The 128,083-nt window shown below is 37.8% G+C and overlaps 8 protein-coding genes and 3 long non-coding RNA genes across 13 annotated transcripts in view; 8 read left to right on the forward strand and 3 right to left on the reverse strand.

The window, feature by feature from the left end:
- The first annotated feature begins 1,828 nt into the window (after positions 1–1,828).
- LOC131316815 (serine/threonine receptor-like kinase NFP) lies at positions 1,829–6,583 on the forward strand. The gene is made up of 2 exons (XM_058346264.1): positions 1,829–3,347; positions 5,522–6,583. Exons 1-2 carry the CDS (start codon positions 2,187–2,189, stop codon positions 6,254–6,256), a joined length of 1,896 nt encoding a protein of 631 aa, XP_058202247.1. The 5' UTR covers positions 1,829–2,186; the 3' UTR covers positions 6,257–6,583.
- Positions 6,584–11,309: 4,726 nt separating this feature from the next.
- Positions 11,310–15,570, forward strand: LOC131316817 (transcription factor UNE12-like). Its single transcript, XM_058346266.1, has 7 exons — positions 11,310–11,673; positions 11,951–12,037; positions 12,729–12,848; positions 13,198–13,263; positions 13,925–13,990; positions 14,657–14,734; positions 14,850–15,570. The coding sequence occupies exons 1-7, from the start codon at positions 11,446–11,448 to the stop codon at positions 15,084–15,086; spliced, it is 882 nt and encodes a 293-aa protein (XP_058202249.1). The 5' UTR covers positions 11,310–11,445; the 3' UTR covers positions 15,087–15,570.
- A 1,756-nt stretch (positions 15,571–17,326) lies between these two features.
- On the forward strand, positions 17,327–23,337 carry LOC131316816 (rRNA-processing protein EFG1-like). The gene is made up of 8 exons (XM_058346265.1): positions 17,327–17,577; positions 18,432–18,561; positions 18,685–18,812; positions 19,251–19,389; positions 20,542–20,656; positions 21,445–21,505; positions 21,609–21,893; positions 23,040–23,337. Exons 1-8 carry the CDS (start codon positions 17,401–17,403, stop codon positions 23,043–23,045), a joined length of 1,041 nt encoding a protein of 346 aa, XP_058202248.1. The 5' UTR covers positions 17,327–17,400; the 3' UTR covers positions 23,046–23,337.
- A 2,910-nt stretch (positions 23,338–26,247) lies between these two features.
- Positions 26,248–30,156, reverse strand: LOC131316818 (uncharacterized). 2 transcript variants are annotated; one of them, XM_058346268.1, is made up of 3 exons: positions 30,044–30,156; positions 27,562–28,143; positions 26,248–26,990 (listed from the first exon to the last, which is right to left on the reverse strand). In XM_058346268.1, the coding sequence occupies exons 2-3, from the start codon at positions 28,045–28,047 to the stop codon at positions 26,550–26,552; spliced, it is 927 nt and encodes a 308-aa protein (XP_058202251.1). In that variant the 5' UTR covers positions 28,048–28,143; positions 30,044–30,156; the 3' UTR covers positions 26,248–26,549. The 2 variants fall into 2 exon arrangements, with proteins under 2 accessions (XP_058202251.1, XP_058202252.1); XM_058346269.1 differs by having other exon boundaries at positions 27,562–28,138; positions 30,040–30,057.
- Positions 30,157–52,742: 22,586 nt separating this feature from the next.
- Positions 52,743–56,019, forward strand: LOC131316819 (auxin-responsive protein IAA14-like). Its single transcript, XM_058346270.1, has 5 exons — positions 52,743–53,178; positions 53,731–53,963; positions 54,985–55,120; positions 55,241–55,302; positions 55,816–56,019. The coding sequence occupies exons 1-5, from the start codon at positions 52,898–52,900 to the stop codon at positions 55,851–55,853; spliced, it is 750 nt and encodes a 249-aa protein (XP_058202253.1). The 5' UTR covers positions 52,743–52,897; the 3' UTR covers positions 55,854–56,019.
- Positions 56,020–80,158: 24,139 nt separating this feature from the next.
- LOC131316820 (transcription factor bHLH92) lies at positions 80,159–86,503 on the forward strand. 2 transcript variants are annotated; one of them, XM_058346272.1, is made up of 3 exons: positions 80,159–80,566; positions 84,354–84,644; positions 85,960–86,503. In XM_058346272.1, exons 1-3 carry the CDS (start codon positions 80,198–80,200, stop codon positions 86,041–86,043), a joined length of 744 nt encoding a protein of 247 aa, XP_058202255.1. In that variant the 5' UTR covers positions 80,159–80,197; the 3' UTR covers positions 86,044–86,503. The 2 variants fall into 2 exon arrangements, with proteins under 2 accessions (XP_058202255.1, XP_058202254.1); XM_058346271.1 differs by lacking the exon at positions 80,159–80,566 and adding an exon at positions 83,358–84,118 and having other exon boundaries at positions 85,960–86,404.
- A 2,665-nt stretch (positions 86,504–89,168) lies between these two features.
- LOC131316821 (histone H1-like) lies at positions 89,169–90,235 on the reverse strand. The gene is made up of 2 exons (XM_058346273.1): positions 89,971–90,235; positions 89,169–89,869 (listed from the first exon to the last, which is right to left on the reverse strand). The coding sequence occupies exons 1-2, from the start codon at positions 90,103–90,105 to the stop codon at positions 89,381–89,383; spliced, it is 624 nt and encodes a 207-aa protein (XP_058202256.1). The 5' UTR covers positions 90,106–90,235; the 3' UTR covers positions 89,169–89,380.
- A 5,003-nt stretch (positions 90,236–95,238) lies between these two features.
- Positions 95,239–103,081, reverse strand: LOC131316822 (uncharacterized). Its single transcript, XM_058346274.1, has 6 exons — positions 102,547–103,081; positions 98,730–98,883; positions 97,567–97,743; positions 97,348–97,431; positions 96,529–96,610; positions 95,239–96,381 (listed from the first exon to the last, which is right to left on the reverse strand). Exons 1-6 carry the CDS (start codon positions 102,900–102,902, stop codon positions 95,945–95,947), a joined length of 1,290 nt encoding a protein of 429 aa, XP_058202257.1. The 5' UTR covers positions 102,903–103,081; the 3' UTR covers positions 95,239–95,944.
- An 8,091-nt stretch (positions 103,082–111,172) lies between these two features.
- On the forward strand, positions 111,173–112,931 carry LOC131315193 (uncharacterized). Its single transcript, XR_009196627.1, has 2 exons — positions 111,173–111,524; positions 111,591–112,931. It is a non-coding gene; the product is annotated as an uncharacterized LOC131315193 (long non-coding RNA).
- A 3,690-nt stretch (positions 112,932–116,621) lies between these two features.
- On the forward strand, positions 116,622–121,157 carry LOC131316823 (uncharacterized). The gene is made up of 2 exons (XR_009197287.1): positions 116,622–117,001; positions 119,005–121,157. It is a non-coding gene; the product is annotated as an uncharacterized LOC131316823 (long non-coding RNA).
- A 6,807-nt stretch (positions 121,158–127,964) lies between these two features.
- The window catches only part of LOC131315243 (uncharacterized), a 1,046-nt gene continuing 927 nt past the window's right edge, over positions 127,965–128,083 (forward strand). The window contains exon 1 of the long non-coding RNA XR_009196650.1: positions 127,965–128,083. This exon is cut by the window's right edge and continues 287 nt beyond it. This is a non-coding gene — a long non-coding RNA (uncharacterized LOC131315243).

Consider the following 128,083-nt stretch of genomic DNA (forward strand, 5'->3'; position numbering starts at 1 on the left):
GGGACCCATATCCCATGCGGATATTTTATTTCGGTGGTTTTACACCATCCATGTCATTTTCATTTTGAATATCCATCCAACTCTCACACCAGATTTACCTTATTTTTTGGCAATTTTTTTGGCACGCTCACATCCATTTCGAGCCCTTTACTCTAGCTACTAATTATTTTTGAGTAAAAACTTAATTTATGATAAATAAAAAAAAGACTTCAATTTGCAAATTCAGAATTAAACATAGATTTCTATAAAAGTTCCACCTTAATAAGAGTTACAAATTTGATGGCCATAATAATCTTGGAAATTGTGAATAAAAATGGTACGTATTTCACTTTATTGGTAATGTAGTGGGCGTAAGAAAAGATGCATAGGTCGAACGGGGAGTGCATGTTATTGTGTTGAACCATTTGTTGGGATTTTTAGTCCCTCGCCGCAGCGGAAGCACGCCACAAAATTAAACAAGCACAAGAAAAAATAAAGAATACAAGATTTTCGTGGTTCGGTCTCAATACCTACTCCACAAACAAAAGAGAAATTCCACTATATTGATCGAGTTCAATGAGATAGAAAAATATTAATTCTCAAGTCTATGCTCACTAATATTTTTTTATCTCTCTCTCACTTTCACAATATATTTTTCTCTCTTGCTCTCACCAATTGTGTATATCTCACACACAACACCCTAAACCCGAATACGCCTTGGTATTTATAGAATATTAATTTCTGCCTTTATTTGGTCGGAGAAAAACCCCAGCCTTGACACCCAAGGCGGCCTTGTGATTCCTTTTCCGTAAGAACTTCAATTAGGAAAGGAGTCCTATTCCATAATGAATTCTTCTTTAGTTGGATTCTGCCAAAGAATATCTCTAATGCAAATAAGGCCCAAAATCATGTGAATAGTATTCTAAACCATATGAAAATTATCCAACGTGGGTGAAGCACAACACTATTGTAGGTCGGGTTGGATTGAGGCAATTCACAAGGATGGACCAAGCTAGGGAGTAGGGACACTGTGCCAACCCAACCCATGGAATTGCCCATGTGATGTGAGGCTAGGAGCAGGGTTGGATTGGATAAGAGCTAGTGTATTTGTGAGGCTAAGAGCAGGGTTCGATTGGATAAGAGCCAGTCCACTACATGTATCAGGTGTGGTCGGCATCACAAGACAGTCGAGGTAGCACAAATCCGTCGAGTGACATAAGCCAATACGAGGATTAGTTACAAGAGGTTATTTTGGGCGCAAGGTACTTGGAGGCGAACCCCTTTGAAAAGGTTTACAATGAGTTCTCTATCAGTTACCGTTCCTATTCACTTTTGTTTGACATTGGGAGTTTTGCATCTAGTCGTCAAATTTCACGAAGAAGGTGAGGAATCATGGCATTCTACCCTATTGGAAATTTTCGACACGACACGAGAATTCGACATGAAATTAACGGGTTAGGGTCAGTTATTTCTGGCACGAAACACGAATATAACACAACACGATAATACGAAAAGCTAAACAGGTCGGGATATGATTGAGAAAATATTGACACAAACACAAGATGACATAAAATGACACGACACGATGCTAACCCCTAATTCTACCTCTTATAACTCCACATTGTGTGTGTGTGTGTTTTTTTTAAAAAAAATTGGTACATCACACGCTGTGATTTTGAGTAAAGTAGTGGAAACGTTTGAAAAATTACTTTCCATGTTCAAACCTAATTTTGAGCACATAGCATTAACGTGGGTGGTGGGTTGGAAGTTGGATCATTTGACTACAACTAATAGTCAAACAGTCAAATCGACGGCTTAGATGGGGCAAAAACAAAAGCAATCTTGACTTGATTCCCAACAGGGTTCCAACTTCTCCCCTTCCCATTGTTTTTTCCCACGGCTCGTATTCGGGTCAATTTATGCGTACTTCAACTAATCTTTTTTTTAGTTTGATCAACGAAAAGTCGTTCACGCCAGGACTATGAAATTTTCAAAAAATTTAATTTTTACGACCTGACCTTAAAAATTGAATCCCTATTAAAAGTGTGAAAAACAAACCCACCAACAGAACTAGGAAGCTTTGACTGGGTCTTCCCCCTTCTTCTTCCCCATTGTCACTTCTTTGCCCATTCCCCATTTTTATAAACCTCTACCTCCCAGGCTCCCACCAACATTCCAAAACACCAAACCAAAAAAAAAAAGAAAATATGAGAACCAAACACAGCCTCCCTCTCTCTCTACTCCCCCTCCTCCTGTTCCTCCTCTCCCACTCCCCCACTTCCCAAGCCCAAGAACAACTCCCGGACGGCACCACCGGCTACACCTGCCCCGCCAACGAGTCCACCTACCCCTGCCAGGCCTACGCGTTCTACCGAGCCTCCGCCCCTAACTTCCTCGACCTCGGCTCCATCGGAGACCTCTTCCAAGTCAGCCGCGTCCAGATCTCAAACCCCAGCAACATTACCTACCCGAACACCACCCTCGTGCCCGACCAGCCCCTCTTAGTCCCCTTGACCTGCTCCTGCAATTCCGTCACCGGCAACTTGACCGCCACTTCCCTTCCCAATACCAGTTCCATTTCCTACGCCAACATCAGCTACATCATCAAGGGCGGGGACACTTTCTACCAACTGTCCGCTTTCTCCTTCCGGAACCTCACCACTTACCAGTCCGTCGAGGTCGTTAACCCGACCCTCGTCGCGACCAATCTCTCCATCGGGGTCACTACTATTTTCCCGGTCTTCTGCAAGTGCCCGAACAGGACCCAGTTGGGAAACCAGGCCAATTACCTCATCAGCTACGTTATCCAGCCCGAGGATAACGTAACCTCGGTCGCTTCGCTCTTCGGGTCGACTGCCGAGTCTATTACCGAGGTTAACGGCGGTGTTTTTGACCCTTTTACCACCATCTTTATCCCCGTTTCAAGGCTTCCTGTTTTAACACAGCCTAGTGTTACTCCATCAACTTCAATTGGGAGGAAGGAGGATAAGGGGAAGGTTATAGGGTTGGGAATTGGGTTGGGGATTTGTGGGGCTTTGTTGGGCTTGGTGGTTGGGTTGTGGGTTTACAGGGAGAAGAAGTGGAAGAAGAGGGAGTTGGGAAGGAAGAGGGATGAAGAGGGAAAGGGAGGGAAGGTTAAGGGGGCGTTTGGGAAAGGGGTGGATCTGAACTTGTTGGTGTCTGATGTTTCGGATTGCTTGGATAAGTATAGAGTATATGGGATTGAGGAGTTGAGGGAAGCAACTGATGGGTTTGATAAGAACTGGTTGATTCATGGGTCTGTGTATAAAGGGTATATTGGTGGTGGGCTACATGCCATCAAGAGGATGAAGTGGAATGCTTGTGAAGAACTGAAGATCTTGCAGAAGGTATAACTTCAAAAATCCCCCATCTTTGCCCTTGTTAGTTGTTTGTTATGTTGAATTTCAATTATTTTCCCAATAATTTCCTTAATAGATTGTGATTAGGGCCGCAAAAGAGTTGTGATCAACATGCTTTGAAGTGTTCGAGCTAGGAACATTCAAAACTAGTCTAGCTCGAGCTCAAGCTCAAGTCGAGTCCAATTTATCGAGCTCAAGCTCGGCTTGTTTAGTATTGAGGTGTTCAAGTTCAATTTGTTTACTAAACGAGCCAAGCAATAAACGAGCATCCTAGTTTTTACAAACTAGCCGAGTTACAACTAACTCAATTCGACTTGTTAGTAAAGGAGTCATGCTCGCGAATAGCTCGATTCGTTTGCAGTCCTAATTGTAATTGCATCTAAAACGTGTGATTTGCCTTTTTGAAATTATAAGCATGTTTGGTGATAAACTTATATGATGGGGAAAAAAAACGGCAATACAAAAGTTCTGGCCTTGTTCGTTTTGATGTTTTACTTTGTTTTAATTTTATTTTTCAATCATTATTTTATATCTTTCTCCAATCATTATCATATTTTTCTAATTATTAATTTTATTTCTCTCTCTATCTCTCTCCACTCGTTATCTCTCTCCAATCATTACCTTATTTTTTTCTCAAATTATTACCAAAATTAAAATACTCAAAGTTACCAAACGAACAATCAAACGAACAATGCCTAAGAAGGCCTATGGCATCCTTAGCTTTTTTTTCGGGTTGTTGTGCCTCATCTCCAAATAATCAAGTATAGAATATGCAACACTTTTTCTGTCTAGTCAACTTTTTAATGTATTGTTTAATGCCTTAATGCTTTTAGCTAGGATCTAGCCGGCTTTTTAAATTTTTTGTAATTGGTAGATCAAAAGGACTGGGGGAGGCGAAACTTGATTAAACATAAAAGCCAGGGACGTCATTGCAAGATACCAAATACAAAAATTGGTTTGGTGGAGATGTTAAAAACTAATTGTGAATAGAATAGTAGTTAGCTGAAGTGATTAGTCTTATTCTTAGGCACCAAAGGTGGATGTAATAATAATTAAGTGTAGTGATGGAGTCTGCCTGGTCCCTTTCGTAGGATTTTTCAAAACACAAGTCGTCAATCTTCACTTTTCTATTACTATAAGTATACAACTACTATTGGTCTATTATCTTAAACAAGCTCCCGCTAGTGGGCAGTTGGGATTGGTCTCCCGGGGTTAGTCAATGCGCATGAAAGCTGGTCCAGACATCTGGTTATTAAAACATTATTGGTCTATTATCGTCGTTATGATCTTTTTTTATGGGTGATGGGAGGGATTTTGGCCCTGTTAACATTTTCTTTTTCCTACAGAGCAGAGGGGTGTTTTGGAGCCAAAATTAAAAAAAAAAATTCACAAACAATGAAATAACTTCAGACTAGAGCCCTGACTTTTTCGGGTTTATGGAAATGATTCTCTCCATGATTTGATGGAAGTGACCGAAATTTAACTCCAAGCCTCCGAAATTTCGGAAGACCTCAAACTTGTTCATTGGCAATTGTGGTTTTGCCTGTTTTTCTTTCATATTAGATCATATTCGTGCCACATCTTTAGCATCTCACACTTCCTTTTTGTCTGTGTTGATGCCTGAAGTTTTTCCTCAAATGGCTATCATTTTCTCTCTCTCTCTCTCTCTCTCTCTCTCTCTCTCTCTCTCACACACATGGGTTGGAACTTGGATGGTGTTGATGCCTCTATTCTTTCACTCGAATATTTTGATTTAATTTCCTTTCTTTCTGTTCTCAATTAGTCAATTGACATAACAAGTGAGATGAGCAAGAGGACATGGACTATAAAATTCAAAACACTGATCATCTTTGATTCACGAATAAGGGGATAAGTTCGACTATTTGATCCCACGTTTGGAATATTGCAAAATTACTCCAGGATAACTTATCACAAGTTACTATTCGTTTCTGCATTTGCGGGTGTTTTTTTTTTAGTCTTGTAACTTACTGTATGTAATCCTTTCTGTGATGATTTAGCTTATCAAGTAAATGACCTAGGCTGAAATGGTCATACAAAACCTGTATACACACCTTTTACTACTTAAGCGTTTGATTTTATCTTTTCTCTGTTGACATTGAACGAGTGAATTCCTAACAAAATCATGATTTTTGCTCTTGAAGGTTAACCACGGCAACTTGGTGAAGCTAGAAGGGTTCTGCATAGATCCTGAAGATGGAAACTGCTATCTAGTTTATGAATACGTTGAAAATGGATCTCTTTCCTCGTGGCTCCACGATAAAAAGACCGATAAGTTGAGTTGGAAAGCAAGGCTAAGAATTGGCATTGATGTAGCCAACGGTCTCCAATACATCCACGAACACACTAGGCCGCGAGTGGTGCACAAAGACATCAAGAGCAGCAATATCCTCTTAGATTCAACCATGAGAGCCAAAATAGCCAATTTCGGGCTAGCAAAATCCGGTCACAACGCCATAACAATGCACATCGTTGGAACTCAAGGCTATCTGGCCCCTGAGTACTTATCCGATGGAGTGGTTTCGACCAAAATGGATGTGTTCTCCTTCGGTGTGGTTTTGCTCGAGCTTATTTCGGGGAGGGAAGCCATCGATAAAGACGGGAAGCTCCTGTGGAAGGCCGTCGACGGAATTTTGGAGGGGAATGAGGAGACGAAGGAGAAGAGAGTGAAGGATTTTATGGATGGTGCTATTCTCGGAGAGGCTTCCTCAATGGAGAGTGTTCTGAATGTATTGGCTGTTGCTATTTCTTGTCTGCATAGAGATCCTTCCAAGAGGCCCGGCATGGTGGATATCGTTTACGCCTTGTGCAAGAGCGATGAATTTGTTTTCGATGTCTCCGAGGAAGGGTTGTCTCCGAGTCAAGTAGCAGCAAGATAAGTTTTTCGCTACGGTTAGAAAGGGCATTTTCGCCTATAACAACCTCTCCTGATGTCTCGGAGGATGGTTTTATCTTCGCGTCAACTATTAGCCGGGTGAGTTTAGTCACGGCAAGTAAGGGCGTTTCGGTCTGTATACTAGCTCTCCGCGATACTGTTGTGAGCAAGAGCATTGTGCAGTGAGTAGGTACTCCCATGGTTTGTGAATCATGTGTGTAATAACATGGGGAGCCAAAGCAAAATAAGTGAATAGGCTGTCTAAAAACTACCAAATTTTGGAATTGCTTGTCACGTTATTTGTCTTAATGAAATAAGTGGTTTACAATCATTTTCCCCCTTTTCCATATTTTGGACCTCTTTTTTCCCCTTATTTTTTGGGCAGTATGTATGTGTAGTATCAGTATGTATATCGATTCTTCTTCATTTGAGGGGTCACCTGGATCAAATTCGTACCAATTGGCAACAAATTATGAGATATCCAATCAAAATGAATCCGATTTGTGGGTTGGCTTATCGTGTTCAGAATCTAAAGTGGCAACATATGTTTTTTGTTGAAGCCCTCGGACGTAGAATTTGCTTCATCCTAAGATTCGAAACTCTTCAGGGGCTAGTCGATACAAAGTTTTGCTTTTGACTTTAAATGGAATTTTTGCAAGTGAGCGGTGCGATTGGGTCTCTCAAGATTAGTCAAGGTGCAGCGTGAGCTAGTTAGGACACCTTACCAAGAAAACATATGTCGGAGCTACTGGTGCAGAAAGGCCATGGGAAGAAAAAGCTACTTTTAGATTATGAGATAAACTACTGGATTACAAACCCCTCGCTTTGGGCTAGTTAGGGCTGTTACGAACCCGACCGGACCGAAAAAGACCGAAAAAACCGACCGATCGGTTCGGTCTTCGGTCGGTCCGAGGGAGTTTTTTTTCGGTTCGGGGTGGACCGAACCGAACCGAACCTAACCTAGGTCGGTTCGGTCTCGGTTTTCTGGAAATCTATAATGACCGAACCGAACTGAATGCGGACCGAACCAACCGAACCGACCGAGGACCGAACCGACCGAACCATATATATTATATATATTTATATAAATTGTTTTAATCTTCTGGCTCTTATTGTTTTGAATGGTTAACTTTTGGCTCTTACTTTTTTTTTTTTGGAATTTCATTGCTTGATTTATTTACGTTTTTGCAAAATTTTCCAATCAATTACTCTCTATGTTCTAAATTACTTTAACTCCTCCAAGTTATATACACTATTGTAGAAAATATTTCCAATCTAAATATAGGATTTCAATCGTCTACAGGCTTTACAAGACTCTTCAATATAGTAACTAACACTTGTAACTTCCATTCGGAAACCATAGATAAAATTAAACAATACAGTTGTATTCAGCAAGATTTTGGATGAAAGTTGTACTTTTCGATTTCTGCCAACTGAACTTTGACATTTTTCTTGCATGGATGGTCTGTAATAGCCATCAAGTACAAGATCCAATCCAATCCAACTAATGAGACCACTAATTGTAGAACGAGAGTTATACTTTTCGATTTCTGCCAACTTGACCATTTTTCTTGCATGTTTCTTGCATGGACGGTCTGTCATTAGTCGTCAAGTACTAAATCCAATCAAATCCACCCAATGAGACTACTAATTGTAGAATCCCATGGCCTATAATTACCTTCACGCTGTTGCACAAAAAACATAGACGTCTGCATTTACAAGTTCCGAACTCACGTATCTCTCGTTAATTTGCAAAACCCTCTATTCCCTTGTTGATATTCACTTTTTTGCAAGAGAAGAGATGGCCAAATGCAAATTTTCATTTGCTTTGTGGCTGCTCGCCCTCCTGTTTTCCCTGAAGCCTGCATCCACAACATTAACGCAATGGAGCTACGCATCGTCAATTTGTAAAAGTTGTAATTGTTTGAGCATACCTGTTGTATGTTTTTTTTTTTTTTCAATTGGTGTTTGAAAAAAAAAGAAGAAGGTACAAATTACGATGGCCCAAATGTGAACAAATGACCCAAACATGGGTGATTGACTTAAGGTTGAAAATTGCCCAAATATGGGTGGGAAACATGTGAAAATGGCCCAAATATGAGTGAAAAAATGGTCTAAACATAGCCCGTAGTCTATTGTTAGTTTTTAAAAACGGCCCAAATGGCCCAACTAAGGCCTATTTCGGGCGGACCGAACGCCCCGAAATCCCTGACTGAACCGAACTCACCCCGAACCGAACCGAACCGAACCGAAATTAATACCGGTCGGGATCGGTCTCCGGATTATATACCCCGACCCCGATCGGGGTGTGGCAAATCCACCCCGAACCGAACCGAACCGACCGAATAACACCCCTAGGGCTAGTAGAAAAAAACAAAACTAAGGCCTTCATAAACAAGAAAAATTAAGTGGTAACTGTTAAGGCCTTGATAGCAGGATTTGAGCTTGGGATAGAATTGCGAGTCCTATGGGGACTTTTAAATTCTTGTTTGGTGTTAGCAACAACTTAAGGATTGGTAATATCAGGGGATTACGAATCCCATAAATCCACAGGATTACCCATTCCATGGGGGTGTTATTAACAATCCTATCCCACGGGTATAAGGTTGGAAAGACAATTTTGTTCACAATTCTATTCCATCATATCCAAAACAAACATGTTATTTACAATTTTACAATCTAATTCTGTCCAAAACAAACATGAATAAAAGATTCATCTCCTCATTAATAATTGCACTTCATTACCAATCTCAATCCTAATCCCACCTCATTATGAATTCCCAAAACGAAATCTATTATCAAACACGCCACTAGTATTAGGTTTATCGCATGGGATTGGAATTTTTGGAAAGCTAAATATTCCAATGGGACTTTAGAAACTTTAGGGTGACTTCTTTTGTTGAGTCATTGTTTTGTTGTTAATAGATTTTGGAAGATTTTTGGGGGGTAAGAATATGAAATTTAAGGTACCTCAAGTCTAGACGCATCAAGGAATAAAATATTTCTAACAAAGTTAAAGTGAGTGCACTAATAACAGAAAAAAGTTTGAAAACATCACATTCTTTTTGGACTTTTTGCATATATATAATTCATTTAGGACTTTTTGCATATATATATAATTCATTTTGGATTTTATAGGGCAATTGTAGAAACAAGCTGCTAGTACATACATAGACTCTTCTATTTGTAAGAAAAGTAGAGGAGAGAATGATAAACGAGTCGAGCTGTGTCGAACTTATTACATTTTTTTCTAATTACGGAAAATACGAGAAGGAAGGAAGAGGAAAAGTGAGAAGGATGAAAACCATTTCCCCCTAAATAGTAAAATCTAGAACTGAAAACAAGTTGAATTGTGCCGAGCTTTGAAGTGATCAACCTCAACCCGTTCAAAATTAGATAAGCTCGAGCCTACTAGTGACCATTACCTTATCACACTTTCAATTGAGAAAGAATATGTAAAGGAAGAAAGAGGAAGGAAATCATTTCCCGTTAATATTAAAATCTAGGGCTGCAAAAGAACTCATTTATGCCGAGTTTTAAAGTGTTTGAGCTTGTCTTGTTCAAATTAATCCAGATTGAGCCACAAAAATCAAGCTTGGGCTTAGATTGTTTATTAATTAAGTTTTTATAAACGAGCCAAACATCTTCAAACGAGACGTGTAATTTCAAACAAGTTGAGTTTTATAAATGAACTAGTGATTGCCCGTGCCTACGGCACTACCCACTCTATTGAAATTGGAATTTCCCTTTGAATCTTGATAGTGGGGCATTTTTGTAATATATTTGTAAGAATGTGAGTGCTTTCTTAAGAGAGTTGGAGAGCACATATCAGCCATTGGATCAAATCAATCTCAGCTCTTGGATTAACTTATCTTGTGTGGAGGCACACACCCTTGTGTTTTATACAATAGAGATTGAGCAACAACTAACTCGAGCTCGGCTCCTTGCCATGTTTTAAAGTATTTGAGCTTGGCTAGTTCAAAGTAGTCTAGTTTGAGCCACAAAAATCAAGCTCGAGCTTGAATTGTTTGTTAAACAAGTCTTTATAAATGAGCCAAATATCTTCAAACGAGACGAGCATCTTTAAACAAGCTGAGTTATTATAAGTGAATTGAGTAACAACTAACTCGAGCTCGGCTCCTTTCCCGAAGGAGTTGACAATTTGACCCTAAACTCAACTCATTTTTTGATTGCATAACGAGCCGAGCCTCTAATTGATCGCGAACCGCTGGATTTGTGTTGTTCCCCCTTTCTCCTACTGAAAAATCCTTGCGTGTTTTACGCAAAAGCATCCACTGAAGTGAGAAACAAACAAACAGATAATAAATTCTACTTCGTATCTATTGTCGGTTAAAATCTCATTTTTTTCATCACTGTCTATTTTTGGTCCCACCGAATGTCTATTGTTGTAATCTGATTTGTTCATATTTTAAGATCCATAATTTAGTATTGCCATGCAAAAAATTAGCTTTACCGAAAACCGATAGATTTATCAAAATTTGGATTTTGGTTTATAAAATAGGCAATTTGATTCTAAATGGAGAATGATTTTCGTGCTCAATAAAAGCCTAAGGCGCTCCATCTTTTGTCTTTATTAGACAAACTTCCTGAATTACTCTCCCAATCTAAAACAAATTCTCTGGAAAAGTTTCTTAAAGTATGTAAAAAAGTGGAACGTCTGAGGTGTTTTGTGGAGTGCGAAAACCTATAAAGAACTTTTTCAAGGAAAGGGAAAAGAAAAAACTTTTATGTGAAAAAGTTTTAGATTGAGAGAGTAATTCAAGAAGTTTGCCTAATAAAGACAAAAAGTGAAGCGCCTGAGGCTTTTTTTGGAGCGCAAAAATCAGCCTGATAAATTGTCCATTTTGTAAAGCAAAATTCAATTTTTGATACTTCAATTAATATCCGATCAAGTTCATTTTTAACGTGAATACATTATTATATAAAATCTATAAAATAAACAATTCAAATTAACAATTAACACACTGCATAATAAAAAAGGCCGCGGTAGAAAACCCTACTTTTCCCCGCCAGCGGAAAGAATTTATTCTCATACAATAAACACCATCTCAGACCAAAGCAAAGCAGAGCAGAGAGCACAAACACAGTTTCCCACTCTAATAAAAAAGCGCCAATAACCTGTCGCCTCCATCTCCGACACCTCTCCCTCCCTCCCTCCCTCCCTCTCTCATCATGGCAAACAACCCGTCGGAGGCCTACCCCGACGAGTTCCTCGAGCAAATCCTAGCCATGCCGTCGTACTCTTCCCTTGCTGGAACCGACGGCGCCTCATCTCAATCCGCGGCGTCTCCGCTCAGCTTCACCGGCGGAATGGGCCTCCAGCATCCGTTTATTCCGTTGGGCTTGAGCCTGGACAACGGCCGTGAGGAAATCAACGGTGGAGGTTTTGCTGGGAAGAGCGTGAGTGTCGATTTTACCCTTTTGGCTTTAGGGTTTGTTCTGAGTTTCGTAGCCCTTTTGGATTGTGAGAAAGGGTGTGATTAGAAAGGGAGTCATTTCTCACCAAAATGGTGAGATTTGGTGAGAAAAGAAAAAGGACCAAATAAAAAAATTCATCTTTGTACTCTTTTTCTTTTTTGTTGTACTTTTCTTACCAAATCCCTCAAGTATTCCGTTGGGTTTGAGCCTAAACAGCTTTTGGGTGGATATGAAAATGGTTTGATATTTGTTTTTGCAGGAAAGAGAATCTATGAACATGGGGAGTTTGTTTCCTGTGTTTGAGCATTTGCAGCCTCATTCTGTCCGCCAATCCGTTTCTCACCAGGTTCATATAATCGCCTCATTGATCCTTAGTTAGTTTCATATACATACACAAGCACATGTTGTTGTTGATATGTCAGTTTTCTAGGTGTAAGTAAGATCTTGATCTGAGTTTTTGGTACCTTAAAGAATGAAATTTGAGCTATTTCTATGTCAGAGGCACGGGAGTGATAAATGATACGAGGAACCCTTCGCCACTAACTGTATTTTGATTACTTCTGTGAAACTCCGTTTTGAGTTTCCATTCACAATTTACTGATTTGGGAGTTTAACTTTAGCAAAAGCACACACGTGCATATGGTTAATTAACAAAAAAATTTGTTTGGACTTCCAGTGTAAGGTCTGGTTGTGTAAATGTTATGGCTATATGAATACACTTTGTATGTTTGACCATGATTGAGTTGTTGTTGCTTCATGAAAGCATGAAATTGGAGATTTTTATGCAAGATGAAAGGCTGTCTTTTGTGAAAGGCTGTCTAACTCTTCCTGTATGGACACTAAAATTGAAATTCCAGTGCATGAAATTCGAAACAGCATAATCTTTAAACGTTTTAGGATTTCAAATGAACATGAACAGTAAGTTGTCCGGTGGAAACCACTTCTGCACAGAAGCTTATGATGCATTTAGTTATCAGTTATGAGATTTTCCGTCACTTGGATTTGAAATTGCAACTGGCTTGCGGATTGTTTTGCAGGTTTTCCATGGTCAACCGACCACCAGCACAACAGTCTCTGTGCCCCATCCACCTTCCATCCGCCCAAGGGTGCGGGCTCGACGTGGGCAAGCCACAGATCCCCACAGTATCGCTGAGAGGGTAATTAATTTGAGTAACTTAAATACAAAAGCTGTTTAGGGAGCATATTTGGTTGCAAAGTATCGTTTGTGGAGAATAATGTTCATAACATGGACTCCAATTGATATATTCCATAGCTGAAGGAGTTGTCAGAAAGACACAAAGTAATATGTTCAATGAATATGTATTAACCATTTAAAGTAGATGTGTGTATCTGTATATTGAACGTCAGAGGTGAGGTTGGATTATCTGATTGAAATATGGGCTCGAGTATTTTTTGCTATTTAACTAAAAAGGTAGGACTTTACGTCTATGTTTTGGTTTCTGTTCATCTTTTCTTTGCATTGAGAGCTTTGTTTCTGTTGTACAGTTACGTAGAGAAAGGATAGCAGAAAGGATGAGGGCTTTACAGGAACTTGTTCCCAGCTGTAACAAGGTCAGTGCTTTTTCATAAATGTCAAAGAAATGGTTTTTCTTCTTTCCTTCTTTTGGTATTCAAAGTCATCAAAACCCGCATCCAAATCTATGCCCGAATTTGACAATGGAAGACACTGGTACTTCTTGTTCAACATCCCACAAAAAAATGTGGGATTACTGCCTAGGTAGTTTGCTTGTCAGGTAAATACTCTTGACAATTTACATCCTTTCCCTATAAGCTAGGGACTTTACATTGATGGAGCAAGGAATAAATAAATTACCGGGGAAAACCAGATAGGAAGCTGATTTTGCTGTTGCTGTATTGAGAAAATGTAGGTTTGATAGCCTTGTGATTGACTTACCAGAAGGGGAAAAAATTGCGTTTAGCATGCCACCATGTTGGCTGTGTTTGCATACAATTTAAATGTTTGTCTACATCTTCCAAGCATGAGTTTGTCTACACTACCTCTACCTGTGATTTGCAAGTGACTGATTTATTTAAGCATCTTGCTTTGAAGTTCTATGGTGATACTTTGTGGAGTTTACCATGTTGATGTCTCCTTTGGTGTGGTTATGGATCAAACATTTTAGATTATTAGCTGTGATTATGGTTCAGTGCTAGTGGCATGAATAGACTTTCCAGTAAATTCCTCGTATTGATGCATTGAATTTTTCTGCAGACAGATAAGGCTGCCATGCTTGATGAAATTCTTGATTATGTGAAGTTCTTAAGGCTTCAAGTCAAGGTAAAACATTTTTTTATAATTTCTCAAAGTGGGGTAATCATGTAATCAATATCATCACATTTTTACGTAATTGACCTACGGAGGATGACTCTTAGTTGCTTGTGGGCATTTCCCCTCCTGATTTATGTAACTTTTGAACAACCAGACATACCATAGTCTTCTTTGACTTGGAAAACTACCTACTTGTTTTCTTGGCCAAATCTTGCTCTCCTTGCTAGTGTAACATTTTAATGAAACTGTAGTAGTTGTCATCACCAGCTTCAACTCTTCATGTACGAAGTCACTAACTTCAAAATACGGTGGTTAATATTAGAGAAATATTTGTACACTGGTAAATTATAGGCCATGAAACCTAGGTTCCTTTTCTGAGATGGATCCATTCAGCTTTTTTTAGTGTAGTCAAGAACAATGTTAGCAAGGGCCGACTTGAACCAAAGGACAAGTCCAGGGCTATAAAATATGAAAAATAGCTGAAAACTTTAGATGAGTGGGGTAGGGGTTTGGTGGTTTTGGGCATGCGCGGGTAGTCAGTGACTCAGTCTCACTTCGGGTCTAACCCTGTATCAGTCACTTTTATCTTGTTTACCACATGTACCTTCTAATCTTATCTACTTAAGGTTTACCGCTGCAACATGTTCTGATATTTATTACCTACTTTATGAACAGGTTCTAAGCATGAGCAGGCTCGGTGGAGCTGGTGCTGTGGCCCAACTTGTGGCCGATATTCCACTGTCATCAATTGAGGTAAGAGAAAATGATGGAAACCATTTTTCCATTCTCGAAAAATACCTTTGGATAAATCAATATATTGTGATTTCCCATATATCCCTCGGTAACAAATTCACTTTCTGATACATAGGGAGATAACAGTGGTGGATGCAACCAGAATGCCTGGGATAAGTGGTCAGATCACGACGTAGAGCAAGAAGTGGCTAAGCTCATGGAAGAAGATATGGGGGCTGCGATGCAATACCTGCGATCTAAAGCACTTTGCGTCATGCCCGTGTCCCTTGCTGCACTAATCTATCCTACACTCCCACCAGATGCCCCAGAACTTGTCAAGGCCGAACGACCCGAACCAAATGGCCCGTCCTAGTCCTTCAACCAATCGCACGTGCCTACAAGAACTCCAGATGGCCACAATCCTACAGGTTACTTTGGCATTTTGTGTTAATGGAATCGAAGTCGGATTCCACCATTTTGGCTTTGTTATCCATTGAAGAATAGAAAATGAAGGCAGCTCAGTGCTTTTTTGCCGCGGTCAAGCAACTGGAGAGATTTTCAATGTTATCTTCATATACTGTGGAACTCGAAGACTCTTGCTTGGTGGAAGTGGGACACAAGAAAAGCGATGGGATTGGTAGTATTTTGATATATAAAGGAAACAGTTTGGAATGATTTTTGGCCCAAGTCATGTTCAGGAATGATGTTTGGGTTCTCTCCTTTTGGTTAGTGGGGTTGATAAAAAGATCTTTGACCTTTTGTTGTACCTGCACAATGGTTATGTTGTAGTACTAGTCTTTATGGTGGAGATCATCATACTCCATCGACAATGTGATTGCTTAAGTTTGACTCTTGGATGCAGTTGTCTCTCTGTCTGTCTCTCTTTGATAGATCTAATTTTCTGTATTGTTATTTTTTGGGGAGTTATGTGTTATTTAGAAAGTATAAGGGGTGTCATCTGGATAAACTCACAACACCTACATTACCTAATGAGGCACCACGCCACCTTACGCTTGCAAGGTTTCAAATCCCTCCCAAGGCTACAAACTCTTCAAGCTGTTGGTTACACTTTGATTACTTGCACCTTCATTAATCTCGATATTCTGCAATTATCAGTTGGGTAGACCTTTAGTAGCACAGGGTTTTTGGTCGGTGGTGAGATTTTATGGGCGTATTTGCGATAGCTATGGACACAAATTTTAAATTTTAGATTCAGACTCTGCTGGAGATTTTAGATTTCGAATTTTAGTAGAAATTGAAAAATATGTTTGTTGCAGCTAGCTGCAAGACTATAAGCAATTTATTCATTTTTTTAGAATTTGTGTTGCAGAATTTCAAAAGCTATCCAAACCTAGTTTTGAAATTTTGAGAATTTATTTCCTTTTTAAGGTTTTCAGAATCTGTAGATTCTAAAATTCAGTTTTATGTAATTCTTGACAAACATTCTCAACTGATTTTTAGAAACTAGAATATAAAAATTTACTCTCTCCGTCCCAAAATGTTTGTCCGATTTGCAAAACGAGGACTCAAAAACAATGCATTTCTTTCAAGAAAAATTCAAAAAAATTTCATAAATTTAAAGAACTCATCAATATTTAGTGAATTGTTGAAAAAATTTGGAGTTTTTCTTGCAAAAATTGTATTATTTTTACGTCTTTGTTTTGCGGACATGATAAGCATTATGGGACGGGGGAGTATGAAAATTATTTTTCTCAAACACACACTATGCCCGAGTGTCATGCAGTGAAGAATATTCTACTAAGAGTATCCACAATGCTGTAATAAAAAAATAATTTTTTTAAAAATTAACAATGTTAGTGCAAAATATGACTCACGATGCAATAATCAAACTTAATAACCTCCTTAGAAATAATCAGATTTTGGATTTTGGATAACCAAAACTAACAATCTTTTCACAATAATCAAATTTAATAGACCCTATATATTCTCAATCAAATACATCAATCATTATACAAAAATGTTATATTTCTCTCTTTCTTTTCGAATAATACTTTTGGAAAAATTTATTTTACCATTTACCAAAAAAAAAATGTTTTTTTAGAAAACAGTTTTTTAAAAAAAATACTTTTTTATTTTTTATTTCTAGTAAATGGTTTTTATTAGCTTCAAAACTATTTAAAAAAAAATTATTTTCTACTGTTCACAATTTTTCGTTTTTTGTAGTTTGAAAAGATGATATGATAAGTTTTAGTTATTTATTTTGATTATGCCATTGTAGACATCTACATTATTAATCTTAGCAATCTATTATATAAATAATCAAAAGTTGATATGACAACTTTCGAATATAAAATTTTGATTATAACATTGTGAATACGCTAATATGTCACATGGTACCAAAAATATATACACAAAATATGATTATTGTAACATTCTCGAACCTGAGTTTAGATTCTAAAATGCCAAAACTATTTTTATTGGTGTCAAAACTCCAATGCATAAAAGTATTGTATATTACACATAATATAAGCCTTTTATACACTAGAGTTTTAACACCAACAAAAACAGTTTTGGCATTATCATTTCTCTTTTAACATCACAGAAACGTAATTTATGAATGAATTGATGAAATACTGTTCACACAGGCAGCTATCCCAACTCCATGACCTAATTCCCAAACGACGCTCTCTCTCTCTCTCTCTTGTTCGGCACATTCTCACAGGACCATGGCGCACGGTGGCTACGGCAAGCGCAGGGTCGCCGGTCGGAAACCTAAACCGGTGGGCGCCAGTAGTAGTAGTCGAGGTTCCAAAGGACTGGGGGTCGACAAGAAAGCCAAGCCTAAGCCCAAGTCCGTCTCTATCAAAAATCAGATTAGATCCATCGAACGTATGCTCCGTAAGGTTAGAATCTCTCTCTCTCTCTCTCTCTCTCTCTCTCTCTCTCTCTCTCTACTTCAATCAGTTACCAAAGCTCAGTATCCTTCAACACACAAACATATGCATATGTACCCGCCTATCTTTCTAGTGAAGTAAGTGTGCGATTATTCGTCTTTCTTGTGTATATGAACAGAATTATACCTCCGTATAAAACTGTGGTGACAGTAAGCATGAGATTATGCAAATGTGCTCTCTTTATCTACTGTTATATCTAATAGAACGAAGAGCACCGTTTTCATTTACCAGTTTTAAAGCACTGTCAAGTTTCTATTTTTCTAAAAGGCTATCTGTTCTATGGGAATTATTAGCATGAACCCGTGCTATGGATGGCAATTGAAAGGAAAAAATGAAATAAGATTTCAAGAAGTTATTTTCATACCGCAGTTTACGTAAATCGAGATAGATAGGTAAATAGACTTGATTCATACCATGACTCTTTCTCTCTCTCTCTCTCTCTCTCTCTCTCTCTCTCTCTCTCTCTCAACTTCTGTCAGTCTCCAGACTTCAGTCTCCTTCAATTGAATTTGCTTTGCATGCACACGCATATGTATCCACATATCTCTATCGGGTGAAATTAACTGTGCAATTATCCCTCTCCAAATATCCTCTCTATGTGGAGAAAGTAGGCCTAAAATTGTGCGAAATATGAGGTATCTTTTATCAATCCTGCTGGACTCTGAATGGATTTGCTTCTGGCGTATGTATGGACATGCCATAACCACTTGAGTTCTATTGTGAAACTAATCTATTTCTTTTGGCTCTTGGGGTCTATTACTTCTAGATTCTAACTGAATGTTCGGTGGTATATACTTATGAAGGATCTTCCACCTGAAGTTAGAGAGGCTCAAGAAAAGAAGTTGGAAGGGTTCAAGAAACAACAGGACATTCACAATCGTCTTGCTGTGGAACGTAAAATATTTTTACGTGACAGAAAGATAAAGTTTTTTGGTAAAGATTTACGTTTTGTGGTTACCAAAGTTTTTAGATTTTCTTTCCGAAACTGCGTTCACTGAATGGCATGGGATCTTAGTCTTTGGCATAACTCATGGAACTATTATTTGCTATGATCAGAGAGAAGAAAGATTGAACGAAGAATCAGACGCTTGGAGAAAATGCAGCGGACTTCATCTGGTCAGTCCCAAGAGGCAGAGGTTGCTGAGCAGCTTTCTAAGTTGAAAGAAGATCTTGAATATGTTCGGGTATACTACATATTAGAAATTCCGCTGCCTTTGGCTTTTTTGAATGATAAATTGTGTATAACAGTATAAGCATTTCCTATGCATGAACATAAACAAAAGAAACCAAAATTTGTGTTTAAATTGATCTGGCGTTGCCAAGAACAATTTTGCATCAAACCACTTCAATCCACTCTAAGAAATATCAATTTTTGGAAAGCAATTAGCTTGCCTCGTGTTTATAAATGGGCTGAAGGATGAATCCTTTGAATGTTCTGTCCCTCTCTCTATGTTAGTCTGAAGCGTAGTTTCTTATCTTACAAGTCCTGAATCCTGAATTCAGACATCCAATAGGATATTTGCTCCTTTATGCTATAAAGTTTGTTGTATCCCTCCTATACTAAGATTAAGATATATGGAGGTTAGTATGTGGATAAAGTGGATCTTTAATCTGAATTGCAGTTCTTTCCTAAGACTGAGAAGTATGTAGCGTTATTCATGGGAGGTGATGAGACAGACATGGTTGATAGAAGAAATAGATTACGTAAGCAGATCAAAGCTAACATTATTGCTGCTGCAGCAAGTGGGAAGGATCTGGAAGGTATCTTCTTTCTACGACTTCTTCCAGTGGATGTCTATTATAGCACGCAACTTTTTCGATTGCGGTGGATCTTGGGATTTAATTATTAGTACTGGCATTTAGCTGGAGTGTAACTGGTGCATTTTTTTATGGCACCTTCTAGTAAGACTTGTACCCTTTTTTTTTTGTAATGCATGACCCGGGCATCACAGAAACTCTCTCAATGATTCTCTTTTTTTTTTTTGGATACCTTTCTCATACCTGTTTCTTATTTCGACTTTTTGCCTTACAAGTTGGTTTTTATATTTCTGGATGCCTGAATACCAGCCAAGGAATGACTATATATGGTGCTTCGGTCTTTCCTTTCATTTTTGCCTCTTTCTTTGACGTAGCGTTTCTTTCTTTGCTGGGGTTTGTTGTTCGTGTGTTTGAGTGCTGGTTTCAGGGGTTATGGGGGTTTGATCAAAGTGGAAGAAAATCTAAACATGTCACCAGCTGTTGACTTGAGGTGGCATCTTTTTCCTCTTCTGAAAAGCGGGTGGCACACCGCACACAGTCCATCCCTGTACTGAAGCGTAATTTTTGTGGTTTGTTTACAAAAAAAGAAAAAGAATATGCATATATTCCCATGTTTTGCGTCTGATGGGGCTGAGCGCTGGACTTCCCGAGTGCAGTTCGTCCCACTTCAGCTTCTATTAGTTGGAAGATTGGTGGTTTGTTTTCTCTTCATGCACAAAGGTTATACGGCCATAGGCTGCAAATAGAATATTTGGAAACTAATGTTCAACAGTTTCATGTTGTTACTATTATTTATTGTCCTTGTCTAGCCCTTTCCCCGTTTGTTCTTTTTAGGAGTTATAATTAGCATTATAATTGCCAGGAAGACCTATCGTATCTTTTTCTTATGCTTCTATTGGTGCTTTTGACCCCAATCAAAAGCTAGTAAAAGAAAAAAATCATACTCTGCATGCGTCACAAAAGAGGCTTTCTTTATTGTTACCTGATTTTATTCTTGCAACATAGGGGCAATTCTATATGAGTGGTCTTTTGCCCCCTTTTCCAATTTGATGTTATAGATGATTTCACCCGCGAGTTTATGTGAGCTTTCGTTAGTTTACCAGGTTATCATGGATAGTATTTGTTGATGCTTTTCTTTTGGACATCCATTGACAGAGACAGGAAGCGAGGATGATGGGCTTTTGGATCTGAGTGAGGATGATTTCTTCTTAGCTGGAAGCTCCAGCGATGAGGCTGAGGCAGATGACGAGTGGACAGATAGAAGTGCTAGGTATACTATGTATACTACATCCATGGCTTCATTCCAAATTTGCCTGTCCATCTTTCTACTTTTGGATATCTCCAGTAGCAAGTCCTCTTTGAAAAGTCCAAAGTCTAGAAGTTTTAGTTTCCCAAACTCACTTACCAATGGATGTCAATGTAGGACGTTAACCCGTTTCAACTTCGAAGCTTACTGCATCTCTCCTTATTTGGATTACGTAAATATGACTAAGATTATGGTACTGTGGGATTGCATTCTAAGAAGCACATACACTTGTATGGAGGAGGCGTGTCTGAGCTGTGCAAAACACAGACAACCAGCGGACACTTCTAAAAGCGTGTCCGACGCTTCTTGAGTGTCTTAGTTAGAAAATTAAACATAATAATACCTGAGAAATTATTGACACGTCTCATAGACACTTGGCAACACTTCTTGAACCATCTGAACACCCCTATGTGATGACTCTTCTCAGACTAACAAATAACTATGATCTGCATTTTTTTGAATGCAACTTATGCACGCAATATACTTTTCGATACTTCCATTAAGATTTGTTCTTCTCCGCCCGACTTAAAGCCTTTCTTACCTCTTTTTCTTTTCGTGAAAAAGAAAGAATAAAACTTCATAGATGGTGTTGTGCGAAAAAAATTTAATGCTCATATCGATAATCCTCAAGTACTATGGGTTTCGTTACAGCTTGTCTCTTCTTGTGTTAAATGCTTGTATTACCCTTCTAATATTGCATTTCCATCTTTAGACTTTATCGATCGTAGATTTTTATATCATTTACTTTGCAGGGAGCAAGCTTCTAGTGCTTCTGGCAAAGCGTCTGGCATGTCCAGCGACGAAAGGAATCAGGTTTTTCTGTCCCCTTAATATTGTTGTTATAGTAAGATCTGTGACTGTGAGGTTATGGCCCACATAGTCCACATTTGCTTACTTTTCTTCTAAATTGTTGTAGAGGCATATCTCTGCTCGAGCTCTGATGCCGCCTCCTCGGCCATCAAGCAAGTCATTTTCAAACCCAGTTCGCGGTAAATCAAGGTTTGGAGGCTCATCAAGCAAGAAACAACCCTCGCGGATGGCTGAGATGTCTACATCTGGTAACACATCGAATAGTACAAGTGAATCTTCCTTTAGAAACAGGGGATTCTCAGACTCACGGACAGGGCAGAGTAATCTGAGTTCCAATTCTGACGCTCACAAACCCAGAAGAAAAAGAAGGCCTAAGAAGAAAAGACAACAGGTGTAGTTCCTGTTACTGTATTTAAAACATTTCTGCTGGCATTATTGAGTTTCAATTGCATCTGCTGCTTATAATGATAATTGTTTATCCTCAATGACTTTTGTTGGTTTTAGCTTGCACGATCTGTACCATGCTTTCGTTGGATTGCTTTTTGACACGAGTAAAAAAGAGTTGTTCCTCTTCCAAGACATCTACTTAGTTTTTCCGATGTCCGCTATCTAATGGCATTTTCATTTTGGACAATGGAATCGAGTTCAATGTCATGAAATTGTATTCGAGACTAGCATAATACGTGGGTTTTGTGGGTAAATAAGAATCGGAGAAGGGAAGAAGGAATAGAGTTGGAGGAATCCTTGTAGATCTAAGTAGAAAGAAAGTGGAAAGATTTTATCAAATCGTAAATCGACTCCCACTTGAGGGGAAATTTATTGCGTCAGGTCAGAAGATTTTAACAAATCGAAAATCCTGCTAAAATGTATAGAGAAATCAGAAATGTCAAATGTCACGATTGTAACTTGTACACAATGCAAAAAATTGCACGCATGCTAGTAAATTACCGATTAAGTGATTGTCATCCTCTGCTTCATCCACCACCTTTGGGATATGCAAGACAACTGTGAGTCTGTGGCATAGCTTTGTCGAACTCTGTAGCCCAAACCAAAGAAAAGCACCCCCCTTCGGAACCAGCTTCACCTCTCTTGTTTTGTTTTCTGGTATTTTCTGGGGACCCTTTCTTCTTTTAGTGATGGGGTAACTTAAATTTTCTTGCCATCAAGATCCATGTCCTTTTTAGCTCTTTCCCTTTGTTGAAAAATTTAAATCTTCCTCATTTGTCTCCTTTAGTTCCTCTCTTGACTGACTTGTCATCCGTCACCACACGACTAATTAACCTGAATACCTGATTCATCCAATAACTTCTTTTGGAGTCTGCATTTGTTTGATTTTGGCTGGGGTTGATATGAATGTGCAAATGAGAAATCTGATTGTTTTCCACTTACTTTAGGGTTTACGAAGTAAATATTTTGCATTCTTTTGAGTTATATAGTGCAGTGAGTAAGATCTGTATGACCACAAATTTTACCATCGAAATGGTTGGTAATTTCTTTATTTTGGAACTTAGAGATTGCTTTACTTCTTTGTACACAGGCATGATTTCATAAACCCTTCTGATACAAATCCATGACCAACTGAAGCACTTCACAGGATGTTGGAGAATGAAGCACTTCACAATTTGGTTTAACAAATTTTATTTTATTTTTTTTCCGCTTTCTCCGTAAACAGATACTCAGGAAACTGTTTGTACTCTGTACCCTTCCATTTGATGTTTACGCCCCTCCTGTGAAGCTGCTAGGTTTTATCTATAAAATTCATTTTGTATTCAATTAGGTAAATTACATTGTATGATGTTGGTATGATGTTTCTGTTGCAGAACTGACTTCATGTAGCTTGTCTCTAAATTACTATTAGGAAGAATTTCAGTTTTATTTATTTATTTATTGGCATCAAAGAACATCATATATATAAATGAGAAGAAAGATTACAAGGGTTAAACAATTATAAAACAAAACACAACTGTGCTATTGCCTAAGATAGAGGGCACCGACGACATGCCAAGGCCTGAAAGCCTAAGGAACAGAACACAGTGTGAATACACGAGAAACAACAGAAAGGAAAATAAAAATACGATAACCAAGCAGCACTCATCACCACCGCTACGAGCAGGCCTCAAGAACACACAACCTAGGACACTCCAATAGTACCGCCACTGCCCCAACCGCAAGGACGTGCCAACAGGACCTTCATCGACTTCCAATCTTCAGTTTCTTAGAAGGCAGTTATTACATTAAGTTTTGCTCGTCCAAATAATCTAAATCCTACAGTAATTTACACTTAACTGAGGTTAGCGTATCTAGTTGTTTACATATTAGGTATGTTACTGCTTATAATTAAGTACGGGGCGTATTGTATTCTTCGAGTACTAGTAAAATGAGCGGAACTAGACTAGTTTGATTAGGTATGTTCCTGCTTGCATTTTCTTTTACTTCACTTTCTATCATTTTCACTTTCTTTTGTATTTTTCTCGTTTATCAAACAGACCAGTGAATCAAAACAGGAAAAAAAAAAAAACCCTAACAATTCCTGGATATCAAATCTCCACTGCCTCACCTTCATTGCATTAAATCCGTGGGCATTACTTTGTGAGACCAAGATGTTTCTGTATTCATCATCCTCAGCCCTGTATAGCGCATAGGACCACAAAATGGTAGCTCAAAGGGTCCAACCAGGGCCACCACCTTTATTGCATGCAATGTGCAGCCCCATCAAGTCCGAATTATTAGCCCGTGACGTTTCCTGCAGGGTACTTCCAACGATTTACGTAGCGACAAATTATTTGGTAGGCATGATATTATTCATTCTTGTTGGGTGGTTGAGGGACAAAGAATAACCAAAATAGTGTAATGACGATATTTTATTTGTGAAAAAAAAAAAAAAACAGCACATGACAAGGACACATGGTACTTTGGGAGTACCCAATAATTGGCCCATTACCTCATAGATTATTGAGCAAACTTCACTTATACCCCTTGCGGCGGCTTGGGTGATGTGCAGATACATCTCTTATGTTCACTTTGTTGCATCCAAACCCCATGTGCTTTGTCCACAGACAGAATTAGGTGCATCTGCGAATTTTGACAAAGCACAGGAGGTGCAGATGCACAAAGTGAATGTGCGGGGCTCCCAAACCACTGGGGTATAAGTGAAGTGCGCCCTCAATTATTCCTAGCATAATATGTGACATACACAAGAAGTTCTGTGAATTTCTTACCAATTCTGGCTTCCATTATCTCGAAAAATTGCAAAATTCTCTTTCTTGTGGCATAAGAATATCTAATACAGTCGATTGAAGTTAGTCACATTGACTTATATTTTATTTTGTACAAGTTTGAATAGTCTTTGCTGGCAAGCCGCAATCAAAATTTCAACCTCTAAAATAGGCTTGTTAATGGACCTGATTTGAGCTAAACCCAATAGGATCCGAATCCAAATTTGGTTGATCTAATTTTAGTATAATCCGAATTTGAAAAAAGAGGTATCCAATCCAAAAATTCAAATCCGATTCAAGTTTTAAATATGGAACCAATCGCGAACACAAAAAGCACTTCCCTATCATGTTGTTGATGAGTTCTGAGTCGTAATTCACACGACAGTGTGGAAGATTGCTCTTTGTATCTGCTGTGGCCCTACTAAACATTGTCTGGAAACAGAGAGGAGCTTTTTTCATGCCTTAATTGTTCTGGCTGTCAATCCCCAATTGCACACCAAACTATTTCCCAGTTGTAGGTCTGTGCCCTAATCACATAATGTACGTGCAGGCCGGTGCGAGAGCGTGAGCGTGAAAGCGTCTTTCAAAAACCTCTCAAACCACTACACTTCGTGAGTGCGAGGATTGAGAGGGCAAACGAATGCCGTTTTGAAGGATTATGTGACTAAGGTACTCGTGCCACGTCTTTGCCCTACTAAGCCTCCTTGACCCGATGTGGGTGGTGCTACTTCTTAAAACTCCCCAAGGTCAAGGGTTCAAGGCTTGGCAGAGGAGGAGGAAGAGAAGAAGGAAGATGCTTGGTTGTTTTTTTACGAACTTTTTTCCTCATCAGTGAAATTTTGAGTCTATTGATCATAATTTTTTACCTTTTCAATTTTGTTTGTAAAGACGAATGATTAATTCTAAAAGATGGACGCGAATCCAACAAAGGTTCTCAAAAATAAACCAATTAAAATGACAGTGACCATTATAGTTAAATTTTGTTGTCCAAAACACACCCTTAAAATTTACAAGACAAATACTAAAGGGGCCTGGGTGCATAGTACAGTACCTGCAGACAGGGCCAAGGGTACTTATTAACTGGGCCCAAGTGATTCATTACCCAGTATAACCAGACTGGATTATAAGTACAATAATTGCAGGGTCTAACCACCTTATATTTTCAAACTCTGTTTACCTAAATAGAAACTCCAACTAGTAGACCAGCGAAAACTAGAAACATTACAAATTATGCAACTAACTAAAAAAACACGCCAGTTAGGTTGCGGACATCAACAGAGAAGGAATCATGCGATGACATTGAGATAAGATCTTACACAGTTACACTCTTCCTGCCAAAATCATTCAATGGATGTTCTCCTGAATGCGTGAATCAATGAATATACCAATAGAAACTATGATCTCAATCCAATGGGAACTCAATAGGAAACGAAAGCACATAAATTGGAGAATTTGACAATATGGCAAAAGCTTAAGAAGGTAAAAGCAAAAAGAAAAATATCATAAGCTTAGGCAGCAGAAAACCAGTGATTAAACAAGTAGCAACACCACTATCATAGTTTTTCCTAGCTTGTTCCAATTTTACAAGATCCTTTCTTGAAGATGGTTTATGTATAGCACAGAGCAATAACTGTTCCACTTGCATCTACATTTTCCATCATCTACTTAAATATGTCCAACATAATCCCTCTAAACTGCACAACCTAGAAACGAATTAAGGATGTATAAAGAGTGGGTGAGTCATACCTACACCAACATTATCTCTGGTTGAGATGTCATAAATATCCACTAAACAAGATGGATTTTTCCTTGAGACTGCCACTTTGTCTTAGTCAATCCAAAAACATTGCCACTTTGTCCTTGAGACTGCTTTTCTTCTTTGTCAATGGGACTACTACCTCCGTACCAATGTTATTCTGCCTTTGTTTTGTGATATCACCTGCAAACGTCATGTCCTCTTTGATTAATCCAATCTTGTTTCCCTCCCATGCGGGCTTCTTCAATAAGGGGCCCAAAAGCAGATCCAGCATGTCTTGAGCTGGGTCCCCAGTACTACACGGAATGACTACGGTTCCTTCACCAGCAGAAGTTCCAACTGAATTATGAACAGACACCATTTCTTCATGCCTAGGTGATTTCCAGCTGCTATGAGGAGCACTGGGAAGCCCTCCTGACTCTTTCCCAGAAAAGGAAATAGCTGAAAGTCGTCTTTCCGCATCCTGTTCTGTATGCAATGACTGTTGTTGCTCCATATGTTTGTCAGTTGCGATATACTGCACAAGAATTCACAGTAACATGAGATTTCTTGGCTACCATTCCTATTCAAGTCTCCCTTATACCTATACATACCCCAAAGTCGGCTTTTGTTGTTGTTTTGAGAATCAATTTCAATGACATTTTTCAGGGAACTTAGTTTGTTGACTGTTTTGTTAGCTTGTTTAAGGATTTTTCAGAAAAGAATTTTAAGGAGGAAATGCTAGCCACTGCCCAATGTTTAAGGATTTTCCAGAAAAGAACTTTAAGAAGTATTTTCCCTATGTCTGTGAAAATGTACCAACAGTGTCTGTGTAAAGGTCAAAGTCTCATGGAATCTGTGAAATGTGTGTTTGAATGCGAAATAATTTGGCTTTATTGTCAACTTAACCACCACCAATTGGGCAGTGGTTACGACTAATGAGACCCTTTTAAAAATAATTTGACTTTATTCAATGAAGTAATTCACCCCATTTAGGCTATCAAAGTTCAACTCAAATATCATACTCTACTGCTTCATGATAAAAGTAAGGGTTTGTAATGCTACTGCAGAGTTTCAAATATCAAAACACTGAAACAGAAGAAAATCACCTCTTGCGCAATGCTCATTAAATCATCGACAGTCAACACTCCATCTTCTTCCGGCGATAGTGTTTCAATTTCCTCACTACTCTCGCTGCTCAAACCATCTGCTACTCCTCGTTTCCCACGAGAGGATTTCCTACCCTTATTCCCAACTCTGTTGCTCGTCTTCTTATCAGCAGCAGTTTCAGGGACCTCATCATCACCACCACCTTCATCTTCTTCTCGAATTAATTTCCTTCCTCGTTTCTTTCTCTCGCATTTCACAAGAACAGAAGAGTCCACTTCCTTAGACAGAGAAACGCCCTTTCTAGTCCGTTTGGACTTCGGCGGAAGAATTCGAGACACAATTCCTTCTTTTACATTGCTAATTACATTTCCATTTTCTTCTTTAGAATTTCTTACTCGATCAGCAGCAGCTACACCTATCATCCATAAGGGTAATCGCCGCTTTGTACCATCATCGTGGGGAATCAAAACAATTTCATCATCCATTATTGATACAATTGCTTGTCTTTTAAACAGTTTTTTTTTTTTGCTCACAATCAGGTAAATCTTGCCCAGATGACCAAAGCCCAATAAATCGCTTATCTACACAAAATAGAACAACACTAGATTATTAAATCTGCGGAAACAAGCTTCTCAATAGTATAAGAAGAATGATTGTGAGCTAAATCTTGCCCAGATGACCATAGCCCAATAAATCGTTAATCTACACAAAATAGAACAACACTAGAATCTGCGGAAACAAGCTTCTCAATAGTATAAAAGGAATCATTTTTACAATATTATACATTTGATGAACAAAATCAATTTTCCAAAAGGCATCCAAAAATGAGGAGAGAAATAACAAAAGAGAGAGAAAGGTTAGGGTTACCTGTATTTATGTATGTCTAGGTTATCAGGGAAAGCAATCACTGTGACTGCGCAACGATCGGGCACTATCTGACTGGATATGGTATACTTTGGTTTGGCTATCTTACGTAGAGCTGCTGGGGGACTTGCCCATCGTGTGGGGACAGCCAGGTTCTTCAAACTCCGGCCGTGGATAGCTAAACGTTCTAAACCCAACTCCCCTATCTTAACCGCCCCATCGGAATAACGCTATCTTTTGTGGCAACAAGGCCCTTTTCCCTAAATCTCTTGGATACCTAATCAACATAGCTATTCTGTAGCTTCCCGTCCTTGCTTGTCTCTTAAAAGGAGAATTGGATAATCGTCCAGGTCTTATTGTGAAAGAAAAAAGTCGCCTCCTATATATCTATTTTTTCTCAATGGGAGACTTTAATTCGAGCAAGTAAGGAGACTAAGCAATATTGGAGATTTGGTCACGCGTGTGTGTGAGAGAGAGAGAGGTGGCAAATGTGCGGGTTTGGGCATGTTGAGACGGGTCGTGGGTTGAATATGGACGGGTCAAATTGATAGAGCAAAGTAAAAGCCCACCAAAGAAATTTTATGCTTCGTTGGTCATGTATTATATTTTTTGTGCCCTTATCTTGTGCTTATGGCTTGTTAACTATGTAGTGTAATAAGTGTATGCCATTGATGGATGATGTTTAGTCTGTATAATGGGAATGTGTTTTATAATAGGTAAATTATGTAATGAATGTGTTATAGACAAAGTGGACAATGTGTTGTTTTGTTTCCGTTGAGATATGTCATGCCTTTGAATGACTACTGTTAAGAAATGTGAAGATTTTCTGTTTTCTTTTGTCTAAGCTTGCAAAGTGATTTAGAGTTTTAGTATCTGGTCTTTGTTTTGGTTGCAATTCCAAGTCTTCAAAGAAATTTGATTTGGCCAAAGGTTTGGGCATTTAGATCCAAATTATCTTTCCATTTTTCTGAGATTTTAATCCCACAACTGGTAATTTTTTTCAGCCTTCACCAAGCCAAGATCTAATGGAAGTTTTTGGGCATTGAAAGAAAACCATGTTAAATACCAAGGCCATGTGCTCATGGCTAGGCATAGCTCTACCATGAGTTTCCACATCAGATGGAAATAAGAAAAATCTATGCTTGACATAAATTCCAATTGGTTGCTAAATGCACGCAAAAGCAAATGTCAAATTACAATCAAATTCCCAATAAATCTCAACTAGTGTAGCATCGCAATCAAACTGCCACAAAATCCAGGTTCTATACTACGATTCATCTTGTTCCAAACTTCCAATCCATACCATGTCCATATTATAGTTTCTAATACTGCTTCACATGGTTTTAAAAAACGGCCGTTACGAAACGGAATTTGGAAGGGCCGGTACGGTTACGGCGACGAAAAACGGTGTTACGGGAATTCACAGGTGTAACGACTGTTACGTAACGGGAATCGGTGTGTAACGGCCGTTACACAGTTGCAGCCTATGTTTCGTCGATCCGCCATTTTGGGCGAACTACCTGTCAAGACTAAGAGCGGGAGGAGGAGAAGGAAGAAGAGGAAGAAGGAGGAGGAGGGAGGAGGAGGAGGAGAGAGAGAGAGAGAGAGAGTACTGACCGTCGGAGTCGGAGAAGACGAAGCTGAAGCAGCGAGCTGCTGCTGAGAGCCGATCAGTTTAGGGGGCCATCAATTTAGACGAGAGCAATCTATTGATATAACCTATTTTGTTTGGGAAAATCCCGGCCAATTACGTATTTTTTATAATTACCGTCCGTCAACAACATTTTTAGCATTAACAAATATTTTCAGCATCTTCTTAACGGATAAATGACGGCTCATGACGTGTTACACACTGAAAATTCATCCCTTATAAATTTGTAAAAGTTTCCTACATTGGTACTAATCAGTAGTGTGGTGGAGTAATTATGTGTGCTGTGAAGAGCTCAAGGCAGCTTGGGTTTGATTCCCCAATATGCCGATGCTTGTGATTTTTTTGTTTTTTTTTTTTCTATTTTTGTTATCCCTTTCCTTTATTTTTTCATTTTTGTTATGTCTCTTTCTTTTATTTTTTCATTTTTGTTCTACATCTTTTCTTTATTTCTTCATTTTCGTTCTACCTCTTTTTTTTATTTCTCTATTTTTGTCATATCTCTGTGTGTTTTCCTCTCAATCCAAAATATTATGAAAATCAAATTACTAAATTCTTTACTTTACTTTCTATTAATTTTACGGTTGCCACTGCGACACTTGAAAAAGTATTTTCAAACATGAAGATTATCAAAAATCGGTTGCGGAATAGAATGAGTGATCAATATTCAATTATTGAGCGATAATTTAGCGGTATATATACAGAGAAATATTTTTCAAAATTGTAAATAATAGGTGCCCCAAGTATATGGAATTCCTGGGTCTGCCACTGTGTGTATCAATGCTTTTTTTTATGATTTGCTAGTGCTTTAAAAAAAATTTACGATTGCGGTGTTCGATTTCCGTTACACATTGACCCGATACTTCCGATATCTGCGACCTCAACCGTTACGCCGACCGCGACTGTGACCGCGATTTAAAACCATTAGACTTTCTATGGACTTCATCACTTTTTCGGCCTTCGCCCATCTCCTTGAGTCCGACCAATTTCTGAAGGAAAAAAAGAACATGTAACATCAATTAATGAAAAAAGTTCATATGCATTTCAAAAGAAAGAAATTAATCAGTACCCACTATAAAAGTCCCTATGCTAATTCCACCACCCTTTTCCTCCATTCCACCGGAGTTCAAGATGTAGCTAATATAAGTTTCCACATAAGGAAAGATGATGAAGTATTGTCCAAGTTTAAAATGATTTTGGTTGTAATACTCTTGAGATCTCCACAAAATTAGGGCAAATCAATCCGGGGCTTTCCTCACCCAACTCCATAACATGTACTCCGTGGGAAAGAGAACGAGAAAACATGTCAAACAAAAAAAGATACGCATTGAGACAACGATAAATTCAAAGTGCTGATGCTAACGTTCGATGAATGGGTGAAAAATCAAAGTTTTTAGCAAAATCAAACAGTGAAACCCTCGTTTTCTATGAGATTTACGAAGAAACCTCCAGGAATCCAGCATGATCTAACTAAATCAGATTTGGATAATTTCAAAAAAATTAGGGCAAATTAATTTGGGGTTTTCCTCACCCAACCTCAGAAATGTAGGCTGGAAAAGAGAACAAGAAAAATATCTCCAGAATCTAAAGGGTAACGTTCAGTCATTGTTCCCTTTTTTTTTTCCCAAAGCGAGAAGAAGTAAAAAATCACCTTGTCACGGCAAGAGGCATGCGACGGAGGGACGGTGGGATGGCGGTATGGTGGCGTGGACCGTCGTAAGTGGTGTGGTGGGGATGGGCATCGGACCGGCTAACACTTACGGTGGATGGTGCTGAGACGGTGCTGAAACTTGCGGTGGATGGCAATAAATAATTTTTCAAAATGTCCACAATAGTAACATGGACATTTATTAAGGAACGGATGGAGTAACATTGTATATTTAACTTTCGGCATTTTGCAAAGTCTAGGAAAAAAAAAAAGAACATGAAGTAATTGGGAGATTGCCACATATGAGAGAAAATTAAGGAGGGAGCTTGATTTTGTTTTTGAAAACTACATTTTTTTAGTATTTACAAGTGTCAAATCGTGCCATAAAAGGAGGCAAGAAAGAAAATCCTATTTTGCTTAATGTTATTTATAGCAACAGACAAAGTTTTGTTATATTTGTTTTACTCATTGATTTATGATTCAAAATTAAATGTAAAAGTTTTAATGAAAAAATGTACGAGCATGGAAAGAAGTTTGAAAGCTTCTTTCTAACTTTTTATATTTCACTTTTGGTATCTTGCAAAAGTGTAGCAAGAAAATGGATTTTATTTGGAGAATGCCGCATATGAAAGAGAATTAAGGGGAGAGCTTGATTTTATTTATGAAAACTACATCTGCTTAGCATATACTATAAATTATAGAAGTACTAGCACATGCCAGGCACGGCTCCGAATCGATGGTCAAAAAATTATGCAGTTTTATCCCTCTAATTACCTCTTTAACGCAAAGACAGAAAAACACTCAATATAGCATCTTTCTTCACTCATCAATGACGGTGTTCAAATGTCCTTGCTTAAAGATACGGTATAACACATTGTGAAGTGAACCCACATGCATTTTCAAAAGGTACGTGTCAAATGAGGCTACAAAATTTGGCACTCCCAACAAAGACCTTCTAACTAATCAAAAAAGAAAAAGAAAAAGAAAAAAGAAAGACCTTCTATACAATTAATTTCAAATGGCATTTGTTGTCATTTCATCATCCTTCACCCAATCTCTAAACCCAAACAATGCGTGGAAAAATAAGCTTGAAAAAAAACAAACAGAAGAGGCCTTCATAAACGGATTCCATTAATCTAGTATTAAAAAAACAGAAAAAACCTTCATAAAATATATTTTGAACATATCTCTTAATATTTTACTGTATAATTTATTTTCGTTTACTTTGGGGGTCATGAAAGAGTAGAGAGAATTATAGTATTAAAAAAAATACTACATATGAAAGACTAGCTGATAAACAAAGTACATATAAGAAACTAGCTAATTAAAAATCTGTTCAGTTAATTAATTAATCAATTCTTGTCATATCCAAATGAGATAACCAATTAAAATGACAGTGACCATTATAGTTAAGTTTTGTTGCCCAAAACACACCCTTATTTACAAGTAGAGATGGCAATTTCAGCCGACCCGTTCGAACCCGCCCCGAAAATCCCTGAACTTCGGAGATTCGTTTGGGGATTGGGTAGGATATGGGGAATTTTTTTTAAAAAATTCGGGGATCAGGTAGGAGACGGGGATAGGTCTGTCCCCACCCCGAACCCTACCCGTCCCCGTTCCCCGTTCGTTATCCGCCCCGCCCCGTCCCCAAATCCCCGAAATATATATATTTATATATAAAAAGTGATAAATATGACCGTTCTTGATACCTTACTTTATTTTATTTTGTTGGCTTTTCTAATTCTGTTTGTAGAGCTTTGTTGGCTCCTAACTTCCTGGTCAACAGACAATCGTTATTAGTATTGTTTCCTCAACCCTTTTCCCTGGAAAAAAAATACAAAACAATCTAAGTCTTTTCGGCTTTCACATGCTAGTATATGCTGTTAGGTGCTGAAATTGTGAAATACAGGTGCCCGAATTTCGAATCCCCGTTTTGGATCCCTGTTCCCTGTTTGGGTCGGGGATGGAGGAAAAAAACAAATCCCCATTGGAGATCGGGTCGGGGATGAGAATGGGGTAGGGGGTAGGGGGTAATGGGTAGGGGGTGGAGGTAGTACCCCGTCCCCGACCTGTCCCTATTGCCATCCCTATTTACAAGACAGATACTAAAGGGGCTTGGGTGCATAGTACAGTACCTACAGACAGGGACAAGGGTACTTTTTTTTTTTTTGAACAGCGAAGAAGAAATTTTATTAATAGAAGAGGAAAGGATAAGAAACAGCCTTTGTTGGCAAGAAACCAACAAAGAAAACACCCAAAGGGCCTAGCCCAGAATACCTAAAGGGTCTATGCAGGTAAAAATATAACAAGAAGGCCTATAAATAACCTGCAACCCAAATACAATAATAAAGTCCAAAGCGAGATCCAACCCAAACCCTGAAAAGCAAGGCCCATAGACAACAAGGGTACTTAACTGGGCCCAAGTGATTGTGGGCTGATCTATCAAAAAACAAAAAGGCAAACTACAGAAATTGAGCATCTCACAACCATGGTTGTTTAAAACCTACAATGCGGGGGATATGGGATATGTATGTAACGTATCTTACGATTTGTTTCGTCTCATTCTAAAAATTATACGTATCTCATCTCGTATCCTTTTTATATTGAAATCCTAGGGTATGGTGACATATCCTAAGATACATTCACGTATTTCGATTTGATACGTATCTTACGATTACTCATTGAACAAAAATCGTACCGTATTTTAAGAAACATAACTCTGAATGCATTCTAAATCATTTGATCTAATTAAGGCGACATTCAAACCAATGAAAAAATAAATAAATAAAACTCAATCAATCATAGCTCAAAAAGAAGAAAGAATGTGTTTTGATCATGTTTCGCATGAATCAAATAAGGCTCTTCTTCTCTTCTCTTGACCAAGTCACTAGAAAACCTCAATGCGATACAACCCGTTCGAGAGACTTGAAAAAATTCATCCTAAAACACTTATTTTTCATATATAAAGTGAGCAGATATTTTTATTTATTTATTGTAATTAGGTATTATAAGTTTTTGTTGTGTATCCTATGATACGCGATACTTATCTTGATACAATTTGTGTATTGAAAGAAATGATAAATGATACGTATTCCGATTTCAAAACATTGCCCGTAACTAAATAGAGAAATCCATTGGTATCACTTGGCATATGCAATGTTGGTCGTTTGGATTTTATGTGGAGAAGTCCCGATTAAACAAAATTTGGCAAAAAAGCGCTCAAAATGCCGATCCCAAGTGTCTGCACTCTGCAGTGTTGTGAGCATAACATTCTGAACATCCTTTTTATGATTTTTTTTGAGCTATACAAGTGTTGTTTCTATTTTCTTTGAACATAATTTTGATATGATTGCGGTATAAGGTACAGGCCTCTTCATGGAAGTAACCACAAATTAAGAGAATGTTGGCCTAGTGTGTTAACTTCTCTACCTACCTATCATTGTACATATTAACTCCTTGAGCAGTGACCAACTGTGACTAGAGAAGGAATATGCCATCCCCATCTTTCCTTTTGTTTAAATTACTCAGTTGTACGGGTCAACTTACGCACATTTCGACTAATTCTGGGAGTCAAACTTGGAGGCAGCCCAATTAAAGTCGGAGTAGAGCCCCGTATAGACTGACCCCAAAACAGTTGATAGCACCTAGAAGTTTTGAATATGAGACCTTAGGATCGAGGGAGCAAACCCCCAAGTACTCGCCTCATCTCCATAGTTATTTTGGGGTCTATTCCTGGCAATAATTTGACGTCAAAGCTTAGCTAGTAGCTTATTTGAAGTCATTCATCTGGGTAAGAGTAAAACCAAAGAGAAGTAAAATAGCTAGGGAGAAGTTATGGATGAGTAAAATAGAGAAATGTTGGGGATACTGAAGATATAAATAACCTAATATATGATCAGAGTGGTCTACATCGATAGACTGACTAATCCTATGGAGCAATCCCATCATTACTAGCGGGGGCAATTAAAGTTCCTATATGAATTGATCACCGAACATATGCGGAATTGATAACATGCTCGGGAGTAGAGTCAGATCTCAAGCCAAAGCTTCTTGAGGCCCCTGGTTACCATGTGAATAACACTGCATCAACTCTTAAGGAAGCAACAAGTGAAGTTCTGGAGTATGAAACCGCCTGATCATTAGTGTACATTTGATTTCTAATATAAAGAGGCATAGAGCTTATCAATCTCAAATAAGGATTTCTATCATCACTTGGACGTGCTTCCTTCGCCGGAGGCCCGACTAATTCGATCCGAAAGGTACCTTGGCAGTGCAGTTGTTTTGAATCAACGTCGATGCAATAATATTTGATGTACTATAGTATGTGCATGGTTATATATTGTAGGCAGCAAAGTTGGTTGGAACTATTGGATTGGATTGTACCATATGATATGAATGAGTGGTTAAAAATATGTACACTTATATGTAAGCACAGACACAATATATATGTTAAAGTAGAAAATGAGCAAGAAATATATAGATGATAGAACAGTTTACAAGAGTTAATAATCAACAAATAGAGCAACAATTATGGAAATGAAATCCTAGCCCTATTACTAAAGTGTTGATCTCCTGTATCTGGATCGATGACGAACAAAAGACATCAGGGCCTGTTTTGTCAGACGATGGGCCTGATGATCGAACATCCTTACGCTTAATTTTGGATATCTTGCAATGGAGTTTTGACTTAAAATTCATATTGTAGCTTGGAAAAGTTCCATTAATCATGAAAACATTTTTCTGACACTTTTATTTTGGGTAGTTGCTACTAATACTTATCCTAAACTACAGTCCCCCTTGATTTCTTGTAGATTTAATTTCCAACTCATTTTGAGCCAACACTATCTCTGCAAATGCACAGTATCATCCATAAACTATCATGATCAAACTCCTCCAGGGGGTTGGCCCAGTCGTGAAGGCATCGACTTAGGTGTTTGCTCTCCCTTTAGCTTTTAATTTCGGAATCTCTCGAGTGCTATCAGTTCTTTTGGGTTAGTCTGCTATAGTTGCAACCCCCGCGAGTATGCGGTGAGATTGGTCTCTCAAGATTAATCGAGTTTGCGTGTAAGCTAGCCCGGATGCTAAGGTATAAAAAATAAAAATAAAATAAAAACAATCATGAACAAGCTAGCTAGCTTGAGATAATACCAGCTCATATGCATATAGTTTTTGTTCATATATTCATGTGGATCGTATGGGATTTTTCAATGGACTTGGTCACCACCACTTGGCCAGTGCTTAATCCTCAGTTTTCGGAAGACTGTATCAAATAAATATTCACCCAATTTTAAACACAACAATGGTGATCTGATCTTTTTTGTCAATTCCATTAGCGATATACATAAGTTAGGATGCAGATTATCCGCACTTCACTTTCCCAGACCTTTCGCATGTACGATCCCTTGAAAAGAAGAAACTTTGGGGATGAGGAGAGAGAGAGGAAATATATCTGGACCGTTCAAAATACGTTTTGACGGCCCGGATCACCTACACGTACCATCACGTGATACCCGCTTGGCATCGAAAAACTTCTTGTTGAAAAGGACCATATATGTCAAACATTGATCAGAAATTGACAATCACTTATTTTTCTTTTGGGATGATAGGCGGTCATAAACACTACACTATTAATTTTCGAGACAAATGTATATCAGAAGAATTCAATCAATTTTTTTTTATCTTCTGGATAGAAGCCTAATTTAAGACCGGGTATATCAGCTATACGTATACGTTCAGGATTACGAATAAAATTCACATATATAACTTTGTTTTATATCATCAATGGGGTCAAAGCCTCCAAACTGCAACCCGAATACATGAGCGGGATAGCACTCAAGTACTCAGGTTTTGTGCCACTGCGTTACTGTCTCATTTCTTTATGTAAAATACTCGTATCAACCACCACGTAAACAAATAACAAGTATTTAATCCGTCACCCTGACTCTATATTTTTTTTTTTAACAAAAGTATTAGTGCAGAAACCGTGTAGATTAGAAGACAGATCATAGCTTAAGACCCTACGGTCAGAGCATTATTCATTTGATTGACATTAATCCAATTAGCAATTAATGGGTGCTCTGGTCTCAGCCCCCACCATGGGGATCCCTTGTCCCACCTTCAACCAACATCTGGAATATTTATTATTGTGCTGAAGATTCCCCATATATACGGATTGTCGGTCCACATAAACAAGATTAATAGGAATATTAACTAGCTGCTGATTTATTACTTCATTTTTTGTTAACGTCATTCCCCTGCAAGTGTATTTTTGGTTACTAAACAAGATTAATCGGAATATTAACTAGGCTGTTGATTTTGCTACTCCCTTCTTTGTTAAGTGTATTTTTGGTGCAAAAATATACTTGCAGGGAAGTGACGTTAACAAAAAAGAGAGTGGCAAAATCATTTTCCATTAACTATGAATTAGCTGATAATAATATATTTCCCTGGGTAAAAAATCTCCACTGCCTTGCCTCACCTTCATTGCATTAAATCGGTGAGCATTTCCTTGAAGAGACAAAGATGTGTGTGTATTCATCATCATCAACATCAACATACCTGTAGTGTATGGGATAATAGGACCACAAAATGGTAGCTCAAAAGGGTCCCACCATGGCCACCAGTTTGGCTCTAGCTCATATAATTCGTGTGCCTGAAAGGATCTTTAAAAAAATACTGCAAACTACTAAAATTTGTAAGAGCGAGAGTTGAAACCGCGAGTGAGAACTGAAAGGGAGACCAGAGAGCATTCTGAAGGATTATGTGACTAAGATCTGATTGCATGCAATTTGCACCCCATCACTAAGGAATTATTCTGCTTGAATACCATGTGACATTACCTACGTGGTATTCTCAACTATTTACGTACTCACAAATTATTTGGTAGGGACATCATCATGCATTCTCAATTTCTCATTTTTATTGGGTGGTTGAGATACCAATATAGTGTGATGGCGACTTTTTATTTGCAAAGAGTACAATATGGCAATGACGTATGGTATTCCGGGAGTACCCTCCCATTCGTAGTCCATCACCTCATACCATGGATGGAGCCCTAGATTATTCAGTGCTCCTAGACAATCCCTAACAATTCCATATATGACATACACGAGAAGTTCTATGAATTTTTTATGTGTATCTCGACTAATTCCGCGGCCCTAAAGAACATATAACCGGCTAACCGCTTCAGCATTGGTTTTATATTCCAGTATATTTCACGTCAAGTTAGCTAAATATGGAACCGATCGCGAACACAAAAAGCACTTCCCTAGCTGACTGAACATGTTTTACTTTCCGAAGTACCAAAAAACCAAAAAAGAAGAAAAGGACATGTTTAGGTGTCTATCATGTTTACTTTCCCGTGTGGTTGCTGTTTGATGTTGCAGATCTGGCTTTCGGGGTGGTCGAGGTGGGTTGCAGCAGCTTTTGGGTCGGCGTGCTGGGCTGTGGACTGTGGTGGTGTGTGCTTGTAGGTGTTGTGGCGGCTTTGGGTGGCAGTGTGGGTTTCGGAGGCTACGGGCTAGCGTTTCGGCTTCATCCCTACATGATGTATTCGAAGTTCTGGCGACGGTGAAGGCGTCCAAGGCAGGTCGGGTCGATCCTGTGACGGGTATGTGTCCTATGGGGTCTCTAATCCATCCATCTTCGTGTACGGAGATCCGGGTATGTGTCCTATGGGGTCTCTAATCCACCCATCTTCGTGTACGGAGATCCGGGTCCAACATCGGAGCTGCTTATTTGTAGATCAGGGCACGAAGCGTATATTTTATATTTTGTTTTTCGGCCTTTGAGCCGCGCAGTTTGTACTTGATTTTCCTTATCAATATAGATTGGGTGTTTTTTCTGTGGAAAAAAGAAGAAGGTGTCTATCATGTTGTTGACGAGTTCTGAGTCGTAATTCACACGACGGTGTAGGAATAGGATTGCTCTTGTGTCTCCGCTGGCCCTAGTACTCCCTCCGTCCCAAATTGTTTCTTCGGTCCACAAAACGAGAACTAAAAAAAAATGTATTTCTTTTAAGAAAAAAATCAAATTTTTTTCATAAATTAAAAGAATTCATCGATATCTAATGAATTGTTGAAAAAAATTTGATTTTTTCTAACAAAAATTGTATTATTTTTACATCATCGTTTTGCGAACCGGATAAACATTATGGGACGGAGGGAGTACTACATAACGTCTGGAAACAGGGACGAGCCTTTTGCTTACCTAGTTCTAGCTGTCATTTCCCATTTGCACACCAAACTATTTTTTTTTCCTCGACAAACGAAACTTTTATAAACTCGAAAAGGGTACATCGAGGGAGAACAAGATAAGTACAGAAACTTTTACTTGTTCGAGAAAGAATACCAAACAAGCATCTAACAGAGAATCGAATGGAAACGCACCTAAACATAATTTACAATTTCACCTAACGGATTCTATCAAGATATCTCTTGAAGTCCTCCACCGTATATACCTTAATATCAAACTTCGACTTCAACCACATCGCAATTTGAGTTTTGATGAGCTCTCCAATCTCCCTCCCTCCCATTTAAGTGTTGTTGAATACGTAGTCATTCCTCACCAACCATAAGGACCAACGTGTAGCAAAGAAAGTTGCGTCCAAAATGTGCTATGCCCACATACAGAGGTACATATATACCTCTATAAGACTAAGATATATACATCGTTTGCCAATCGTAGGTGGTTGTCTTTTTGAAACTTTTTTGGTCGTTAATTAGTTTTTTATTTTTTTTATTTTGTTCGTCAAAATGAATGATTAATTCAAAAATATTTACACGAATCTAACAAAGATTTTTATTTTTATTTTATAAAAAAAGAGATCAGATTCTTTCAAGATATCTCTTGAAGTCCTCCACCGTATATATCTTAATATCAAACTTCGACTTCAACCACATCGCAATTTGAGTTTTGATAAGCTCACCAACCTCCCTCCCTCCCATTTAAGTGTTGTTGAATATGTAGTCATTCCTCACCAACCATAAGGACCAACGTGTAGCAAAGAAAGTTGCTTCCAAAATGTGCTATGCCCACATATAGAGGTACATATATACCTCTATAAGACTGTAAGGTATATACATACATCGTTTGCCAGTCGTAGGTGGTTGTCTTTATGGAACTTTTTTGGTCGTTAATTAGTTTTTTATTTTTTTTATTTTGTTCGTCAAAATGAATGATTAATTCAAAAATATTGACACGAATCTAACAAAGATTTTTATTTTTATTTTATAAAAAAAGAGATAAAAATGACAGTGACAATAAATAATGCTTAGATTTTTTTGGTCCAAAATACACCCTTCTTTGCTTCCCTCATCTATAAGATACATCACACTTGTTAAAGGGGCCACACTGGATGCATACTGCATAGTACAGTGTACCAGATAGGGCCAGGGCGAAGGGTAAATTGGGCCCAAGTGGTTGTCGGCTGATCAATCAAAGACTTGTATGGAGTTCATTCAAAATTACTGAGTCATGAGATATATATGTTTTTTTTTTTTTTGTCTTTAAAAAAAAAAAAGAGATCTAAATGTTTTCTCACAATATTTAGCCATTTTCATTAGGCAACAACAGTCGTTGGAAAAAAAAAAAGGCAATGACAACAGTTGAGCGTCCCAAATCTAGGTAGAGAAATATATATCACTCGGGATCGATTGATCGTGTGGATATTCTGCGGAGAAATGCCCGGCCGACTTGAAAAAATATCTTACAAAAAGTTAAGCACTCAGAATGCCGAACTCAAATGTCCGCCGTGTTGTCAGCACACCATTCTGAACGTCATTTATCATTTTTTTTTCTTGAGTTTTGAGTATTACTGTATAAGTTTGATATGATTGCATTATATGGCAAGGCCTCTTCATGCATGGGAAATAACCACAAATGGAGAAGGAATGTCCCAGACCTAGTGTGGTACCATTGCTACGTACCTATCACAATACAAATTAACTCCTTGAGCAATGACCAAATGTGACTGGAGAAGGAATGTCATCCCCATAGTTCTTTTGGGGTACTTATATTCCTTGCAATTGTTTGAAGTCAAAGCAAGTTAGCTAGCTTGATCAATACGACAGCAACACACCAGCAACCAACTGTGCTAACCAAAGATAAGTGTCGATAGTGGCGTAGCCAGAAATTTAAGTCGGTGGGGGGCACCATTGAGCCTGGTTTTAAAATTTTCTATCTTTTACTTGTAGTAAACAACCATTAGTCTGTTTCCCCTAAGGACCACCCGGACCTGCTGGCCGTTGGATCGTGTTTTGAATGGTTCAGATTTGCGAAATGCTCTGAAACAATCATAACATGAAAGAAACGAACTTAAGACATAAAATTTGCTACAATACACATATATATAACGAGTCTTTATGGAAAACAAGTACATAAAAGAGTTTTTTTTTTTTGAAAACTTGACAAATATACTAAGGAGGTGAGTGTTATAAGAGAAAATATGTGTATAATTTTTGAATACAAATTGTGATGACATTTATAATTTGGAGTAAAAGTAAATTTTTTGAAAATTGCAATGGGGGCGCGTGCCCCCACTGGGCACTATGTGGCTCCGCCTCTGAATTCACAGTGCTCCACAATATTGTGGTCTGATGAACTGACTAATTTAGTCGAACAATCCCACCGTTACCATTTGAACTCGGGAGGCAATTAAAATTGAAGTAGAGCCACATTTGAATTGACCGAACACAAGAATTGATAGCATGCTCTGGGTAGAGTCGTACACTAACCCTAAGACTTCTTATGGGTTAACGATGGTGGAAATTAATTAGTATGAGAAGCCATCTAACTAAATCATGCATGGTCTATTGTATGCAGAAAAGTTGGTTGGAAATACTGGATTGTGCCAAAAGGATGAGTGGTTGAGAATATGTACACTTGTATGTAAGGACAACACACAATATGTTAAATGGAGTTTGCACTAAAGATTCAGATAAGCTAGAGGGTAGTTTCTACTATTTTTTTTGCCTGTAAGTTAATGACAATAGTTAAGTTTTTTTCCCACTAAATAGTATTTTTGTTGATATATGTAAGGAGAATGACCTGTCTAAAAATTCGTGAAAAGTTGAATTTTAGTTCATTTAGTAAATTCAGCTTTGTGGAAATCACCCTGAAAGAGTACTTTTTGTGTCACTCGATAGATTTCTAATCTATTCCTAAGGGGACGAGAAAGGGATACCGCTAAGCGGCATATGGGTGGAGCAAGCCCAAAGGGTATCCACCACTACATCAGGTATTCGCGTTCTTGGCGAAAATCGAATCCTTATTTTCTATTTGGAAGAAGTGAAAAAGTATCATTAAACTACAATCCTATTGGCACCCTTATCAAAGAGTATTTGAATAAGTTGAAAACATTTTTCTGAACGTTGCTTGTACTTATCCTACTTTTTGTGAGTGATTTTGATCCAAAGGCCGTAATTTATCGACTTTTCAATCTAAGGCTCCATTTTTAATGAGAGCATCATACTCTCATACCACAAGGGAGTATTGTAGAAGTTTTGGAAATTGTCTCGATCAAACTCGGGAATTGGCCCAGTGGTCAATAACTGAGACTCAAGGGTTTGCTCCCTCCTAAAGTTCTAGGTTCGAAACCTCTCCAGTGCTATCAATTTCTCTGGGACCAATCCGCCTGAATTCGGAGTACCTCGCAAATAGGCGATTGAATTTATCCCCAAAATTAGTCGAGGTTACGTATTAGTCGAGGTTACGTATAAGTTGGCCAATCCGCTTGAATTTGGGGTGTTTTTTTAGATGTTTTTTTGGGTGTCCCTTGAACCGTCCCGATATATATATATCACGATCAAGCTAGCTTGAGATAATACCAGCTCATATACATATAGATTTTATCCATATATTCATGTGGATCGTATGGGATTTTTCAATGGACTTGGCCAGTGCTTAATCCTCAGTTTTCGGAAGATTGTATCCAATAACTATTCACCCAAATCTCTTTTTAAACACAAAAATGGTGATCTGATCTTTTTTTGGTCAATTCAATTAAACACCCACTAGCCATATGATATATAAATTAATTACATGTATCTATGGGATGCTGATTCTCCGCAGTACTGCACTTTCCCAGACCTTTCGCACGTAGGATCCCTTGAAAAGGAGAAATTTTTGGGGTGAGGGGAGAGAGAATAAATCTAGACCATCTAAAATACGTTTGAACGGTCTGGATTAACGACGGCCACGCGGCACCCGTTCGCCACCCAAAAACTTCTTGTTGAAAAAAATCATCTATGTCAAACATTAAGTTGATTAGAAATTGACAATCACCTAATTTAATTATTTTCCTTTTGAAATGATAGGTGGTCATAAACACTGGACGTACTATTAATTTTCAAGACAAATGTAAATCAGAAAAATTCAGACAAATTTTTTTTTATACTAACGTCCGAAAAAATTCCCGAGTACATGAGCTAGCGGGATAGCATTTAAGTACTCAGACTTTGCGCCATTGCGTTATTGTCTCATTTTTGTGTGTAATACTCATATCAGCAATTTACTTAACAAACAAAAACAAAAACAGGCTGCTGATTATACACTTGCATGCGAGTGGCGTTAATAAAAAATGGAGTGACAATATCATTTCCTTAAAAATATATACACTTACATGGAAGTGACGTTAACAAAAAAGGAAGTGGCAATATCATTTCCGTAAAAATACTCATATCAACAACCACATTAACAAGTAATTAGTCCGTCATCCTTGACTCCATATTTGTTTAACAAAAGAAGATTAGTGGCGAAACCGCGTAGATTAGAAGACAGATCAGACCCCATATGGTCAGAGCATATTTCATTAATGCTTAATTAGACATTCCAAATTACTAGCAATTAATGGGTGTTCTGGTCTCAGCCCCCACCTTGGGGATCACTTGTCCCACCTTCAACCAACATCTGGAATATTTATTATTGTGCTGAAGATTCCACATATATCGGGATTGTGGGTCCACGTACCAAACAAGATTAATTGGAACTAGTATGAATTAGCTGATGAGGGGTTTGGCCAAGTGGATATGAGAAGACAATTACTATAGGGCTTGGGTCTCAAGAGGCCGTCGAAAGTTTGAATTCCATAAAAGCCGAACATTCCAAATCTCGGGGCTACTGAAGCTTTGTTCGATAGTTAACTTCAAATTTTTGGAATTATTCGAGCTGCGTGCATGCTGACCCATATATTTGGTTATAAAAAAAAAAAAAAAACAATATTCTACTAACTGAGCTAACATGTCTCCTCCACTCTTATAGATCCTACGTTATGTGGAGTGCTTGATACACGTTCCAGACAGTCAACACCAAAATAAGGGCATGTCCAGTAGGTTTAGTTGGACATTTACCTAATTGTAAGTGTAGTTTATCTTGATTAATTATGCATATAGAACTATTATATTAGGCACGTATTGCTCTAAGGTAGACTGTAAACACCATTTCCCCATCATATAAAAGAAAATTTGAAGATAAATTACATGAATACTCTGACTTAATTCGATCTAGCTCCTAACTAAAAATTAGTAAAGATTAGAGATTAGAGGAATGGAGAAATTTTTGGGTGCAAATAAGGTATTGTATATGTGATACCCGACTGTGCATCTGAGCCATCCAAAAGTATTTTGGACGGTTCAAATCTGAGCAGAGGAAAAAAGGAGAAAGTGGTCGGTTGAGTAGGAGATAGGGTGCTCGGACATCGGCCGTCTAAAACATGTTTGGACGGCTCAGACAGATGGGCGCTGGGTACCGCCACGTGGTACCCAATTTGCAACATAAAAATCTCAAAAGGATGTGGCTCTTAAACCCTTACCGACAAACGATACCTGCACCTGAGTTTATCTAACATAGATTTTTTTTTATAACCGGATAATCGGACCAACTTGCACGCAACTTGACTAATTTTAAGATCCTAAAATAAATAACAACCAGACAAATCTTTCAGTGATCCCAAGTTTATTTATCATAATTAGGACGAAACCGTGAGTTTATAATCAAAAGCATGTGGATTTATTTAACTATACTAAACATTCAATTTTAAGACCTATTCTCATTTCTCTTTCATTCAATTTTTGCCTTTACGAAACTCCATACACAGCACCAAAGTCGATCCAACGTAGTTTTCATAGCATGGATTTTTCCCTTTTCCAATCATTTCGGAGGGTTTTTTTTTTTCTTTTTCTTTTCTTTCAAACGGTAGGAGGATACAAGTATTAGAATTACAAGAATCTAGAAACAACTCCACATGCAATTATTATAAGCCCAACCCAACTACTAGTCCTATTCGGCAGAGAAATAATACCAACGAATATAAAGAGAATAATACCCACACGTAGATCGAAAGATTTGAATTCCTAACCTTCTATTGAAATGCAAGTGAAGAGACGATTGAGACCAGTTTGCAAATAATGGCCGACGTCTACCGGGAGATCGATCATCAATATTGGAGTATTATTTTTCTTAACCCCGCTAAGACGTACATGATCGATACAAAGGAATAGAGTAGTTATCTTCTAGCTAAAATGTGATAAGTTTAATTTGTATGCAGCATATATTCCCTCAAGGTGAATTTGGATGTTAGAGAAATCAATAGCTCATCTTAAATTGCATCTATATACTATCTTTCTTCGTAAAGAGATCTAGGAGATGGAAGAAAGGAGCAACGATGTGTGAGTTAGGGTAGATATATATGATCAATTTGAAATGCTTGGATGAACGAACTTTCGAGCCATCTAAACATGATTTTGATGAAGCAAAAGAATTAATGGTAAAGCTAGCGATAGAAGGTCAGAATGTACAAGTGTTAGGGCAAGTGAATCCACGCAAGCGATCGAAAAATAAACACAAACCCATATTGTAGCTAGGATACAGGGGTATATTGAGTAACAACTGCCAAAGTGTTTCATATATATATATAGAAATCTTTTTTTTTTCCTTCTTCTTTTGCTAATTCCTTTTTCAGTGGACTAATGGACCACTGTGGTCAATTGTCAACCAAATTTTCGCGACTATATAGCTCAGTGATATATATAAAAAAAATAAAGGACCACCTCAAGTAATCTCAATCCAAAATCATAGTATATAATGATATGAATCCCTCAAACTCTCAAAGTAAATATCTCCTGTAGCAGTCAGTTTCTTTGTTGATAAAGAGGTGTTTGGACTTGCGAAAAACAAAAACAAAAAAAGGATTATTATATCCTCATACGACAATGACTCCACCAAGATAAATATGGAAAAGGGTATGTTTATCTTTAGGGAGTCCTTTGGACAACTTTCATGGATATGTGGTTGGGAAAACTTTTAGATCATTTCCTTGTTATCAGCCAGATATACAGGTAGGCTTGACAGAAAGAAACAGGCCAGAATGGGGCTGGGGGATGGTGACTAGGCAAGGGCACAGCTAGGGTTAGAAATGTTTCCTTCTCTTGAGATGTGACTTGTCTCAAAGTCACCACCATGGCCTAAAAGTTTGGAAATGGGTGATGCTGATGGCAACAAAGCTTATATGTTGGCACAATGGTACATATGTATGTATAGTCGGCAGGGCCGGGCAGGCAATCAAGAGTCTCGGAAAAGCTTTTGGTAGGGGTTCAACTCTCGCTCGGATATTATAAATACTTGTGCCAGATCACTTCATACGAAATTTTATCCTACTTTAATAGGCCTAGAAGTTTGGAATGGGTGAAGCTGATGACAAGCCTATATGTTGGCACAATGGTATACGTATAGTCGGCTGGCAATCAGGAGTCTCGGAAAATTTTTTGGTTGGGGTTCAATTGTCGCTCGTAAATTATAAATACTTGTGCCAGATCAGTTCATACGAAATATATTTTGTCCTACTTCAATTGAGAACCACTAATCCATGATAAGATTAGTACTCTGAATGAATGGTCTATCTAGTGAGCGAAATACCAAGTTCAAAACAAAAAAGTAATCATGTGTTGATGACAATACATGACTATACATTAGGCCCATAAAAGAAAAAGCTGTACCCTTCTATAGGGAAACACTGACATTAAAATTTGGACTATGTTTTTTGGTGTTCTGATAGAAAAGAAAGATATTGACAATGTGTGGGTTTTCATTTTGCTTTTCGTTTTGGAGGTATTTTAATTTGGTTCTTAGCAGTATGTGCTAATAGATCATGAGGCTCATGTCTAGGCGATGTTGGTTTGGATTTTTTTTCATTCTTTTGATGAAACCCTTTTGTTAGTGTCGTTGGACTTCATTGAATGAAATTTTCATTGTGATAAAATTACTTAGATGATGAAAAAAGGTAACGAGTTACTTGTTTGCCCTTCAAAATTCCGTTTAGCCCAAGTATTTATGAATGTGAGAATTGGATAGTTGGGGGAGGGAGAATAATTATGGACAAAGTTGAGGGTGGCTCCGGCAGCAGAATGACTTTGTAGTTCCCAATTTAATGGGCGTGTGTGCCTACCAAGCACCAGATTAACCGGATTAGCCAGTTTAAGAGAACTATCTATTCTATTTTTTTTTGGTACATAAGAGGGCCTAGACCCTAAGAAACAAAAACACTTGACGTAGTAGTTCGATGAACTCCAAGACCATTCCGGTCATTGGGCAAAGCCTCCGTCACTGTTGAAGGGGCTTGATCAAACTAAATAGTTTAGCTAACAAACAAATCTAGATTAGCTAGTGGAAAATGTGTCAAGATAACAAATAACAGATTTATTGGCTAAGAATGTTTTATACGAGGAAGAAACATACCAACTTTTTGCACCAGAAAATATGTTATTTATAATTAAGGATGTTATCTAAGTAATTAAGAGGTATTTTTGTTTGGTCAACAACCTCTCTTGTAAATTGGTAATTAATGCATTAATTAATTGCATACAGTAGGTGTCTTATCGACCACGAGACTAGTCATGTTGGGCACAAATACACTTCCAATATTAGATAATACCTTAACAAATATATTAACTAGTGCTTGTCCGTGCCTACGACATTACACACCTCGGTTGGAATTGCCTGTGCCTACAGCACTTGTTAGCCTGTGGCTTCATTAGTGTGGGCACTTTCTTTCTTTTTTGTTGAAAGGATCACAATTTTATTGAAACTCACGAACGATTTACATCTTTGGAAATCAAAACGTCCACAGCAGGTGGTAAACATCCTGCTTGAAATACAAAATTTCTATCAGCACAAAAATCTACTAAACCTTATCAACTCTATTAATCTCTCTATTACACCAAATGAAAGACCATTTCCTAATCTTGGACCAAGCTTTGATATCATCCACGAAAGCCTTGATTTCCCACGGATACGGAGAGTTTTCATCCTTAAAGCAGTTCATAAGTGCTAGACAATCTGATTCAAAGATAACTTCTTTGTAGTCCATCTCTACTGTTGTACTACAAGCTATGCGAAGGGCCCAAGCTTCAATAACAATTGTTGAGTGGGCTGTAACTCTACCCATACGCCAAACTAGAGCGGATCCACCACAGTCTCTGGCGATAACGCCAAATGCAGCCAAGCTGCGGGAGGATTTAAAAGCTCCATCAGAATTAAATTTAACCACATCAGGTGGGGGAGGCAACCAGTGAGAAGGTATGGACACTTTCTTAAGAGAGTTAGAAACCACACCTCAACCATTGGATTAAATCAATCTCAACCCTTATTACAATTTGTGTTTGTGTGGAGGCCCACACCATTGTGTTTTATTAGGTAGATAGATAGATTGGTCTCAATTATCAGATTTTAACTAATCCAGTCTTCCTTTATCGAAAAGCCAAACATACCCTTAATTAGACTATTTGAATTATTATTTTTAACAAATTAGGCTATATGATTGGATGCATGTGATCTTGGGTAGGAATCGGAAATTGGTTATCAGGAATCAAATTTGTCATAATTCAATGTTATAAAACAGAAGGGTGTGGGGACAAGTTGTTGGAACGGCTCAGATTCATTTGATCCAAAGGCTGTAGTGCATCCTCCCACTTCCCGGTTAAGTGTTTATGGTTCTCACCTAAATCACACAACTGCCATCCCCTTTTAACCGAGATGCGTAGTGCCGTAGGCACGGGCTAGCACTAGTTTGTCATAATTCAATAGTAGAAGTAATTTTTCCTTATAATGTTTGTTTGGATTAAATAACTAGTAATTTATCTAGGAAACTTCAAATTCGGAAATATATTAGACTCAATATTTTCTCTTTTTTTAAGGATTACCATCAGGAAGGGGAGACATCAGATTTCTACTTGGTTTGAAAATGTTATTCCTTATTCTTGGTTGAATACGTCACTGAAATTCACATCGTTGTTACAACCTATTCCAAACGTACCAATCTGAGGATATGACATCACACATTTTCATTCGTACTCTATAATTCCATCATCCTAACTAATTAAGCCTGTGTATTCCTTGGCACAGAGAGAGAGAGAGAGAGAGAGAGAGTTGCAATGCAATGCAAGAATGATTGGTTCATGTGTACATTGGATAATTGAGAGTTGAGAGCTTCCTAGAAGAATCCTTTAACATAAACTATACAGACTAGTATATGCAATTTCTTTTATTGGTACATGAAATTTAGTATAAATTCCACAAATGGCCGGTCAGAATTTGAGTTTTATGTTCCCTCCAACAGCTAACCGACCCATTAATTGAGGGGTGAAGAGAGAGAAAACAGATCATGATGAGAGTAAGGGGGAAGTATATATACCCATGTTTGAAAAAAGTACATTTATAAATATGCTTGTGACCTTTTAATCATTAAAAAAATTAGAATTTTTGTAAATTTTCAGATAAAAAGTTAAATTAGATTTCTTCCATGCATAATTTTAAACAGATTCAAACTGATTTAAAGATTTAAATTAGTTTTCTAAATCGGTGCGAAAAGATTCAAAAAATTATGCACGCAAGTGCTTTATTTTGTAATCTGGAAAATGACCAATTTGTCATAAACGGACGACTTACCTTTTGTGAATTATATTATAAGATGCTTGGCTATATATAGCTGAAAAGGGTGAATTTCAAATTCAAATCTCACCTAGCTAACTAAAATTTAAAGTTGGTTTGAAAAAATAAAAAAATAAACCAATAAGTGCCTTAATTCCTCCATTCTATGTAATACTAATTAGTACTTTTTCTCAAATCGCACTCTCCCAAAATGTTTGTATCGACTGCACGAGACGCTATTTACAGTGGAGTTTGATGATCCCATGTACTAACTCTTCGTTGAGAGTCTGATTCTTATGACCGGCAAACTCGAATTGTGTTATAACTCTGACTATTTCGAAAAAGTCGCAACTAGTGGGAAACAATTGAATGTAAAATACGTGAAAATGAAATACAAAATTAAAGCATATGGTTGGGCACTTGTTTATTTATTGTGCAATGTTGTGATCGCATAGGAAGCTTAACCACCAAGGCGGACAGGTTGATTAATGTTATATTCTTTTTGGACCACAAGCCCACTAATTCCTCCTTTAATCATGTCATCCTCAATTTTGCCTTAATTATTAGTGTTACTTGCAAATTTTAATTCAAGGTAACTTTAGTACTACCTCATTTTCACAATGACAGTTTTACTTTCTCTCTCTTACATCTTTTTAAATAAAAAAATTAACTACTTCCGTATATAATTTTTCAAATTTTTTCGTACAGTATTAAAGATTTCGATTAGTACTTTAATTTGGTACGAAAAAATTCAAAATATTTTACACGGAACTAGTTGATTTTTTGATTGAAAAAATGACACGATTTTTCATGGTGGACTCTAAATATAGAACGGAGGGAGTACTATACATAAAAATAGTCTTTTTCAGGTTCTGACACAGAATGATGGAAACTTGTGCGATTATCGGGCCAAATAATAAATCTTATAATCACCCGCTCTCTGCTCGTGTATTGTTCAAAACTTCAAACATTGGACTTGTTTGATTTGCAGAGTCTAATCGTCGAATTGAAAATCAACTGCTTAGCTCCATTAGTTTAAGTTTTTAAATGGGTTTGTGGTTAATTAATAAGTTAATAAAAGTAGAAAACACCCGCTAGAATGACTCATAATTTTTTTTTATCGGCAAAAAAGAGGTTTTCATATCGTGAATGATAAAAAAAAGAAGAAGAAGAGGAACCATATAGAGTGGTGCTATTTGCACCGACCGTTTCCTACCGACAGCCGTGCGTGGCCGTCTCCGGCCACCAGATGGCCAATCCGAGCCGTCCAAAAATTTTTTAAAAAAAAACCTAGGGGCCCAACGTAAGAATCAACGGCATCCAATGTGTGTAAGATGCTTGATCTAAACACCCTATTTTTCGCGTATATATGAGGAGAGGGCCGCGCGCGGCCATCGGTACGATTTCCCTATATTTTTGGTCGATACGTATAGGATTTTCGAACCATATAGTAACACATCAGGGAGCGTCATCCAAAGAGGACCAGCTCAACCTGTCACTACATCAGAACACTCATATAATTTTAACAATTCATAATGGTTGCACTTGATTGTTTTGTATCATAAATTTCTAGCAGGGTTTGAGGAAAGCAAAAGAATAGAGAGAGAGAGAGAGAGAGAGAGAGAGAGAAATGGCATATGAAAACTTTTTTTTATTTTTTGGATTATATTCCCTTCATCACCATTCTTTAATCCCTTTTGGGAATTTCAACTAATTTAGGGAACATAATTATTGCACTTTTAAGAACTTTTTTTTTCTTTTTTTACCCTTCAATCATTTCACTTTCTTATTTTTTTAGTACTATTAATTTAATAATGAAAGGGTAAAAAAGAAATTTTTTTATTTATTACCCATTTAGTTTTCATATGAAATATTCTTTTTGGGATGAAAAAATTGAGACTAAAGAATGATGACGGAGGGAGTAGATACAGACACACAACTTAAAAGAATTTCAATCACTTAATTATGACTGTCACCATGCCCTTGATCCAAGAAAGATATTTCAACCTAATTTGCTACAAAAGTAATTCCACGTGTCAAAATTCCACCCCTTGGAATCTGATAGCTCTATATGCACACCCATATTGGTATATATGCACATGAGCCTCCATACACTGCTCCTTCCCTTTGTGTAATTACATTATTGTGCTCTCTCTCTCTCATCCTCTCTCTCTATCTCTCTTTCTCTCTCTCTGCATAGAAAAACTAGAGCTAAGAAGAAAAAGCAGTCAACCACAACCGTGGAGGGGTTATTTCCATGGAAGTTGGCCGGAAAATGTCCAACTACAGCTTGAACAACCTCAAAGAGACCGAACTTTGCCTAGGCTTGCCCGGCGGAGGAGGCGGTGAAGCCGACACCGTGAGGGTCACCGGCAAGAGAGGGTTTTCGGAGACCGTTGATCTGAAACTCAACCTTCAGCAGCCAAATGAGTCAGTTGTTGCGGATCTGATGAAGGAGAAGATGGTCAACGGCGCTACAACTACTAATGAGAAAAACCACCTTACCGAAACTAAGGACCCGGCCAAGCCACCGGCCAAGTAAGTTCTCTCGAGATTCACATATTTTGAGATTTTCATTCTATTGTGTAGCTCAAATAGAAAATCTCAAAATAGGATTCAAAAGATGTTACTGCCTCGTTCATTCTGGGGTCTCACTCCAATAAATTCTCTTTTTCTCTCTCTCTCTCTTCACTCATTACTCTCAAAAACTTCTCTCAAAACCCAAATCAAACAGGGCGTTATATGTTTTTAAAAAATATTGTGTAGGAACTTAATTTCACTAGAATGATGTGGCCAGGGGATAGATGCATGGATCTTTTATTCCCAAACGTACACCCCTCCTTAATGATAACTAGGACTGGGATTTCGGTATTTAAAAGATTCTCATCATATCGCGCGGCTGAAATTGCACGAGGACAGATCGGACATGCATTATTTGTTTAGAGATGATTTCAATGTGACATTATGCACTTATTTTTATATAAATTATTTAGTTTGTTTTCGCGAATGATTTACATGCTTGGAGTGTTTAAGGATGTTTTAAGGCATATTGGCTAATCGTCACTGTGTATGTGATGATTTGGGATGCAGGGCACAGGTGGTGGGTTGGCCACCAGTTAGGTCGTACAGGAAGAACGTAATGTCTCAGAAGACTACCACCACCACCGAAGTGGCTGAGAAGACTAGCGGCAGTGGCGGGGCAGCCTTCGTGAAGGTTTGCATGGACGGGGCACCATACCTTCGCAAGGTGGACTTGAAAATGTACAAGAGCTACCAACAGCTCTCTGATGCCTTGGCCAAGATGTTCAGTTCCTTCACCATGGGTATGTAAAATTAATGTAGAAGTAATTTTGATTTGCCCTTAAGGTATTATTGCAAATTCACGTGAATAAAAACAAAAAAAAAATATCAAGAATATAGACAGGGAGGTGTAAAAATCACAACCGAATAATAATGGCATGCATGTCACTCATGAAAGGAATATGAGTCAATGCGACAGAAACAGAATTTAATTTGGTCTAGGGATGTTGAATGATGATGCGAAAGTCTTTAATTTCATCTTAATTAGTTTTAAAAAACACTCTGTGCCTAGTATATTGAAAAAATGTCCCCGTTCCGCTAAGAGAAATAAATAATAATTTTTTTAAAATTAAAGGTGATATATTTTGAAAAAATAACTTATTTCGTAAAGCAAAAAATAAGTATTTAAAAAATAAAAATTTTAGCAAAACTTTAGAAGTTGTTAAAATAATTTGTTATATTTTAAAGATAAAGGATTTTTTTTTGGATCTGACTTCTTTGCAGTTGACTGTAAAGAAGGGTGTACAATTCAATCCTAACCGTTCATATTGACAATTAATAGTTTAGATCTGTTGAATCTTTTACAGGTAAAAGTATATTATTACCGGTAAAAGAGTCGAAACAAATTTGGAACATTGAAAACGCTAGCCGACGATTGCGATTACTTAAATTGCACCTTGGATTGCAGACAAGCTGAATTCTTTTTCTTTTTTTTTTTGGATGGGGGATCTACATCCTTAGTAAAAAGCAAGTTCTAGAGCCAATTTCATGATCTTATTCATTTTCGAAGAGATCAATTATTTTATTTATCATCCTTAAAGCATATAGGTGTAAAAATAGAGAAACTCGTTGCTATAAAAAAAGGAAAAAAGGTGGGTCTTAGAATCATTACAGTGATGCTAAAGTCTAGATTTTTGCTTATACAATAGTGCTGGAGTGATATTTTAAAAACAATTCCACTTCTGCACAAAACAAGTTAAAAATAAAATAAAATAAATTCCACTTGTAAATATTAATAATGGTGTTAATTAACTGTACGTACAGGTAACTATGGGACCCAAGGAATGATAGATTTCATGAATGAGAGGAAGTTGATGGATTTATTGAACAGCTCTGAGTATGTGCCTAGCTATGAAGATAAGGATGGAGACTGGATGCTTGTGGGTGATGTACCATGGGAGTAAGTTTCTTAATTTCATCTCTCCTTCAAAATTCATGATAAAAATGTCAATAATATTCATATTATTACAACAGTTAAAAAAGTCGGTGAGTAAAAGTTACTATTGACTTTACGGTGCAGGATGTTTGTCGATTCATGCAATCGCCTGCGCATAATGAAAGGATCCGAAGCAATTGGACTTGGTAAGTAGCTTATATAGTACGTGCGTACATGAAATTGGCTGTATCTTTCTATGAAATAAATTGAGAATTACTGTACAAAAAGTTCATTTTATCTTCCTAATATCCATTTCGACGACTTTCATTCATTGATTCGCTGTGGATAATGAAGTATGACAAAGTTTCATTCATCTTTGAACAGCGTGAGCACCATTTAGTGTGGAAATGTCGCGTATATTTTGCGTGTGTAGTTATTTATGAAATGTATTTGGATTCATACCACTTCTCAAAATCTTTATTATTCGAGCTAAAAAGGTGATGAATTTTGTCGATTTGCGGTGAAGGATGATCAAGTATTACTTCTAAGTTCGAGGCATATTTGATTTCCATGTTGCAAAGCCTAAAATCGTTTAAATTATCAATACGTAGAAATAAGTTCTCTTTTAATACATATAAACTGTTGTCCGAACTAGTTTATGCGTAGCTCAAACTCATTGTTACATTCACTAATGTTAAATTCTTTCAATTAAATTTCAGCACCAAGAGCCATGGAGAAATGCAAGAGCAGGTGCTGAATGGAAACACTTGCTTGAGAGAGGGGATGGATCCAAACAGGGTGTTGTTTGTATGTGTTTTGTATTTTTGTTTCATAGTATATATATTATAATATGATATATATATATCCAAGATCTGGACATTTGTTAATGTGGACAAGAAGCAATAAACCTATCTGTTGTGATCTGGCTTGTTTATTGCTTAAATAATCTTGTGTTTGATGTTGTTTGTTTGCTGTTCCTTGCTGTCACAGTTGTTAATCTGTTTCTCTAATCCTTGAATTTTAGTATTTTAATTATTTTGTTTCTCATTTCTTGTACTTCTTATAGTTTTTTTGTATCCACTTATATAATAATTGTTTATTATTATTTTTTATTTTTCCAGAAATCAAATTTAAAATCTCTATGAATCTGAGGGAGGGAACAAGGCCATGTGCATGTTGATGGGAGCATTCATTGATGGCCATTGCTCCATTAGTTTAATATGTCACTTGTTTTATTTTATTTTTTTATGTTAAATATCAAATAATATTATTTATACTGTGGAGTTCTATAATGTGGCTTGGTGATTAGGAGCACATGCATGCATGTTTCCCTTTGTGCTTATTTGTGTTAAATTTCCAAATTCATTTGCCCATCTTGTAACTCAACCAATTAGATGTATGTATGAAATTAAACAAATAGCATTATTGGGTTCTTAATCACAACTCATCTAAGAAGTTAATAGACAAAAGACGTTGGAGACCGATAAATTTATTAACCATTTGCTAAACACATTCCCTTGTGACTATGCTCTTTCTCGCGATTAAATGGTTAAATCACGACAAACATGATTATTAGGCGGACATTGAGGTTCGAAGGGGACAGATATGACACAGTCGATTGTGGATATCCAGTACTTATCTGCTCTGTTTGGAATGATAAAAATGATTAAGAAAAAAGGGTAAAATTCTCGGTATTACTTATAAGTTCTACTTTTGCGAATCACTTTCCAGTGTCTCAACATTTAATAGGTCAGAAGAACTTCCCATTTCAAGAATGTCTAGGCTTCTCCATGGACATTTCATTGCTCCCTCATCCACATATGTGTTTCGCACGGAGTGCCCTATGGATTTATTTACATAATGTCACTCATTGCGACTGTCATAAAATTAAACTTACGGATGCATACACAAAGGCCCCATTTTTTTATTACCGCTTTAGGCCTCCAAAAACTCGGGGCCGGCCTACACGGTATCATCCTGCCCCATGAAGTACCCATCCAAGGAAACTGGATTTGCTAGACAATCCCTTTTTAGTGGTTCAAGTGGCGATGCAAATAGGCTACAAAACCCATATTCGAACCTGCATCAGAAAGGGTCAATAGTACCACTCTTCGGTTAGATCCATATACGACGGTACAAAGTGCTCTGATGCAAATTCCCTCCATATGCCAATGAGCACTAGCCCAGTTGACATATCCTGGTTCTTCCCTTGAGGGAAGGCAGGGTTCGAGCTCAATCGAGGGCATTTGGGGTTTCAGCGCTATGGATAGACTCTGAAACCTTATGTGGACTAATCTACTAACTCTCTCACTAATCCCGCTGATGTATACAATCTTGACAAAAAATTGAAGTTAAAGTAGTGTTCTAATATGTATCCATTAATTAGTCCAATGAGAAGTGTCACTCTAGAACACAGTAGTCATCCATGGTTTCTTCTCCTGAAAACAAGGACATTAGAAAATGGGAAAACAATCAAAATGGGTTTTACATTTGATTAAGCCATATATGCGTTCGCAAAGAAATACTATTGAAAGTGAACAGATGCCAAAAGAACAAAATGGTGCAGACAAACTTCAACAAGTACTCCTTTTATATGCTCGTGTATACAATATCCATATCAATGCATAAAAATTACAGAACTATTGCTTTGTGCTTGATTTTTATCAACTGTTTTGAGTAAACAGTAAGAGACTAAAAGAGAGTCTCCAAGTTAATGTTTTTTTTTTTGCTCAACAAACGAAAAGATTTTATTACTCGAAAGGGTACATCGAGGGAAAAAACCCAAAAAGGACAAAGAAAGCAAGACCATCCAATAGAGAGTTGGACAGTAACAACGCCTCAAAAGGATCTACAACTTGGGCTTTCGCATTCCACCCAAAAACAACCTAAAGTCCTCCACCGAATAGAACTTGATGTCAAACCTGGACTTCATCCACATGGCAACTCTGGTTTTCACAAGGTCACCCACCTCGTCGATACTAGTAGTTGCATTGTTGAATACATAGTCACAACACAAATTGACGACACAAAACGACCACAAAACCCGTGATAGTGAAAGCACTAGAGACAGACAGAAGAATATCAACCGTATGAAGATTAAAAAAAAAAAAACGTATGTGCAACACAATAGAACAACTGGTTCTAGAGAAGTCACAGACCCGTTCTTTGCTTTTCCTTAGACCTTTTTCCTTTCCTTTTCTGAGCTGCTCCAGCATCTTTCCACAATTTCCTTAGAATTGTCTTACACTCAACAAATGCCTGCATGCCCCTGTGTACAAGACATGAATAAAAGTGTAGAACAGTCTACCTCAATCAAAAGGCTAATTAACTTATTTTAAGAAACGATAAAAAGGAAAGAGAAAAGAACCAATAAACTCAATTAGCCCAGTAAAATTGCGTTTTGTTTTTTAAGAGGGTGCTCAAGAAAACATGAACGAAAAGGAATCTAATCTCTAAGGCCCACATGATTACGAACCAACGCTGGGAAACAAAGTGGTCATGACCATGAACCCAAAGACATCTAGTCTAACCTCTTTTTTCTTACAAGTATGTCAGAAATTATGGCCGTGTATCCCTCTCTCTCTCTCTCTTTGAAATTTTAGGCCTGAAATGCGACGGTAGAATATTTCAAACCCGTAAGAAAAAAGAGCATAGACTTGCCTTTTGGTTCATGGTGTCTTGACCACTTTGTTTCCCCGGCGTTGGTTCATAAATCATGTGGGACTTAGAGACTAGATTCCTTTTGGTTCATGTTTCCTTGATCACCCTGTTAGAAAACAGAACGCAATTTTACCGATCCAATTGAGTTTATTGGTTCTTTTCTCTTTCCTTTTTTTACGTTTCTTAAATAAGTTATTAGCCTTCTAATTGAGCCATAGTTTGTTCTACACTTCTATTCATGTCTCAGGACCGCGCATAAATATTTGGAGTTTAAGGGTTTGATTCTGACGGAAAAGTTGAATGATGCTAAAGCAGAGCTGGAGCAGTTCAAAAGAGGTATGTTTTTCTGAGGAAAGGCGAAGAACAGGCCTGAGACCTCACTCTGAGCAGTGTATGTTTTTCTCCCCCCACCCACCCACGCACACACGCACACACATTGCTGTTTTGATAACTTGTGCTCTGCTCATGGCAACCCATCTTTCTGAAGTTGATCATAACCATTGATCCTCTGCAGTTGTTTTCCAATTATTTTTGCTTTGCTAGAATAGTTTCCCATTCCTTCACCCTCACTTGATAAACATCATCATCAGGGTCGGTTATTTCTGTTGGTGAGTCGGTGACCTATATCGTAGTTGATCATAGTTGATTGACTTGATTCTACCAATGTCTGAAGGTTTGCTCTTGACTTTTTCATGTACATGCTAACGGCGTTATCTGATTGATTTTACTATCGACCTTTTTCATTATTTACTTTCAAAGCATCCATCATATTCCCTTCAACCTTTTTTCCTTAGTTTGACACTGGATGCGTACCCCTTCTGTGTTTAGACTGAAGTGCATTTTCACTGGATGGACAGTTCTCCAACATTTATTGCCCTTCCTTTTTATCCTACTTCATCCTGTACTGCTCCCTCCCATTTTCTCTGTCACAAATTTTACAAACAACACGCTCTTCTCTATCTCTGTCCGTGTTGTGGTAGCCGTACAAACTTACGACTCTCTTACTATCTACTACTCAAAACAGTTTATAAAATCAAGCACGAAGTTTCAAGCTTGCTCGGTTAAGTTTAAAAAAAGGACTTCCTATAAGAGTTTTGCATTGATATGGATTGTATACACTAGCATATGAAAGGACTTGTTGAACTTTATGTGAACCATTTTGTGCTTTTGGCGCCTGTTTACTTTCAATACCATTTTGTGTTCTGTTGTGTTGCACATACGGTTGATGTTTTTCTGTCTCAGTTTCTAGTGCTTTCACTATCATGGATTTTGTGCCGTTGGTTTGTCCATTTGATTATTCTATCTCCATTTGTGCTGTGATAGCTGTACATTAACTTACACTCTTACTATTTACTCAAAATAAAATACTGTAGTCGATAAAATCAAGCACAAAGTTTAAAGCTCGCTCAGTTGTTTGAAAAAATTACCAAATGTAATAGTGTTATGCATTGAGATGGATATTGTGTACACGGCCATGCGAAGGACTTGTTGAACTTTACGCGAACCATTTTTGTGATTTTGGTGTCTGTTCCCTTTCAGTAGCATTTCTTTGCGAATGCATGGATTAATCAAAGTGTAGAAGCAATTTTGATTGTTTGCCTTTAATTTATTTAGCTGAAGACTGTGTTCTAGAGTGATGCTTCCGGTTGGAGTAGAGACATTTCTCCCGGGCATGAATAGGTGGTCGGGTGACGGTTGTTCGACTCAGAAAAGTTTCTATCTCTATAGGAAAGGAGAGTATCATTTTTAGAACACAACGAATTCTGTAATTGAATGCAGCCAAAGGGTAATTTTGATGATCAGAGTATATAATCAAACCACCCTAACATCAAATCAAACAACTTACTACTAAACAAAACACACAAGTTTGATTCCCAATTAAGTGAGGCAAGATCGAGGGCCGGTGAACATTGGAGTCCATATGTTATGTTTCCCATTGTTCATAATGCGACGTTTGTGTGCACTCGGGATTCAAGGACCGAACTGGACAAAAGTTGAATATTTGTCTATTTAGTACCCTACGATACGAATGTAAGCCTTTTGTAGGCACATTTGGAAGAACAGTCAAGTGTCGGAGAACTTTTTGCCGGCTCGCGCGCGTGATTCATCCATCAACATAACTACTAGCAGTAATCCATGCTATCGACAAGACGGCAAATGTTAGAATGGAGAAATTATTCGTTGCCCAAAGGGCAACACGTCATCCATGTCTGGTGGTGCCTCCCACCAATCAAAGCCTGTCGTCTGGGAGAAAATATTGGAAAGTCTGTCACTTTGATTGAGACATCCCACTGACACATTTTTCACTCTCCACTATACAACCTTCTCTCTATAAAAAATAGCAAATAGGCGTGTAAATGAAAAAAAAAAATTTGAATTGCCCAAAATTGTGTAGACACAAAAAAAACTTAAAACATTTTAGCACCTTGTTTCCATTAACAAAAAAACACAAAAAATTTAAAGCATTTTACCAATTGGTTTCCAATAATAAAAAGAAGTTTCACTCACACACCCAGTAAAAAAAAAAAAATACTACTGCAAATAATAACTTGACATTTTTCATCAACTTATTTAGGTTTTGTTCTTTTAAATAAGCCAAAGTGGCTTATTTTTTGTCCTTATTCAAATTTTTTTTGCATTTGTTAGTTTCTCGTCAATTTTTTGGGGATTATTGTTTCGTCATGATGAGAAGAAATCTAAAAAGTAAAAAAAATCGATCGAAATCCAATTTTTTTAATAAAGACGAAAAAATTGACTTATTGACTTATTTTTTATCTTTATTCAAAAACAATTAAGTTTCGATCGAAATTTTTTACTTTTTAGATTCCTCTCGTCATAACGAAGCAATAATTCTCAAAAAATTGACGAGAAACTAACAAATGTAAAAAAAATTTGAATAAGGACAAAAAATAAGCCACTTTGGCTTATTTAAAAGAACAAGTACTACGAGAAACACCTAACAACTTTTCAACCACAATTAAAAGTCTACAAAATTTCTACTAACAGAAACACACTCTAAGAAGACCCGCCCTGTTACGCTAAGATTTTTGAGCTTTTTCTTATTTTGTTCTTAATAAAAATGTTTTGTTAACAAACTTTTTACTTTTACCCTAATATTTTTGTTGTAATATCCGAGAGGCTTTATCTTGGATATTGAAGGTAAAAAAAAAGTCATAACTTTTACTTTAAGCTGATTTTTTGGGCTTTATGATGAATATTTTTAAAAATATTTGGATTAAAGTCATAATTTTTCTTTTGTTATTCTCGTCGAGATGAATCAATAATCCACAAAAGTTTGTTGCAAAATTTAAATTTTTTTATTAAGGGCAAAACAAGAAAAAGCTCAAAAATCTTAGCGTAACAGAGCGGGTCTTCTTAGAGTGTGTTTCCGCTAGTAAAAATTTTGTAGATTTTTAATTGTGGTTGAAAAGTTGTTAGGTGTTTCTCGTAGTAAATAAGTTGATGAAAAATGTCTTATTATTTGCGGTAGTATTTTTTTTTTACTCAATATGTGAGTGAAACTTCTTTTTATTATTGGAAAATGCCTTAAATTTTTTGTGTTTTTTTGTTAATGGAAACGAGGTGCTAAAATGTGAATTTTGGGCAATTCAAATTTTTTTTTTTTCATTTACACGCCTATTTGCTATTTTTAGAGAGAGAAGGTTGTGTAGTGGAGAGTGAAAAATGTGTCAGTAGGATGCCTCAAACAATGACAGACTTTCCAATAATTTTTCCAAGACGGCAGGCTTTAATTGGTGGAAGGCACCACCTGGCATGGATGACGTGTTACCTTGGGGCAATTAATAATTTATCGTTAGAATGAGCTATTGTAGCAACTTACAACATCAGTTGCGTATAAAACAAGAACAAGTATTTATATAGAATAAGAATAAGCACCCATGTAGTACCCCAATAGAGTGGGGCATCGGAGGGGAAGGATCGGACAGAAAACAATATTTTGAAGCTAATAGAAAATGTGCATGCAGGAAATAGTTACATACTACGTAACAATCAATGCACATCCATCGTTTTAAGGACCAAAGTCATTGAAGTTAGGAAAATTCTATGTACCCCGAGAGAGTACCCAGAAATGACCCCGAATTTGAAAATCAATAGTCCTGATTGACTTTAAGTGAATCTGGACCATTGATTTTTAAATTCGGGATCATTTCTGTGTATTCTTTCGGGGTACCTAGCACTCCTCTTGAAGTTAACTCTTTCAACATAGACTCCCTTAGTTCATTAATTGAGGATTAATATTTAGTCATGTTCTAATTGTTCAAGTTGATTTTGTAGGAATACGATTAGCTAAGCCCTATTTGGGAACTTCAAGAGCAACTGTTCATGGCCATTCATACTCGATGGAAAAGCAACTTGAAGGCGATCGGTTTGAAAGCCTTCAGTCCTGTGCCAATTTACCGGGGCCTTAGGCTGTGTTCTTATGAACTTAACTTAAATTTGAAAATTGTCTTTATTTGAATTTTTTTTTTGCATTTGTTAGTTTTGAGCCAAATTTTTGTGGGTTATTGATTCGTTTCGACAAGAGAAATCGGAAAAGTATAATTTTTTTACTTTTATCCAAGTATTTTGATAAATAACCATTTTTTAGCGCAAAAAAGTGATTTTTTTTTTTTTGGCAACCTCCACCTTTAGCTCTCTTTTCCTGATCCCCATTGAACATGATTGCAGTGATTTATTGCTTTTCTCACCATACCACGGCCATAAAAGGAAAATTGATTGACAACAAAAATAGAAGATCAACATACTAAATAGCAGCAGGAGAATAACCTCAACTGCGGTGAGTCAAAAACTTAGCCTTAACGAGTCGAGCTTAATCATTTTCTAAACGAGCCTTTTTAATCAAACCAAGCCTCTCTTAACAAGCCAAGCTTTTTTAAAACAAGCCAAGCTCTACTCGGCTCGTTTACTAAACGAGCTGAAAACTCGAGCTCAAGCTCAATTTGTTTAGTAGCCAAGCCAAGCGTTAATGAGCCGAACCGAGCTCGCGAGTATCTTATGTCATCCAATGCAAATCAGTTAATGAATAACGGAAAAATATGAATATTTTGTCTAGATTTTTTTTAATCAAGCTGAGCTCGAGCTCGAGAAGATCTCAGAAGAAAATTTTCAAATATCTTCATCTTACATTGGACAAAGATTTCAGAAGAAAAATTTCGGTGGAAATAGTGGCCTTTTTTCCCCACCATTTTTTGTCCAATGCGAGGCTCATACGAATCACTGGTAGGCGGTAGCGTACTTTGCAAGAGTGAAGGCTCTCCACAATCTGCAAAAGTTCAATTTTTGCCAGAGTGACTCGGGGTATTCATCGAGTCATTGTTCACTACTGTGCATACTTCTTTTTATTAGTTTCAGTGTGGGGTAAACATAACATACAGAATTTCTAACTACATACTTTTTACTTGAAAAATTACTCTTTAAGCATATACCAGCCCAACAATTAATTGACCCAAACCACTCATCTCGTGTCGTTGAAAAGATGATTCATGAAAAAACACATCTTAACCAGTAGGTATCAAACAACGTCATATTCAGTTGCAAAATTCATCCCACGTCAAACTAATTTGTTAATACTGTCAAACACCTTTGTTGGGGTGCTAGGTTAGATTTTGAAGTAAATTGGACAAGAGAGTGGAATTTATAAAGAAAGAATGAGTGAGAGGTGTTATAAGGAAAAGTTATGAAAGGCTTTAATTAGATTTTCATTGTACAAAGTGAGTACAACAAGGCTCTATTTATAGAGCACTTCTATCAACCTCCAATTCTCTAGAATTGTCTAATTTTACCCATGTGTTTAATTACAAAACATCTCTCATGCTTCTTCTAGAATTATCTAGTCCTACTCATGTGCATAAATACAAATATATTCTAGTGTAATTATTACTTCTACACATTTCTAATTATTTTAAACTTGGACATTTAAATACTTATTCTACATTGTTCTAGAAGATTACAAATTACTTTGTACTTTTTTTTCTAGCAACCTTTTCGTCTCCCTTTCGTTCTGTTTCCCTCTTGAATCTTAAAAGCAAACCAATTAAGCGAAGGCTAAATTAATCCAATCTGTTTAACCACATAGAAACTTTCTCCTTTCAAGGACTACAGAAACTTTTCTGAGTCAAGCATCCAACCACCTATTCATCGTTGAGAGAAACATCTAACTACAAAGACTGCTTAATGTGTTACAGAACAGTTCACAGTAATCTCATCAACAAAAGGCATTACAACCTATGACACACGAGTATTCAGCTACATAAATTAAAGTTTCAGCTACATAAATTAAAGTAATGTTCTAATATCCATTAGTCCAACCAGAATCGTCACTCTAGAACACAGTAGTCATTCCCTGAAAACAAGGACATTAAACAAGGGAAAACAATCAAAATCGGTTTTACATTAATCCAAGCAATCACAAAGAAATGCTATTGAAACTGAACAGATACCAAAAGCACAGAATGCTATTGAAACGTATTCTGTTCTCTCCCCTTTGTAAACCAATTAAACAAAGTCTCCACCGATTTAAAAAGCATTATCAGATAAAGGCTTGTTCTTACAAAGAAAATTATATTATGCTTAAAAAATTAAAAAAAAAACTGCTGACCTTATCCTCTCAGTCATTTCCAAATGAGGGAAAAAGGCTAAAGCTGCATGTAGCCTAATACCGTCAAGTCACGGTGCAACTGTGGCTATTGATCCTGTTGTAGAACTTTTTGACGTGCAAGTCTGGTTAGATGTCTCCTTAAATAAGCTTTTCTTTGCGGTGATGGAAGAGGTGTCTGACACAATGGCTGAAATGCAATTCATGAAGCTTCTGTTAGCCAAATCTCCAAAGCTGCAAGCATGAGAATCAAGCTGAAGTCAATGGACATTGCTGAAGAATCGAGGATTCTGAAAAAGTTGATAGGATATCGACGTGCATCAGTTCGTGGAGTAATCACTTTCCCAAAATAAAGGTATATGAACATCAAGTTCATCAGCTTACTTACCTCCTGGAGTTACTTTTGTTTTGGCTGTCTTTTATGGACTCTCATTTTTAGCTGGATGTTCCTTTGTCTTGGTGTTCCAGTGTTCAATTCATATTGATATTTGGTTGGCTATTTGTAATTTCAATTTATATTGATGTTGTCTTCCGCTCTATGTAGGTTTGTGGCTTGAAAGAGAAATTGATGGTTCATGACTTTTTGTCGGAGATGTAGATACGATCTTGCCAGTGCCTGTTGGAACTTCGAAGCCTGCCATTCCTATGATACTTGTTCTCGTACTGATATTCTTGTATATAAGTTTAGCATAGTACTTGATGCTAGATCAACTTTTGTTATTTCGGAGATGTAATGCTTTGAACATATTGCTAAGGAATGAGTAATAAATTGTGTCCTTCAGTTTCTATGAGTAAATTTGTATGAGCTTGCTATGAAATGCCATTCAAATTTTTGAGAGTGTTAATTATGAAATTAATGCTATTAATTTGAGTTTAGAGAGCTACAAAAACAGCTTCAAGATATACTTGATTCACAAAAGCCAACCATAGCGTTCCAAACATGCTATTGAAGGCAAATTAAATACAGCAGGCTTAAAACGCTATGAAAGGTAGCTTAAAGACAGCATGCCAAAAACGCTATGAAAGGTCTCCTATAGATAGCTGTCTAAGAACGCTATTGAAAGCATAGACTTTTAATTGCATCGGCTAATAAGGCGTTCTCCGGAACGCTATGTATATCATACTATAGCGTTTTTGGCATGCTAAGAAAGGCCTTATTTGTTGTAGTGTTGGGTGCAAGCAAAGTTGTCAATCCCGTACCGGCCAGCGTATCGTTTTCACTACTGAAATGGTACGTACCGGTACCGAGTTGTAACTCGGTACCGTTTCGAATTTACCGCAATTAATATATTATATATATTTAATATATATCTATCAGGTTGCAAAACCATTTCCGTGAAACAAATGGCAGAAAAAAATTATCCAAAAAGACTCAAAACAAAGTTATGAAACAGATCAGGATTCCATCGCGATCTTAATTGAAGAAAATCATATATAAGCCCATAAGTTTCTTTTAATTAGTTTAGAGCCCACAACTTATGTCATAAAAAAAAAAAGATAAGGTAATTTTGTACCGTCCGGAACATCGGAAAATGTCCGAAACAGGCCGGTATCGTTTGGTACATCCGGTATTGGCCGACTAAGGAAGGAATAGTGATTCTAACTGGACTCGTCCGACCATCCGACCTGGGACTTTCCTGGTTATTTCTATGTCAAACATAATCCACCAGAATTTAGAATAATGATTTTCGGTGAAAATTAACGACTTATTAATCTAATAAAAAAATGTGGTTTTGTACTTCCCTCAAAGGAAGAAAGAACAGATTTTTGAAATGTAAGAAATTATAGTTTGATTAGTAGCATGGTTACTTAGGCTTTCCTCATAGACCGTGTACACAAAAAAATTTAGGAATGCCGCAGCGAAAAATTCGGGGCGGAACAATGGATGACTACAGCTTTTCAATTTCAAATAGTTGGTCATTTGAGAAAGATATTCGTAGTAGGGAGAGCATCTCCTACAATAGTCGAGATTAGACATCCGAATTTACCACCGACCAGGTTAGTTTTTACTTTTATTGTTTTGCATATTCGTTATTTATGATAAGACTGGTTAATGTTGTACTTATACATATTCGGGTTTTATATATATATATATATATATATATATATATATATATATAGATAGATTTTTGAAAGTAGAGAAGATATATTAGTTTGGGTGCGGAGTGTTGGTCTAAAATATGTATCCTATGAGCCTAGAGCTATCTGTCAACTTTCCGTCCATATTGATCATCGACGCGCCACGTAAAAGACCAATAAGTATAGAAAACCATTATTGGAGGTTGTGGGTATCACATCCACATGATGAACTTACTCGCTTATGTTCGCATATCTTAGTAATGAGAGAGAAGAGACACTGACATAGGCATTGGATACCTTAAAAAACTGGATGCTTCAAAAGGGGGCATCGTTGCTATTGGTGTTTGTTTCAGATCGGGATTTAGCGCTTATGAACGCCATTGAAGCATGTTTTGACAATATGTACTCAATTATAATAAAATAAAATTTTGTTTAAATTTATTATTATTCATTAGAAGTTATTTTTATTATTCATTGTTAAGACAAATAATTAACTAATTAAAATAATATAAATTTATTAAGTATAAAGTCAATTTTAATTGAAAAGAGAATTTGAGTTAACTAAAAAAAAAAGAAGGGAGGTAAATGGGAAAATAAATAAATAAAAATAATAATTGAAAATTAAAAAAAAAAGATTCAAACTGAAAAGTAAGAAAAGTAAATAAAGATTTAAAAAATCAAAAAAAAATCTAACTGAAAAGAAAGAAAAGGAAATAATGAGGGAAAAAAAAAGCAGACTGGAAAGAAAAGAAAGGGACGAGGGGGGAGGGGTAATAATGGAAATGGGGTGTGGGGGCTCGACCAGATTCCTCATTTCTTCCCTTTCTTTTCTTCTCCCTCTGTTTTCTCCCTCTCAAACCCCAAACTTCAACTCCACCAAATTACCCCGAAACCCAGCGGCAACACTTTGGCCTCTCGATTAAAAAGGATATTAACACTAGGGTTTTTTTCATTTTCTAAAAGCAGTCAAGTGAAGACCAAAATGGCGATGAAGCGACTGCTCTCCAAAATAAGGAGTAGAGTCAAACCACGAGAGTTCTTGGCAGCAGCGAGAAGTTAGTTTGCATTTCTTTGTGTACCTAGTTGTAGTTTTGCGCGAATTCTTGGCAGTGGCGAGAGGTTCTGCATTTCTTTGTATACTTAGTTGTAGTTTATCCCTTCGATAGTCATGTATATTGCAGATTTCACTTCCAATTTTGAATCTTTTCGTGACTACAAACCCTACATTACTCAGATATATGCTGTTTCACTACCCCTGCTTTGTCTGGATCGTTGTAGAGGAGTGTGTTTGGAATCCTTTTATCTTTAAAACAGTAGATTGCCATACAATCTTGAACATTATTTTAAAACTCATTACGCTTGATTAATCTTGAACATAGTTTTGCGCGAATTCTTGGCAGCGGCGAGATGTTCTGCATTTCTTTGTATACTTTGCTGTAGTTTATCCCTTCAATAGTCATGTATATTGCAGATTTCAGGCTTATTTGTACGGATGGTCCCCAAAGTATTTTTGAAATGTCAATTTGGTCCCCATTATATAAATCGCGTCTATTGCATCCCCAATGTTTACAATGTGTGTTTAAATGGTCCTCGGAGCTAACTCTGTTACCTATTGCCTTCTAAAATGGGGGCATCATAGTCAAATCCCCCGAATTCCCCACTTTCCCCTTCAATCTTCAGTGACGCAAATTAAAAAAAAAAAACTTCAAATAATGTCCAATTTTCAACTACTGTATACGAGCTATTCAAAAAATGAAAAACAATTTTACAGATTAAAAAAAAAACACAATTGAACAGATCCAAGCATCATCAAACCGGATTCAAGTTATCAAAAATTTCAGTAATCATCAGAATAACAATCATCTTCGTCGTCGTCACCGTAATTATACACAGATCTAACAAGAAGCACCAACTGATGTACCTGTGCAACAACACCCTCACTTCACCTCCTCTTTCTCTCTCTCTGAGTTCGGTTTCTTACAGTGAACCGACTTGGTATAATCTTCAAGCACGTTAACGAAGACGGTGAGCCGTTGATGGATTTCAACAACGACGTCCAATCCAATCTAGAACCCTAACATGGAGGCAACGATCGAAACCTCATCGGCGAGAAGAAGACGATTGGCATCGAAAGGACCGGTTGCCGACAGATGTCTACAAGGAATCCGAGTCAAAATCGAAGCCTCAGAAGAGGTTGATCAAGAAGAATTCAGTGGTGAATGAGGAAACGCTCCCGATTTGGGATTCGACCACGACGATCGATGACGTGGCGGCGGTAGCAGCAGCAGTGGCGGCGTTTGAGTCGGAGAACAATGAGTTGGTTGTCAGAGGGTGGGATGAGGAAAAAGTATTCGAAGGATGGGGGTGGGAAGTGAGGGAAGAAAGGAAAGTCGGAGAGGAGAGAGAGATAATGGTTGTGAAAACTGCTCTTCAATTGAAACCAGGGGGTTTATCTCTTTTCTCCCGAATGTCCTTGTAATGAGCCCTCCAAATAAATTTACTACCATTAGATGGGTCATCATATTTAATTGTACTAATGGTTATTTGGTGTGGCTGGACGAGGTGGTCTAGAGGAGAGAAACATAGGGTTAGGGTTTTGAGGTTGAAGATGAAGTTTTGTGGGGGTGATGGTTGTTTTAAGAAGAAGTTCCACAAATACCCCTGTCTTTAACGGTTAATTTGAACGGAGTTAATCCCGGGGACTATTTAAACGCGTATTGTAAACATTGAGGATGTAATAGACACGATTTGTACATTGAGGACCAAATTGACATTTTAAAAATACTTTGGGGACCATCCATACAAATAAGCCGCATATTTCACTTCCAATTTTGAATCTTTTCGTGACTACAAACCCTACATTACTCAGATATATGTTGTTTCACTACCCCTGCTTTGTCTGGATCGTTTTAGAGGAGTGTGTTTGGAATCCTTTTATCTTTAAAACAGCAGATTGCCATTCAATCTTGAACATATTTTAAAAACTCTTTACGCTTGATTAACCACCCCTGGATAGCTTCAACAAATAAATAGCCGAAAAATTGGTATAGTTGCCAAATATTTTTAAGTTTTTGCTATTGTATCTTTTATGTATTGACTTTATCCAGAGGTACCGGATCATAGAGGATCCGGATCCGTTGCTCGTCTCCCTTTGCCCACTATCATACATGTATGTAAGAAAATCAGCATTTATACAGAAGACTTACATCCATCTTTCAATAACTATGACTTCCATTTGTAATAAAGAAATAGCGCGCGAATTGCCTTTCTTTGTGTACTTAGTTTTTGGCTTGATTTGGCAGTGGCCACAGAACATGATGCGACAAAAATAGTAAACAATGTCGCTGTTCTGTTGGAGAATGCTGGTTATCTTTCTGCTGCTGGAGGTGCTCTGTGGTTGTTTCTCAAAGGGAAGGCACAAGAGCTAACTTTGGAGCAGAGGAAAGTTGTTGCAATGGAGTTGATGGCGGCGGAAGCGTATGCTAAGAAGGCTGGTATTGACTTACCAAAACCCAGAGAGGAGAAGAAGAAAGGAGTAAACTCTCCATTGATGACAGCGTGTGCAAAGTGGGCCTATTATGCAGGAAATATGGACGGTTTGTCGTATGTTGCCTCAAAAAGCATCTCTGAATATTTCAAGTTGAGCCCTTATCAACTTGCAGGCTGAGATGCAGATGATTGTCTCCATTGATGACAGCGTGTGCAAAGTGGGCCTATTATGCAGGAAATATGGACGGTCTGTCGTATGTTGCCTCAAAAAGTATCTATGTTTGAGCCCTTATCAACTTGCAGGCTAAGATGCAGATGATTGTCGCGAGGCAAGGTGCCCACATTGTTGGGATATTGTCTTTGTGTTGTGATGTTTTCTCTTGACCTTTTATCTGCACTATCCTTTCCTCTTCTATTTATAAAATTCTCCTTCACTGTTAAAAAAAAAAAAAAAACTCTGAATATGCTCTTTCAGCTTGACCCAACACTTATCACTCCATCTCTCCCTCTCTCAAATAATGATACACAATGAGTTTTTGAAGTTACTTAGATAGCATTTTGGGGAATCTTTTCGTGACTACACAATGAGTTTTTGATGTTACTCAGATAGCATTTATAGAGCTAGTATCCACCGACTTTTTGTTTTCTAGAATAGTCTTTCTAATTACACAAATTTCTCATAACTTCTAGACTTGCTGAGTTTTAACTCATGTGCCTAAATTACAAATATCTTCTTTCTTTATTTCATTCCACACTACTCTAAATATTTTTATATTAGATATTTTAGTACAAAAGTCTACATGTTTCTACAAATTAAAAGATTACAAATTACTTTTTTAACAATTACAACCTAGGACACACGAGTCTTCAGCTACATAAATTAAAGCTTCAGCTACATAAATTAAAGTACTGTTCTAATATCCATTAGTCCAAGAACACCGTAGTCATCCATGATTCCTTCCCCTGAAAACAAGGACATTAGACAAGGGGAAACAATCAAAATCGGTTTACATTAATCCAAGCAATCACAAAGAAATGCTATTGAAACTGAACAGATACCAAAAGCACAGTATGCTTGTTTGGTTGCCCTTTTTGAGAGTAACTTTCAACTCTCGACACAGTTTTCAATAAATCTTTCTCTCTATCTCTCTCCACTCATTATCACTTCAACTCTCAAAAATAACTTTCTAAAAGCTCAACCAAACAAAGTGAAACGTATTCTGTTCTCTCCCCTTTGTAAACCAATTAAACAAAGTCTTCACCGATTTAAAAAGCATTATCAGATAAAGGCTTGTTCTTACAAATAAAACACCCAAATAAACACCCCATCTCAACCCTCCATTTCAAGGGCTGAGATTAAATCCACTCCACCCCTAAAAACCATCGACTTCCCTTCTTCTGCCTTCACTTCCCGTTCTGCTTCTCCAGAACGATACCCATCCCTCCACCTCCCTCCCCTCCGACCGACGAGCTCCGATCGACGAGCCCCAACCGCCGACAACCCACCACCTCTCGCACGCTCTGTCTCCACCTTTCGCACACTCTGTCTCTCACGTCTGAAAGACCCACCCCCCGCTGCCCGACCTCTCCATCTCCCTCCCCTCCGACCGACGAGCCCAGCCGCTGACGACTCTCCACCGCGCGCCGCCGCCTACGCTCTCCCTCTTTCTGTGGCGTACTACTGGAAGGGAAGGTCGAAGCACGGTAAACTTGCGAAAATTGAATCGCCCACCCGAAGCTCCATTGCCAAGGTCTCGTCTCTCTCTCTCTCTCTCTCTCTCTCTCTCTCTCTCTCTCTCTCTCTCTCTCTCTCTCGTTGATGAGCCCTAGATTGTCCGTCTTAGGGTTCCAAAATTTGGGGACCCCCAAAAATTAGTGTTTGTCATACAATACGAAATTGGGAATTTTCTGTGGTCAGTTTGATTGGCTAAATTAGATGAGTTGATTGTAAAAATCAATTGTACAAGAAAGCTGGGTAATGAGAAAGGGGGCAGGAAACCCTTCTGACATTCATATAGAAGAGAGATGCATTAGTATTTGTTCATATCGCCATCGCATATTTCGTCGAAATTAGGGTTTCCTTCTTCTTTATCTGTTTGTTTATGCGTATATTTTTGCTCCGTTATTCCCCTAACGCATAAGGGGTTGGTTGGTTGCAGCCAAAGTTGAAGATGAACCGCAAACTTCTTCTATTACGTTTGATTCATTCCACCCACAAAAACAAAGGCAAACTTCTAGAAGAAAAACTCGGTAGTTGATTGACTGACTGACTATTTGTATTATTAGCTAGCAATGGATTTATTGGTTGATTTTTCTTTCTTTTTCCTTATGAATGAATGTTTTCGAAATACTCCTCTCTTGCAGGTCAGTTGCGGCCACCGCAGACGCCAGAAGGTTCGCAATAGATTGACCCTTCTCCATCACCATGACTTCTATTTCAAATTATAAATAATATTTTTATCACTCTCTCTCTCTTGCAGCTGTTGAGCGTCCACCGATCAATGTATATCCTTTTCTTGGTGGGCTCTTTGGGATCTTTCTTTCCTTTGAGTAGTGTTTGTTGTAAGCGTCCACCGATCAATGTATATCCTTTTCTTGGTGGGCTCTTTGGGATCTTTCTTTCCTTTGAGTAAGTGTTTGTTGTTTTCTCCCTGTCTGAACTTGTCTTTATTAGTTCAATGAATACCCGGGAATGTAACTTGGAAAATTGATAGAAAGTAGAAAAGAAAAAAAGAGAGCATAGTCTAGATGCCTTTTGGTTCATGGTGTCTTGACCGCTTTGTTTCCCCAGCGTTGGTTTGTAAATCAAGTGGGCCTTAGAGATCAGATTCCTTTTGGTTCATGTTTTCTTGATCACCCTGTTAGCAAAACAGTTGTCTACTGATCTAATTGAGTTTATTGGTTCTTTTCAATTTACTTTTTTTTACGTTTCTTAAATAAGTTATTAGCCTTCTAATTGAGCCATAGATTGTTCATTTGTTCTACACTTCTATTCATGTCTCGTACGCAGGACCGCGCCTAAATATTGGGATTTTAAGATTTTGATTCTGAGGGAAAAGTTGGAAGGTGCTAAAGCAAAGCTGGAGCAGTTCAAAGAAGAAACGGAGGCGAAGAAAAGGCCTGAGACCTCGCTCTGAGCAGTGTATGTTTTTCTCCCCCCCCCCGGGTACCCACACACATATGCACACACATTGTTGTTTTGATGACTTGTGCTCTGCTCATGGCAACCCATCTTTATGAAGTCGATCATAACCATTGATCCTCTGCAGTTGTTTTCCAATTATTTTTGCTTTGCTAGAATAGTTTCCCATTCCTTCCCCCGCACTTGATAAATATCATCATCAGTGTCTGGTATTTCTGTTGGTGAGTCGGTGACCTATATCATAGTCGATTCTACCAATGTCTGAAGGTTTGCTCTTGCCTTTTTCATGTACATGCTAACCGCGTTATCTGAGTGATTTTACTATCAACCTTTTTCATTATTTACTTTCAAAGCCTCCATCATATTCATTTCAACCTTTTTCTTAGTTTGACACTGGATGCGTACCCCCTTTTGTGTTTAGGCTCAAGAGCATTGTCACTCTGTTGACAGTTCTCCAACATTTATTGCCCTTCCTTTTTATCCTAATTCATCCTGTACTCCTCGCTCCCATTTTCTCTTTCACAAATTTTACAAACCACACGCTCTTCTCTATCTCCGTCTGTGTTGTGGTAGCCGTACAAACTTATGACTCTCTAACTATTTACTCAAAACAGTATATAAAATCAAGCACGAAGTTTCAAGCTCACTCAGTTAAGTTTTTTAAAAAAAAACCTTCCTGTAATAGTTCTGCATTGATATGGATTGTATGCACTAGCATAGGAAAGGACTTGTTGAACTTTATGTGAACCATTTTGTGCTTTTGGCGCCTGTTTGCTTTCAATAGCATTTCTTTGCAAATGCATGGATTAATCAAATGTAGAACCGACTTTGATTGTTTCCTTTGGTTAATGTCCTTGTTTTCAGGGAAAGGAACCATGGATGACTACTGTGCTCTTGAGTGACGCTTCTGGTTGGACTAATGGATATTAGAACAGTACTTTAATAATTTATGTAGCTGAAGACTCGTTTGTTGTAGGTTGTAATGCTTTTTGTTGATGAGATTACTGGCAACTGTTCTCAAATGTTACAAACCATGCGTTCTTCTCTAGAACCAGTGTTCTGTTGTGTTGCACATACGGTTGACGTTTTTCTGTCTTAGTTTCTAGTGCCTTCACCATCATGGGTTTTGTGCCGTTGGTTTGTCCATTTGATTATTTTATCTCCATTTGGTGTTGGACAGCTGTACATTAACTTACACTCTTTCTATTTACTCAAAATAAATAGTTGATAAAATCAAGCACAAAGTTTAAAGCTCGCTCGGTTGTTTGAAAAAATTACCAAATGTAATAGTTATGCATTGAGATGGATATCGTGTACGCGGGCATTGTTTAGAGACATTTCTCCCGGGGATGAATAGGTGGTCGGATGTTCGACTCAGAAAAGTTTTCTATCTCTATAGGAAAGGAGAGTATCAATTTTAGAACACAATGAAATCTGTAATTGAATGCAGCCAAAGGGTAATTTTGATGATCAGAGTATATAATCGAACCACCCTAACATCAAATCAAACAACTTACTACTCCACTAAACAAGACAGACAAGTTTGATTCCCAATTAAGGGAGGCGAAATTGAGGGCCGGTGAACATTGGAGTCCATATGTTATGTTTCCCATTGTTCATAATGCGACGTTTGTGCGCACTCGGGATTAAGGACCGAACTGGACAAAAGTTGAATATTTGTCTATTTAGTACCCTACGATACGAATGTAAGCCTTTTTTAGGCACATTTGAAAGAATAGTGAAGTGTCAGAGAACTTTTTGCCGGCTCGCGCTCGTGATTCATCCATCAACATAAGTACTAGCAGTAATCCATGCTATCGACAAGACGAACAAATGTTAGAATGAGCTGTTGTAGCAACTTACAACATCAGTTGCGTGTAAAACAAGAACAAGTATTTATAGAATAAGAATAACAGCACCCATTTAGTCCCCCAATAGAGTGGGGTATCGGAGGGGAAGGATCGGACAGAAAATAATACTTTGAAGCTAATAGAAAATTTGCAGGAAATAGTTACATACATACTACGGAGTACGTAACAATCAATGCATATCCATCGTTTTATGGACCAAAGTCATTGAAGTTAACTCTTTCAACATAGACTCCCTTAGTTCATTAATTTGGGGATTACTGTAATATTTAGTCATGTTCTAAGTGTTCAAGTTGATTTTGTAGGAATACGATTAGCTAAGCACTATTTGGGAACACTCCAAGAGCAACTGGTTCGTGGCCATTCAAACTCGATGGAAAAGCAACTGAAGGCGATCAGGTTGAAAGCTTTCAGTCCGGTGCCAACTTACCGGGCCTTAGGCTGTGTTCTTATGAACTTAACTTAAACTTAATTTAAATTTGGAAATTTTGTTCTTATTTGAATTTTTTTTTTGCATTTGATGGTTTTGCGCCAAACTTTTGTGGGTTATTGATTCATCTCAACGAGAGGAATCGAAAAAGTATAATTTTTTTACTTTTATTCAAGTATTTTGAAAAATAACCATTTTTTAGCGCAAAATAGTGACTTTTTTTTGGCAACCTCCACCCTTAGCTCTCTTTTCCTGATCCCCATTGAACATGATTGCAGCGATTTTACTGCTTTTCTCACCATACCACGGCCATAAAAGGAAAATTGATTGACAACAAAAATAGATGATCAACATACTAAAATAGCAGCAGGAGGATATTGCAATAACCTCAACTGCAGCGAGCCAAAAACTTAGCCTTAACGAGCCGAACTTTATTTATTTACTAAACGAGCCTCTTTAATCTAACCAAGCCTCTTTTAACAAGTCGAACTTTTTTCAAACAAGCCAAGCTCCACTTGGCTCGTTTACTAAACGACCAGAAAACTCGAGCTCGAGCTCAGCTTGTTTAGTAGCCGAGCCAAGCGTTAATGACTAGAACCGAGCTCGTGAGTATCTTATGTCATCCAATGCAAATCAGTTAATGAAATATGAATATTTTGTCTAAATTTTTTTTTAATCATGACTTAACATGAACCACTCTGTTCGTTTTGGAATTTTGGATTTGTAGGTAATGAGTATAGAGAGAAATAAAGTAATGATTGAAAATATGGATAATGATTGAAAAAAGGTAGAGAGAAAAATGAGAATAATGATAAGAGGAAAATAGAATATATAGTGATTAGAATCTAAAATTCAAAACCCTTAATCAAACAAGGTCGTAAAGTTTGACTGACATACCTTGAAAAGCAAAGGAAAATATCAACTTTCAATGATAAACGTAAACGTAAAGTATGAATGCAATTAGAGACAATTTGATCTCTACAAGTAAATATATTAACAGTCGTATCAGAAAAGGATATTAAAATATTGTGAAATCATGGTTGAATACGTAAAGTATGAATGCAATTAGAGACAATTTGATCTCTACAAGTAAACATATTAGCAGTCGTATCAGAAAAGCGTATTAAAATATTGTGAAATCATGATTAACTTGAGAATTCGTGTCATTATATAATATCAACTATATTTAATCTTAGGAAAAGTTTTGATAGACTCTGATGGTGATAGCATTTCAAATATAATAACTCCAATATTTTTATGTTCATCTAAGAATATTCATACGTTCAAATTGTTATTGTCAATTTAAATGGTAGACGAAAAATGTCTCAAAAAATGAAATTTTATGAGAAGAACTATATTCATGATTGGATGGATAATACTATAACTTTTCAAATACTTATCTGTTTAGACACAACATGCTCACGATAGCGTTTCAAATACCATGTTCTCCGATATATTATTTCCTTTCCGTATTCATTATTGGGGAATTTTCACTTACACCCTTGTACTTTGAGCAATTTTAAAGACACCGCCAACTATATTTTTAAACACTTACACCCATTAACGATTAGTTTGTCTGTTTTAATTGACGGAAAAGTAGTTTTTTTTTTTTTACATTTTGTGGCACTTTTTCTTCCAAATATGCTTTTTAAAATTCTAACATTGTCCTTAGAAACCATTTACAGGTTGGATAATGTTTCAGTATCCAGAAAATAGAGCATCCTAACTCTCTTTCTTTCCCTATTCTCTATCTAGTTATCTTTCTCTTCCATTATATCTATGACTTCTGACCCAATATGCCACAAAATGTGAAATTTTTTACTTTTTCGTTAATTCTAATGGAATAACTTACGGTCTCACTTTAGTCCTTAGTCCTGGGGTGTAAGTGTTTAAAAATATAGTTAAGGGGGTATAACTGAAAATTGCTCAAAGTACAGATGGTGTAAGTGAATATTTCACTTCATTATTGGACGAATAATAACCAGTAGTATTAAAATGAGCAGAAAGTCTATTGATACAGCAAAAGTGCACAGATCGTTCACAAATTGCATTGTGGGGCCCATAACAGATCCCACACAAATAATTTGAGTCATTGTTTATGTTTAAAGTATTTTTCCAAGGGCCTCCGTGAAAGATAATCTCAATCTGAGACCTATAAGTGCTTGATCTATTGGTCTAACTTTTCATGATTCAAAAACCTGAAAGAAAAGTTAGACGATTAGATCAAAAACTTAAAGATATTGGATTGAGCTGATTTTTTGTGCGGGCCCTCGAAAAAATGATTGAAACATAATGAACGGCTCAAATTATTTGTGTGAGACTCGTAATGGACCCCACACCGCAATATGTGCACAGTTTTGCTGTGTCAGTAGCAATGTTCTAAAATGAGGCCACATGGAGCTGTCATATCTCTTTTTAAAATGTTTATACTCCCTCCATCCCAGTTTAATTGTCCCTACGAAAATTCGTGCATTTTTAAACCCAAAAAATATACTTATATATATATATATATATATATATATATATATATATTACTAGTTTTATTTTTTTACACCGAATTAAAGTACTAAATGTCTACTTTAATTCGGTGTAAAAAATATATAGATATAGATTTTTTTGGAGTTTGAAAATGCACTAATTTTTATTAGCGGATGTTTAAACTGGGATGGTGGGAGTATATATAAGCTACTGTACAAAAATAATTATTAGCATAAATACATAATAATCGGTATAAGTTCGTGTTCACATTTTGACCCAGAAAGGAAGAATCAACTTTTAGAGTCTAGACCAGACCCCCAAGCCCACAATTGACCACATGCTCAAATAAAATGTGCTACTCCCATTTTAGCACGTGTCGAATTTGATTGGTTTTACAGGACCTGTGGAAAAAAAACAGAGTCCCTCTTCAAAACAGAGAAAATAAGAAAGGAAAATTCTAACGCCGCACCCATTCAGTGGCGTAGCCAGAAAATCGCACCAATGGGGGCACATTTCATACATGCGACTTTATGGTGAAAAATAAAAAATTATCTATCTCCTTTTTTCGACTTAACATGCCTTGATTTTTCTTTTGCACTATTTATTCAAGACTTATTTCTATTTAAAAAGTGTTTAGCTATTAGATAATATTAAAATAACAAGAAAAAAAAATAAAAATATCATATCTTGCAGATAAATTTATAAGTTCCCTAGTGGTCTAAATGAATCATCTTCAAATACAAAAGAGAGAGGTCTTATTAAAAGATTTAAGAAGAAAAATAAAGAAATAAGAGAAAAAGCGAAAAGGAGCGTCGCATGATTTGCATTTTCTGATAAGACAATAATCCATACTTATAATTCCTTGAACACATGGTGGTTTGGAGGCGAATGTTCAGTGAATGGAAGCTTCCTTATGAGTAATTTAGTTATTTAGTGATTAATGGACCTTACTAGGTTGTGCCCCAACACCCTTCTCCATCACATATTTATATTGGATTCATAGTATTTATTCTTGAGTCTCACATGAATATGTGTTGGAAAAGAACATATTGAGATACCATCTGGTGATGCCCTCAATGATTTTTCTTTTTTCGAACGTGATACACTAAAACTTCTAAGGTTTTTTTTTACAAATGCAAAAAAAAAAAAAAAAAAATCCATCCTGTGCCCCCACTGGGCCTCATATGCCTCCGCCACTGCACCCATTTATACACTCATACTCATAATAGAGGTGGGACTTATACATATTGGATGTGTAGTGTATGCGGGCTCCATCCTTGTTGTGAGCATAGGTGTGTGATTGGGTGTGTAAATAGGTGCGGTGATAGAATGAAACAGAATGGATGATTTCGTCCAGTACTATCAGTCGCCAGGAAATGCTTTCGCCACCGAAGATATCTTCGCGGCCGGACATATTTTCTGGGTGGGAGAAGAGGTCTTTCCGGCAAATCGGAGGGCTTTCGTACGGTACGAGGCGGGTCCCGACGGAGGAGGTTCGGGGGGAATGGCTTCAGGTGCGAAATGTAATTATCGGAATGCGAACAAGAGGATGATCGAGTTCATGAGGAGGAGGTGGAACCTGGTGGCGGAGGGGGGAGAGTACGAGAGAGAGAGGTTTCGCCGGCACATGATAAACGAGAGGATGAGGAGAGAGAAGCAGAAGAACAGTTACTCTTCCCTCCGCTCCCGTTTGCCGCCCGGTACTAAGGTAATGCATCTAGCTACATACAAGTAATGCATTTGCTTTGCAAATAAAACACCAAATACACATATAACTCACAACTGGCTGTATAAATTAACGAGCCAAAAATTTGAGCTCGAGTTTGGCTCGAGTCGAGCCTTAACAAGTCAGCACTAAACAAGCCAAGTTTAGACATTTACTAAACGAACTTCTTTAATCGAGCCAAGTTCCTTTACTAAACGAGTTGAACTGAACTCGTGAGCAACTTGGTTCATTTGCAACCACCTGACCCTTTCAAGAAACACGAGTCAAAGGATTTGAAAACGTAGTTCCCATGATTTTCTTCCTGTAGATTTCATTGCACGTGAGTACAATCCACCTGACCCTTTCGAGAAACACGAGTTAAAGAAGTTCAGTTAAGCAGATGAACCAACATCGATATCCTATTAAGAAAACTCTCTGTCAATGAAGTGAGAAACTAGAAGTAAAGCACCAACTTCTTTTATTTCTTTCTTTCCATTTTTTTTAATTTTATAATAACTCGGATGTCTGGATCAACTTACATGTTTACACCTCGACTAACCTTGGCGACCAAACCCACTTTCCACCAACGGGGGTCTGAATTAAAGCAAGAGTTGTGCTCTGTATATAAGCAAAAGAGATGCAATATAATTATGAGGGGAGGGAATGACTTGGTTATCCCCCCTTGTCTCCTCTTACGATGTCCCCCCATTATGTCTCTGTGTGAGAATGGTTGTCTATTTGTGTGAGTTGTTATGCCAATTGGGGGGATACTGTAACAAATGAATAGTAATCTTGTTTGAGGAACAGCATAGTGTTATGCCCATTTGTTTGAGTTGTTATGCCATTTTTGAAAAAATGACGTAATGTGTTAGCCATTTTTAAAAAATAGCATAACGTATTATGCCATTTGTGTTTGGGTTGTACCATTTTTGCTGGTATCCCCAGACAAGAGAGAGATACCGTAGCATCTTCCAAAAATGAGACAAGAAAGCTCAAGTGGCATAATTATTCGTCCAATAATGAATACGGAAAGGACATACATATCGTACAAACGCCCTTACTTAATGAGGTAAGGAGAAAGTAGATAACTCACTTCGGAAAATGAAAGAAAAGAAGGTAATCAAACCTTTAGCTACAAATGAACACAAAGAGACAAAATCGAGCGTAAGACAGACAAGCAATGGGGGCCAAGAAACCTGGCTTGCTAAATAGAGGTTCTATTTCGTTAAGATTTTTATTTTTTAAGTATTTATTTTTCGTTTTATAAGACAAGTCATTATGGCACAATACATGGAGCAGTAGGTGATTGAGATCAGGTCGGGCCAACAAGCAACATCAATTTCTAGGGTTCTATATTTTAAACATGAGTATGTCTATCTAAACTTGTATTTGAAAAGTTATCTTATCCATCCAATCATGAATATAGTTCTTGTCATAAAATTTCATTTCTTGAGAGATTTTTCGTCTACCATCCAAATTGACATTAACAATCTAGGCTTGTGCATATAGTTTGATAATATAAACATAAACATATTGGAGTTGTTATATTTGAAATGCTATCACCATGAGTCTATCAAAGCTTTTCCTAAGATTAAATATAGAGTAGTTGATGTTATATATAATGACACAAATTATCTAGTCAACCATGATTTCGCAGTATCTTCATACGCTTTTGTGATACGACTGTTAATAAATTTACTTGTAGAGATCAAATTTGTCTCTAATCGCATTCATACTTTGTGACTTTTTCTTTTGCTTTCAAGGTATGTTGGTAAAATTTTATGTTAAGTCATGATTATAAAAAAATGCTTACATCAAGCAATTTATTCAACACGTATAAAAAAGGTGAACATACTCGCTCTCCATGGGGCCCACACCGAGCTCCATTTTGGTCATCTATTCCGTTCAATTTTCAGGGCTATTCTTGCTAAAAATTAACCCAATCAGAGACGGGTAATTAGTTGATCCAAACATTCAATTCTTGGTCTAAATTTTATACTTAAAAAATTCGTGAAGTTAAGGGATTAAACTGATTTTTCTGTGGAATTGGGTAAATAAAAAAAAGTTATTAAATGAATGGTTCTAGTAATCGAAGTGAGACTCGACATGCACTACCCAAATTAAAATGTTCTCTTTGCTTTAAACCCATTTTATTTGTCATTTCTCAAACGTTACGTCATTTTCCAGATAAAAAGCGTGGCACTTCTGTGGCTTTTTTGCAAATTTTCTTTTGCAGGAACTTGAATAAGATAATGTCAAAATATCTAAAAATAATGTACAAAAAGTACTTTTTATTTTAGAATCACAAATGACTCCATTAGAATGGGTACGGCACACATCCGGTATAACTAAAAATGTTACGTCTCTCAATGGTTAATGTTATGTCTCTCGATGGTTTAGGTTATGTCATTCCAATGGTTAAGTTATGTCTTTCAATGATTAAGGGCATATGGTATGCACGATTACGCTTACGTTACGCCTTTCAATGGTTTAATTATACGGGTCATATGATACATAATTCTGTACCGTAGTTTTTTTTTTCCCTCTTTTTTTATAATGATCCATTTTACTCAACATTTAATATAGAAGCTACATAAATAATTACTATTAGCATAAAAACATTATCTGCACAAGTTTGTGTTCACATTTTGACCAAGAAAGAAGGATTAGACCAGACCCCAAGCCCTCATTTGACCACATGCTCAATAATACTTAAAATGTGTTGTTCCCATTTTTAGCACGTGTTGAATTGGTATTAAGAGACCAGAGGAAAAGTCCACTCGGTGGGGACAGTTATAAAACCCAATTCCAACCAGATTTTGAAATTCCCGGGAAAAAAACAGAGTCCCCCCTCCAGAACAGAGAAAAGAGAAAACCGGAATGGATGAAGTCTTTGATCAGTACTATCAGTCGGCCGGAAACATTTTCGCGGCCGAAGATACTTTCTGGGTGGGAGAAGAAGAGGTCTTTCCGGCAGACCAGAGCGCTTTCGCCTGGCACGAAGAACAGAACGGACGAAGCCCCCTTCGCAACAGAGACAAGAAAAACAGAGTGGACGAAGTGTTTCAGTACTATCAGTCGCCCGGAAATATTTTCACGACCGAAGATACTTTCTGGGTGGGAGAGGAGGTCTTTCCGGAAAACCAGAGCGCTTTCGTCCGGCACGAGGAACAGAATGGACGAAGTCCCCTTCAAAACAGAGAAAAGAAAAACAGAATGGACGAAGTCTTTCGGTCAGCCGGAAATATTTTCGAGACCGAAGATATTGTCTGGGTGGGAGAAGAGGCCTTTCCGGCGAATCGGAGCACTTTCATCCGGTACGAAGTGGGTCCCGGCGGAGGTTCCGGGGGAAAGACTCTGGGTGCGAAGCGTAATTATCTGAATGTGAACAAGAGGATGATCGAGTTCATGAGGAGGAGGTGGAACCCGGTGGCGGAGGGGGGAGAGTACGAGAGAGAGAGGTGTCGCAGGCACATGATAAACGAGCGGATGAGGAGAGAGAAGCAGAAGAACAGCTACTCCTCCCTCCGCTCCCTTTTGCCGCCTCGTACTAAGGTTAGAGACATTCTGTTCTGGGAATTTTTTTAAAAATCCAAAATCCAAACAGAGTTCAAATAGTTCCACATTTTTCTTCCTCCATTGAACCAGAGATGGAAAATCCTTAGTGGTTTTTTTTTTGGAGAACTATCCTTAGTGTTATTGATAATTAATCAATATATATATATATATATATATATTTAAACGTGTAGTTGAAAAGTGTCAATTGGGTGATTTTTATTTTTAAATGCAGAGTGATAAGAATTCAATTATTCAAGAGGCAGCCAAGGAGGTGCAAGAGCTGCAGAGACATAGGGAAGAATTGGAGAGGAGAAACAGAGAGATTGAGGGCATTTTGGCAGAAAGGGAAAGGGGGAAGAATGAGGGAGCTAAGATCAAGTTAAGAGTAGCTAATCCTAGATCTGGGGTTGATTCCATGGTGGAGGTCCTAAAATGTTTGAAGAACATGGGGTCCAAAACTGGAGCCATCCAATCCAACTTCTCAGCTCAGGAATTTTCAGCAGTTTTGGGGATTGAATCTGAGGTACTCTCTCTCTCTCTCTCTCTCTCTCTCTCTCTCTCTCTCTCTCTCTCTCTCTCTCTCTCTCTCATGTTAACAAGTTAACAGAGTTAGGTTACCGTGGTAGGCCAACGTCATTCTATTGACTTGAACCCTGAGACCTCATATACCGACACACAAGTGACAACTCACAACCGCTCGAGCTTGAGCTCTGCATCAAGGGTTTGTTTAATAGGCCGGGGATTGTATGCAATTTCACGAGTGGACTATGCATATTCAGACTATTATAATTCCCATGACGCGAGTTCGTTAACAGTGCTTGCAGTAGCAGTGTGAACAGATTTTTAAATTATCATCAAGGGTTTGTTTAATAGGCCAGGGATTATATTTGTTTTGACATAGTCATGCTAAATTTATAGTATTATGCAATTTCACGAGTGAATTATGCATATCCAAACTATTATAATCCCCATGATGCAAATTCGTTAACGGTACTTGCAGTAACGGTGTGAATAAATTTTTAAATTATAACTGTCGAACCTAATGTAAATTGTAGATACTGAATTTTAATAGAAACCCAAAAACAAAAACCAAAACAAAAACAAAATAAAACAAAACTTGTTCACACTGCTATTCCAAAGTTTATTTTAAGCTACCAAAAGAAGCTTTTGCCAACAACGCTATGGTAGTGTTGGTAGATTCTTAAGGGACTGTTTGCGTTTGGTTAGATTGTTTTTTTTGTACAGTTTGTACTTTAGTAAAACAAAAAAGGAAAATTTTCAAAATACCCCCCAACCTTTACTTTAAATTTCAATTAGACTCTCAACTTTTTTTAAAAATCAATTTTACTCCCAACGTTATCTTCCATTAATCAAAACGCCCCCTTCCGTCTGAATGACTAACGGATTTCGTTAAAGGCTCCATTAAATAGCATCTCAATCAAATTTCGATGATCCAAGCCGCTCAATGTGTTCAAAACGTGATTTTAAGGGTACCCATGTGAAATCTGCAAAAAAAAAAAAGGACCGAAAAAGGCTTCATCTGAACAGTTTTTTATTAAATAGTTCAATAAAAAACTGCTAAAATCAAGTCTTTCCCAGTCATTTTTTCTGCTATTTAACGGAGCCTTTAACGAAATCCATTAGTCATTCTCATTCGGACGGAATGAGGCGTTTTGATTAACGGAATATAATGTTGGGAGTAAAATTGATTTTTTTAAAAGAATGGGAGTCTAAGTGAAATTTAGAGTAAAGGTCGGAAGGTATTTTGAAATTTTCCAAAAAAAACAAAAAAAAAAACATCTTTGTTGACATTTCTTTGTTGAAAAATGATTTGACAGAAGGAAGCAGCAGAAGTGGAAAAGGCTGTGCAAAGATCATTATTTGAAGTTGAGAGGAAACTTCCTTTCCATTTCCCAAATTGAAGAAATATTGCAAAGCAAGCAGTCAAGGGAATTTTGAATACCTCACCCCCAGCCCCAGTACACGAAATCAGCACGTGGGGGAATGTTCGTCTGTCTGTCGAGAATAAATGCTTTACATCGTCGGTATAAACATTTATTTCTTCTAAATCAATTATATTGTGTCACGTCGCCATATTCTATTGATTGGAATCACTGTTTTACAACGTGGCGCGATGTAATTGATTTGAAAGAAATAAATGTTTACACCGACGGTGTAAAGAATTTATTTTCCTGTCTGTTTGGCTGCTAGAGTAATTTTTTTGAATTCTTGTAAATTTTTTACTTTAATTGGGGAAGCAACTGGGAAGTTTGGCTTGGATTTTTTTTCTTTTTCTTATGTTGTTGGATTTTTTTTTTCTTCAATGGGTTTCCTTTATTTAATCAAGTCATTTTCATATCGCTCCCTTCAAGTCATTTTCAAGACCACAGGATCCAATAAAAATTGATTTGACCTTAATCTGAATTGCACTCGGTTTGGGCACAAGGAAAACATGTGAAAATTGACTGCATCCATTCTAAAAAGATAGTCCATATTTGTCCTATCTCAAAAAATAATAATAAAAACTTCGCCGTTGATTTGCTAAAAGGGCGAGGTGCCAAGCACAAAAAAAAATTTCTGGATAAAGAGAATACAGACTCAATAAACTTGAACCGACGCCAATTTGAGTGGGAAGGTCGATATTGAAACTTTTGTGCTTGGATTAAGGTTATTGAAACCTATTCATTACAGAAATCTCTAAATGCTTTTCGTAAAAAGAAAATCACGTATGTAATTTATCTCGCATATATGCAATCAAAATTGTGATCATGAGCTGTCATATTCACGCACTAAAGCTCATCCTAATCACCAAAAGGATCAAATATATGTGTGTATGTGTGTGCGCGCGCGTACGCATAAATGTATTCAAAAATGTGTGTATGCATGTGTATATGAAAAGTTGCGTACCATTACGGAGGGATGGCTTTGGGACTTTGGAGGAGGGAATAAAAGCTTGTTATCAGAGGAGGAGGAGAGAAGAAGATATAGAGTAAATCAATAACCAAATGAGACAACATAGTCAGATCAAACACACGAATATTCATCTTCTTCTTCGTCAAAAGCCAAATTGATCACAACAATATTGGAAACTGTCAAGTGGGTGCTTAACATTTATCACAACATAGTCGAGGTGCTCGTAAACTGACTCAGACACTCTTGACCACACACACAGAGAGAGAGAGAGAGTGAATGTATCTGTGCGTGTGTTTAACATTTATTTTTTGAGAAAATGACGGCCCATGACGTGTTTTGATAATTAATACCCACTAAAAATATGCTAAGAACATTTGTTAATACTGAAAATGTCCTTAACGGGTATTAATCTGATCACACGAGAGGACTACTTTACGTTGGAAAAGTTGGACTGGATTCTCTTGAAAGACAAAAAGAAGAGTTGGAAATAATCCGGCCCAACGTGCGGACGTACTTTCATAAGTAGTACTGTAGTAGTAGTATAGCCCAAGTCTTTCATTGCATATTGGGCGTCAAGTGTTAGCCCGTTTGTGAACTTAATGGTTCGTCCCAATGTGCTTTTGATTTTTACGTTCTCAAAATGTTTATAGAAATTTAGATGGGTAAAATTAACAAACGGAAAAAAAGAATTTGAATAAATAAAAAGGTGCAATTTTAGAAAAAGTGCAAAAAGCTGTTAACGGAACAGGGCCTTGCCTTAAAAGTACTTATTTTGTTCGGGGAACAATGCCTAAATTGGGACTGAGGAAACAAAAAAGTTGAGTAGCAATAATTGTATGGACTCTTAGATTTAGGAGTACAATCTGTATACAAATGAGTGAGTGGGACTTTTACTTGGGATTACATACACGTAACCGGAATCGTTTGATTTTTTTTCTGTTTTGAATCGGATTTGTTGATTTTGTAAAATATTTTTGTAAAAAATCAACTCCAATCTTGTAAGAGCGAGTAATTGATTAATTCATCCTAGTTTTTATTTAGAATTCTCGATTTTGAATTCCCCTGAGCATTACATGGAAGGCTAATCTGAGTTTGTGACTTTCATAAAAATTTGTGTACTCTACTGTGGAAGTTGAGGTTGATATACTATAACTTAATTGGATCGGGGGTGCTGTAGTGTACCCCTGCGCTACAAGTGTAGTACAGTCAATCTGGCCGTCTATCTCGATAATGGACAGTTAACAATAGACAACTTGAATTTGTAAGAACTCAGATTAAATCCGAGCCTTTAATATAGAGATGAACGGTCGAATCCACCGCACTATAGCAACTCGCAATCCTAACTAAGGTATTTCACTTTTTGATAACTATATTCCACTACTTGCCTTTTGTCTTTTGTCTTACCCAAAATAAAGAGGATTCCTCCACACACCATCATCTTCCTTCCAAATCACAGCTCTTTTGACGTTGAAAAAAAATTGCGCTCTTGCACATTTTTTTCTTCCCAGGAAATCGCAGCCCGCTCCAGACTCGTTCTAATGATCGAAAACATTCCTTGGATCATTTCAATGTTCTTTTTTTCTTTCTTGACGGGAGAAGTATGAGAACTCTGTTCCCAAATAAACTCTTTCGTCACTTTTGCACTTAACTTGATCATTTCGATGTCCAAATTACCCCCAAATTTATTTTAAACTAATCCATCAAAAAATTTACATTAATCAAATACAGTCTTACTATTGTTTTTTTTTTATAGGAAAGATAAAAGAATAATTTTACTTACCAAATTCACCTAAGTAATTACTGACTGTTTTACTATTGTCTGCCCACATTTTAAACAGTACAAAAAAATTAAAAATTATTTTTTATTTACATTTTTTTTAATTTAAAAATGTAAAATAATCTACTTATTTGTTAAAAAAAGTTTCTAAAATGAAGCCTAATACACAATTCACATATTCAATATTGTCAACTTATTAAACCAATTTTAGAATTTTCCCTTTTTTCGAATTTGAACTCTGGAAAGCATCCTCTTGCCTTCTTGGCTTTTTCCATTGTTTGAACTTTTTACTTCCGAAATTTTAAATCTGGTTCGTATGTCTTGGGGAAAATCCAGGGAAAAAATAACACAACAGCAGTAGAAATTCTCCACAAGAATTTCATTCAAACCCTTTCGTTAATAAACTGTTACTGCTAAACACACCCAAATCCCACTACTACCAAATCAACAAAACCATTACATCGACGGGAAAAAAAAAATAAAAACCCCACTAGTAATCCATACAACCTAACCCCCACATTTCCAAACATTTACATAATCTACCCCTACAACCAAACCGCTGAAACTCCTCACTTCCTCCCCTTCTTCGCCGTCGCAGCCTTCTTCGCAGGCGACTTAATGCTCTTCGGCTTCTTCGCCACCTTCACCGGCGCCACCTTCTTCGCCTTCGCCGCCACGACCGCCTTCTTCTTAGCCGGCGACACTACCGCAGCCGTCTTCGCAACCTTCTTCGGCTTCGCTACCGCCGCCTTGGGCTTCGCGGCCGCAACCTTCTTCGCCTTCACCGGAGTAGCCTTCTTTACCACCGCCACAGCCTCGGTTGCTTTCTTCTTCGCCGGCGCGGCCGCGGCCTTCTTCTCCACGGGGGCGAGCTTGAAGGAGTTCTTCACCTTGACGAGCTTCCCGGCGGCCACGAGCTTCTTCAACTGGACGAGCAAGAGCTTCTTGAAGTTGGGCGACAGGTTGCTCGCCTTCTGCTTCTCCTCGATGAACTTCGCTATCGCGATCTGGCTCGAGCCGGTCCTCTCCTTCAGCGCCACGATCGCCTCGCTGATCATCTAGGGTTTCCAAAACGACGACACAGTTTTAGTCTCACAACACGACGACTCAACAGAACCCTAGAAAAAATCCAACAGAAATGCAAAGATCAAAATGTTACCTCAGCGTACGGAGGATGTGCCCTATCCTTCTTCGAGTCGGACGGTTTCTTACCCTTCAATGCCTTGGCTGTCTTCGATTTCGCCGGAGCCACCGCTGCGCTACCGGCGATCGCCGGTTTCCTCCCAGTCGCCATGGATACAGTACTTGGTAGAGAGAGAGATTTGTAGTGCTTTCGGGGAGAGAGGGAGAGAGAGAGATGAAAGGACGGAAATTTTGGATGGTATGGTAGGGTGATGTTTTGGATGGTATAGTAGGGTGATGTTGGGATCTGGTTGATTTATAGGGGTAAAAAAGCGAAGAGGATTCTGAATTGTGATTGGTGGAGGGGTTTTGACGCGGATCGGTCTTGTGTGAAGATAAGTTTGAATGTGGGCCGGTGGATTAGAAGTTATCGACGGCTGAGGATAGTTGTTGGGGGTGTGGTGCGGATTGGGAAAGGTTTTTGGTTGGAAGGTGTGGGTTTTTGGTGTGCTTTTCATCTGATTTGTTACGGGGATAACTAGAGCTATAATTGAAGGATTTTGATGAGATTTTCATGGTGTTGTAGCATTTTCGATTAGCTTTCTTATGGGTATTTGGTGGTTTTTGATGGGGATTTGGCATGTGGGAGAAATTGAGTCCTAAAGTGAGTGATATTTTTGTTCTTTTGCTTTGAGAGAGTGTGTCGTTGATATTAGAAAGGAATGTGTTTTCTTACCTGATGATAAATTTGGAGTTCGCGAAATATAGGGTAGTCTAAACTAGTGTCACGAGTCATGGTTCCATCGTCTCTTCGGTCTTTGTGATTTCTGTGGGTGAATCGTTGGAAATTTCTTCTCAACCTACATATATTCGTTAGTGGAATATTAGGACAATGTAGTATTGTAAGCGGTGACACATAGTAAAATAAATATGGAAACTACCCAATTATGCAATGACATAGCATGATGACATGTATAAGACATCAAATCACAAAATTGCGGAAAAGCAACATGTATGGATTTTTTTATCTAATATTTCAACATTACCTATCTCTTCTAATCAACAATCATTGATTACAATCTTCGATGCTCTCACACACTATGATCTCATATGTTATGCTTTCATACACCAAGTTCTCGTACATTTGTTCTGATACGCCATGTGTAACTCTTAGTCTAGGGCATGACATGGCTCACGACTTAGCACAGTTCATGACATAACATGACTCAAGTTATAGCACACTTGGGAAATCCCCATTGCCCTATGGATGACGTTCATTAACAACACATTATAATGAGACGTGAATGATTTTGTAGCCTTTTAGGTTACTTTTTCATGAGATTTGGCTGTTTGATTGAGATTAAGCATGTGGAATAAATTGAGTCCTAAACTTAATAATGTTTTTGGCCTTTGCTTTGGGAGAGTGTGTTGAGATTGGAGAGGATTGGGCTTTCTTATCCTATGGTAAATTTTGAGTTCACAAAATACAAAGCCATCTAAACTACTACTACAATCATGGTGGATATTATGGCTCCACCGTCTCTTCGATCTTTGTGATTTCTATGTGTGAATCGTTGAAAATTTCTTCTCGATCGATCTCCATATTGTGGAATATCCAGACAAAGTCGTATTTCTACACTATGAGCTCATACGTTATACTCGTATATGCACTAAGTTTTCGTACATTTGTTTCTACACGCTACATGTAACTTTTAGTGGGCATGACATGGCTCAAGACTTAGCACTGTTCGTGGCATAACATGGCTCAAGTTATAGCTACACTTAGGTATCCCCATTCCCCCATGGTTTATCTATCATGTTCATTAACAACACATCATAATTCATCTCAACGCGCTTGACTCATCAACAATAATTGAACACAAATAACTAAGGGCAATAATATCATATTCGGTATATACATAAAAATAGGCGAAGTAGAGAACTTGACCCCAAAAATAACCATGCAGCAGTTTAGCTATCATTTTGAGAATCCACCTTTTTTACGGTTCTTAGCTAAAGATAACTATGCACTGTACACAAGTCATGTATTTGTTTATTGTTTTCCTGGGCATCTCTCTCTTTCTCTCTATCAATGCATTGTTTATTATATTTTCTGGGAAAGAAATACTAATATTTTAATTGAGAATAGGTAAAATAGATAGTATTGATGCAGTATTGAAAGAGATGTGAATAAGTAAAAGAAAAAATGTGCACTGTTCACTAAAATTTTTGGCTATCAATTGGTAAACTTTCTCTAACATGCGATTTTAAGTTTCCAAATCTATATCTAGGTTACATGCTCGAATTGTAATGCACGCATTGCACATAAGGCCCATACACTTCGCAGTGTAAAAGTTCATCTAAAAAATTCAAATAGATCCCAAGGTTCGAATCCAATAAAAACTTGAAGGAAAACTATTTTATCTTCGACTGGCTAACTCTAATTTGTTGTGCAGTAAGTGTTGATAAACCTGAAAGAAGGTAGGATTTTCCTTTGTGTTTTTCGTTGTTTTGTGTGTTTAGATTGGCTTTAGGTCCTTAGGATGCTATTGCCTTTCTATTGAGTTTGGAATCTTTCTTGGGTATCTGAATGAAATTTTCCGATGTTCCAAATAAAAAGTAGAACTTTAAACGATTCTGTTAACAAGTGTTCCGGGGCACAAGTTAAGAAGCAATTAATATGAAATGTTCTTTTAACATTTAATGTCATTTTATGAACGAAAGTCTACAACAATTTGAAAAACATATGCTTACTTCACTAGTTTAGCATGTAATTAAATATCTGCCATAATAATAAATAATTTCCAATTTCATTTGGGGTGCTCTTGGAGGGGTGGGGGTGGGGCTAGGTACAAAGAATTTTTATCTAAAAATCACTTGGAATGCACTTGTGGAGGGTATTTATGACCAGTCTGGTCATAAATATCCTCCACAAGTGCATTCCAGGTGAAAATTCTTTGTACGTAGCACTTTTGATGTAATATATCTTCTCCAATTCATAAATACCCTCCACAAGTGCATTCCAGGTGAAAATTCTTTGTATGTAGCACTTTTAATGTAATATATCTTCTCCAATTTATACAACATTTTTCTCTTCATCAGGAATCTCATTTAAATCAAAATAATTGTTTCTTATTCTTTGGGTGAACTCACTGTCCACAAATTCTTCATCCATCGCCCTTTATAATTTGAAACGCTATTGCCGAATAGAAAAGGCTAAAAGAAAAATTCTCAAGTAAAAATTTTACACATATTTTATATTTATTGCACCTTAACTTGTTTGTATTTTATATTTATTGCATCTTAGTGCTCAAGGGCATTGGTTAACATCTCCAACCATAAATTAGAATTCAATTGAGGACATGAAATGGGCTGGACTTGACACCAATTCTGAATGAAAATCTGGGCCATATTTGGTCCAAAAAAGTTACCATGAATATATAGTCCAGTCTCAAAATTCCTCAAATCCCTCAAACCCTAGTTAGGGTTTTTCCCCCTTTAGCACGATACTATATAACCCATCTTCTGCTTCAGTTCAATTCCAAACTCTTTTGGGTAACACACCTAGACAGAAAAAGGAAGGAGGGAGGGAGGGAGGGAGGGAGAGAGAGAGACTCTGGTTTTTGCATAGGCCATCCAGCTATTGATCGCGAATTCAAACGCATAGCTGGATGGTCTGTGCAAAATACCGGCGTCTTCTCCTCTTTTTAAACGTTAAAGGTTGTAAGTATACACATATGTGTATATATCTATAGCAATCAGCCGTTTCAGGTATGGAATTTTGAGTACTTGTTCGATGAATCTCTCATTACTATTCGTTTCCGAATGGTGATGTCTACCTATCTAGGGTAGTACGGTTTGTGACCATATTGCTTACCACCTGTGGGTTATTAATTATCCTCCAATTTTTTACTTAGTGTTCCAGTAGATGTGTATTTTCAATATTGTGAATTTTATTTGAAAAAGGCTTTCAATTTTGTGTATATACATGTATATATACCAGATTTAATTTGGAAAGGAAGTATGAAATTTTTTTTTTTTTGTAGGGAACGATAAGCACTTGAGCAGTATTGCTTGTAATCTTTTGTAATTAGTGAGATTCTTTTGGTGAACACAAACCGGGGGCCCTGTGCACAAGCATGGGTGTTACGTTGTTTCATTGTTTCAAATAAAGTGGGTATTACATTACGTTCCATTGCAATGAGAGTATCATCAGGTCGACACGAACCGGGGCTCTGTGCACAAGCATGGGTGTTGTGCACAATCTCAGTCATCAGATTGTGCATCCGGTGGCTCGAATCTCATCTTGGCAATGAACAACTCTTTGGCGAGCGTCCATTGCCAAGATGAGATATGAGCAGCTTGGATTGTGCACAACACACCCTCGAGTTCAGGTCGACACCCTTGCCATTATGTGTTGATATGTAGCCAGTGAGATGTTGTCTTGAAAGTTGGGGATACAGAATTTAATCAAGGAGAAGCCACGTTTGATAGAGCACTTGAACATGTTGGCAACTTTTTTCTTTTTCGATAAGTACTCAAGCAGCAGTACATCCTCAAAGCGACATACCTCAAAAAGTTCTCAACCGTTGATTTGTGAGATCAATGGCTCCGAGCAGTGGGACAGACCCCTGTCCGGATTTCACTCGGACAGGGGATCCTCGGTGCAGTGGGGATCCTCGGTGCAGTTGTTGATGTTGGCAACTTGGCATAGTACAGTTTGGCATCAACTTATCCGAGCCGAGGGGAAGAATGCCGTGACATCGTCAAAGTTGGTTTCCGACGAGAAGCCACAACCAGGGCGGAGATAGTTGGGCACTTATGGCGGTGGTTTGGGTGTTGGCAGTAAAAATCAAGTTGAAGACAATGACATTTCAGATCAAGATTAAAATTTTAAAGCAGAGCTAGACTTTTTATTTTATTTATTTATTTATTTATAGAACCACTCTAATTTTTATTTTTTAATTTCTTTTTTCGTCATTTCTCAGCTCTCTTGAGAAATTGTTCCCTTGTAAATGCGATGAAAGAAACTTGAAATAGATTTATTGCAACATAGATACGATGCTGGACTGAAGGAGAATTGAGCATTAAATTGAGAATATGGTCCATATGGAAACATGGATTAGCAGTGCGATATGATATGAGTTGCGCATTCGGGAGCATTGGCTCACAAAAACCTGGTTTCAAGATTTTGGGTTTGAATCATGTACAGAGCCAAATGGACTTCAGATTGGACAGAGGAAAAAATAGAGACCGTCACGAAGGAATAATTAACTTGCCACGAACTGAAATTTTGCACCAAACAGGTTCAAGCATTTATATCATAGCAGAAATCAGAAACAATGTACTTGGGACCCTATAGTTCAAGTTCCAGACAATTCTATTCCTACGCTCCCAAGATAGATTCTCCTAAGAACCTTGCTCCCATTTAGACAAAGGAAGTAAAAATATGATAATGGAAATATCAAATATATACACACAAATTTCCTTAAAAGTACCGAGTGTGACCATACTCTCTCTGCCCTTTTTGAATTCATTAGAATTTCTTTGCCGAGCTCCAAAATAGGGAAAGAGAATTTTGTATAACTGACATACAACTTAATCTAACTACTCCTGAAGACGTCTTCCTGAATGTTGCAAAGAGAGGGACGCTAAAGAATACTGAAGTTGAGAATAACATGACTACTCCAACGTTGGAAGCAGGAACGTCATTGATTAGAGTAGCCATGTTGTTCGCTTCAGAATACTATAGTGCTGCTATCTTCCCAACATTTAGAAGGACTTCTTCAAGAGCTGTGAGACCAAGTTGTATGTAAGCTATACCGAATTCTCTTTCACTATCTCGAAGCTTGGCAAAGACACCCTAAACCACTCTTCATTTCCACCCCTATGGGAGTGAAGAAAAAGAACATCTCGACAAATGGAAGGGTTGGCACGCAATATTTTTTTTCCCTGACCCTTGAAAAGAAAAAGAAAAAAGAAAAGGTACTCCTCTTTGCTCGGATTGTCTATCATCTCCTCGCAACTCTCTGCCATGCTCCAAGAAACAAGGCTTTTCTTATAACACCTGTCCGAAGTCCACAAACCAGAACCACAGTACCACCTATAACTACCCATTTCCAATCAATGCCACCGCGTTGTTGGGTTGTCTCTATATCCACGAGTTCATCTCTCTCTTCTTCACCAGATGCTATGTCCAAAGGAACGGTATCTTCTTCAGCTGAAATCTTCGTGGTAATTCTTGCCATTAACACGCTTCGGGACAGTGGGGCCTCCGATTTCCTCGCTTGTTGATACGATCGAAAGCCTGAGTGCAACTTCTTCACTGTTCCCCACATCCCGTGACGGACTCCCAACTTTGCCACGTCTTTGGGAATTCCCATGTCTTCGTAGTGTACTAGAGTCACCTCGCATGCAGATAGTTGTCCATCTCCTCTACGAGATTGCACTACATTGAGTATGCAAAGCAAACAGGAAGATGTAACTCATTTATGGATCATACTTCATAACTACCAATGGAAGTGTGGAAAGAATCACGTGTTCTATGAGAACAGTGAAAGTGTGAAAGAAACACATATGTTCTGCAAATGCTTACCAGGTTTGATAATCCAGCTTGAAAAATATAGATCCACACGTCTAGGCTTGTCATGTCTCTGCAAAGCTGGATATGGTACACCCTACAGTACCGGAAGATACATGTTAAGAGAGAGAGCCCATAAACAAACAATTGATATGCACAAGGCATGCGCCAGATTATGGACACCTTAATAAGAAGTAAAGGAAGTAAAAAATGGAGTTCACCATTGTAAATTTGTAAAGCCCAAAGTTATCGGGAAATGTATGACATCTGTAAACTTTTGTGGTTCAACATGAGTATTGAGTCATTCAGGTTCTTATTCTAGTTCAACATCCCAATTAATCCAAAATGGTAATCCCAGCAACACAATTTAAATTGTTTAGAACACAAACTCACAGTGCAAGAGAGAGGTTGAAGTATGTAAATCTGTAAACTTCACCATGGTAAGAAGTTTCAAAAATACCCAGATGGTCTCAAAGATAACCTGTGCCTGTGTAGCAAGTGGATCAATTGGAGATGGCATCTCCCGCAGGCCACAGCCCCCGAAAAATAAACAATTACGGAACTAAAATAACAACGAAAAACACATGGACATATTAAAAAATGAATATTCATATCTTCCCAACTGAAACTGATTTGCTTGATTCCTGTTTATACTCAACAAGGAAACATCAGTTCAATAAATTTCCCTTAAAGTTCCAGTTTTCTTTTTCATGCAAATGAATTTGATACATCTAGATACCCAATTGCCTCAGTAGCGCACCTGCAGCCTCGCAACTCTTTGAGAGTAGGGAAGATGCAACAAACATAAAAGTCAATAGCTTAAGAAACTATTACCTTTGTAACACAATAATATGTCTTTCCATCTTCCCATATTCTGCGACCAATGATATATTCGCGATCACTGCAGAAAAAAGGGAACTGCACAGATGAACAAATGAATGTATCAAAAATAACACTGTTGAAACAAAAAGATGTATCAAAATACTGTTAGAAAAAGAGGTATCGAATACAAAACCCATCTATATAATGCATAGCTACTATGTTCTATCATACCTTCTTTATCCAGTGGACAATCGTTGTCCCTGTATGAGGATGTTCCTCCAATATTCTAAAGTATGCAAGCATAGGATCCCATTTGGGGCGAAACTCATCGTCCCAGAAGAAGTCTCTGACCAGCTCTGGAGTTGAATCCTCAAAGACAGTTCGGCTACAGTAAACTACAGGCCCAGTCTGATCAATAATATGCATTGTCAGGTTTTGATGTGTATAGTTTTCAAGCAACCAGGAATAATGGAAAGGAAGACCAGAATTCCTACAAGATCTCACAAGTGGGTAGGGTAACATAAATTTTCTGAAGCATGAGAAATACTACACTTACAACACTTACACAAATGAAGACATTGGGCATCCCCTAAACCAGATGGCCCAGAACATGGCTGCTGTGACAGTATGAGATTTCTAAACCGGAAAAGGGAAAATACAGGAAAAAGTTCAGAGTATCCAATTGCATGTAACTATGCACCCACCAAGACGTGACCTAGGAACGAATTTGTTCACACTTTTTGCCATGTATGCGTGAATCATGATTATTATCCTAGATCCATATCAAAGTTATATCGTGGCTCACATGAGTATTTGCTGCTTTGGAGTAGTCGATTGCAAAGTCAATCATTTCAACTAGCTATGTATTCCGTCCTGTTTCCCGAAGAGAAACAAAATGGATGAATGCAGAAGTGGTGATTTTATGCAATATCGAAACCCAAGTAGCATCATGTTAAACATGATTAATTTCTTATTGGGAATAGAACATTTCAATATTTATATTCATGATCGGCAGTCCAGTAGGAGACAGGGCTATCGTCCAAGAAAAGGACGGAGGTTGAGTACTGCAGGCCTCAATTTGATTCAATCCTGTTCTTGTAACTAAGAGAAAATTCTAATCAGTATAAGAAACTTGTTTGTTGGCAAGACTTGGACGCACTTTCCCGGCAGTTGGAAGACAATACACGTCAAAGTAAGTAAAATCCATGTAGTTCCTACACTGACTTTTCCAGTTTGGTTCCTACCTAAAGGGCACCCGAATTGTACCAAACCATATGTCAAGTCAGGCTATTCCTCTCGTACTTTATTTTCTTTCAGAAACACATTTGATAGGAAAGAGTAACTTTTAGAGCATGTTTTAAATTGCATCTTTCAAAGTTAGGGTAAATTTGTACCTCAGGATCATGGCGCCATGCTTGGTATGTCAGGTTTGAGGTGGAGCGTTCCATCATACTTTGCCAACCGGTCACCCCATCCTTGCTTTCAATAAGATGCAGTAGGTGTTCCAAATCATTCTCTGTGACAACATCTATCTCACTAGTGCTGGGCCTGCCAGGTAAAACAAGAAACTGAAGTCTACAAACATCCCCGTGGCCCCAAAGCTTATTATTTATAACATAAATGATGCTAAGGTTTCTACCTCGTTTGGGAGTTCAAGCGAAGAAAGAACAAAAAAGATCAAGGGTAGGTAATCATTTGCGACTGGTTGACCATACTCTCGAAAATTGAAAGATACATCTTGGAAACTTAACTTTAGTTCCCTTGACAATTTCATTGTGTTTCTCCTAATTGATTTCCACGCATGCATAGGAAGTTGCTCTACTTTCTCCTCTCTCTCCTTAAAAACTAGACACGAGTAGTGCCTATCACTTTTGTTTCTTTTTTCCCTCCCTCCTCCAAAACAATGTCCATTATTTTCACTTTTAACTTCCAGCATATACATCTTAATTTAGCTGAGATACAAAAGGTTAAAGGGCATCCTTTACTTGTTTTTTTTTTTAAACTTCATTTCATACGTAAATAACAAGAGACACCTATCTTGTCTATACTTTGACATAGTGAGCTTCACCTCATTTCAGTAAAATTCCAGAAGATATACCAACCAAGAAGTTCAGTCTTAGAATTCCAGCTAGCTGAGATATCTCAACTTCCCATTCCACCAAAAAAAAGAGATATCTCAACTTCCTTTCTTTATTTCTTTGCTTACCCTCCCTGAAGGCTAAAGGTTATTTCGTTAGGCTATGCTACACTATCCAAAAGGTTGGGTTAGCCTTTTGAATAGGACAAGTCATAGTAGTTTGTGGGCAATAGGCTTAATGATCATAGAAAACTCCAAATATATCCAATATCTAATGGCAAAGAACCAAACAAACATATAAGCACTAACATCAAATTTGCCCATAAAGTTGCTTCTTAATACACGCAGTACAGTGCTGTTTCTTTTACAAATCATGAAACCAGAACCCAACAATCAGTTTCTACCATACTCCACACCCATCGTTAGAACATGCAATGGGGCTTCTGAAACTTAATAGCCAAAATGCAAATCTAGAACCCCCATACTCGCTATTATTCACCCCATACTTAGCATGCTAATGTCCAGTGGTGTACTAATTCGAATTTGGAAACCATAAAGGCTCCTGGCTCCTCTTCCAATTAGTATGTAAATTAAATTTGGTTGCATTGCATTAGCACACAACAAGGTTTCAAACCGCAGCCTCTCCATAGCTATACAAAAATTGCAAAAGCACCATATTTCAAACAAACAGCGCACAAATTGCCAAGCTCAAATTACCTTCAATCGAGATTCATAAACCATCATAACAAAGCACTATCACAGTACCAACATACCAACATAAATGAACTAAGCTATTGTTTTTTGCATCTAACCTTGTGGTATAAGCTAAACAACGCTAAGATGCATGATAATCTAGCTTTTCTTGAATTAGTCTTTTCCGGCTTTTTTAAGCTGCACAAGTCAGGGCTCATTTAGCTACTCATCTCATTTGCTTATTTCAATTTTCATCCATTTCATTTGCCCAATAGGTAAAAGAGCAGATAAACTAGGCACCACCCACAACAACAAGCAAATGATGTTTGAGAGCCAATTATTTTTAAAATTTTTATCATAAATATTCAGATTATAATCAGAATCTGTAATGTAAAAGTGTGTGGATGGTGATACGTACAATAGATTTTACAGAAAAATAGTGTGTATTTATAGCCAGAATTCACAAAGCTCGTCTTGCAATGATTTTGGATTCTGCATCCTCTACATCATCTCTAGCTCATTTATAATGATGCATTTTGGCATGATAGATTCTTGAATTGACTCCTAAACACCAAAAGGAGAAAATGCAGAATGCAAAATACGAACAATAGGCCCCCAAACATGCCCTATGCTAGTAGTGGTAACCAAATATCCTGCCCTATTTTGGTTCTTTGTTTACTTACATATTTTAACAAATAACGAAGCTACGAAACTGAGCGAGAAGGTCATCCGTAGGGCCATTAAACGAACCAAACAGCTCCAGTTTGAGTTCCCGTTCACTCATTCAAAATTCATTTCGCATCAGATTATTACATAAATAAACCAAGCTCAAACATCTTTTGATGCTCGCTGAGCTTTCCAAGCTCAACAAACATTTGCTCAGCTCGTTTGACTTGTGATTTTAAAACATTCAAGATCAGTTTTTGAATGGCTAAATTACCAATTATTTGACATTGACTCATTTCACAAGCAAACCAAGCTCAAACATATTGATATCGGTTCATTTCATAAGCAAACCAAGCTCGAGCTTATCTTTAAAGCTCGTTCATTTCTGTGAGCAGTGGCGGAACCAAAATTTTAGACCGAGGGGGAGCGACTTAAGAAAAGTATTTTCATTCAAAAATGTACACAGCTTATCGTGTAACTTTTCTAGTACATTACTATATTGTATATTACATTGTTTTGTTTTTTGGTTGACAATTGCAACGCTCATGTGTGATTATTCCAGTGTTCTAAAACTCGGAAATACTCGGCGAGTACTCGGTACTCGGTGCCTAGCCGAGTAGAGTTAGGGCTACTCGGTGGAATTACTCGGCCAGCCGATTACTCGGCATTACTCGGCGAGTACCCGGCGAGTACCGATTACTCGGTAAAACAAGATTACTTGGAAGTGGGGAGAAAATCGAAAAAAAACTGAAAAATGGGGTAAAATACATAATATGTTAAATTTGAAGGGTCGTTAGTGTAATTTCAGTATAGTTTTATACTTACCCTAATCGAGTGAACACACCAATCAAGCTATTGCTGCTGTTCGAAGCTGCTGCTGTCCGAAGCGACTGCTGCTATTCTTCTTCTTCTTCGAGAAGAAGAGGAGGAATAATTGACTACTAATTTTGTACTTCGTTTCATTTGGTTTGAACGTTGAACTTTGTAATTGACTATTAATTTCGTACCTGGTTTCATTTGGTTTGAACATTAAGCTTTGCAATGGACTAGCAATTTTGTACTTAGTTTCATTTGGTTTGAACTATGAACATTGAACTTCTCATTATGCATTATGAATATCATTTGGGGAACATATAAAAAAAAATTCCAAGTAATTTCTACTCGCCGAGTAATCACCGAGTAATCGCCGAGTACTCGGCCTACAAGGTACAAGGTGGCCGGCCGAGCGAGTACCGAGTACCGAGTTTTAGAACATTGGATTATTCTCATCTATGACAACAAAGTGAGAAAATTTTACATGACAACATAGAATAATTTTAATTTTTGACAAGATCAAATCAACTTAGATTTTCAGAGATTTGTACACTAATTATGCAAATACTACCTCATACTTTTTTGATAAGTAAATACTACCTTAACCTTATATTCTATATAGTACTAGTAAAATTCTAAAATTGGAGTTGGCCAGACCCCCTCCGGCCCCTACACACCTCCACCACTGTCTGTGAGGTCCTTTTGGATTGAGGGATTTCAAAAGAAAAGAAGACGAAGAAAGAATTATGTTTTTAGCCAAATTACTCATTTGGATTGGGTAATTTGATAAGCAACGGTGAGGAAAGAAAACAATATAATTTTTTGATTGGCTCTTTTCCTTTCTCATCCAATCTCAGCATTAAGTAAGGACTCCATCGAAAGGGGATGTTTAGTTTATCAGCCCTAGTGATCAGGCACTAAATAAAATATCAGATAAGTTCATAATAACCAAACTCACTTACTCGCCGCCGATACTCTCCACCGGAGACCGAGCCCCTATCAAGTCCTTCCCACTCCCCCTGAACCGCACCCACACTGTCCGGCCGACCGAGAAGGCCGAGAGAGCCGAGAAGGCGAGACAGAGCCTGCGAGCGCCGAACCCCGGGGGAACCGCGGTCCAGGCGAACTGGAGCTTGGACCGGAGGCCCAGGTAGAGGAGGCCGGTCCACCTGGGGCGCCAGGACCAGCCGATCACTAGCCCTATCATGATCGCGAGCCAAATCGGGACCGCGCATAGCAATAAGTCGACGAATATCTCAACGACCGCCGGTCTGTTGAGGAACCCCGTGAGGTTGAAGTAATTCGGATTCTCCTCCATCTCCGATCGTTCCGAGGTGTTTACATAGCGTGTGTTTAGAGAGAGAGAGAGAGAGAGAGAGAGAGGGATGAAGATATTTTTGAACTCTATATCAATTTCCTAGAATTCACAATTATCTATGTTCACGAGAGAGAGAGAGCGGGGGGGCGGGTGGGGGGCGGATGAAGATATTTTTGAACTCTTTCCAATTTCCTAGAGTTCGCAATTATCTATGTTCAAGAAAAAAAATAGATTTATCCGACATTTTTAAATATATAAACAAAAATTATATACTATTTCATGAAATATAAAGTTAAGACTATAAACCTAAACCGCTACGTAACTAATTGTGAATTAATTGTAAATTCGAGATTAACAGTTTTGATTTTCGGTGTCGGTTTGGAAGTGATAGTAGAGGGTTTGAAAAGGTACAGAGAGATGGAATATAAAGAGGAATGGATCCCGAACATGAGTATAAATTGGAACGCGGATGTATACCGGGGGAACAAGTTGAGAGAGAGAGAGTAGGGCCGTCCTTTGATTTAGTATTTATTTTGTTATTTGTAAAAATGGGAGTCCATGTACTTTATATAGGAGTGACAAATATTTATAGGGAGAAGGCAAACCGCAAGTATGACCGGATCTCTCTCCATATCCTGTGGAGGTTTCAAAGGAGAGAAGGCCACTCTTTCCCCATCTAGAAAATGGGGCTAAAATGTAGTAGATCTTATGGAGTTACAACAATTTACAGTGATAAAACTAACCGCGATATGACCGAATCCTCTAGCCAGATTCTGTGGAGAGATTGCCAACGCATTGGATCGATAGAAGAAAATAAAAATTGCCAAACGCACAAATGATGACGAGATTCAATAATCGCTACATACGGAGGTTTTAGTTCGATGGCGTCGTTCTGTGCCAATGATTTGGGCGAGAGCTAGCATGGAACCCCCGACAACCGGTCACACTTCCTCCAACGTCAGTTAAAATTTCTCGAGTCATCGTGGAAGAAAGACTGCCTCACCGAAAGGCAACCCTGGCATTTCACCACAGCCATACTTTGAATCGGTAAGAAAAGCGCGGTGAGGCATTGAGAAGTTACAAAACACAAAGAAAGGAGGATATGAAGCACCTGTTAGTTGCTTGCTGCTCAATATAATGTCAAGCACTCTTAGTGCATCTTGAGTTTTTTCTGCTTCAGCTCCTTGGAGGGCTAGACATACAGACTTCAGAGATATTTTTGCCGCGTAACTAATTTCAAGATTAAAAGCTTTTGACTGAAAGGAACGCTTTGACCTTTTGGTGGCCACACTAGGGCTCCCACTGCATTTACTGCCATATTAGTCTTAGGAAACCATTTCAGTCTATGAACTAAAATTAGAATGCAGTACAACTATTCAACTGAACATATACAATCAAAAGACTCACTGTTTTGCAAATGACTCCTCAAGAACCACTGCGAACTCTAACTTGTTTTGCGGAAGAGGCCCAGCTGTGTCCAAAGTTTTCTCTCAAATCTCAATCATAGGCAACTTCTTCTCACCAAGTTCAGAGGAGTATGTTTGGTAAAGTTTGTCAACAACTTTCTCCCAATTCCCTTGCTCTAAACAACTTTCTTATGTTCAGAACTTATAGAAACCTACACTGTACTAATAAAAATGTGGAGGCACAAAAAAAATGGACATATGGTAGTTTACATACACTGTACTAATGAAAAATCTCATCCAGGTCTTTGACAGAAACTTTGAAGTGGTTCACCAATAAAGAAATGCGCTGCCCAGCACTACTAGACCCACGCCTACTGGTAAAAGAATGCTTCGGCAGATCCAGTTTTTCTGGCTTGACATTGGGTGGTATAAATGGCGGTGGTAGCGGTGGTGGAGATCCAATAAACTCTTTCTCCATCATTTACTCAACCAGTAACAATAAGGACGTCACTTAACGATGAGCACACTTGATTCCTGGCTCTCACGGTAAAATCACCTCAAACTTCCAAGTTAATCAAACGAACAAAATCACAAAATTAACAGTAGAGAAACCTTTCTTTTGTGGAATGGTAGAGGGCTTTGAGGCAATTCCCATGTTTTATCACCAAATACAACAGGTCTTAATTTTTTTTTTTCAATTTCCTCTATGTTTACAAAACCACATCAACATCTCACAAAGAACCCTAGCTACTGGGGATATGCTCAAATGTTTATGCTTTAACACACCAACAGATTCTCAGAAAATGCAGCATGACTACAGTGAAACAGATCAAACCTGTGAAGTATGCAATAATCATAAAATCCAGAAGGGAGGAAAAGTGTTCTCTCAACAACCAAAAAAGGGAAGACAAGGGCAATAACTTACTATCATCCCCGCCTGAGTGCACATGTAGAAATCATAGTTCCTTGGATGCACAATATTTGTATCAACAACGGCACCAGTTGAAAACAAGAAGGTAATGAATGTGTACAGCATGTAAGTACTTCAACAACTCACACATGAAGCAAAAACATAAGCAACTGTGCAAGGAAACTTACTAGGAGAACGTTTTCAGGGGCACCTGATTGAGATAGCTTGGTTGGTGATTCTTTTGAGTCACAATCACAGTGAACTTGGGAACCTTGGCCTCACTAAGAGGTGCTGGTAAGCCTGCAGTAACAAGAAGTTAAGAAGCTCAGAGCTTTCCACTATTATGCCGATAAAGAATAAGAAGACAATGTCAAAAAAAGTCCACACATGATACTCAGATTGGTAGTACGATCTGAACCAGTTCATGAGAACATTACTTTTTCGTTGAAAATTTACAAAACACAAAGAAAGGAGGATATGAAGCACCTGTTAGTTGCTTGCTGCTCAATATAATGTCAAGCACTCTCGGTGCATCTTGAGTTTTTTCTGCTTCAGCTCCTTGGAGGCTAGAGATACGGACTTCAGAGGTATTTTTGCCGCATAACTGATTTTGACATTAAAATCTTTTGACTGAAAGGAACGCTTTGACCTTTTGGTGGCCTCAATAGGGCTCCCACTGTGAAATGGGCTGCCACTGCATTTACTGCCATATTTAGTCTTGGGAAACCATTTTAGTCTATGAACTAAAATTAGAATGCAGTACACCTATTCAACTGAACAGATACAATCAAAAGACTCACTGTTTTGCAAATGACTCCTCAAGAACCAATGCGAACTCTTAACTTGTTTTGTGGAAGAGGCCCCACTGTCTACAAAATTTTCTCTCCATCATAAGCGAACTTCTTCTCACCAAGTTCAGAGGGGTATGTTTGGTAAAGTTTGTCAGCAAACTTTCTCCCAATTCCCTTGCTCTCAACAGCTTTCTTATCTTCAGAACTTATAGAAACCTGCATGTATCATACAGTGCCATAAATGCGACATATAAATGTGGAGGCACAAAAAAATGGACATATGGTAGTTATCATACACTGTACTGATAAAAAAATGGACATATGGTAGTTATCATACACTGTACTGATAAAACATCTCATCCTGGTATTTGACAGAAACTTTGAAGTGGTTCGCCAACAAAGAAAGGCACGGCCCAGAACTACCAGACCCACGCCTACTGGTAATTGGATGCTTCGGCGGATCCAGTATTTCTGGTTTGACATTGGGTGGTATAGTTGGCGGTGGTAGTGGTGGTGGAGTCTGGAGATCCAATAACCTCTTTCTCCATCATTTTCTCAACCAGTAACAATATGAGACCATTCACCACAAGCATCATAGCAACAACAGTAACAATATGAGACCATTCACCGCAAAAAACTGGGCAGTATCCGGATTTGCCAAGCTTCAGAGTCTTTGTAACCACCATGGCCCCAAGTTTACGTAGCAACCAAAAACCTTAGTTGCAGTCATTACGTACAGAACAGGTCATTGATATTAGAGAAATTCGGCAACACCCATACACGCACCAAGAGCAACATAAGGTGCCCTATGCGAGACACACACACTGACACACATACACATCCCTATACACAAAACCACACCATCCAGCAAATTACTCATGGTACAAATCTTAATGACTCCCTTAAAGCATTGAAGTTAAAAACAATATCATTCAACGATATATCCCTTGTGTCTTTCTATTTTGAATCCATAAAGCAACCTTCAATTTAATAATGTCCCCCACCTCTTCCCATCCAGGCATTTTACCTTCAAACACCATATCATTTCTTAGTTTCCAAACTGTCCATAAGACTGCAAAGGGAAATACTTCTCAATTTATCTTCTTAGACTGTCCCACCCAAGCCTACCCTGAAACAAAAGCAATCCAAGAAACCACGTCTGGCTCAGACATTTCATCGAGCAGTTTATGGGAATCCTTTAATTGACTGCATTTGACATATATGTGAACCAAGGACGACGGAACAAAGGGATCTGAATCGAGCCCGGATACCAACACAATGCCATCCAGCTTTGACGTTGGATGGAGCTGTGCATGATTGGCCTCTGTGGGGGAGGATAAAGGCATTCGTGAAAATAAACTGAGTTTTGAGCAAGCATAGATCAGGGAGTGAATCAAGGTGTAGGAGGCTGTATGCATCAGCGAAATCAAGTAAAGTATTTAAATGTTCTGAGAAAATCGTGTTGCATTAACGCGAGTTTCGTATTGGCTCATCCTCGAGTTTCTGTGTTATGACAAAAGCGTGTTCGCGGAAAACGCTTTCGGCAAGAGAAAAACGCACGACCGCGGGTATATAAAACACGAGTTATACTTCTCAGTTTCAACCTGCGAAGTATGTAGAAGAACATTTCTCTCCCTTATTTGGCAATTTTCAAACTTATTTTGGAGCTATTTTGATGATCTGGTTTGTCCATATTCTTGAACTTGTTCATTTCAATGATTATATACAACATAAGGTCAATCGGATACCTGATGGTATTTAATCGGAGAAGATATAACTCGGAAAAAAATGAAAAAAAGAAAGCACACTTGATTACAGCCTTATTAAACAAAGTGAGCTTCTCCGCCGTTTTTGGCAATTTTCGACCTTACTTTAGAATTAATTTCAAAATCCGATTCGTCCATGTTGTAGACCTTGTTTATTAGAATGATTTTGTAAATTATCAAGTCGACCGAGTAGCTAATGATATATGATCGGAGAAGATATACCTCAAAAAAAAATGAAAGAAAGTCAGCTGCGCACACTTGATTATTACCTGGAAAACTTTTTCCGCTTTTCGTCGTAGTCTGTTATTACCGCTGCAAATCCAAGTCGACCATTGCTATCAGGAACAGACCCAGAGTGTCGGATTTTGTCATAAAAAACAGACCCACATCTCAAGCCTCAGAGTGTCCGATTTTGCAGCCAAGAATGTGAGTAACAATCTAATAGCTTTGTGGGTTTTGAATTTCTATGGATTACGGTATTATAAATTGTGCCTGGCACGTGTTTGATATTTGGCCTATGGTACTTTCATCTGAAGTTTTCAGGGCAATTGAGGTTCATATGACATGGAACTTTCACGAATGAATGGGAAAGTTTTGGTTGATTCAACCTTGCCGATCCTAAGCCTATAAGTGGCAAAACTGTGGTACCTGCAAAAAAGCACAAAGAGAGTAGAAGCAAACAATACGAAACGCTTTAAACTTCTCAAACTGAAATGTGATTTAATGGATCCTTTATGGCACTTGCGCTCCGGAATTTTAACGAATGCTACAATCAAAGTTTTAAGTCAAACCACATTATTCAGATTATTTCAAGCTTCGTCTCGATAAGATAAGGAATAGATCAAGTATGCGAGGCTATGGAAACTTATTTGGAATCTCAAAGTCACCCTTAAAGTGAAGCATTTCTGGTGGAGGGTACCCGTTGGCGGTTAAGGAAAATCTTTTCAAGAGGAAATGCTCTATATCCCCCTTGTGTCCAATATGCTTTAAGGAGGTCAAATCGGTTGAACGTCTGGTTTTTCATTGCAATTGGACAGAGTTGATTTGGCAGAAGTGCTTCCCTGACATTCTTGGCAATATGGTATTTTATCCTCAGTTTTACATTGGGCTTCAACTCAAAGCTTGGGCACTAGCAACCTGAAGTTTTCTAGCGAGAGCTTGAGTGAAGTGGCTGTTATCTGCTGGTGTATTTTGAGAGCTAGGAATGAGATGGTTATCTCGGTAGCTGCCCTAGTTGATGGGCTTGGGAGGAAGATGTCTAAAGCACTTAAGCCTGATAAGTCCTTAGTGAAGCCTAACTCCAGGGCCTCTAATCCTGTTTCTGCCCTATAAAGATTAACTGCGATGCGTCGTGGAATGCTGGTTCACATTCAGGCTTTGCACGAATAGTAGTTTGCAATCATACAGGTACGCTTCTTGATATGATGGCAGAAGAGTTAGTATCTCATGACCCTCAGCTTTGTCCTGTGAAGCTCTAGGCCACTGTGAAGCATGTCTTTTGGCAAAAGCTCCTCATCTCTCCGGCATGCAGGTGGAGAATGACAACAAACACCTGATCACTTTGTGTGTCTCTGAGTTGGACCCTCCATGGGAATGTGGAGTTATTATTCAAGATATAACGACACTTGCAGGTCATCCTCATCTCTCCATTTTATGGGTTCCCAGAGAAGCAAATTGTGCAGCTATAATGGTTTTACTAATGTGAGCTGGTTTCTGGTTTTGTGGACTCGGATTATGCGGGTGATTTGGATAAGCGTCGTTCAACAACTGGGTATGTGTTTACCATGGCTGGTGAGCTAGTGAGTTGGCGATGTACTTTGCAGTCGACGGTTGCACTGTCCACTACCGAGGCCGAATATATGGCAGTGACTGAAGCCATAAAGGAGGCGATTTGGTTGCATGGGTTGATGGCTGATTTGGGCATTGGGCAAGATCACGTCGTCGTTCATTGTGACAGTCAGAGTGCAATTCATCTCGTGAAGAATCAGGTGCATCGTGCTCGAACCAAACATATTGATGTCCGCTTTCACTTTGTTCGTGAGATCATTGATGAAGGGGATATTCTGTTGGAGAAGATTGGTACTGCAGACAATCCGGCTGATATGATGACTAAGGTTGTCATTGGGGTCAAGTTCCAGCGTTGCGTGGACTTGATCCATATGCAGCAAATCTGAGCACCTTTGGGTGCATGCGTCGTTGGGCGCTCTGATGGCAGTCAGAGCACGATTCGTTTGGGTTTTCTGGTTATCTGGTTTTCTGGTTGCTACATGTCTGGTTTGCCAAGGTGGAGATTTGTAGTTTTTTGGCTCGTTTTGGACTTCTTGGCCGCGGTGGTCCGGACCGCACGTGTTCTATGTTTCTGGAGCGTGCTGATTTTATGGTCCAGACCAACGTGGACAGGACAAATTAACATATAAGCATATTTTAGGATTTTTTGCTTATTGTATTACATTCACAGCAGCTTTTTTGTGAGAGGCAAAGAGAGAAACTCTGAGAGATCTCATCTGTAGCCCTTTGGGCATCCGATTACTTCCGTATAGTGACACCCTCGATCGTCTGATTGCCCGTGGAGTAGGTATTCATTACCGAACCACGTATATCTCTGTGTTCTCTGTGATTGCTTTTTCTCTCTCTCTTTTCTGTGGTTTGTTCAATTACAAAGCAATTAATCACGTCCATTTCTGAGTTTGTTAACGCTTCCGCACAACATCTTAAGCGCCCCAAAAAATGAAGAATCCAGTGCTTATTTTAGGCCTGAATCAGCAATCAGATGGTTTTACGAGTCATACTAACTTCTACGATAATATCTCAAGGGCAAAACACCACAAACAAGTCCCTGAATGCATAGTATCTCTTAATGGAGATTAGATCTCTTTCCAGTTACCAAAGTCTCTTTATGGGCACTTACTTCCCTGACACTGTTTTTACTTTTTCTGCCTCAAAGGAAAAAAGGTGAAGATCCTGTACACCTGTCTCTTTACTTTTAGGGAACTATACTTATTACTCCCTCCGTCCCATTTTATTGGCCCATGATTTCATTTTTTGTTGTCCCAAAATATTTGTCCATTTTAACTTTTTAATGGGTGTTAATGAGTTGATTTCCTATTTTGCCATTTCCTTCCAAGACACAATCAACATTTAAAAACAAAGCATTCAAACTGCAAGTACACCTGGCAGGTACAAAATGAGTTACAGTACATATGGATTTCCCAAGACGTTCAAGAGCTTGCTTTTGAATTTCTTACCGCCACATTTTAAAACATTCTAAAGCAGGGGTATTTTAGGAAATTGAATTACTTGTAGCTTGTAATTATGATGTTCCTTAAATGGTTGAGATTCCATAAAAACCCAAATATTGTGGGACGGAGGGAGTATAAAAATAGAAACCATATCTTTACTTTTATTGAACTATACTTATTATAAAAATAGAAACCATATCGAGAAAAACCTCAGGAAAATTCAGAACATATAAAGCTGTCCAAAAAAAAAATTTGAGACCATATAAGAATTGCTTTCTTCTTCCCTGCATCAGTCAAGTAACAAAACATGATAAATCTGGAATCCTCAGACTCAAAACCACACAAAGGCCAAGCAATAGGACAAGAAGCTAATGAGGGGACAGAAAATAAGTTGCAACAAACATGCTTAAATCTAGTAGCTGGGCTTATGGATTAATTGGATTAGCACTAAATCAAGGGCATGATAACTTGACCGTAGGACAAGAAGTTGATTCACAATCCATTATCGATGTGAAGAATATTATAAATTGTACACATAATTAACCAACAGGCATACCACTTGCTGAGAGAGTGAAGACGTTGTCAACAGACTCTTGAATTTTAAAAAGGGTTGGCGACTGCCCAAGCGCTTTTGTCGGCATTGTTGCAGGAGGTTCAAAGGTTTCCATTAATTTCTTCAAAAGGAGTGTCTCATTATCACAGGGTAGAACTTCAAGAAACACCTCAACTTCTGAAGCGAAGCAGGCCAAGTAACCAAACCTGTACAAAGAAAACAAAAATACTAAGTCGAAGCCTGCTGCATCACTTTGCACATTGAGTGTTGTACAATACAAAGCAAAATAGAAAATCCCAGCACATGCTCCACATGCCTATCGAGAATAATCGATATTGGCCTGAACTGTTTGACCAAAATAACTAGGTTACAAAACCAAATAATTATCGGTCAGTGGAAAAACTTCGAAGAACAGATGACTGTAAGGAAGGCCAAGTGACAATATATGAACAGTTTAGCTAAGCATCATCAAAAGTTAACAGCTGATTTATATTTCACCAATTAAACAGAGATCGGCTTCAGTAAGTATCAACATGACACTTCTTTTTTCAGCCAACCTATAGTGGTTGCAAGTTACTGCAAGACCAAGAGGTCCAAGACCACATGTACATGGTCATCAATACAATAGCATAACTAACTTCAGATATTAACAGAGTGAAAAAGTCAATCAAGATTTACAGCCTACCATCAAGGGAAATAGATATATACAAGGAACTGGTTTCTTTTTTTTTAATAAGCAGCAAAAGAAATTGGATTAACACGACTTTCTGACAGAGTTGATCTTTTCAACGGATAAAAAAGCAGTGATAACTGACATCCAAGACACAACATTTGACCTTTGTGGCTTTGTCCTTGAATTGCCTAAATACCATCAGTGCCTCATCCGCAAAGCCTTTTTTGAAAGCCCACTAACTAGAGCACTACAAGCACCCTAACATGTCCATTTCATCAAACACTTGTGACATCTACGAACTACAACTGCACTTCCCCTACAAATCGATAAGGGCGCTAACAATGCATTTGTCCGATTCCACTCCCATCTTGATTTGACTACCCAAAGTCAAATCCTCCAAATCCCCCTCTTCAGGAAGAACACTTGATACACCACTCCCATTAGGCTTTAAACCTCACGAATGCATATTTTTGAAAAGTCAACACTGACTCCGAATAACATCCACTCTGATTGAATCCCCTCGATCATCCCATTACAAGATATCATATTTGGCTCGATCCCGTTATTCTCCATGTCCTCAAAGACCTCCTTTGCCTCACTTACATGTCCTTTTGGAGCACAACCTGAAACTAAAGCAATCCAAGAAACCACGTCTGTTTCAGACATTTCATCGAGCAGTTTATGGGAATCCTTTAATTGACTGCATTTGACATATATGTGAACCAAGGACGACTGAACAAAGGGATCAGAACCTGCCGTCCAGCTTTGACATTGGATAGAGCAGTGCATGATTGACCACTATGGCGCGAGGATAAAGGCATTCGTGAAAATAAAATGAGTTTTGAGCAAGCATAGATCAGGGAGTGAAACCAGGCATAGGAGGCTTTATGCATCAGCGAAATCAGAAATGAGGTGATTGATGCAGAGTGAGAGCGAAATCAGAAATGTGGTGACTGGTGATTGACGTAGAGCGTGAGGAAAATCTTGGAACACAAAAATAGCTACGTATTTATATATGTTCTGGGAAAATCGTGTTACATTAACGCGAGTTTCTATTGGCTCAACGTCGCGTCTTCAACACGGATTTGTGTTATAACAAAAGCGTCTTCGTGGAAAACGCTCTCAGCAAGGGAAAAAAACGTCCGAACGCGGGTTTATAAAACACGAGTTGGACTTCTCAAATTCAACATGCGAAGTATGAAGAAGAAGATTTCTCTCCATTGTTTGGCAATTTTCAAACTTATTTTTGAATTATTTTGATGATCTGGTTTTTCCATATTTTCTATAGGAGGAAGCTATGGTACACAGGGTATACCGTATGCCTAAATTATGACAATTTGTGATTTTCATTATGCCAATTTTTGGTTTTCTAATGCATATTTATGATTCTAGTTACGACTTGTACATTAAAATTTACCTGTTGAACAGGTCATTAGCAGGTTACCCATAATTAAAAAATATTGTTATTATGTAACCATAATTATTCGTACCGAAATCCATAATACTTGTACCATAACCAAATATAAGTGTATAATATCAAAAATTAAATAATGTTACCCACAAATGTTATAACAACACCATAAATTGGCATTATCTTACCACAATGAATCGTACCAAATTTTTTTGACTCGTATGATATTCCGTAACAAAATCAAAATATGTCGTACCAGAATCAACAATTGTTATACCCAAGCCAAAAATATTTGTAAAATGCCACAAATTTTAGAAAATAACCACAATTATTATGACAACACCTAAAATTGTCATTTTCTTAACACAACGTGTCATATGAAAAGAAAACATATTTAAATACCACAAATTTTATAACAAACCATAATTGTTATGACAATACCATAAATTGACGTTTTCTTACCACAATATGTCGTACTAAAGGAAATTAATTAAAATATTCTGTAATAACACATGTCTAAAATACCACAAATTTAGTAATATAACCAAATTTGTTATGACAACACCATAAATTGACGTTTTCATATTCACAACGTGTCGTATAAAAAAATTCAATCAGAATGTTCAATTAACGGTAGTTATAATCAACAAAATATCATACCTCAAATTCATTAATATAACCAAATTTGTTATGACAACACCATAAATTAACGTTTTTATACCCACAACGTATCGTATAAAAAAATTCAATTGAAATGCTCAGTTAACGATAGTTATTATTAGTAAAATACCATACCGCAAATTCAGTAATATAACCAAATTTTTTATGACAACACCATAAATTGGCGTTTTCATACCCACAACGTGTCGTATAAAAAAAATTCAATCGGAATGTTCAGTAAACAATAGTTATAATTGACAAAATACAATACCACTAATAATTTTCAATTCCCGCCACATTATTTTTTCAAATTTTAAAATTTCCACCATATTGTCTTAATTTTCGATTCCCTCTACACTAATTTTTCAAATTCTTATTTGTCCCTACACAATACCTCAATAATTTAAACTAAAAATGAAGTTTTCGCACAAAATTTTCATCCAAGAAATTCACCAAAAAGTAAGTACTATACCCAAATTTTCGAATACAACTACAATTTCCTTTCAAAATATTAGTCTAAATCAAATTCCTTTTCTACAAAATTTTATTCAAAAAATCAAAATTCCTTTGTGGAAAAATAAGAGGTCACGAAAAAAATAATTATCCAACTGTCTCAAATGCATACACTTTCAACACTAAAACGAAGTACAAAAAAATAAGTGTGAATATCAAAAAATAGAGTGTGAAAATTACTCTCCTTTTTGTAATTGGTGAAATTAATTATATTAATACCCAATCTTATCAATATTTAGGGCGGTGCACTTAACAATTGACACTATATATTTAACACATGGATCGATGTCAAACCTTCACCCTGTGCGTACCAATCCAAATTTAATGGTGGTCCTTGGAACTAGGTCGTAGAAGTAAAATCTACATAATTTTGTAAATTTATTGTCATTGTACTTTCTTTCAAAAAAAATTATTATAGTCGACATTTTGATTTACACCAATGACATAGCTATAATATGATCTACAAGTGCAGGCCCATCACTAGGACGGAGGCATTTGAGGCCTCTGTCTTCTCAAATTTTTAGCCTGAAAATAAAACCCTTACATACAAGAAAATATTATATAATTAATAGCCTTTAGAATTATAAATTCTCAATTGTGTACCATAGTGATAAGGTGTTGGAGTTTGGACATTTATCTTAAAGATCTGGGATTCAAGTCTTAAACCCTTCGTTCCTATTTTTTTTTTAAAGAATGTTGTTATTTTTTAGAATAAATCACATAGTTAGTCCTTGAAGTTTCATACTTTAACAAATCTCATCGTTCAATTTCAATACAACATTAAAATATAATAATGCACCATCTGAGACCCACGTAAGGTGTTTATTTTATTTTATTTTTTATTTTATCAAAATCGTCTATCTTTTACATAATATTAATTAGGTCATTCATATCAAGAATGAAGTTGATAGCTTATAGCTAGACACTTAATTGGATGAAAAATATCATTCTATTATTCAATTTGCGTGCCGATGATGGAGCTTCCTAAACTTGATTGAGACAAAAAAAATTACGTAAGTGACTTAATCAACAAACATAAAAAATTCAACGGATTTGATCGTCATTATTGTGTCACAGTCGTATGGCTACATTACATTCAACTACAATAGATGACTAGGTTTCATACCAAATATAAATTGACTGTACAATCTAAATGTCGGTAGTTAGTGTATTTTTAAAATGATCGATCAGGACTGTTAGGATGTTAAGTTATACAATATTTAATTTGTGATATTTTAGACATGTATTTTGTTTGGGTATAATAATTATTGAATGTGCAACGATATATTTTGGTCTTGTATCTAGTATCTTTTGATCGATTTCTTTTGGTACGACACATTGTGGTAAGAAAGTGTCAAATTTTTTGTGTTGTCATAACAATTGTGGTTATGTTATATAATTTGTAATATTTTACACATGAGGGAGAGGGAGAGAAAGTCAAGGAAGAGAGAACAACCTGTTACCTGCTAAGCTATTTTTTTATTTTATTAATTGATTTAATAAATGGGTGGTCCGGATTATTTACGTTGAAATTCAAAGGTTTAAAATCATGATGCGTACGGTACACCCCTTAATAAAAGGTGTGTACCATAGGACTACCCTTTTCTATATTGTCCATTACAATGATTATGTAAAACATGAAGTTAATTGAATACCCAATGATATATAATCGGAGAAGATATATCTCGAAAAAAATTGAAAAAAAGAAACCTGGCCACACTTGATTATAACCTTATAAGGCAAATTCAGCTTCTCTGTCTTTTTTGGCAATTTTCAACCTTACTTTAGAATTGATTTGAAGATCCGATTTGTCCATGTTGTAGAGCTTGTTTATCAAAATGATTTTGTGAAATATCAAGTTGATCGAGTACCTAATGGTATTTGATCGGAGAAGATATAACTTGAAAAAAAATGAAAGAAAGTTACCAGCGCGCACTTGATTACAACCTGGAAGATTTTTTTTTTTTTTCCTTTCTTTCTCAAAAGGCTTTTTGGTCGTAGTCCGTTCCGTTATACTAATCATCATTGCAAATCGAAGTCGACCTTCACCGCCGATCCGAGTTCCGATCACTGAGTCATCCGGTAGAGGTGTGCTAGCGACTCAGCGTGTCGGATTTCGCTATCGGAAACAGACCCACATCTTAAGCCTCAGAGTGTCCCATTTTCCAGCCAAGAATGTGAGTAACAATCTAATAGCTTTGTGGGTTTTGATTTTGTTTGGATTATGGTATTAGGAATTGATGCAAGGTACTAATCGACTGTAAATTAAGCAAATGTGATGAGGTTTCCGTGGGTACTTTGAATCCTCTTTTAACATTTTGGATACCTGTTGTGAAATGAAAATGGTGTTGAATCCTCTTTTAACACTACCCTTTCAAATAAGATACAGAAAACACAAAGGATTTGGGAAAGATGGAAATGATGCATTGAGCTCTCTCGCCAACGTACAAGTCAACTTCAAATTGTATGGCATGAATGTTGAGGTTGTACCAAAAGGAAACGTATTTCCGTTCCGAGTGTCAATGGGCAGAAACCCATTGATGTCGAAGGTGTAATACACTTCATCGATAAAGAGGAAGGAGACAGGAGTAAAGAAGAGAAAGAGAAAATGGATTCCTCAGGACGACTAATATGAATTCTTGAGCTTTGTGAGGGACACTAAACTATGAAACCGAAGAAGAGGGATCTGGTTTCTCAGATAAAAATGACACAAGAGTAGAGATAGGTTTCATTTAGTAGTATGAATGTTATGTTAGGATGAGGAGATTAGGCTCCTCTGGCATATTTCCTCGTAAAATAATCTTATTACAAAGTCTCCGATAGTATCACGGTTATTTTGTTTTTGTGATGGCAAGGAAGAAGTAACACCTTAGGAAGAAAAGGAGACAGAGATCATAGTAGTACAACATGAGGCAGAGTATGCACTTACATATTCAGTTTGCTTTGGTGTCCACCGTGATGAATTGCATGATAACTGTTTTGGCGCTGTTTTTCTTTCAACTTCATGACTGCCATTTTATATTGTACACTTTTCTTATAGTCTATGGTCTACCTTCTCATCAGGAAGAAAAAATGTTAAATATAAAGCTTCTGTGCTGCAGCTAATAGAGTATGATTTTGTTTCACTTGAGAACTCTTTTTCAAAAATCTAACAACAATAGTTTCATTCTCACAAAGACACTCTATCCTAAGTTGCAGGATCATTTTGACACCCTAAGAAGTAAGAACTTTAAGAGTTTATTTTCAATTGAATATGGATCTCTCGAAATCATCCCTGCATCATCTGAGGCGATCCTCAAAAGTTTTATCTGATGTTTAAGCTATATGGTTGAACTGCTTATTTTTGTACTCAACAGACCACCTCCACCCCTAGCAGATTTGAGCTATCACTAATTCAGAATTGGTCTAGAGAATACTAGAGTTTAGGCCCTTCAGCATATTCTGTCATGAAGATACTTAATCCAGAGGCTCCGGTTGCATCATGGTTATTTTGTTTGTGCGATAATAAGGTAGAAATAGCTTCTTACATGGAAAACGAGATGTAGATCAAAGTACTTCAATATGAAATGGAGTATGTATGTAAGTAGCCATTACGGTGTAATTTTGCTTTAAGGTCCAACTACATGATTTGCTTGCTTGATAACTGTTTTGGTTCACCTTTTTCTATCTGGTCCAACGTGATGACTTGCCATTGTAGCATGGTTATGCTATGGTATATCGTCTATGTGCTGATTGTGGATTTTTTTAAATATGAAGCTTAAATGCTGCAGTTATTGCTTTATTGATTGTTGTTAAATGGAGCCAGATTTCGCACCTAGGTATTCTATTCCATTCCAGAAGCTACCAATAACAGTTTCATCCTCCCAAAAAACTGTATATCATTTTGACACTGCTGGAACTTCACAAGATTGTGTTGATTGATTGCAGAACTCTCAAAATCACCCATGCATCATCTGAGGTCTTCCTCAGAAGTTCTGTCAGTTGTTTCAAGCTTAATAATATCCAAACCAAACCAAACCCAGCCTTATGTCCGAATCAATTGGGGTCAGCTACATGAATCTTTTTTCTCATTGAGCTCTGTCAAGGTCCATTTGTTTCAAGCTTAATAATATATTCAAACTAAATGACATGAATACATTAGCACATCTCCCTTTCGCCAACGACTCTTTGATTTCTGCAGGGCAGTGGGAGAAGATTGTGCAGTGGTTAAACAAATTCTGGAATCATACAGGGCATCCGGTTAGCTAGTGAATATCCAAAAAAAAATGTGATGACAGTGCCGACTTATATTTTTGTTTTAACTTTCCTAACAAATGTGACCCTTTTGTTTGGGGGATTCTATATTCAAGGAGTGTTTAATCAGAGCCATCAAAATTTTAACCAAACAATGATTATTTGATCCTCTTGAATATATAATCCCATCCGATACTCATATCCGGTTAATAAGATGGCTGCTTAAAGCAAAAATTCCCATGATGAAAGGAAAAAAAAAAAAAAAAACAGAACTCACCATCACTAACAGAAAGCACCATTGTGCAATCCATAACAGTTGGTATTCTGTGGGCCACTGTGATGACAGTGCAGTCTGCAAATTCTGTTCTGATGGTTTTCTGTAGTAGAGAATCTGTAGCATTGTCAATTGAGGCAGTGGCTTCATCAAGAGCTAAGATCTTCCTTCTCTTCAGTAGAGCTCTCCCTAGACAGAATAACTGCCTCCTATAATCCGTAACCTCAGATACTTAATCCAGAGGCTCTGTTCGCATCATGATTATTTCGTTTGTGCGATAATAAGGTAGAAGTAACTTCTTACATGGAAAACGAGACATCGATCAAAGTAGTTCAATATGAGATGGAGTATGCATGTAAGTTGCTATTACGGTGTAATGTTGTTTTAAGGTCCAGCTACATGATTTGCATGATAACTGTTGTGATTTTGCTTTTTCTGTCTGGTCCAACATGATGACTTGCCATTGTAGCATGTTAATGTATGGTATATTGTCCACGTGCTGAGTGTGTAGATTTTTTTAATTACAAAGCTTAAATGCTGCAATTATTGCTTTGTCGTTAAATGGAGTCAGATTTTGCACCAAGGTATTCTATTCCAGAAGCTACCAATAACGGTATCATCCTCCCAAAAAACTGTATCCAATGTTGCACGATCATTTTGACTCTGCTGGAACTTCAAAAGATTGTGTTTGATTGAATGTGGAACTCTCAAAATCATTCCTGCACCATCTGAGGTCTTCCTCAGAAGTTCTGTCAGGTCTTTCAAGCTTAATAAATATATTCAAGACTAAATGACATGAATACATTAGCACTTCTCCCTTTCGCCGACAACTCTTTGATTTTCTGCAGGGCAGTGGGAGAAGATTGTGCAGTGGTTAAACAAATTCTGGAATCATACAGGGCATCCGGTTAGCTAGTGAATATCCAAAAATCCTCGATTCTTTTCAGCTTGAACACGACAATTGAAAGAAGAATGGAGTGCCTAGAAATCCTGGGATTTGGTACTTGTTCAGCAAATACTTGGGGTTGCCTTATATCATCGGAAGATCCAAGAGGGCAGTGTTGATGTACATCAAGGAAAGGGTGTTGAGCAAAATCAAAGGGTGGAAAGGGGAACTCCTGAATCCTGCTGGAAGAGAGGTTTAAGCCAAATCAGTCCTCTTAGCGCTGCCCACTTGTGCTATGGCCTGTGTTTAAATCCCCTTTGGCATGTGTAAGATGTTGAATTCAAATATTGCTCAATCTTTTAGAGTGGAGCTAAGGGCACGAGGAAAATTCACTGTATTCAGAGTCAATGCGTTGAATGAATTTGACGAGTTCGGTCAGGTGCATTTGAAGGAAGCAGTTGAGCCGAAAAAACCAGGCAATGATTCAGTCTAATTGGTGGAGTCCACCAGCCCAGGGTATCCTTAAGATTAAAGTTGATGGAAGCCGGGAGTTGAGTTGTAATGAGAGATGCGTTGGGTAATTTGCAAAGAGCAGAAGCTTTTCCAATTGGCAATGCTACAGCGGCAGACACAGTTGAAGCTTTGGGATTTCTATTTGCGGTTTTGATGGCAAAGAACTATGGTAGGATGGAGTATATTTTGGAAGGGTATGCTCAGAGCATTGTTAAGATGCTGCGAGGAAGGATTAGTGCCAAGGCCCGCTTGGGAGTGATCATCAAAGATTGTCTTAATTTAGTTCATTTTCTTCAGTGTTGTTCTTTTTATTTTGTTTCTTGCAATTGTAATAGGGTGGCTCATGACTCGTGAGATAGCTAAATATGCCCTATCCGCTGAGACTTCTATGTCATGGCAGGGAGATTTCCCCAGCCGGATTCCTAGAGAGGTTCGTCTTGATTTACTCTTTCGAAGTAATGAATAATCCTATTACCGATTGGCCATGAAATAAAAAAAATGAATACACTACCACATAAAATGGTTGAACTGCTTGTTTTTGACTTCAACAGACTACCTCCACCACCACCAGATTTGTATCTCTCAGAAGAAGTGGTAAATGAAGTAGCCGGTTTCAATAACAGTCGTATCAATGCAGTGCTCTCAACATCCATGGATACTGCTCTAGGAAAGGACACTAGAATGTTTTAAAGATGCTACATATCTATGTCTACTTTCTACAGTGCGAGGCTACCCTGGTTTCCTTACCTTCGGATACACCCGTATGTTTTGACTGTGTCTGCATTTTCATTTTTGTAGATAAGCATAAAGTGTATGACCCATTCTTTGAAGGATTACGTGACTGAGGTCAAAACCATCTCTACCTTCTTATGGTGAAAACCTGGAGTGTATCCGGATTCAGTTTTGGGGTTTGATTGGTTGAGTCAGACATGGAGTTGTATAACAAGTACGTTGGACCACTAATCTCACAAAATAGTATGGGACATAGAATTCCTTTGGAGGTGCGGTAATTGTAGTCCTCTTCTTTTTTTTTTTGTATGTTTCCCTTCTTTCTTTTTTCTTTTTTCCTTTAATTCAATTTGTCGGGGTCACCCAAACTAATCCTTGGGCAATCAGTCTCATCGTTCACTAGTGGAGTTCAATTAAAGTCATGTATGAACTAACTCAATTAAAAAGAAGAAACTCTTACTCTCATTGACCACCAAAACAACTTGGGGTTTTGTTTGTTGCTCATTATTCTATCTGTGGAGTGGTTTTTTAAAAACCATGTGCTAAGCACACATCAACTAATTTGTGGGTTTCCATTCATCTATTCTAAGCACTTTTTTTTTTTTTTTTGGGTTGGATTCAAATTTGAGGCAGACTAACAATTTATTTTTCCCATAAAATGCCCTTGAATTTGTGTGCACACATGTTTGACAAGTGAGGGTGAAAATGTCAAGTATATAGGCAGGTACCAAACCAGCCTGATAACTGTATCTGAACCATTTCAAACTTTTGATCCTCTTCAAGAGCGAGAAACGGAGAGCTGGCAAGAAAGGCAAATGAGGAACTAAAGAGCAAATACAAATGGCTTTAAGTTGAAGACCCTCCATGTTGCCCGAGGTTCCTGTTGTCTGCAAGGGATCCGAGCCGATCGTGCTCAGCAACAAATGGCTCAAATTTCATCTCAGTGGGCGGCCGAGATATGTTCGGCTGAGATTTCAACTGAGCAACCGTCTGTTGCCGAGCACGGACGGCTCGGATAGGGGACAACACGCATAGTCTACCGCGTGTAGCTAACTTGTAGTGATTCTAGTTTGGGTGGTATCTAAGGGGCTGTTTAATAAAACTGAAAACTGAAACTGAAAGCTGAAAAGTTAAGTATTGAAAGCTGAATGATGATTTTTTTAAGCTGAAGAGCTGTTTGATAAACATATTAAGCACTAAATTAAAATTAATGAATTAATTTTAGTTCTAATTCTCTTTAATTTTGGTGATTGTTGTGGTGGTGGTGGTGATGGAATGGTAGTGCTGAGGGTGGTGGTGGGATGGTGGCGATGGAGAGACGGTGGTGTGATAGTGACGGTGGAATGATGGTGGTGCAATGGTGGCGGTGGCGACGACGTGGTAGGGGTGGTGGTGGCGGAGTGATGGTGGTAGAGTGTACTAGTGGTGGGGTGGTAATGGTTGTGGTGGTGGTGAAGTGATGGTGGTGAGAGTGGAGTGGAGTAGTGGTGGTGGTGATGGTTGTGGTAGAGGTAGCGTTGTGGTGGAGCGGTGGTGGTGGCGGTGGTGGTGTTGGTGGAGTGATGGTGGTAATGGTTGTGGTGATGGTAGTGTGGTAGTGGTGGTGGTGGAATTGTGATGGTTGTGGTGGTGGTAGCGTGGTAGTGTAGTGATGGTGGTGGAGTGGTGACAGTTGATGGTGGTGGTATAATGGTGGTTGTGGTGGTGGCGGCGGCGTCGTGGTAGTGGTGGTGGGGGAGTGGACTAGTGGTGGGTGGTAATGGTTGTGATGGTGGTGAGGGTGGAATGGAGTGGACTGGTGGTGGTGGTAATGGTTGTGGTAGTGGTAGCGTCGTCGTTGTGGTATTGGAGCAGTGGTGGTGGTGGTGGAGGCGGTGGCGGTAGCGTGGTAGTGGAATAGTGATGGTTGTGGTGGTGGTAGCGTAGTAGTGGAGTAGTGATGGTAGTGGTGGTGGTAGAGTGGTGGCGGTTGTGGTGGTGGTGGTGTAGTGGTAGTTGAGTGATGACAGTGGTGGTGGTGGTGGTTGAATGCAAGCATATAAGAATTCAGTCAGAATTAAGTAGCTCAAAGCTACTTAATTTTTATCATCTTCCCACTACTCCATCCTTCTTCACACTTTCCCCGCTACCTAAGTTGAAACCCTAACCTCCCTCGTTCAGGAAAGGGGTTCCCTAACGCCTCGCCCTTGCCCTAGTGACTTGTAGTCCCATGTGTAAACGGATTATGTGTCTGGTGCAAATTTAATGGGATTATTTGACAGACTAATTAATATCTTGAAGTAACATAAACCAAGCACCAATTGAAGTCATGTTATTCAAGAACACGTAAACACTCCACCTTGCCTGATTAGTTCCTCCCTCTTTCTATCTTTCCCCTAAGTCCTAACCACTATATGTCTCCCTCCCCCTTTCCATCTTACCACCATCGAATCTTTCTCATCCACTTTTTTGCAGCATTGCTCCCTTCCCGTCGCCACCCACAATGTCCAACATCACCCACCACTGGAGCTCTCCCTAATACCGCACAACCAAGGACAAATCAAGGGGTAGATGAGCTAGGGCAACCTGCTTTCTCAAATTTCAAAAACTCCTTGGAACGTTAGAATTAACACTTTAGGTTTTTTCTTAAAATTTTTACATTATATAAGGGCCAATATTTTCCAAGTTATCTAACACCCCATATCTAAGATCTTTTTTTGAAAAATTTGAGTGCCTTCCTCCCTAGTTGGCATGCATCTATAAAAAAGTTAACCTGTATTTTAGATTTTTAATTTTGACATAGATATACATATAGATAATCAAGATTGTTATTTATATACACTTGTAGTTTAACATGCACTATAACACTTGTAGTCTTATTTAGATGTGTTACCCAAAACCACTGAATCTTCTCCTTTTAGATGTGATTTGGATGAATGATGATGTTGTTTGTGCGGTATTATTTCCATTAGCTTGTTTTGTTGAGGGGCTTTATTTTGTGGATTTATGGTAGGGATAGGTTTCATTTAGTAGTATGAATGTTACGTTAGGATGACGATATTAGGCTCCTCTGGCATATTTCCTCGTGAAATAATCTTATTACAAAATCTCCAATAGTATCATGGTTATTTTGTTTGTGCGACAGCAAGGAAGAAGTAACACCTTAGGAAGAAAATGAGACTGATCATCATAGTAGTACAACATGAGGTGATGTATGCTTCGGTATCCAGCTTGATGAATTGCATGATTATCTGTTTTTCTTTCTGGTCCAACTTCGTGACTGCCATTATATAGTACACTTTTTTTTATAGTCTATGGTCTACCTTCTCATCATGAAGGAGAAATGTTAAATATAAAGCATCTGTGCTGCAGCGAATGGAGTATGATTTTGTTTCACCTGAGCACTCTTTTTCAAAAAGCTAACAACAATGGTTTCATTCTCACAAAGAAACTCTATCCGAAGTTGCAGGATCATTTTGACACCCTAAGAACTTTGAGAGTTTATTTTCGATTGAATATGGATCTCTCGAAATCATCCCTGCATCATCTGAGGTGTTCCTCAAAAGTTTATTAGATGTTTAAGCTATATATGGTTGAACTGCTTATTTTTGTACTCAACATACCACCTCCACCCCTAGCAGATTTGAGCTGTCACCCATTCAGAATTGGATGGCCTCAAATTGGAGTCTATATCAAGAGAATACTAGAGTTTAGGCCCTCCGGCATATTCCATCATGAAGATACTTAATCCAGAGGTTCCGTTTGCATCATGGTTATTTCGTTTGTGCGATAATAAGGCAGAAGTAACTTCTTACATGGAAAACGAGAAGTAGATCAAAGTAGTTCAATATGAGATGGAGTATGCATGTAAGTAGTATTACAGTGTAATTTTGCTTTAAGGTCCAGCTACATGATTTGCATGATAACTGTTGTGGTTCTGCTTTTTCTATCTGGTTCAACATGATGACTTGCCATTGTAGCATGTTAATGTATGGTATATCGTCCACGTGCTGATTGTGTAGATTTTTTTAATTACAAAGCTTAAATGCTGCAATTATTGCTTTATAGATTGTCATTAAATGGAGTCAGATTTTGCACCAAGGTATTCTATTCCAGAAGCTACCGATAACGGTAGCATCCTCCCAAAAAACTGTATCCAATGTTGCACGATCATTTTGACTCTGCTGGAACTTCAAAAGATTGTGTTTGCTTGAATGTGGAACTCACATAATCATCCCTGCACCATCTGAGGTCTTCCCCAGAAGTCCTGTCAGTTGTTTCAAGCTTAATAATATATTCAAGATTAAATGACATGAATACATTAGCACATCTCCCTTTCGCCGACGACTCTTTGATTTTCTGCAGGGCAGTGGGAGAAGATTGTGCAGTGGTTAAACAAATTCAGGAATCACACAGGCAAGCGTCCGGTTAGCTACTGAATATCCAAAATCCTCAATTCTTTGCAGCATGAACATGACAGTTGAAAGAAGAATGGAGTGCCAAGAAATCCTGGGATTTGGTACTCGTTCAGCAAATACTTGGGGTTGCCTCCTGAATCCTGCTGGAAAAGAGGTTTTAGCCAAATCAGTCCTCTTAGTGCTGCCCACTTGTCCTATGGCCTGTGTTAAAATTCCCTTTGGCATGTTTAAGATGTTTTATTCAATTATTGCTCAATCTTTTGGAGTGGAGCTAAGGACTCAAGGAAAATTCACTGCATCGGATGGGGGAAATTGACGGATGTTAAAGGGAAGGGTAGAGGACTGGGTTTCAAGGACTTAGAAGCCTTTAACTTATGAAGCCTTTGAGCAAACTATTTCAGGGTCTTTTTGAGCATTTTGAACAAGCAAAAAGACTAAAGTGTTTGTCTTTAACATACAATTAAGTTGGCCCAAAATATTTTGGTGGGTGAGGCTTCAGTCTTCTTCAAGGTTTTGAAAGACAAAAATTTCCCCAACTGTGCTTTTTTGGAAGCATAACCAAGGCAAGCGGCTTCATGGACTTGGCAAAGTACACTGGCCATTAAGGAAGTGATGGTGGAAAAAGGTTGGAAGTATCGAGTAGGTAATGGTGCGCAGATTAAGATTTGGGGAGAGCCTTTGCTTGGTGACCCTTTATTTCCTAAAATCTCAACTCCTAACACAACTGATAGTAGATGCAATGTAGTCAGTGCCCTCATTGATGTGGATCGTATGGTATGGAATGAGGAGTTGATTAAAGAAGCCCTTATCCAGCGTGATGTTGAGCAGATTCTCATTATTCCACTCAGTAAAACCGGGGTGGAAAGACAAAACGGATATTGGGCACTGGGCAGGGACCGGGTATGGAAAATTTTCAGTGAATCGGCCTACGTTAATGCAATGGAAGAAGCTAGGCATAGAAACAGAAACAGAAACGAGGAGCTAGGACAAACAAGTGGCGGTGGTGATGACAGCTTCTAATCCTTGACTCCACTACTAGCTCGGTGTAGACATCTTGTTCATCTTCAACAAGCTCCAATCCTTTTGTTCATGAATGAAAATGCTGATCTGGTCGGGGTACAGATTGATTATATATTGGGTACGACTCATGAGGAGACGAAAAAATTGGAAGTCTAAGGAAGGTACGTGCTTTGCGTGACCAAAACACACGAAGAAGTATCATGGTATCCGATACGTACCGGACATGATTTTTTTAAACTATCCAAGCTTTCATATCATCCAAGTTCTGTATTAATGCGTTATCTTAAACTTAACTTAAATCTGAGAATTTTGTTCTTATTTGAATTTTTTTTTTTTACTTTTTCGATTCTTCTCTTTGAAACGAATTAATAATCTACAAAATTTTGGCGCAAAACTAATGCGAAAAAAATTCAAATAAAAACAAAATTTTCAGATTTAAGATAAGTTAAAATTAAGTTCAATAGAACGCAGCGTAAGAGTGTGAAAACGAACAAGGGGACAAAGTTTAAAAACCTTCTCAAGTGGCAATTAGAAGTTCCAGGCCATAAATCATGCCAATTCATCCATGTGTTGGGCCCACAATGAAATGTGGTTGTCAATTATCCTAGCACCCCATGTATTGGAGAAATTTTCCGGTGCACAAGGTACCCGCTCTGCTCATCCGGGTCATTCAATACATTTCTGAACGACTTGGATTGAAACTCCCTCTCTCCTCTCACTTCAACACTGTCTCTCTTTTCAAATTCCAGCCGTCCAAAAATGCAATGAATGGATCAAATGGATCGAATACGTCGAGTGGAGACCACGTGGTATCCACTCGCTGAAAAATTTTCACATGTCAATGCGTTTTGGTAAGTCAAATAGTGGGTAACTCGATGTACAAATATCTCGTTTTTGAGAAGGGCCCAGCTAAATACAACTGCAAATTTACTAGATGTAGCCAATTTATAAGGAGGAATCGAAAAATTTCCTCTTATGAATTGGCTACATGTAGCAAATTCGCAGTTGTATTTATCAGCACCCTTTGAGAAACACAACTAATCCTAATCCAAACGATGCCGTTGCACTGGTTCGCGGGCATGGTTTAGAAATGAAGCGTGTTTCCATTTCACGCTTTTCAAATGCGGCGGCCAAAAGCGAAAAAAGCACGCTGAGAAGCCAAACGCGTCTGTGATTCACGCATCTTCTTCTCACACGAAAACACAGG

The sequence above is a fragment of the Rhododendron vialii genome, chromosome 2a, assembly GCF_030253575.1.
Source record: "Rhododendron vialii isolate Sample 1 chromosome 2a, ASM3025357v1".
In the NCBI taxonomy this organism is placed as follows: Eukaryota; Viridiplantae; Streptophyta; class Magnoliopsida; order Ericales; family Ericaceae; genus Rhododendron; species Rhododendron vialii.

What these genes read in the sequence shown, in the direction of transcription:
- LOC131316822 (XM_058346274.1), bottom strand. Translation starts at nt 102,902, where the DNA reads ATGGAGGAGAATCCGAATTACTTCAACCTCACGGGGTTCCTCAACAGA. An exon ending in TTGTCCACTGGATAAAGAAG is followed by an intron (nt 97,432 to 97,566) that starts GTATGATAGAAC and finishes TCATCTGTGCAG; the next exon opens with TTCCCTTTTTTCTGCAGTGA. An exon ending in AAGCTGGATTATCAAACCTG is followed by an intron (nt 96,382 to 96,528) that starts GTAAGCATTTGC and finishes TACTCAATGTAG; the next exon opens with TGCAATCTCGTAGAGGAGAT.
- LOC131316820 (XM_058346271.1), top strand. Translation starts at nt 83,444, where the DNA reads ATGGATGAAGTCTTTGATCAGTACTATCAGTCGGCCGGAAACATTTTC. An exon ending in TTTTGCCGCCTCGTACTAAG is followed by an intron (nt 84,119 to 84,353) that starts GTTAGAGACATT and finishes TTTTAAATGCAG; the next exon opens with AGTGATAAGAATTCAATTAT. An exon ending in TTTTGGGGATTGAATCTGAG is followed by an intron (nt 84,645 to 85,959) that starts GTACTCTCTCTC and finishes ATGATTTGACAG; the next exon opens with AAGGAAGCAGCAGAAGTGGA.
- LOC131316816 (XM_058346265.1), top strand. Translation starts at nt 17,401, where the DNA reads ATGGCGCACGGTGGCTACGGCAAGCGCAGGGTCGCCGGTCGGAAACCT. An exon ending in AAGATCTTGAATATGTTCGG is followed by an intron (nt 18,813 to 19,250) that starts GTATACTACATA and finishes TCTGAATTGCAG; the next exon opens with TTCTTTCCTAAGACTGAGAA. An exon ending in AAGTGGGAAGGATCTGGAAG is followed by an intron (nt 19,390 to 20,541) that starts GTATCTTCTTTC and finishes ATCCATTGACAG; the next exon opens with AGACAGGAAGCGAGGATGAT.
- LOC131316819 (XM_058346270.1), top strand. Translation starts at nt 52,898, where the DNA reads ATGGAAGTTGGCCGGAAAATGTCCAACTACAGCTTGAACAACCTCAAA. An exon ending in CCGGCCAAGCCACCGGCCAA is followed by an intron (nt 53,179 to 53,730) that starts GTAAGTTCTCTC and finishes TTTGGGATGCAG; the next exon opens with GGCACAGGTGGTGGGTTGGC. An exon ending in GTTCAGTTCCTTCACCATGG is followed by an intron (nt 53,964 to 54,984) that starts GTATGTAAAATT and finishes CTGTACGTACAG; the next exon opens with GTAACTATGGGACCCAAGGA.
- LOC131316815 (XM_058346264.1), top strand. Translation starts at nt 2,187, where the DNA reads ATGAGAACCAAACACAGCCTCCCTCTCTCTCTACTCCCCCTCCTCCTG. An exon ending in AACTGAAGATCTTGCAGAAG is followed by an intron (nt 3,348 to 5,521) that starts GTATAACTTCAA and finishes TTGCTCTTGAAG; the next exon opens with GTTAACCACGGCAACTTGGT.
- LOC131316821 (XM_058346273.1), bottom strand. Translation starts at nt 90,105, where the DNA reads ATGGCGACTGGGAGGAAACCGGCGATCGCCGGTAGCGCAGCGGTGGCT. An exon ending in CACATCCTCCGTACGCTGAG is followed by an intron (nt 89,870 to 89,970) that starts GTAACATTTTGA and finishes TGGAAACCCTAG; the next exon opens with ATGATCAGCGAGGCGATCGT.
- LOC131316817 (XM_058346266.1), top strand. Translation starts at nt 11,446, where the DNA reads ATGGCAAACAACCCGTCGGAGGCCTACCCCGACGAGTTCCTCGAGCAA. An exon ending in GCCAATCCGTTTCTCACCAG is followed by an intron (nt 12,038 to 12,728) that starts GTTCATATAATC and finishes ATTGTTTTGCAG; the next exon opens with GTTTTCCATGGTCAACCGAC. An exon ending in TTGTTCCCAGCTGTAACAAG is followed by an intron (nt 13,264 to 13,924) that starts GTCAGTGCTTTT and finishes ATTTTTCTGCAG; the next exon opens with ACAGATAAGGCTGCCATGCT.
- LOC131316818 (XM_058346268.1), bottom strand. Translation starts at nt 28,047, where the DNA reads ATGGATGATGAAATTGTTTTGATTCCCCACGATGATGGTACAAAGCGG. An exon ending in TAATGAGCATTGCGCAAGAG is followed by an intron (nt 26,991 to 27,561) that starts GTGATTTTCTTC and finishes ATTCTTGTGCAG; the next exon opens with TATATCGCAACTGACAAACA.